At 37.1% G+C, this 139,323-nt stretch overlaps 16 protein-coding genes and 3 long non-coding RNA genes across 24 annotated transcripts; 12 read left to right on the forward strand and 7 right to left on the reverse strand.

Moving 5' to 3' along the window:
* The first annotated feature begins 2,509 nt into the window (after window positions 1–2,509).
* LOC112194758 lies at window positions 2,510–9,917 on the forward strand. Its single transcript, XR_002934139.2, has 3 exons — window positions 2,510–3,281; window positions 3,757–3,832; window positions 9,220–9,917. It is a non-coding gene; the product is annotated as an uncharacterized LOC112194758 (long non-coding RNA).
* LOC112194757 lies at window positions 6,625–8,157 on the reverse strand. Its single transcript, XR_002934138.2, has 5 exons — window positions 7,740–8,157; window positions 7,492–7,566; window positions 7,070–7,129; window positions 6,874–6,994; window positions 6,625–6,785 (listed from the first exon to the last, which is right to left on the reverse strand). It is a non-coding gene; the product is annotated as an uncharacterized LOC112194757 (long non-coding RNA).
* A 3,276-nt stretch (window positions 9,918–13,193) lies between the features above and the next one.
* On the forward strand, window positions 13,194–20,286 carry LOC112192742 (AMP deaminase). Its single transcript, XM_024332605.2, has 20 exons — window positions 13,194–13,718; window positions 14,396–14,535; window positions 14,748–14,934; window positions 15,339–15,517; window positions 15,612–15,663; window positions 15,769–15,896; window positions 16,003–16,182; window positions 16,357–16,424; window positions 16,560–16,702; window positions 16,829–16,890; window positions 17,282–17,395; window positions 17,530–17,670; window positions 18,105–18,257; window positions 18,594–18,647; window positions 18,723–18,833; window positions 18,923–19,096; window positions 19,182–19,262; window positions 19,516–19,614; window positions 19,730–19,849; window positions 19,932–20,286. The coding sequence occupies exons 1-19, from the start codon at window positions 13,367–13,369 to the stop codon at window positions 19,796–19,798; spliced, it is 2,487 nt and encodes an 828-aa protein (XP_024188373.1). The 5' UTR covers window positions 13,194–13,366; the 3' UTR covers window positions 19,799–19,849; window positions 19,932–20,286.
* Window positions 20,287–21,171: 885 nt separating this feature from the next.
* LOC112192953 lies at window positions 21,172–23,340 on the reverse strand. Of its 2 annotated transcripts, none has more exons than XM_024332901.2 (5): window positions 23,205–23,340; window positions 22,907–23,005; window positions 21,680–21,741; window positions 21,550–21,599; window positions 21,172–21,462 (listed from the first exon to the last, which is right to left on the reverse strand). In XM_024332901.2, the coding sequence occupies exons 2-5, from the start codon at window positions 22,984–22,986 to the stop codon at window positions 21,445–21,447; spliced, it is 210 nt and encodes a 69-aa protein (XP_024188669.1). In that variant the 5' UTR covers window positions 22,987–23,005; window positions 23,205–23,340; the 3' UTR covers window positions 21,172–21,444. The 2 variants fall into 2 exon arrangements, with proteins under 2 accessions (XP_024188669.1, XP_040371755.1); XM_040515821.1 differs by lacking the exon at window positions 23,205–23,340 and adding an exon at window positions 23,105–23,159.
* A 2,978-nt stretch (window positions 23,341–26,318) lies between these two features.
* Window positions 26,319–29,923, forward strand: LOC112193620 (UPF0481 protein At3g47200). Its single transcript, XM_024333827.2, has 3 exons — window positions 26,319–26,397; window positions 26,700–26,799; window positions 28,471–29,923. Exons 2-3 carry the CDS (start codon window positions 26,713–26,715, stop codon window positions 29,866–29,868), a joined length of 1,485 nt encoding a protein of 494 aa, XP_024189595.1. The 5' UTR covers window positions 26,319–26,397; window positions 26,700–26,712; the 3' UTR covers window positions 29,869–29,923.
* Window positions 29,924–31,731: 1,808 nt separating this feature from the next.
* LOC112194783 (UPF0481 protein At3g47200) lies at window positions 31,732–34,388 on the forward strand. The gene is made up of 3 exons (XM_040516944.1): window positions 31,732–31,936; window positions 32,803–33,399; window positions 33,495–34,388. Exons 1-3 carry the CDS (start codon window positions 31,895–31,897, stop codon window positions 34,188–34,190), a joined length of 1,335 nt encoding a protein of 444 aa, XP_040372878.1. The 5' UTR covers window positions 31,732–31,894; the 3' UTR covers window positions 34,191–34,388.
* A 235-nt stretch (window positions 34,389–34,623) lies between these two features.
* On the reverse strand, window positions 34,624–36,894 carry LOC112193479 (protein trichome birefringence-like 3). Its single transcript, XM_024333646.2, has 6 exons — window positions 36,636–36,894; window positions 36,280–36,526; window positions 35,791–35,962; window positions 35,496–35,695; window positions 35,222–35,380; window positions 34,624–35,084 (listed from the first exon to the last, which is right to left on the reverse strand). Exons 1-6 carry the CDS (start codon window positions 36,829–36,831, stop codon window positions 34,751–34,753), a joined length of 1,308 nt encoding a protein of 435 aa, XP_024189414.1. The 5' UTR covers window positions 36,832–36,894; the 3' UTR covers window positions 34,624–34,750.
* Window positions 36,895–39,373: 2,479 nt separating this feature from the next.
* Window positions 39,374–41,547, forward strand: LOC112193869 (bifunctional monothiol glutaredoxin-S16, chloroplastic). Its single transcript, XM_024334119.2, has 2 exons — window positions 39,374–39,806; window positions 40,736–41,547. The coding sequence occupies exons 1-2, from the start codon at window positions 39,423–39,425 to the stop codon at window positions 41,240–41,242; spliced, it is 891 nt and encodes a 296-aa protein (XP_024189887.1). The 5' UTR covers window positions 39,374–39,422; the 3' UTR covers window positions 41,243–41,547.
* Window positions 41,548–41,880: 333 nt separating this feature from the next.
* Window positions 41,881–47,259, forward strand: LOC112193868 (phosphoinositide phosphatase SAC8). Of its 2 annotated transcripts, XM_024334118.2 has the most exons (20): window positions 41,887–42,331; window positions 42,451–42,525; window positions 42,820–42,947; window positions 43,033–43,124; window positions 43,298–43,355; window positions 43,503–43,559; window positions 43,736–43,769; window positions 43,917–43,997; window positions 44,096–44,202; window positions 44,432–44,518; window positions 44,606–44,683; window positions 44,854–44,918; window positions 45,174–45,272; window positions 45,391–45,490; window positions 45,598–45,706; window positions 45,782–45,854; window positions 45,939–46,032; window positions 46,148–46,222; window positions 46,700–46,766; window positions 46,881–47,259. In XM_024334118.2, exons 1-20 carry the CDS (start codon window positions 42,160–42,162, stop codon window positions 47,006–47,008), a joined length of 1,779 nt encoding a protein of 592 aa, XP_024189886.1. In that variant the 5' UTR covers window positions 41,887–42,159; the 3' UTR covers window positions 47,009–47,259. The 2 variants fall into 2 exon arrangements, with proteins under 2 accessions (XP_040372338.1, XP_024189886.1); XM_040516404.1 differs by lacking the exon at window positions 44,432–44,518 and having other exon boundaries at window positions 41,881–42,331.
* A 785-nt stretch (window positions 47,260–48,044) lies between these two features.
* Window positions 48,045–50,658, forward strand: LOC112193872 (PHD finger-like domain-containing protein 5A). The gene is made up of 2 exons (XM_024334124.2): window positions 48,045–48,180; window positions 50,013–50,658. Exon 2 carries the CDS (start codon window positions 50,039–50,041, stop codon window positions 50,369–50,371), a length of 333 nt encoding a protein of 110 aa, XP_024189892.1. The 5' UTR covers window positions 48,045–48,180; window positions 50,013–50,038; the 3' UTR covers window positions 50,372–50,658.
* On the forward strand, window positions 48,057–49,638 carry LOC112193871. Of its 2 annotated transcripts, none has more exons than XM_024334121.2 (2): window positions 48,057–48,180; window positions 48,734–49,638. In XM_024334121.2, the coding sequence occupies exon 2, from the start codon at window positions 48,829–48,831 to the stop codon at window positions 49,459–49,461; it is 633 nt and encodes a 210-aa protein (XP_024189889.1). In that variant the 5' UTR covers window positions 48,057–48,180; window positions 48,734–48,828; the 3' UTR covers window positions 49,462–49,638. The 2 variants fall into 2 exon arrangements, with proteins under 2 accessions (XP_024189889.1, XP_024189891.1); XM_024334123.2 differs by having other exon boundaries at window positions 48,074–48,180; window positions 48,789–49,638.
* Window positions 50,659–51,796: 1,138 nt separating the features above from the next.
* On the reverse strand, window positions 51,797–54,252 carry LOC112193873. Its single transcript, XR_002934059.2, has 7 exons — window positions 53,996–54,252; window positions 53,768–53,908; window positions 53,396–53,655; window positions 53,043–53,117; window positions 52,749–52,814; window positions 52,586–52,651; window positions 51,797–52,131 (listed from the first exon to the last, which is right to left on the reverse strand). It is a non-coding gene; the product is annotated as an uncharacterized LOC112193873 (long non-coding RNA).
* A 500-nt stretch (window positions 54,253–54,752) lies between these two features.
* Window positions 54,753–55,753, forward strand: LOC112193870 (protein ZW2). The gene has a single exon (XM_024334120.2). It carries the CDS (start codon window positions 54,897–54,899, stop codon window positions 55,593–55,595), a length of 699 nt encoding a protein of 232 aa, XP_024189888.1. The 5' UTR covers window positions 54,753–54,896; the 3' UTR covers window positions 55,596–55,753.
* Window positions 55,754–56,388: 635 nt separating this feature from the next.
* LOC112195067 (acyl-coenzyme A oxidase 4, peroxisomal) lies at window positions 56,389–60,360 on the reverse strand. Its single transcript, XM_024335413.1, has 13 exons — window positions 60,201–60,360; window positions 59,873–59,974; window positions 59,429–59,535; window positions 59,202–59,279; window positions 58,979–59,102; window positions 58,698–58,771; window positions 58,541–58,600; window positions 58,268–58,377; window positions 57,897–58,056; window positions 57,322–57,398; window positions 57,050–57,221; window positions 56,877–56,969; window positions 56,389–56,686 (listed from the first exon to the last, which is right to left on the reverse strand). Exons 1-13 carry the CDS (start codon window positions 60,220–60,222, stop codon window positions 56,555–56,557), a joined length of 1,311 nt encoding a protein of 436 aa, XP_024191181.1. The 5' UTR covers window positions 60,223–60,360; the 3' UTR covers window positions 56,389–56,554.
* Window positions 60,361–67,972: 7,612 nt separating this feature from the next.
* LOC112192184 lies at window positions 67,973–77,001 on the forward strand. Of its 2 annotated transcripts, none has more exons than XM_024331775.2 (24): window positions 67,973–68,197; window positions 68,434–68,564; window positions 68,912–68,996; window positions 69,453–69,506; window positions 69,873–69,964; window positions 70,070–70,173; window positions 70,922–70,997; window positions 71,565–72,024; window positions 72,538–72,876; window positions 73,000–73,206; window positions 73,332–73,430; window positions 73,512–73,584; window positions 73,699–73,826; window positions 73,935–74,229; window positions 74,323–74,561; window positions 74,658–74,782; window positions 75,016–75,130; window positions 75,232–75,287; window positions 75,425–75,518; window positions 75,607–75,793; window positions 75,908–75,982; window positions 76,061–76,164; window positions 76,247–76,309; window positions 76,543–77,001. In XM_024331775.2, exons 1-24 carry the CDS (start codon window positions 68,144–68,146, stop codon window positions 76,648–76,650), a joined length of 3,363 nt encoding a protein of 1,120 aa, XP_024187543.1. In that variant the 5' UTR covers window positions 67,973–68,143; the 3' UTR covers window positions 76,651–77,001. The 2 variants fall into 2 exon arrangements, with proteins under 2 accessions (XP_024187543.1, XP_024187545.1); XM_024331777.2 differs by having other exon boundaries at window positions 67,974–68,197; window positions 68,439–68,564.
* On the reverse strand, window positions 76,957–78,546 carry LOC112192186 (selT-like protein). Of its 2 annotated transcripts, none has more exons than XM_024331778.2 (4): window positions 78,151–78,546; window positions 77,958–78,034; window positions 77,409–77,727; window positions 76,957–77,277 (listed from the first exon to the last, which is right to left on the reverse strand). In XM_024331778.2, exons 1-4 carry the CDS (start codon window positions 78,346–78,348, stop codon window positions 77,167–77,169), a joined length of 705 nt encoding a protein of 234 aa, XP_024187546.1. In that variant the 5' UTR covers window positions 78,349–78,546; the 3' UTR covers window positions 76,957–77,166. The 2 variants fall into 2 exon arrangements, with proteins under 2 accessions (XP_024187546.1, XP_024187547.1); XM_024331779.2 differs by having other exon boundaries at window positions 77,958–78,031; window positions 78,151–78,545.
* A 1,101-nt stretch (window positions 78,547–79,647) lies between these two features.
* LOC112193656 (omega-3 fatty acid desaturase, chloroplastic) lies at window positions 79,648–82,344 on the forward strand. Its single transcript, XM_024333882.2, has 8 exons — window positions 79,648–80,433; window positions 80,545–80,634; window positions 80,749–80,815; window positions 80,938–81,030; window positions 81,110–81,295; window positions 81,467–81,547; window positions 81,699–81,836; window positions 81,915–82,344. Exons 1-8 carry the CDS (start codon window positions 79,925–79,927, stop codon window positions 82,086–82,088), a joined length of 1,338 nt encoding a protein of 445 aa, XP_024189650.1. The 5' UTR covers window positions 79,648–79,924; the 3' UTR covers window positions 82,089–82,344.
* Window positions 82,345–93,503: 11,159 nt separating this feature from the next.
* Window positions 93,504–95,250, forward strand: LOC112193902. The gene is made up of 2 exons (XM_024334163.2): window positions 93,504–94,557; window positions 94,654–95,250. Exons 1-2 carry the CDS (start codon window positions 93,633–93,635, stop codon window positions 94,965–94,967), a joined length of 1,239 nt encoding a protein of 412 aa, XP_024189931.1. The 5' UTR covers window positions 93,504–93,632; the 3' UTR covers window positions 94,968–95,250.
* Window positions 95,251–131,497: 36,247 nt separating this feature from the next.
* Window positions 131,498–133,110, reverse strand: LOC112194935 (trihelix transcription factor GT-3b). Its single transcript, XM_024335200.2, has 2 exons — window positions 132,536–133,110; window positions 131,498–132,235 (listed from the first exon to the last, which is right to left on the reverse strand). The coding sequence occupies exons 1-2, from the start codon at window positions 132,899–132,901 to the stop codon at window positions 131,663–131,665; spliced, it is 939 nt and encodes a 312-aa protein (XP_024190968.1). The 5' UTR covers window positions 132,902–133,110; the 3' UTR covers window positions 131,498–131,662.
* Between the last annotated feature and the right edge of the window lie 6,213 nt (window positions 133,111–139,323).

Consider the following 139,323-nt stretch of genomic DNA (forward strand, 5'->3'; position numbering starts at 1 on the left):
GAATCTAAAGTAAAGTTTGTGAATATGATGATGAGCAGTTAGGAGTTCGTTATCCACCACTAAACACAATCCAAGCTCCAATTTTTCTTCCTATGTTTATTATTAAGTCATGAGAGAAAGATTGACCAAGTTACAAAGCTAGAAGCAAGCTAAGTACCTTATATTACTTCCCTATAATGTTCTAACAAGAACAAGCGACATAGAGATCACAAGCGGCTCCTACATTTAGCAAGTTCTAAAGCATTAAGCACATATGGAAGGATGTCAATCTAAGTGTACAAACTAGTACAACAAGCGTGTCTAGTTGCATTCCTCATCTTTGGTACACACCTAGGTGAGAGGTTTTACTACTTCGGTTAAAATCACAAAACTATTAGGTGAATTTCTATTTAACCTAGCACCAATTACATGCATATCCTATATGTTTGCAACCACATAAAACATACATATAAAAGATTCATCTAATCCAGAACCAAAGAACAATCTCATCGACAAAGTAACTAAAACATAGAAATTTATTATGAAACTTGAACCATAGTTTAGGGCTTCAAACTAGCCCCTAACACAAAAGTATTTAGCTACTCATTTTTCTAAAGTAAACACACAGTAACATATTGAAAATAAGAAAACAAAGTAGCAGAAAAGGAGTGAAGAGACACGGTGGATGTTGCCTGAAGATGGATGGTCACGGTGGCGGTAGATGGCAACTTCGGTGGCTTCTTTTCCTTATGCTTGTATGGAGCTTCGAAAACTAGAGAGCTAGGGTTATTTTGAGGCGTGAAATTTGTATGATATGGTCTGCCAATGACTCCAAGAAACCTCCTATTTTATTGTTTACAAACCCCTTACTTTTCTCTTCAAAACCGGGTTGAGTTCTCCTTATTCTTCTCCAATTCCACTTGTTTGGCTGCCCCACAATCTTCTGAACCTTCCTTAAGTCTTTCTAATAGTCTCTTGATAAGTATAATGCAGCAAAAATCCAATAAAATTTGTCCCAAAATCTGCCAAGAATATCTTCAGAAAATATAGCCTTTAATTCACTTTCCTTTCTCAACTAGGACTGATTTCCCTCTCCATGTTTGACAAGGGTTCCCAGCAGATTCGAAGGTGATATTCTGCCACATAATACTTCTGATGTCACCCTTCAAAATCGTGTAAAAACCTTCTAGAAAGCTTCTTGAAACGTGGCCCAACAACGGTCTTGAAAATGCTTTGCATAAAGACTTGTCAGAAATTCCAGATTTTCCTTATCCTTTGCTCATCTATTCAGCATCGTAACTTCTGCATTACACCACCTTTCTGGATGATTCTTGATTCTATACTGTTCTACAACATATATTCTTCAATTATGGGTGGAGAAATTCATGATTTTCATCCCTTAAGTTCAGTATAAAAGTCCTTGAAAAAGCTTCCTGAAAAGCTGATGGAAACAGTCTTCTCGGGGAACCAACTTTGAGCATAGCCTCTGGCTTCCTTTTTATCATTATGGACCAACTCTTTGCCTTCAATTATAGTAGAACATGTGATCTTCAAATGTTGCCAGGCCTTTCTTCATAATTTCACTCGAAGGTTCTTCAAAACAGCTTCCCAAAATAGAAGAAAATAAGGCAGACTCTTGTACTCTGTTTTCTGCTTCTCTGCAACTGTATTTCACGGCAATTCTTCTCTTGAGTTTTATGACCAAACGAATGATCAGAATCCATCCTTTGCATCACTACTTCATGTGAAGTGCCTTGATTTCCCCATTGTAGCTCTCTTTTCTCCTTAACTGCTTCTCAAAGTACCTAAGAAAATAACAAAGTTAAATTGATCTTTTTAAGGAATAAACTAAGCAAAAGTATAAAGGTTTGAACTATAAATTCGATGCATTTTATGCTCCTATCAAGCCTGAATGATGGCGTCAGAGCCCCGACCCGGAGCAAAGCCCGGACCTGAACTCCAACTTCCGCGTGGAGCTTCAGAGGTCTGACGACGACCCTGGCGTGGCGACGGAGCATCAGAGGTTTCTTCTCGTGGCAGCGGTGCTCGCAATCGAAGATGTAATACCCCGAAAATCCAATTTAATTTCTGAGGACATTTTAGAATGATTTCGTGGTCATGGAAGGAAGTATGAAGCTTTGAGGGTTGTGAATTTAGCTCGAACAATTTTATTTCCGAAATCGTACGTATTTAGGGGCGTCTCAAAAATTGACTTTTTATACGTTTGGAATTTGGGAAAACTTCCTTCATGAAAGTTGTAGAGCTCGTCAATACGATCTCGTATATGTATGGAATGCAATTTTCTGAGCTCGTATGATTAAGTTTTGATTATTCGAAAATTGAGATTCTTTCTAATTAAGAATCTTTTCCTTTCTTTCTTTTTTCTTCTCTTTTGATTGTTATGGTTGGTGAGGCCGGTCAAAAAGCAAAGGCCATTAGGCCAACAAGGTTGTCTTTTCTTAAAGAAAGTAGGAATCTTGGTTTCCTTTTTATTCTTTTCTTTCCCTCTTGTCGGCACAAAGTTTCCCACTCTTCCACTTTCTGTTTCCTCCATAATTCACCCCCTCTGCACTCAACAAGAAACGGAGACTCAAAACCTTTCTTCTCCCCATAGTCCCGAACTGTACAGACTATCTCAACAGCAGAGCAACCAGAAACCTCAAAATGCAGTCTATGCAGCTGCCGAATCAGTGGCTGTGGGACATGGTCGATGAGTTTGTGTACCAGTTCATAGCTTTTGCCAGTATCGGGCTAAGATGAAGAACAAGACTGAGCAGGAGATTGCTCTTCTCAGGCAGCTCGTCTAGTAATGATGCCAGCCATGTTAGTGCGAGCATGGATGATATTCAGAAGGAATTATCTCCTTGGTTAAACAATTGGCGCCGGGGACAGATGACAATGGAGCTCAAATTCCATTCATGATGGCAAGTGATGGGATCAAACAGCGACGGCAGCCTGACCCAGCTGGAGCTGGGCTCACTGTTACGTTCGCTTGGGCTGAAGCCGGGACCGGAGCAGCTGGATTTCTTGATCCAGAAGGCAGATACAGACGGTGATGGGAGGATCTGAGGACGGAGAAGGCTGCCGGCAATCGAAAATCTGGGTTGGGTCAGTCTGAGTTGAGTCAAAGAGCGCCGGAGAATTGAGTCAGCTCTGTTCTGGCAGGATTGAGACCAGTTCCGAGCTCGGCCACCAAGCAACCCAAGACTCAGCTTGCTCAAGCTCATGGATAAATCGATTTGATCTGTCTCTGCTGAAGATCATCATAACCGGCCACCGATTTTCTTCAGACCACTTGTTGGGTAATTTTCGTACCCTCCTTGGTTTGAAACTTGGACTGTTGTGAATTGGGAAAACCTATTCTTGTATTATTAGTTAGGTGAATTGAAGTGTGTAGAATTATAAAATTGTGAAGTTTTGGAGAAGTTGGAGATTGTTGAGTTGGTTTTGATTGAAGTTGATTTTGGGTTAAATTGATGGTGAATGGCAGTTTTGCAATTATACTGTTGGATTTTCGTATAATTGCAAAACAGTGTTTAGGAATGTAATTAGTGAGAATCCGACCGTCGGATTTTCATGAAATTATATGGAGATGTTATATGGACGATTTGGGGAAGATCCGACCGTTGGATCATTGTATAAATTCGATCTGACCGTTGGATCGCTGTATAAATTCGATCTGACCGTTGGATCGCTGTATAAATTATATTAGACCGTCAGATCGTCAGTTATTTTATTTTATGAGTTGTTGGCTAAATTCAAGTCACTTATGATTAGGTGGTTGACGGTTTTTACTTACGCGAGCGAGTTTGGTGTGATTGTGTTTTATTGAAGACGCAACGGGAGTATCGAGGTGAGTAAACCTCACATGGTTCATATTACGAACCAAATGTCTTTAATTACCTTGTTTATATTGTGAGTAAAGTGAAAATGCGTATGGAAATACAATATATCATGTTATTGTTGATTTTATTGTGAGAAAGCATAAGTGAGTCGAGGTGTAACATTTGAGTCATATAGGATGACCTTTAAAATGTTTTGATCTACGGTTTGGTCACCAGTGGTGACAGAGGCAAGGTCTTCGTAAGCGTGAACCTTGGCCCAGGTGACACATTACGAATGATTCAGTTAGAGCTCTAGTCTGTCTGCCATAGTATGACATGAAAGCAGCGAGTAGTAGAATTACTCGTGATCATGAATACAGTATGACATGAAAGCAGCGAGTAGTAGAATTACTCGTGATCATGAATACACTTTTGAAATTTGACGTATGACATGAAAGCAGCGAGTAGTAGAATTACTCGTGATCATGAATACAGTATGACATGAAAGCAGCGAGTAGTAGAATTACTCGTGATCATGAATACACTTTTGAAATTTGACGTATGACATGAAAGCAGCGAGTTGAATTACTCGTGATCATGAATACAGTATGACATGAAAGAGCGAGTTGGGATTACTCGTGATCATGAATACACTTTTGAAATTTGACGTATGACATGAAAGCAGTGAGTTGAATTACTCGTGATCATGAATACAGTATGACATGAAAGAGCGAGTTGGGATTACTCGTGATCATGAATACACTTTTGAAATTTGACGTATGACATGGAAGCAGCGAGTTGAATTACTCGTGATCATGAATACATAATTATTAATTAAAGTGTGTCGAGTGGTGAGTGTTGAGATTGTTGGTTGTTACTTGAGTTAAAGGAGTTGAAATTTAATAAATGAACAGTTCATTCTTGTTTACTCATACGAGCTGTAAAGCTTACCGGGTTTGGTGTTGTTGCAATCCCGGTACCTATTCAAATTGTGTAGCGGGTAATCCTACAGGTCAGAAGAATCGAGAAGGTGATCAGGCTGCTTAGAGTAGTGGTATTTGAGCTACAGCATTATTGTGAGGTTGTTATGCTCATTTGAGCTTACATTTAAATTTGGAGAGAGTGTGCTGTAATAATAACCTCTTGAGGATTTGGTTTATGTATTATTGAGTGATGTGAGGTGTGTTTATTTCTGAGAAAAAAATTCAGAACGTTTATTTGTAATTGTTATTATTCATGTTTCGGACTTTGAATTGGTTATTCAAAATTCGGGGTATGACAGAAGATGCAGTCGAGGTCAAGCATCTCACCGCGGAGCTTGTTGGGTATGGCATCGACGAGGACAAGCTTCGGAGGTCCTGGGTTAGAATGGGCTGGGCGATGGCCAGGCCGACTTTGCTGCGCTGATGAAAAAGATCTTGGTCTGGCAGTTGGAGGAGGAGGGAAGGCAGCACCATGGATGTGCTTGAAGAAGGCCTGGGTTAGGTCGATGATGAAGGCGATCTGTCAAAACCGGCTGGGCTATGCAGTCGGTCGGAGGTGGAGAGAGAGAGAGAGAGAGAGAGAGACTGGCGGTGGAGATCGAGGGGAGAGAGACAGAGAGTCTGAGAGGAGAGGGATGAGTTTCAATTTAATTAATAGGGGTTAAAATGTCAATAGATATTAGATTAGGTAAATGGGATTAAATAACTCTTAGTGGAGTAAGTGGGCAATTTTTAAGCTGAAATTGGGTAAGTGGTCACAACCCCTAAAATCAAAAAGGTTTTTTGTTGTATTCAACTTGATTGGAAAAAAAAATTCATATTTTCTCTATGAAAATATAAGTAAAAAACTTCGTTGTTGGTGGCATACAAATTTCATAGAAATTTCGGACAAAATTTATGTGTGAATTTTTAAATATATTTTATGTGTGTAGATATTTCAAAAATTAAAAATTTCGTGGAAATGTACGGAAAATTTTAAAAAATTTCCAGAAACTCCTGACGGAAATGATATAGCATATGAATTTCGTTTCCGTATTTCTGAATTACGGAAATTTCAATGAAAATTTCGGTAGTTTCGAAAAAATTTGAAACCTTGCTATTAACATAAAATCAAGAAAAGGAAAGACAGGTCCTAATGGTAGTAGTGAGGCTACACCGGCGGTAGAGAGCCCTGTGGTGGGGGTGGAGTCCAGTGGTGGTGATGGCAGTACTGAATTGTCTTTGGAGATGTGTTGCTCGATCAAAGTATAACACGGTTGGTATGAGGAGGAAACATGTTGAGGATGGGAGTTTCCCCCAAGAAGCCTCTACTCAGTCTTGCAGTTGGGACAACCAACCTTGAAAATGTCTCTATTGGGTTGGTTAATTGTGATGAATGTTGCTCAAGAAGGCACTAAAAAATGAGGCCGTCCTTGTGGTGCCAAGAATAAGACCAAGGCAGATTGCAAAGTGGTCAAGACTTCACCCATGAAGCGTAGCAAAGGTAGTAAGAAAGGACTTGTTAGGGGTGGGTTCGGTTTCATTCGGTTCGGTTTTGACCCTAAACCGAAAACCGAACCGAATTTTATTTCGGTTCGGTTCGGTTTTTTTTTTTTGAGAGTCCGGCGCCGAAAACCGAACCGACCTGTTCGGTTCGGTTCAGTTCGGTTGAAGCTCGGTTTATTTTATTTTTTCGGTCATTTATATATGTTTAAACATATTTAGTCTATTTGATCCGCAAATATAACCATTTATATATATTTTAATATGTTTAGTCTACTTGAGTCCTGAATCATGTCCATCTTCGTTTAACAAATTACTTTGAAAACTGGGAATCAAGGCCGTTGGAGCCTAATCAATAAAAAAAATTAAAAGAGCTAATCATTAACATTAAAAAACAAGGCCGTTGGAGCCTTATCAAGGCCATTGGACATTTTCTCCCATTTGGGAAGTTCCCATTTCAGAATATCTCCCTATGGATCAGCTTGCTTCATATCCACAAACCTATAGTTTTCAACACCTGCAAATGAAATACGAATTGCAAACAAAACAGAAGCAAAATATGAGTTGCGAATAGGGATTAAATAAATTAACTTTGAAGCACTTACCATAACTAGTTCGAACTTCTTGTTGTCATTTGCTCTCTAATGGAAGGGTGGTCTAGCAGTTGAGAAGCAGTAGCATGCTCAGATGGGTTCCATTGCAAGCACAGCCTCACAAAATTCATGACTGGTGATAGAAAACACATTTTGTAAAGAAATAGGTTCTGAACATTAGGGAAAAACAAATTTGTGGAAGAGGTACCTCGGGGGCCATCCAATAAGGACTTCCTTTGAATGACAACATTGAAGCAACATTTGTAATCTAATTCAGAACAGAAAATCATCAGGTTTCTCAAACTTTGAGGTAAGAGCACTAAGAAGGAAAAGTAACAATCACACACTAATCTTATATTTATGAAACTCAATATACATATAACATCACATTTGCCTACCGAAATACCAGCTTCCAGAATCAAATAACTGCAATACATGCCCCAAATGAAAACAATACCAAAATGCAAAACTGATTCAGATCTGCGATCTAATCCATTATACTAAGATGAATATGCATGATGTATAAGGAAAATGGTATTTGCAAATTCTATTACACAAGTAAGATCAGAACCAAAATTAGTGTGCAACTACTCAACCTAATAGAAATGTATAATCCATACAAGTCCTTACCTGATTACATTTTAGCACTCGCCTTCTTGTTAGTTGTTACCCTGCCCCTCATCTTCCTTCTTGTTGTTTCCACCGCTGCCAGAACCCAGAAACAAGCTCTTTGATTAAAGATCAACCACCAGCTCATACCCAAACAAAATTTATAGTAAATCACAGATGCAATCACAACAGATCTAACTTTTTCTTTCCTAGATACCCAAAAGATCTAATCATAATTGGATTTGAAATTCAGAGAGAACATATATTACCATCGAGAACATGCTTTGTAAGTATAATCAAAGTCATCAACATCATGATAACCCATGCCCTTCAGATCAAGTACGATTCTTCATGCACCATCATACCCAATATCTCAGAAAAATAGATTGATCTGGTCCTTGCGGTGGTGGCGGAGGTCGTGCTCAGACTTCAACCACCATGGCACCATACTCAGATTTCAAACGAAACCCGATGACCCAGAGAAGAGAATTGATGAAAACAACCGATCTGAACTTGGCCATCGATCTGGTCCTTCTTGATGAAGAGAAATTGACAGAGAAGATAAGAGAAGAAATAGAGGCGGCACAGAAGAGAAGATTGATGAAGAGGCGAGAGGCGAGAGGCAAGAGGGAAACTGAAATGAAGGAGAGAGAAGAAAGAGAGGCGAGATAGAAAAGTCGTGGAACAGGCTGGAACCCTCTTAGGGTTTCGGACTCGGGACTTTATTCTCAAAACGAAGTAAAACGACGTCGTTTTTGGCAGTTCGGTTTTTTTCGGTTCGGTTCGGTTTTTAACTTTCGGTTCGGTTCGGTTTTTTCACTTCGGTGCGGTTTTATTTCGGCTCGGTGCTTTTCGGCTTCGGTTCGGCTTTCGGCTCGGTTTTTTTCGGTTTTCGGTTTCGCGAACCCACCCCTAGAAAGGAGAACAGTTGGTTAATGGCCTTCCCGAGTTCTCTATGGTAAGAAAAGTTAGTACACTCCTAAACCTACTAAGGGGAAGGAGGTAGTTTCTGCCTAGTTGGCTTTTTTAGATTATGGTCTACGTTGTTAGAAGCATCTCTAGAAGCCTTCGTAGAAGTATCTAGCTCTCTCGTACCACAATGGCGTGCTTGGCATAGTAGGATTAGATAGAATAGACTACCTACAAGGCGTGATATTTTTGATTAGCATAGACTCTTCCGTGCTCTAATTGTTTCTATGTGGAGTAGTCATTGTACTATTCTATGACCATGAATTTGGGTCATATTAATTTATGAACTCTTTATCTCAAAAAAAAAGGAAAGACTTACATTATAAAAACTAACCTTACTTTACGACAAAAATCAGAATTCACAGGTGTAATATCTGATTTATTAATTTAAGTGGGTGCATGTCGCTATTCCTATCCTTTAAAGGTAGATAATTTTTTTTTTCTCTGTGGGTTGGGGATTTAAAACCTACCTCTAGTTTATGCATGGATGATTGCAGGTGGAGGATCTGCAGATTTTCGAAGGTTAAGTGATTTTCTCTTATTCTAGAAATTTTGTTAGTTTGTTGGCAAACAGAATTAGCCCCATTTGAAAATGTTGAGATGAACTTTTTTAAAAAACATTTACCTTCAACCATATTGACGTAATTTAATAGCTCACTATTTAATCACGTAATATATAATTGATAAATCTAACAAGTCATGTGTCGCAATAGTCCCATATATTCACTTCACTTATGATTCTCATTCGATTATGTTACACTTGTTTTAAAATATTTGCAGTTTTACACCAAACTTGAGCTTACTGCTAGGAGGAACTTCTGCCCAAAAGATCCATTAGAGCAAGTGCAGCGGTTGCTCTTGCCCGGTCAAAGAGCTCAGATTTGCTGAGGTGTTGCCTAGTTAAATAAAATTTCACCTTCCACAGGCCTTTATTTCACCGGTCAAGATTTGGCTTTGCATGACCAAGGGCAAAAAAAAGGGCATGGCCATGACATTTTTCTTGCCCAGAGTCAAGGAGCTGCCAGCACTGCAAAAGGGAGAACGTGGGTGACATCAGGAAGAAAAGCAAAGAGACAGACGCGGCAACAGTAAATATGATGAACAGTAAAATGGGAACAGTAAAATTAATCATTGAAATCACACTGGTGAACAGTGAATTTACGTGAACAGTGATTGTGGACAGTAAAAAGTGAGCAGTGTTGACTAGGCAAGAAAAACAACGGATGTAAACCTATGTCCAGTAGCAGTGAATAGTATCTTGACTGGTCGAATTCTTGACTTCTCGACTTTGCATTTTCTTGACTACGGGTGAACTTACTCTTAATAAAAGCTCTCATGTCTAGTTAAAGCTCAACTGCTAGGAGGAACTTCGGCCCAAAATATCCATTAATAAAAGTTCTCTCATATTCGATGAAGGAAACAGTACTTGTGGCATCATTAGGGTATCAAACGTTGTCCTCCTCAGAGCATATCACTCAAACCCCTAAGAGAGAATTCTTCGTTCCTTATGCTAGAAGAGATCACTCTTTCCTCACTCTAAATCTCTGTTCTTTGGGTCACCAAATTCCAAATCATAAGACTAGAATAAATCAGTCCAAAAAGCTATCTCCCTTAAAGGAATCTTCTGCCAGCATAAGAAAAAGATGCTCCCCAATTCCCACAGTGCGTCTGCAAAAATTCGCTCCTCTATAATATTCTTCCTTATTCTCTTCCCAGTTCCCAATACTCGTTGCTACACTGAATTAAGAGGAATGCGATTCCCAGCTCCACCCAGAACAGAACCTAAATAAGTAACCCAAAGGTGAACATCATGGGGATTTAATTTCCCAACTAAAAGGAATGAGCACTCTGCGCAGATTCTGAGGCTATTTGCCAGCAAAACCTGAAATATTCGGTTATACGCTTGAAAGATAACCCAAAAACCTGAAATATTCGGTTATACGCTTGAAAGATAACCCAAAAAATCAAAGGAATGCTTGGATAATTGGTTTATATGGATTCTTCCTGGTTGAGACCACCTTGTTTTGGTCTGAAAAACTATCCTTTTCTGGTCGGAATCGTTTGCATGGAATCAAACCAGCATAAGATTTGCAATAAAGCCAAAATAATGAAGCAAAAACAGAGTAGCCAATTTGCTTTGTAATTAGCATCACTGACTCACTGTTAATTAGTCTGTACCCACTAGGGAAAACTAGGGTAGAGGGAAAATAAAATTAAAGATACGTGTTATTCAACATTTGTACTTGAGAAATTATAATAGACTGATTCCAAAACAACTTTAAAAGTTTTTTTGTTTTTAAAGTATATATTCTCGATCCTATTTACACTCACTAGGAAGTAGGGTTACATTTGTAGCCATTAGAGACCTTACTTATTGTATATGTAATATGTGCTTGTCATTTTCTAATGGTACTTTTATAGTTAAACAACTTCAAAAGATTTAGGAAACTCGTAACCTATTTGCGAAGTGGAAGACACATATCAGTCCTTGTTGTGTAAAGTGATGAGCAAGAGAATGCAACTTTTCCCATGATCTCTCTATGTGCTAAGAGTGGTTATTAATAATTAATTAGTCAATTATACCAGCGTCGACGGTACGACGATAACAAAGTTCACAAGAATTTCAAGAACAATGTTTTATCGTATGTATTATAGTCAGACAATTACATGTTATGCTTTCTTTTCCGTGATATTTACAAGACATACCATATGTTGTTAAATTCTTGATCATTTATATGCATGCAACAATTAGTTAATTAGTCTCAATCACAATGCGTGTCCTAATAGGTAATTTCCCTTGATGAGGAGTCTCTCCTTGGTTAATTAATTAGTTTCGTTCTTGTGCAAGCACTACATTCGTTAACTAACAATCATCGCTTGAATCTCAATCTTTCATTGGTATTGCAAATTGTAATTGGGTTGGATACTTGGATGTTCTAATTCAAATTAAGCAAATATACATCGTAGGATGACTCGAGTTTGCGTTATAAGTGTACGTGTAATATATGTGAACTCCTTCATCTATCATTTTTATCTTTTCCATCTGATAACAAGTGTAATACACGTCCAGTCACTTGGCTTTTCAATCTATCATTCGTGGAGATATCGTGCTTCCTCCAAGTGATCGTCTTTGTAAAAAGAAAAGGTGCACGATAATTTGTCATTCTTAGTGCCAAATATTACTCCCGTGGTCCATGCACTGTATGAATTATAGGATAGGGTATTGGCAATAAGCCATGTACGTATATAGCGACAAGCCTTGATGGCATGCACTTGATCATCTTGGCCAAAAGGCGCACAATCATATCATATTTTCTTGGTCATTGATGACAATGCAAGCCAATCTATATAGCTGGCATGGCTTACCTGCTTTCATCTACTTCTGCTTTAGAAGGAAGAATCAAAACTGTCAAACACCTTATTCCGTAAACCAGATCGGTATACTTTCTTGATAAAACTTGTGATCAAAAATATTATCGGTAGTCTTACCAACTAGTGGTTAGCTCTAAAATGTGCTAGATCATATCACATCATAGTATTTCAAAGTATTGAAAATTCATAAAATTTAGCATATTTTCTCTTAAACGTATGTATGGTACAACTTCAAACATTGACTATTAACCTAACAACTCAGGGAGTTTCAATATTGTATAGCGATATATTACTTATTTCATTATATAACTGAAAGCTATGAGATTATAAGTACAAGAAAAAGATAATAAACTCTGAAATAAACTTTAGCTCCATACTAAAACGAACTCTTAATTAAAAGTATTTATCATTCAAAATATTATTTAAACATATTGAAATCTATGATGATTTAATGAACAGCTGGATTTGATTGCTACAGACAACTTTGTAGTTACATATAGAGTTGCCAAATACAATCGCCCACGTGTATGTAGGGTTGTGACAATCAATCAAGTGTGGATTTGACAACTGGCGATATATTTTTCGTCCTCATACATTTATATTCGTTTTACTCGCCATTCAAGAATCACGTTAAATTTATGACAATTTGACATTATTAATTAGATATGACACAAACGACATATACCGTGTCAATAATGAGATTATATATAAAGTATTTTAGAAAACATTCAGAAATAGACAATATTTGGACAGAAATACTTGAATTCGAGATTAACATATTGTCCGTGTGTGTGTATACTCAATTTTAATGGAAAACAGATGATAGAGAATCAATATTTAAAGATACGTAGATTCTAGATTCGATTATTTACGCCCCTATACCTCACTGAAATTTTGCAAATTTCAACGAACCCCATACGATCATTACCTATGTTCCTTCATGACTTTGATCACATTAGTATTACCAAATTTGGCTGGGCAAGACTGTAATTCCATGCTTAAAAATGGACACAGATCTGGGATTTCATATCAGTCCTCCTTTAACATGTGCCTCCAAACCCTAAAATTAAGCCATATCTTGGCATCATATGCATGGATAACGAAAGTGACTCAACAATCCACGCGGCCATTCACACCCCCTCTTCCAATCCAAACCCACCTTCGTTGGACTCCCTGGCCCACCCCAAGAAAACTAATTAGTGCCCCCAAAAAATTAATAAAAATTAAGCGGCGATAAAAAGCAGCAAAGCACTCAGCGTGTTAATATTTATTTTCATTTTTGATTTTTCTACCCCAAAAATAAATTTAAAAAAAAAAAAAAAAAAGCAGAGTGGAATCTGGTCTCGCTCTCTCTCTCTCACCCTATAAATAGTGAGCTACTCTGGCTTGTCACGAAAAAAAAAAAACAGAGCGCTCGTCTGTTCTCTCCTCTGCTGAGCTGAAATCAGTAGGGTTTGTGTGTATTTTCTCTCTCTAACCGGAAACCGATCAGCCTTCATTTGCCGGTGACCTTTGGCCGGAGACCTTGGCCGGAGATAGAAGCGGCGGGGAGGAGATGGAGTCGTACGCGGTACATTTGGCCATGGCGGCTCTCGTCGGGGCGTCGCTAGTGGCCGTCTCAGCTTACTACATGCACCGGAAGACCCTAACTCAGCTGCTGGAGTTTGCGAAGACGGTGGAGAGGGAGAGGGAGCGGGAGGAGAACTCCGATGGAGGCGGCGGCGGCGGGGACTCGCCGCAGCACATGAAGAAGCGTAAGGGACACGGGCGGCGCAAAGGCGGCGGGTATTACCGGCGTGGCTCGGCCTCTTTGCCGGACGTTACGGCGATTTCCGGCGGGGTTGACGGGAATGGAATGGTGGACGGTATTCCGGCTGGGTTGCCGAGGCTGCACACGCTTCCGGAAGGTACATCTCGCCCGGATTGATCAATCTCGGTCTTGATTTCATGCTGTTTTGATTTGCATACTAGTGTGACACGCAGTCGTTTTGGAGTTGGCTTCTCTCTCTTGGAGTTTTCTTTAGGATTATCAATGCCTCAATAGAAAAGCGACTTTTTAGTTGGAGTTGGCTTCTCTCTCTTGGAGTTTTCTTTAGGATTATCAATGCCTCAATAGAAAAGCTACTTTTTAAAACTACAGTATGTGAATATTGTAAGATATAGCTCTGTATGCTACAAAATGCTAATAAAGTATTGAATATAACAAATTGTAGACTCTGTTTTGCACTCTCTGATGAGCTTAAATTGTTCATATCGTCTCCATATCCTACTGGAAATTGACAATTGGATTTTCCATTTCCTCTTAAAAACTTAAGAGGGCATCTGAGGCCGTAGTCTGGTGGTAAAAGACATCATTGAACTTAATGAGGAAATAATTTGTTTGACAATGTAATCTTGGCTTATAAAGTATGAAGCAAGCTCTTAAAAGTACTTTTGGCCCATAGGAAACTTTTCATACTAAGCAACAATTCAAGACTAAGCTTGATTGTAATCATTGTATGTTGGTTTGGAATATAAATTTTTATTCCCTTCATGAGAAATGTCAGTTTCTTCTGGTGGTTAAGTACAAGTTTTCATGTTTCAGGAAAATCGGCTCAGCCGGTGGGTTCAGCTAAGAGAACTAGTATCAGACCTATTTCTCCCAAGTCTCCAGTTGCAAGCGCTAGCGCCTTTGAGAGCGTTGAAGGTTCGGATGATGAAGATAATTTGACTGACAATGCTAAGGTAGGAACTATATATCATGCTAATGAAATTGCGTGAGTTTATTTGGCTCATATGCGGGGTGTGTGTGTGTGTGTCAGCAGGGGAGTTGGAAACTGCCATAACCTCTCCCTTTTCTTTTTTTTTGTTCTTTCACAGAAAGTTTTTCTATTAATTTCTCTTATCCCCGAAAATTTCTTATTGTTCTCTGCAATTGCATTTGGTCACTTATGCAGGGGCCAGATTTACCAAACCATGTTACTGCCAATGGAGAGCAAATTGCTATAGCTGCTTCAAGTATGATTAGGTCCCATTCTGTATCTGGTGATCTGCATGGTGTCCAGCCTGATCCAATTGCAGCTGACATTCTAAGGAAAGAGCCTGAGCAAGAAACTTTTGCACGACTAAAAATTACTCCTACTGGTATGAATTTATCTTCTTTCCCTTTGATGCCCTCCCTTTTGGTTGTTTTATTTTTTTTCTTTAAATATACATGTACTGAGTTGTGTATGAACCGCGCTGTGTATTATTGAACACTGTGTTGCTGCTAATTAAATGGACTTAACAGAAGAGTGCCAGATAATGAATTCTACTGAACTTGAAAATCAACGAAGACTCCCAAATTCTTGTAGAACATTTATATAAAACTGGATCACTGGATATCGGCTGTCTTTTTGGTGGTTGCACTGATGTGGTATTTAACGAGTTACTAATTCAAAATTTGGGTGTTAAACTAGTATTAAGAATTTGATGTTCTATGTAATCTCAAAACTTGAGTTTCAGGATGAAATTTTCATGGTTCTTTCTTTCTATCTATAAAATTACAGAAGTACCATCACCTGATGAAATAGAGGTTTATGTGGTTCTTCAAGAATGCCTTGAAATGCGAAAGAGATATGTATTCAGTGAGGCAGTTGCTCCATGGGAGAGGGAAGTTATATCTGATCCCAGTACCCCAAAGCCTAACCCAGAACCATTTTTCTACGCTTCTGAGGGAAAGTCTGATGTAAGTCTGAACTTTTGAATCTCATATCTAATCTATAAATCAAGGAGGTTGTGCTTTTGGTTTTTCCAGTTAACATGCTCCTCTTATTCTGCAGCATCATTTTGAGATGCAAGATGGAGTAATTCACGTGTATCCACATAAAGATTGTAAGAGGCTAAGGATTCTTATTCCTTTCCAGATTTCTTATTTGTCATGGATTGGATTCCTGATTCTCTCTCAGTGACTGTTTACCTTTTCCCCTTCTTTTGCAGCAAAAGAAGAGCTTTATCCTGTTGCTGATGCAACTACCTTTTTCACTGACCTTCACCACATACTTAGAGTTATAGCAGCAGGGAATATCAGAACTTTATGCCATCATCGCTTGAATCTTTTGGAACAAGTAAGTAGACTTGTATTGATCAAATAGTCATTCAAATGCATACAAATGCTCTTATGAATGGAGGACAAGTAATAGTTTTTTAACAATATGCTTGTCTACCATGTAGAAATTCAATCTTCACTTGATGCTTAATGCGGATAAGGAATTTCTGGCCCAGAAAAGTGCTCCACATCGTGACTTTTATAATGTTAGGAAAGTTGATACCCATGTTCATCACTCGGCATGCATGAACCAGAAGCATCTTTTGAGGTTTATAAAGTCAAAGTTGAGGAAGGAGCCTGATGAGGTAATTTGACATTTCAATGCCAATACGTTGTCAAGTGATTCTGTCTTTCTTTCCTTCATTTCAATATTATAGTTGCTGAATGATCAGCTGTAGTGAGTTTATATTATTCGTTATGAGTTGCGACTCATGTATGATAATCATTGGGTGCTCAAGTTCGTATACTTTTCTATTCAGGTTGTAATATTTCGAGATGGCACCTATTTGACCTTGAGAGAAGTTTTTGAGAGTCTGGATTTGACTGGGTATCTCCTCTGTTCCACTTTCAATTTTCAACAGATTTGACTTCTGTTCTTTGAGGTCCTTATTTGTGTATTTATAATATATTTGTGAAGATGCGCCATGGATGACATAAACACTTGTCACATTTGTTTCAACAGGTACGACCTGAATGTGGACCTTTTGGATGTTCATGCAGACAAAAGCACATTTCATCGTTTTGATAAGTTCAATCTCAAGTACAACCCCTGTGGTCAAAGTAGGCTCAGGGAGATTTTCCTTAAGCAGGATAATCTTATCCAAGGTATAATTGTTTATTGCCTTACTTGCTCTTTTCAAAGTGAAGTATTGGATTCTCAAGCCATGGCTTTTGAGATGTTGTTTCTGTCAAGTCTTAAAGGCATTTTCATGATTATCTTTTGTTGAATAGGCCGTTTCCTTGCTGAGCTGACAAAGCAAGTGTTCTCTGATCTTTCTGCCAGTAAATATCAGGTACTTTCTTGCTCTGCTACTTTTGTATAGGTTTTAATGGTTTTATTTCTTTTTCTTTTTTTAATCATCAATTATGAAGAATGCTAGACTGCTAGTTAGTAGGGGATTCACGCTCCAAATATTAATTAATTCATACATACTTTAATTTCCCAATCTGTTGGATGTAAATGCTGGTGTTTATAATAATTTAGATATCTGGATTAAGTTTATAATAATTTAGATATCTGGATGAAGTTTAGGTTTCTGAATCATCCTTCCTTGCCTCTCTGAATGTTCATTGATATGGAACAAATGACCACTCCCTCTCCATTCCTTCTTGTTTGTTTGTCTTTCTTATTACTCTGCATGTCCAGATTGGCTCCTTACCGGATGCTCTGTTTTTGTACTGCAGATGGCTGAGTACAGAGTATCAATATATGGCAGGAAGCAAAGTGAGTGGGACCAAATGGCTAGTTGGATAGTGAACAATGAATTGTACAGTGAGAATGTTGTATGGTTGATACAGGTAAATGCAAGAATGTATTCCCTTTCAGAAATAGGTCATATGAATTTGGGAGTTCTTGAAACAATGTTAGATTTAGGGTTTAGGATTCTGTAAAAATCTTGAAGTCTTATTATGCAATTTTTGTCTTCTTTCAGCTGCCACGGCTGTACAATATATACAAGGAAATGGGGATAGTGACATCATTTCAAAACATTCTTGACAATATCTTTATACCGCTGTTTGAGGTTACCATAAATCCAGATTCCCATCCACAGTTGCATGTTTTTCTGAAACAGGTTAGCCATCTCTTCGTTAAAAGTTCTTTTTTTTCTTTTTTTTTTTTTAATTGAACTTGTATCTTAGTTAGGCTAATATGCATGCTCAGTATTGAATGGAAGTCTTTAAATTACCTTTCTTTTGAGATGCTTTAGAATAATACTTTATCCAGTTACTATAACTGGATTTTACATCAAGTATTCTCCTTGATGATAAAGATGATGATGGGGAGCGAAGCTAGTAAGCTACTGGTTTGTGTATATGAGCAAACTACAATTTATTTCAATCCCTTGGTTCCTCATCATTTTCTGCAGAAAGCATAAATATCAAATTTTTGACCTGACCATTTTTCTATAAAATTCATGGTATCTGGTTCATATTTGTTCTGCTTTTAGGTAATCTGTACAGATGTATAACTGCTTGTAGTTTGACTTAAACATGTTTGGATTTTCAGGTTGTTGGGTTAGATTTGGTCGATGATGAAAGCAAACCTGAAAGACGGCCCACAAAACACATGCCAACTCCAGCACAATGGACAAATGTTTTCAATCCTGCATTTTCGTACTATGTGTACTATTGTTATGCTAATCTCTACACATTAAACAAGGTATAGACACAATTTTTCACTTACTGTGTGCATCACGTATATAATCTGGACTCTAATCCCCATGTCTATTCAAATAACCAATTCCCTGTTCAGAATAATGAGATTCAAACAAATTTGTGTATTAGTTTTTTTTTTTTTTGGTGGGTGATAGTTTCACTTGGATTGCGTCTGAGATTTCATGAACTTAGAATGTTATTGCTTCTGTATATGTCTTGCGGGCGTATTTGCCAGCATATTTGATGCTTCTCTGCAGTTCTATTCAGCTATGGTCTTGTTTGGGAGATGTTTGCAATATTTATTGTCCAAATGCTGACCTGATGAAATTTTGTTTTTCAGCTTCGTGAATCGAAGGGCATGACAACCATCAAATTCCGTCCACATTCTGGGGAGGTATTCATTATAGATATATTTTATACTTGAACACATGTATTACATAACGTCAGGCACTTACTCAAGAATTTTCAGGCTGGGGACATTGACCACCTTGCTGCAACGTTTCTTACTGCGACTAACATCGCACACGGAATCAATTTGAGGAAGTCTCCTGTGCTTCAATATCTGTATTATTTAGCTCAGGTCAGAAGAGGAAGACATACTTATTCATATAGCTGAATTCAGCCTTCTGCAATTTCTAATTGGCTATTGTCTCTTGTTTGTCTCATCAGATTGGTCTGGCTATGTCACCCCTGAGCAACAATTCATTGTTCTTGGACTACCATCGCAACCCTTTTCCCATATTTTTCTTACGGGGTCTTAATGTCTCTCTCTCTACTGATGATCCTCTTCAAATCCACTTAACGAAAGAACCCTTGGTAGAAGAATATAGTATAGCTGCTTCGGTAAGCTCTCTCTCTCCCTCTCCCTCTTCCTCTCTTTGCAGAGCTGAAGGAATGTACGTGACAGCCCAAATTTCTTCCTTTACAGGTATGGAAATTGAGTTCATGTGATCTATGTGAAATTGCCCGTAATTCAGTTTACCAGTCAGGTTTCTCACATGCTCTGAAGGTATGTTAGTATGCTACATAATTTGGTTACTGGTCTAATAGCAACATACTAAAATTATCCCATATGAAATGGTTCATGCATTTAAATTTTTTCAGTAACATAAGCAGTTAAGCTTGTTTAGCTTTATTTATTTATTTATTTTTATTCTTGTGTATACATCACATCCGCATTTGGGATCGAGCATATTAATTGTTACATCTTGCTTGATTACTCTAGCTGTTGTTGAACCTGAGTCATCGTTATTTTTCTTCAGTCACACTGGATTGGGAGAGAGTATTACAAGAGAGGACCAGATGGAAATGATATCCACAAAACAAACGTTCCTCATATCCGGGTGGAATTCCGGGAAACGGTGTGATATTTTCTTCATTATCTATTATTTGAAGATGCATATATAGTCTAATGGCACATGAACAGTTCACAACACTTGAAAAAAAATAACTTAAAATTTACCGATGACATTGCAGATCTGGAGGGAGGAGATGAAACAGGTTTATATTGGCAAGGCTATTATCCCCAGAGAAGTTGACAGATAAGGTCCCAAGGGATGTGCAACTTGATACCATACCGGAAAAGTAACTGCAGAGGTAAAATTCTTATCATTTGGATATTGTATATTCTACTTGCAAGTTGTGCAGACTTGAAATGAATTGTATTCTTCACTTATAGGTCAGGAATTTTCTGCTCATGCCTATGTTATTGAGCCCATGCAAGCTGAGAATTGGCTTGGCAAAAGGCAATGTCTAGGAATGAGATGGGGATGTGTGTGCTGCTGCATGTCAAGACTGTCTCGGACAAAGCATCAAGACACAAATAGGGTCAAGATGCTTCATAAGTAGTGATTCTGGCATGAAGTTAGTGTTAATTCAAATTTTAGACTGCTGTGTCCCGAGTATTATACTTATGTAGGAAGCTTATCTATGATAAGAAAGGAAAATGGGATATGTGGGTGGACCAAAGTTTCTCTCTTAGCTTGTGTTCTCCACTTTTTAAAATAGTATTGAGTTGGATTTTAAGATTTAAAGCAGTGCAAGCACAATGGGATATGTGGGTGGACCAAGTTAGATCTCCACAATCCCCCGATGATAACTCGTAGAGAGATTTTAGAGCAATTCTCAGACGTTTCATGTGTATCCGTGCATAGTTTGCATGAAAGTATATTGGCATCTGTTCCTATTTGGTCAAGGAAGTTGGATGACTTGAACAGAGAGACTAAAAGAGAACCATTCAGTCTTCATAATCCAATTGTGATATTAACGCAGAGTATTGATCGCAATCAATGACCAAGTTTTCAATCAAAAAAAAGAAAATGTCGATTACCAAGTTTCTTTCCCAGTTTCACCCGTCTACAATTTAGTTCAGTGACCAAGTTTCTGTCCTCTTAAGGTTCCGTTTGGGATTGTTTCGCTTTTAAAAAAAAATCAGTTTTTGTATAAAATTTTAGATTTTAGTGTTTGGTAAATAGATAAAAAAACAGCTTTAATTGAAAATTATAGATTACTGGCAGTAGAATTTAAAAGCAACCTGCTTTTAGAAACTGCTGTGGATTTAAACACGCTCTGAAGTTATTTTATGTATTTTTATGTATTCACAGCACTTTTAAAAGTATTATATACCAAGACTAAACACAAAACTGTTTTAATTCACATTATTCACACAACACAGCAACATCAATTTTTTTTAAAATCACAGCAATCCCAAACTAATCATTCCTCAAGTCAGTCAGTATCTATGATCCAATTTTCAACCTACAAATCCTGATTCCTATAACATTAATCTGCACCGATGGATGATTCTGTTACGTTACAGATTTTCATTAACGTTAACTTGCATGGTAACAAAAATAAAAATCAATTTACATTATTACGGATGTCCGTCGGGTTTCAAAACTGGGGCAAGTCAAAAGTTCTCCAACAACAAATAATCGAGATCACCAACTATAAATTTATTTCAGTCAAGGGATACAAGTAGCTTGAACTAGAGAGGGAGGTCATAAACTACTCTTTGATATACAAGGAGGTTTAGTAACAAACTAAAGTGCAATCAGAAGCACATCTTACAAGCAACCAAAAAAAAAAAAAGAACTCATAAACACTATTTTGCTCCCATAGAGCTCTCAAAGACAGCATCAAGAAGGATGTATACAGATGGCGCAATGACAGCTGCGATCACCACTTATGTCTTACCGATCTTTGAGAGACTGCACACGGGGAAAAAAAATACACAGCATTAGATGTTCATTCTTAGATATAGAAAACTTATACTGAAAAAGGGAAACAATGCTCACATTGGAGATATCCTTCATCTGCTCGGCAAGTTGTTCCTTCTTCTTGGCAGCTGCAAAAGCAAACCTTTTCAATATCCGCACAATAAATGCTCAAATGTGCAGCACAAGGACCAGCTAATATTGCACTTACCCAAATTTGAAAGCTCATCCATCTGCTTTGATGTCCTCACAGCAAACCTCTGGAATGATTTGCTGAAAACCAGAAGAAATTCAATATAAGAGAACTTTGTGTTGGAATGAAAACCCACATACGACATCTTTCCTGAGCACTTGCAGGTCATCTAGCACATATTTGTCCTTTACACAACTAGAAGAAAAATTAGTATGCAAAGTAATGAATATCTAATGACCACATAGATTGACAATTAATTACTCTAGCATCAAACAGGACTTGTCTACATGAAGTCATGAACAAAACAAGAAGCTGCTATGTAAGGACCGGGCATCTACCAGAGAGGACATCAGCATAGAACCTCCACTGCACTCATTGCGGGAATGCAGTATAGGGCTCTTGCATTTACAAGACTACGTAGAGATATCAGTATGTATGGCAGAACTGCAGAAGTAGTCGGCATTGAGGCAACATTTCCTAACCTAGCCATATAGCAGTCTACTGTATATGCTACAGAATAAGCTTCAGCTACACACCACTGCAGTAACAGCGGAAGATTGCAAAATATCTCACTTCAAATTCAGAATAGTCACCCAATTGATATCAGTATGTATCACAAGTTCACCGAAAACAATTGTCCCAAGCTTGAAAACTTTTTATAGGACAATAATAATCGGTATGATAAATGGTCGCCCAAAAACAGCTTAAAATATTAATGTGTGTTCATGGATGTGACAGACAGAATACAAAGGAGAGCAAAAAATTTCACCCAGCCATATGGCAAAAATATTCTCACAACTCCATATCTGCAGCGTACAAAAAGTTACATTGCAGAAGAGAACAAACTGGAGGTTTTGAAATTGTTTCGCTTCGGAGAGCCTACCAATCAGAACAAATACAATGGTCCCGCTGGCCTTTTGAGAAGCTTTATCAACCCAGCTCAATTTAACTATTAGCAGAGCAAGAACAGAACAAAACTAAACATAACATATTCCCATCACAAATCGCCCCACAACATCGAAACATGAACTAGAACAACCAAAACCAAAAATTTCCTCAAGCATCCAAAGCCGCAACGCATCAAATGTAGCGCCACAGCTTGAATAAACAAAAAATTATAACCTTGAGAGCTAATTTTCGCTTCTATGGAACGAGCCAATCGGGAATAGAATGATCCTTGTGGCCAGAGATGAAGCTTTGACCAATTTACACTACCAGATTTGACTTGGGAGAAAGAGAGGTAACCTGTTGGCGAGGCTATCGACCAGAAGCTCATTGACGAGGTATGACATGACTCTGTGAACGAAATTTCCACCACCGGCCATGCTTGTTTATTCTAATTACCTGAAAAGATGAACAAGAAAAATGATCAAGTACAAACCCCATTAGGGGAAAGAGGTTGAAGATTTGGTTAAACCCTAAAGCATAAACCCCAGCTCTGACCTTTAATTTGAGAAATTAGAACAGAATGAAAGTGAAATTTGGAGCAAGACAAAATTGGGGATTTATAGAAACCCTAATTGGTTGGGAGATTTAGATTTACCTGAACCACGTTGGCGTCCAAACGGTTTGGAAGACCTTCCCGATTTCTCGAATCTCCTAAAAGATAGTAAGGATGCGGCTTCCAGCTTTTTTTATAGATCGATTGCAGGCCAAACTTGAGCTTGGACTGGGCTCTCTACTTCACCGGCCCAAGGCCCACGGTCTAGCTGAGTTTTTAGGTAAATATTTTTAAATAATATAATGCAAATAATTTTGAAGTTTGGAAAATATGAAAATTTTGTAAATAAATCATGCAGGTCTACAGAAAACGTGTTCAGTGGTTTTGGCAAATGTGAAGATGTTATCAAAATCGTTTGAAGTCTACCACATCTGAAAATTGTTTTGTTTATAATTTGGTAAATAAGTGATGTGTGTAGGTGACATGACATGACACTTAATATTGAGACCACAAATCTTAGGTCTCATTGAGGCCCCATATAATTGACGTTTTGGTTATTTGTGTGACAAAGTAAATGCTACGCGAGTAAGTTCTGGTTTCATAGAAAGATACACTCTCTTTATTGAACTTATTTCTCAACAGCATGGAGTCTGATATCATTTATTGCTGCCATCTTTTCATTCTCACGGTCATTCGAAAATATTTTGCCATCAACCCTCACTAATTCTTGCTTCATATATGTATCCTCTTTTCGTAAATGCGGTTGGGGCATGAGTATTGGATATCAATTTCAGTTTTCATAGTTATGTGTAATTGTATGGAATCAGAAATGGTTCTTCTGTGTAAGAAAATTGATCGTCTTTAATTCATGACCGCTTTCAAAAATTTAATTTGTTCTAACGATATTTCTTCCAATTAATCTGCTAATGGCTTTAGTTTCTCTTTCTTGGTTAAGTAATATATATATAGATAATATACTACGTACTTTTCTTCTGCGTGAGTTATGTCCTAATGATTAGGAGAACCACATGCATATATTATTGTCAAGGGGTATAATCCCTCAAGGCTAATTACTATGATCTAGCTAGTTACTAGTTTCTTAGATGATATGTAATTCTTTCCATGTGAGATATGCTACCAAAACAGAGCAAAAACTCTAAGGCCATACAAAAGAACGAAGTTCATTCAGCATCTTTGCTGTGCTCTGCTTGGGCTTAGACATGAAGTAAGGTATGCTTTGAGAATGAGTGAGAACAAGAATCTTGGTTTATATAAGAGTTGATGATTCTTAAACCTTACTATAAACATTTCCTTGTGAATCATGCATGGACACAACTCCTCTGCAAAGCATACCTTGCTTCATGTCTAAGTAATCATAATCAAATTTTTCTTACCTACAAGTTATCCGGATTGTATCGATCATGGTGTGTGATCTTTCATTATTTTCCTAATATAATCTTTTATAGTGATTAATGAAGTTCCATATTGTATCATTGTATGATAGTCCAATTAGATTTACACCAATAACTTTTGATGATTGTTTATGCCTCTAACTAACCTCATAGTAAGAACAAGGTAGCCAGAACAACTAGTCATCAAAAGATATTGGTGTGAACCACTGTTATACAATATGGAACTTCTTTAATTACAATAAAAGATTATATTAGAAACAGGAATTAAAAATTACACAAAATGATGCAATCCGGATAACTTGAGGTTACAGTCAAACCTCGATAAATAAATGAAATAAATTAATAACCTTGATTAAATAATAAATTTCTCCAGTCCTAACTTGGACCCGTGTATATTACTAACCTGGCTAAATGAATAATATAATTATTTTCTAGACATTCTTAAGGACTCCGTGATTATATAAAGTAATTAATAATTGATGCAATAAATAAAATAGATATCGCAAAAAATATTAATAATTGATGAAATAAAGAAAAACAATATATAATAATTGGACTAAATACTGTTTAACCCTTGAGCTTTTGACCATAAAACACTTCAGTCTCTGACCTTCTAATTTCACATGTTTAGTCCCTGTACTTTAAAATTTCAGACAAATAGGTCCTTGCCGTCTAAAAGTCGCTGTGAAATGTCTATTATGCCCTCAGTTCTTTTTTTTAAATAAATTTATTCCTTTATCTTTTTATTTATTTATTCTTTTTCTTTATTTTATTTATTCTTTTCTTTCAAACAGGAAAAAAGAAAGGGAAAAAACAGAAAGAAAGAAAGGGAAAAAAATTCCTTTTCCAAAAAAAATAAAATAATTAATTAAATATAAAAAAAAGAACTGAGGACATAATAGACATTTCACCGCGACTTTTAGATGGCAAGGACCTATTGGTCTGAAATTTTGAAGTACAGGGACTAAACGTGTGAAATTAGAAGGTCAGGGACTAAAGTGTTTTATGGTCAAAAGCTCAAAGACTAAACAATATTTAGTCCATAATAATTCAAAATGTAAGTTTAACAATTTTTATTTTGGCTCAGTACCATTTGGTCTAGTGGCATAGTCTCCCCTTCGTAGGTAGGAGGTTATGAATTCAACTCACGAAAGACTAGTTGTAGCATTTGAGTTGTTTATTTGATAAAAAAAAAAATTTATTTTGCTTAATTTAACTATCTCCCAAAATATCCTTTTATAGTTTTTTGCTTTTTCCTTATGTCTTAACAGAATTGAAGTTCATCCTTAATCTATTGCAATATATGCATGCACCAGATTTGGTATTTTATTTTTCATTTTGTATCAAGTAGTTATTCAAAGTTATCACTGCTTCAAATGTCTCTTTTGAAGAAACATGCATTTGGTATATTATAATTGTCATATGGATCTTGATTATCTTTGGTAGACAACCTAAATAAATTAGATTGCATTATATAATTCAACTAGAATTAACGTACGTACCAAGAATAACATAGAACTCTCTCTAAAGTAATAAATATTCATTTATCAATAAATGAATAAATTATTTATTTATCGATAATATATTAACTTCTCTAAAGTAATAATTTTCTGTAGTCCCAACATTATTCATTTATAGAGGTTTTACAGTAAGAAAAGTTTGATTATGATTACAAAGACATAGACTAAAATATATGCTTTGCGGAGGCATTGATTCCATGATTCATTAGGAAATCTCTATAGGAAGGTTAAAGAATCATCAACTTCTATATAAAGGTCCATGTTCTCCCAATAATCAAGCAATATTGGCTAACCCATTATAGACTGCTAAGTTATGGAAGAGAATAGAAGACTTGTCTTTGCCTAACCCATCTACATCATTAGGTTAGTGATCTCTCATCCAATTATGATTTGTGTTTCTTGAATGTATATGATGAATGTTTGTTTGCATTACTCTTACAATTGGAGCTACAGCTCATGTGTTTGGTTTTCTTTCTTCTGTTTCTTTTATACAAGGATGTTTGAAGAGTTTAAATAGTCATTGAACATCGTAACCATTAATTGTAGTCTTTCTTAATGGTCATTAATTATTATTTCAACCCGGAAGTGTAGTCTTTCATTAATTATATCTTATCTTCCAATTTTGGGCTCTAAACTAAACAACAATAATTAATGATCGATTACAGTCTGAAATAAGAGATGGACAAAGCGATGGGCACCCTACGTGACAAAGCGATGGGCATACTCGGACCAGACTTTGTCAACACCATATTACATTTAAATGATGTAAGTAACTCATCCATCTTTTGTATTCCTTCTAAATTGGAGCAGTAGTCATTGATTTTTATTATATCTTATAATAAATAGATGGGTGCGGTTATTGTCACCCCATCATTTTCTTTGTTCACCCTACTTGCTCATTACACCTTATATTTTAATTTCAATTATTAAATTTACTTATCTAACCCATTTATCTTTCCAATAATATCTTTATATGATATATCAAATTGACAAAAAATGTTTTTAACAAAACTCTCTCATTTAATTTATACCAATAAAAAAACTAAAATATATTAAAATTTCCTAATAAAATCATAATCTATTTCAAAAAATTAAATCATAATCTAATTTACCTTCATTTTTTAAATATTTTTTTTTTCAATTTCAGTGTTCTATATTTCAATCCATGTAAAAAATTAGTACGTTTCTTCAAAAAAGAAAAGAAAAAAAGATTAGTAAGTCTAGAACTATGAGCAATGAAGATGAGATTGATTTTTTTTTTTTGTGTTTTAAATTTTTACTTTCGGTGTTCACAAATGGTATTATAAAGATTTTGATAAAGTTAACACTAATAGTTTTTGTGAATTGAATAACGAATTAACGATGAGGAGACAACAAAAAGACAAAAAAAAGTAATAAATTTAAATTTGGGTGGAGAAGATAAAGATTAATGTTATTCAATGAGAAATTAAATAATCTTTGCATTTAATTAATTACTTATGTATTTATTTTTCCTCACATATTTGGATTTTAGAAAATTAGTGTACTTATTAGTCATTTTGCACTTAGGTAATATAGTCTTTCAATAATTCAAATATTTGTAGGGTGAACTAAGAAAATGATAGGATGACAATAGCCGAACCCTACATAGAGTTGATAAATTTAAAGAATAAGGATAGATTAGTAAAATTAAAGATAATTATTTTCTATGACTCATCGGTTAATAGTTATCTCTACTACTATAAATGTGGCTCTCTTTTGGTGTCAAATGGCTTCACTAAAGTTTGAAGTGCCTATAACTCCCTTTCATAACATAATTATCAAATTAAGTCAATAAAATACAAATAGATAAAGTGTAAACTGAAAAAATAGCCAAACCACCACTATTCTATGTCTAAAAAAAAAATCACTATTTTTTTTAATTGATCCATTTTCCTTTAACATAATTTCAGCCATAAAAAATGCGGGCATGTTGCTAGTTAAATATAATGAGAATATGTGTGTGTGTACACTACTATAAATAGATACTTAATAAGACTAGGGAAGATACTTAATTTAACTTTTTACAATCAAAAGAGCAAACCAGACATATAAAAAAAAATGTGAAAAATATTAATTACAGACATACACCCTATATGAAATGTTTGCATATGTGAATTTGGTGTAAAACGAAAGAAACATATGTACAGAGTTTTCCTAATTCAAGCTTAAATTTTTGAGTTTAAATCTAATTTTCTTAAAAAAAAAAGAGAGGCTAAAGTTGAATAACTAAAATGATTGATATTCTTTTTGAAAAGAAAAAGCTTTTTTTTTTTTTTTTTTTTTGGGAATGTGAATTTAATTAAACTAACTATTGAAATCGTTTAGAAGGACATCCTTATATTCAAATTCAATTAAAAAAAAACATTAGAAGATAATTAAATATCATTATAAAACTCGTTTGTATCCATTCCACAGCCGGATGCTATGCAGAAGCTGCGAATTAAATATAAAGAGCGCTTGACCGAGTTGTACGTAAGAGAGGAGCGGATAAGACCGGAGATTTGCATTTATAGAGTTCCGGAGAAACTTCGAAAACTGAAGGAGGATGCCTACAATCCCCGCGCTGTCTCAATTGGACCTTTCCATCGAGGCAAAAGTAGCCTTGCACCAATGGAACACCATAAACTATTATACACGGCATCCTTTCTCGGTTCGTTTATTGCGAGTAGCGAAGCTACTGAAAAATACATGGATAGTTACATGGAACATCCTATTGCTCCTATACATGTTGATTGGCCGGTTAATAAATGCTACAATGAAGAGATCAAATGCGAAGAAGGCAGGGATAAGCTTACTGAATTGCTACAAGATGGCTGCTTCATATTGCAACTTTTCCTCAGCTTTGCCCAATTGATCAAGGATAGTTCAGACGAATACGAATCTGATCCATTAATAAACAATGCTTGGATGATCAGAGATCTTTGGCACGATCTAGCATTGCTTGAAAACCAAATCCCCTTCTTTGTCCTCGAAATTTTATATGACATTGTCAAGCCTTGTGTAATGAAAATGAACAACGGCAAAGCACCAGAGTCGGTCAGTAGTCTTGCTTTAAATTTCTTTAAGCCTATGCTGAGCCAAAACTCAAATATAGTGGAGCATTCGTACCCGGACTGCAAACATTTGCTTGATCTCTTGCACAAATCCTCCCTGCTCGCAGTTTCAGGAGATACTGCCTTCACAGTCTATGACGTCAGAGATCGGAGATCGACAATGGCTTTAAACCATGCTGCAGCTGCTAATTTGAGTCCAGGGAATCAATATTGGGGATTAAAATATTGCGCTGAAGAACTTGTACAGTCCGGAATTGAGCTTCGTAAAGAGTCAGGGGACTCTCTGGTGAACATAACCACCACAAGCGACCGCCAGCTGATCATCAACATCCCACCGCTGTTCATTGACGAGGTAAGGGATTCACTCTTCAGGAACCTGATTGCCTACGAACAAAGCAGTATCAAAATTAGTCATCATGTCACATCTTATGTTATCCTCATGAAAAGTCTTGTCCGTTCTCCACGAGATGTCAAGCTTCTTAGGAAAAAAGGCATCATATCTCAGTATTGGATCGAAGACCAAGAATATTTAAGTTGCTTCGTAAGTTTTCTAGATGAAGTTTTTCCCAGGGACTTCTATTTCAGTTCTTTGTGTGGCCAAGTGGATGCCTACGCGAATAAGTTCTGGTTTCGTAGAAAGATGAGCGCTCTTTATCGCACTTATTTCTCAACAGCCTGGAGTATGACATCATTCATTGCTGCCATTTGCCTTTTCATTCTCACAGTCTTACAAACATACTTTACCATCAACCCTCGCTAATTCTTGCTTCATATATGTATCCTCTTTTCGTAAATGCATGCAGTTGACCGGGGCACGAGTTATGAGTACTAGATATCAAGTTTCAGTTTTCATATATAATTATGTTTAATTGGATGGAACCAGAAATGTTTCTTCTGCATGAGGAATTGATCGTCTTTAATTCATGAATGCTTTCAAGAAATGATCCGTTCTAACAGCTAGTATTTCTTCCAATTAATCTGCAAACGGCTTTAGTTTCTTTCTCTTGGTTAAGTAATATACATACTAATTTTTCTCTGCATGAGTTATGTCCTAATGATTAGGACAACCAAATGCATATATTGTCAAGGGTATAAGCCTTCAAAGCTAATTAATATGATCTGGCTAGTTACTAGTTTCTTAGATGATGTGAAATTCTTTAATTGTTGAGTTATGCTACCAAAACAGAGCTAAGACTGTAAGGCCATATATACAAAAGCAACAAACCTGCTTCAGCAGCTTTGCTGTGCACTTCTATTCAATAAAATGTGATTGAAAAAATTTGCAAAAGCAATCCACAAGGAAGAAATATGTGATACTTTGACCATATCAAGTGGCTACAAATTTGCCAAAAAAATTTGATTCCATGTATCCGGAACTCCTGGCAGACACCAATGTATACAATCTGAGTTGTGTAGCACATCGGCCTTTTGCTCATCTGTTAGTAGTTTGCCTCCAGTCTCAGTGTAAACTTTTGTGTGAGCGTCAACTCGGTAATCTGGCATCTGTGTTATGTTAAGGACTGAAACAGGAACTTTCATTTTCTTTCTTTACACACATAGCATTTCATTCAGTATTCAGTGACACTATTTGGAAAAAGAAAAAGAGACCCTCACCGAAAATATACAAGAAGAAAAGGTAAGATGGTTCCAGAAAATAATGCATATAAACATCACATCACAAGCTCAATTTACTACATGGTCATATATGACACCATTTAACAGGTATAGAGGTCTCACCAATTAGCATGACTGAATATTGTTGTTAGAAACAGGTACCATTCATGGTAACTGTGATACAAGAATAGCATTTCAATTCACAAAAATTGTGTAGTGTATAAGAAAACGAAAGAGGAAACTTCGTTACTCACAATTAAGTGAATTAACAAAGAATTAATGTGTCGTCCACTCCGTCAAAGAAATTGCAACCTGTTGCCTTCTCTACCAGATTATGAATAAGCTCATCAATTCCCTGTATCATGTTCACACCCGCACAATAAATCAGGACAGACCCCAGAACAAAATTAAACCCAATAATATTCATCAAAAAGCAAAGAAATATGAAACTGAAATAGTGTGAATACTAACCCTGAATCAAACAGCCGAGCGGTATTGGTTATCGAGAGGAGATTTGCACTGATCAAATTTGAGCAAGCAATTGGGCCAGGCCTTCAAGAAACCTGGTACATACTTGCGGCACCAATAATCTCTGCAGAAACACTCCTCAGCTTATTCACATCCCAGCGTCATAAGGCCCCCCAATTCCTCGCCACACGTTCTACCCTACCGATGAGAGTGAACTAACGGGTCGAAAAAGTTTGATTTTGGTGGATTTGGAAATGGAAGGGAACAGAATGGAAGGTAAGATGACGAATTGGATGGGAGAAAAGAGACGCGTTTCTTCTTTCCAGATTCTCTGGGCGGGATAACTGAAATTTCGGAGCCTTTTCCAGCAATGCTAGCGTGGAAAAAAAAATTCATACATGTCAACTTCCGATTGGCTGGTCGTATAAGTGACGTGGTGCGCGTGCCCTACGTAAGTATTTTTCGTTGGTAGTCTGGTAGATCTTTAGCTAAGAGACGCGTGCTGATCTCTTGTGATGAGTGGTGAGTATGACAACTTTTTCTCTTAACTATTTGGAATTGGCTTGTACCCAATTATGAATCTGTCGAATATATGAAAACCAGTTTTTCTTTCAAATTCTCTCTACTCTTTATTTGATTTCTGCATTCTTAGATTGGACTCCTAATACTGAGATTGGTGATCGACGCCGGAAGACCACAGGAAAATGTTTAAATTTTCCGGGCTCCCCTCGCTCAGGTACTTAGAGGTACGTAACTCATCCATCTCTCTCGACGGTAGAGCTCTACTCTCTGCTTATAGTTTCACTAAAAAACAGAAAAAAAAAAAAAAAAGGATCTGCTTCTAGTTTCACAACCAAATCAATCAGATGATTCAGATGCATGTCTTATTCATGTGAGAGATTTTTTAGATATTCATAGCTCGTATTTCAATTGTAAGGGTGAAAGTTTGTCATGAGTTCAACTTTATAAATCAAATGACGAAATTATTGTTAGTTCAAAACAGCAGTCGATTGTCCTACTTAAAAAATCAATAAAATTTCTACTGATTAACTGAGGAATTATTTTGTGATCTGAGAGTACCACATGACATTGTCATGTAGTGGTCTGCGCCAATCATATTACTCTAATTTTATGAGAATCATGCAAAGAGGGTGAAAAAAAATTTAACAATAAGAAATAAATATAAATCATGTGGACCAATGATATCAACTCAGACCACCAAGTGTACTGATTAATGGAGTAAGTAAGAGTGTTTCGCCTAAAAATTAGGCTATGAGTCAATCCCCATTAATTTATTCATGCTAGGATGGTCGGCCTTTGGTGGAGGATATCAAGGTTGATTTAAAGTACCCATCAGGATAGAGGTAACTGGCCGGATGGAGAGAAGCTGTGATCAGATAGAGAGGAATATTGGTCATTGAACTACAGTACTGACTAAAATCGATTAAAAGGGCATCCTTTATATTCAATATCAAAGAAGAACAGAAATTAGAAGATAAATAAGGTCATGCTTTATAATTTTTTTTTTTTTGCTTCCATTTAAAATCTCTTACATATCACACCGTACGAATTATAAAACTCGTTTCTTTCTCATTCCGTCCGAATTTCACAGATACTGACGCGGATGAAGGTGGATGTCGACAATAAACTCGACAGCATCCCCGTGTCGCGTCTCAACACAGAGAAAGAGATAAGAGTGGAGACTCGCATCTGTAGAGTTCCTGAGAAACTTCGAGAACTGAAGGAGGATGCTTACAATCCCCGAGTTGTTTCAATTGGACCTTTCCATTCCTGTAAGGATTACCTTGCACCAATGTCACGACATAAATACTATTACATGTCCCTTCTCATTCACAGCAAAGATGCTGAAAACTGCTTGGATGAATGCATCTGCGCTATTACTGATTTTGACGTTGTGATTCGTCAATGCTACGTCGAAGATATCAGTGTTTCAAATGATGAGCTTAGACTAATGATGTTAGTTGATGGCTGCTTCATATTGGAACTTCTTCTCAGGTTAGCACCTAACTTGGAGTATATAATGCCACAAGAATACGAATCTGATCCATTAATAAACAATGCTTGGATGATCAGAGCTCTTTGGCACGATCTAGCATTGCTTGAAAACCAGATTCCCTTCTTTATTCTGGAAAAGTTGTACGATATTATCAAGCCTCGTTTAATGAGCAAGTGCAGAGCACCAGATTCGGTCACTAGTCTTGTTTTAAGTTTCTTTAAGCCTATGATGAGCCAAAACTCAAATATAGAGGAGCATTCGTACCCGGACTGCAAACATTTGCTTGATCTCTTGCACAAATGCCCCCTGCTCGCAGCTTCTGGAGTAGATACTGCCTTCACAGAATCACAGCCTACAACGTCAGAGATGGGAGATCTAGAATTGCTTTAAACCATGCTGCAGCCGCTAATTTGACTCCAGGGAATCAATATTGGGGATTGAATTATTGCGCTGAAGAACTTGTACAGTCCGGAATTGAGCTTTTTAAAGAGTCAGAGGCTGACTCTTTGGTGAACATAACCGCCGCGAGACACGGCCAGCTGATCAAAATCCCACCGCTGTTCATTGATGAGGTAAGGGATTCACTCTTCAGGAACCTGATTGCCTACGAGCAAAGCAGTATTAAAATTAGTCATCATGTTACATCTTATGTTATCCTCATGAAAAGTCTTATACGTTCTCCACGAGATGTAAAGCTTCTTAAGAAAAAAGGCATCATATCTCAGTATTGGATTGACGACCAAGAATATTCAACTTACTTCAGAAGTCTTCTAGATGAAGTTTTTCCCACGGACTTCTATTTCGGTTCTCTGTGTTGCCAAGTGGATGCCTACGCGAATAAGTTCTGGTTTCGTAGAAAGATGAGCGCTCTTTATCACACTTATTTCTCAACAGCATGGAGTATGACATCATTCATTGCTGCCATTTGCCTTTTCATTCTCACAGTCTTACAAACATACTTTACCATCAACCCAGCTCGCTAATTCTTGCTTCATACATGTTAATATGTCTCCTCTTTTCGTAAATGCAGTTGGGCCATGAGTACTAGATATCAAGTTTCAGTTTTCATAATTAGGTGTAATTGTATGGAACCAGAAATGGTTCTTCTGTATGAGAATTGATTGTCAATCTTTAATTCAGGAATGCTTTCAAGAAATGATGATAGTATTTTTTCCAATTAATCTGCAAACGGTTTTAGTTTCTTTTTCTTGGTTAAGTAATATACATACTAATTTTTCTCTGCATGATTTATGTCCTAATGATCAGGAGAACTAGCTACATGCATACATTGTCAAGGGTATAAGCCTTCAAGGCCAATTAATATGATCTAGCTAGTTACTAGTTTCTTAGATGATATGTAATTCGTTAAATGTTGAGTTATGCTACCAAAACAGTGCTAAGATCAACTCAAGGCCATACAAAAGCAACAAACTTGCTTCACAAGCTTTGCTGTGCACTTCTATTCAATTAACTGTGATTGAAAAAAATTTGCAAAAGCAATCCACAAAGAAGAAATATGTGATACTTTGACCATATCAAGTGGCTACAAATTTGCCAAAAAAATTTGATTCCATGTATCCGGAACTCCTGGCAGACACCAATGTATACAATCTGAGTTGTGCAGCACATCGGCCTTTTGCTCATCTGTTAGTAGTTTGCCTCCAGTCTCAGTGTAAACTTTTGTGTGAGCGTCAACTCGATAGTCTGACATCTGTGTTATGTTAAGAACTGAAACAGGAACTTTCATTTTCTTTATTACTTCGACCACCACGCGCATGATCCTCTTATCAGCACCAGTACTCCAGAATCCCTTTTTCATGTAAGGCTTTGTTTCATTGAAGCATTTCATCCCTTCTGGATTGTTCCAGTCTGCACTCCTGAAAATAACAGATTGGAGTTGTTAATTGGCAGTAACTACATTTACAGTTATCAGCTAGTAAACTATAAAATCTTGTCACCAAACAAAAAAACAAAAAACAAAAAATTGATTTTCTTCTGTGCTTGAGACAGAGACCTCATGTGTGTAGGAGACATAGTAGTGAAGAAGACACGAGTCTTGTTGGGATTGACATTTGTGTCGACCCAGTTGGCCCATGTCTTCAATGCTATTCTGTATGCAACTACTGCTTCCAACTCTTCATATCCTTCTTCCCCATTTGGAAATTGACCCCAGCTGTTTTCAATTAGACATTGTCTTTTAGATTGATCAATCTTAAATGAAGTAGAGAATGCTAGACTCATTCGCAGATTAGCTAACATTTGTTAGCTGGTTGCAGAGAGAAACTTACTATGACTTGATCGTATAGCCGCTCATCCACCAAACAAAAGTATTGAACACAAGGATATCTACACCAGTCCAGTGTTCTGCATGCTTGGCAACTGAATCCACTTTTAGTATTCTATCCTTTGGATTGATAACAATGTGGAGGTCAGAGTTGGACTCTACCAGAAATGGATCCCAGTAAAATTCAATTGTAGCATTGTACTCCTGGAAACGGATTTAAATGAGTTATGACAGGGTTCAATATCATCATGTTCAATTTGCTTGTTTTAGTACAGAAGAAGAAACTCATTAAGACGTACCTTGGCTCTGAAGACTGAAAGAGCGCGCCCCCGGCGCATGGACTGTTTGTTTTGAGGTATTATGGATTCAACCATACAGACTAAAGATTGCCATTGACCTCTTTGCAAAGAATCTCCAACAAACATCAGCCTCTTATTACGAAGTTTCTGAAGCATGAGTTCTGGATTAAATCTACACAAGAAATATAACTGTTAGATTAACAGAAACTCATGCAGAAGCTTGTAGACTTTATCACTGTTGTAAGCTTTCACTGGCATGTGTCAGCATTTCTAGTCTGCATAAACACGTATATATCCACACATACAGTGAGAAATGTTCTCAATCTAGATTATTAACAAGATTTTCCGGTGGTATATTTTGTGTGACAATATAACGTGTCACATATCTAGCAAGAGAACATAATAATAAATAGATCTGTATTCGAGTCTCCATATATAAACTTGGTTATATGAAATTTGACCATGCATGATTTATAACCGGTACTCTACCTAGGCAATGTGCAATCTTCTGGCTGCCATTCCCAGTGCCGGTAATCAGAATCAGAATCCGGCCTTCCATTCTTGACACAAGAAACTTGCCTATCAAGATACGGGCAGCTTCTGTCCGAGTAAAAAGGCCTGATAGAACGGTTGAACACCCATTTTCCATTCTCAACATTGCACTCCTCCGGGTCGAACACAAATCTATCATCTACAATTGAATCATCTATCTTTTCCTTGGTTGCATTTCTATCATCTGCATGTCATTAGATAGTGATAGTGGAACATTAATTAGAATCAATAACTGTGCAATTTCAACAGAAAACATGAATGATTAGAATTGGTACAGCAGCTAGGACACTTACTCTTTCTTGTGACAGATGCTGCTCTTCTGGAACAGGATTTATGCTTGAAAAAAGGGTTGGAAGAAAGAATAATACTAATTCTTTCAGTAAACAAAAGACTGATCAAGGCAATAGAACAGACCATGATAATAGGAAGATGTAGCTTTCCTCTAAAACCTTTCATTGTGCCTGCAGTGGTGTACTGTCCTGAGCTCATGGGGTAAAATTATATGAATTGGTGTGCAACAGAATGATGAGGACTTGGTGATTGTTTTAATTATGAGGGATATTTTATTGTGGGTTTTTGAGTAGGAGTAAAGCTAAAGCTTTGTATTGGTTGGGCTTCTATCTTTTCTTTTAGTGTATTTAATGGAGAGGTTAGGGGTAAGTTGCAAGGCTAACATCCTCTGTGGAATTTTGCTATTTGAGGATCCAACAACTATGCTAACGATTGCTTTCATGTTCATATAAACCATTCAAATTCTTCAATAGGTAGTAGTCATGGCAAGGGCTCTCTCTTTCTTATGACTTTTTCCCAGGACATATCATTGCAAAGTATATGTATTCAAATGGTAGAACTTCCCCATCATACATGTACACACACACATATATATTAGACTAACTATAATAGCTTGAACTGTATAAAGTGCATAACTGTTTCTGATCAGCTGGCTAATCAACACTGGATGCCATCAATTCCCTTTTCTAAAAAAAGAAATTATTATTGAGGTTGTTAGGGTTTATTCATTGAAATGATGGATGCAGTTATAACTTATAATGTTCAAAGGGTACAAATTTGTAGCCGTATATCAGTAATCAGTAAGCTTGCATATCTCATCATTATTACTTGTCAAAGTTTTGGTCCCAAAGGAGAAATGTGGGCAAAGAGTCTGTAAGTTCAATTGTTACAGTGTTGGTTGCATGACTAGCATTATGAGGAGGATCAGAGACTCACTATTTTAAAAGTAGATGTTTCAAACAACTAGAGCTACAAGTCTTTAACTTTTTTTAAGAGACACACGTAATTCGTTGTATAATAAGATTAATATTAACGAAATTTCTTCAGTGCACGGCAGGTGAAAGTGCACAACAGTTTGAGCTGTACCATGGAAATGCACATCCTATCTCAGCCGTATGAAGACGTTGAAGCGGACACCATAACCCCCCCATGATGGGATTGATCCTGAATCTAATAAAAATCACCTGAAAGATTCTAAAGCTGATGGATCAACCTGAACATCTTTCACAAAAATTAAAAGAAAGCTAACTGCTGTCTGAAGCTATCGAATTGGGTGACTCTGAAAATTGAAAAAAAACAATGAATAGAAATTTTTGACCCTAAAAAAGAGTCTAAAGCAATTCAGTTGCAATATATAGATTTAGTAAAGTAGGAGAGTGGCAACCTCACTCAACTTGTGAAGGTTATGATGCTGTTTGCGTGGAAATTAATTAGAAGAAACCTACCATTAATTTGCATCATGTTCTTGTACGACAATAGTCCTAGCATCTACATCATTGCCCACCATTAAAGCATTTGCTGCAATTTTACTCCAAACCCTTGCATAGCCACTTGAAAAAAAGTCTATCATACCTCTAGTTCTCTTTATGGTACCATAGCACTTGTACGCATGTGGTAGGAGTATCATTAGGTATATATTCCAATTTGAAATCAGAACTTTTTTCGACAATAATTCATAGCAAAATAGCATGACAACCGTTCATGATTTCGAATAAATGGTTATTATCACAAGTAGTATCTGAACTAATCTTCTATTTTATCGATGGTACCTCAACTTCAATTTTGATCACAACCAGTACCCAAAGTTTTCAATTTCATTTTAAATGGTACCTAAGGCCACCTTCGGTCACTATTCCGGCCAAAAAAACCAAATAAAAAAAGAAGAAACAAGTTCAAGGCAAGTCTATTACCAAAAAAATCATCACTATATATGATTGCAACCTTTGAAATCATCAAAAATCATCACTATGATTGCCTCCCATGCCCTTTTTAGTCGGAATAGTGACTGGAGGTGGCTCTACGTACCATTTAAAATGAAATCAAAAAGTTCGGGCAGAAATTAAAGTTCAGGTACCATCGATAAGATTGAGGTATAGTTCAGGTACCATTTGTGATCATTTGACTCATATGTCAATGTTCTTACTTTTCATTTGGTATATATTTGAAAATTAACCAAATTCATGAGTTCATCTACTCAGTGCTCTTTCATAAACACTACGAAGAGCATTCGGTAGGCAATCGACTACCAAATAATATAATATGAATTTTAGAATGAAAGAATCATTTGCCCACGACCAGTCATCCATTGACATAAATTTTTCCTTCATAAGTGAGAGGTCTTGGGTTTAAAAACTAGTTTGAGATTGCTGTGACTTAAAAAAAAAAAAAAAAAAAAACTGTTGTTGCTGCTATGTTGGGAGAATAATCAGCTGTAAATTAAAATAGTTTTCTGTTTGGTAAATAATACTTTTAAAAATACTGTTGTTATATAAAATAGTTTTCAAGTGCGTTTTGATCGAAAACAGTTTTTAAAAGTAACATTGTAGAAGTGTGTTTTGATCGAAAATAGTTTCTAAAAATAACATTTGAGTTGCTTCTAAAATCTGCTGCCAGTGATCTATAATTAAAGCTGATTTTTATTTATTTATTAAAAAAAAGTACCGAGCCCAATTTCTTAGGATCATTTATATGCAATACCGAGCCCAAGAACTAGATCCGAAACCAAAACCCGTTTGCGGTCCAATAATATCTGATAGTTCTAACCAGTACCGCTCTCTAACTCCATCTCAATGGCCACAATCATCCACCTCTCTCCGATTCACACTTCGCCGCCGTCTCCTCGCTTATTTTCTCCCCAATCTTCCCAAAATACCCTTCACCTCTCATTCAATTCACACCCCAAACCCCTCTCCCTTCCCTCCATTTCTCTCAAGCCCTGCGCTCCGGCCAGGCCTCGCGCTTTGGTCGTCACTTCGGCTGTTAAGAGCCTCTCGGAGACTGAGCTAGTCTCAGTGGAGGGTGAACAAGTCACCGGAAAATTGCCGTCGGAGACCGGCGTCTACGCTGTATTTGACCAGAACGGTGAGCTTCAGTTCGTCGGCTTATCGAGAAACATAGCCGCGAGTGTTCTTGTTCACCGGAAATCGGTGCCGGAGCTGTGCCACTCCGTCAAGGTACGGACTTTTTTTCTGGTCCCTTGAAATTTTTTAGCTTATTTCAGTTTGTTACAAAAAAGTTCATATTTTGTTGCCAAAATCTGTTCTACATTATTTGTTTCTGATTATAAAAAATTGTGTTCTTAGGTTGTGAAATTAGATATCCATAGTTTGGTTGGAGGATTGAAGTGGAAGTCAACTTAATCAACCGATACCAAATGTATCAAAAACCAACATAATTTTATTTCTTGGACAATGATTTTGGTGTTTGGGCGGAATAAATGGTGCACATTTAGAGTACAATTATAATGATCAATGAGATCAACCTAGAAGCAATAGTGCTATAAGCATTAAAGTTTGGTAGAAGGAAAGAACAGAAGTCTAGTACAATACCCAAATAAGTATGTGAAGGAAGTTACTATGCTGCTATCAGTGGCTTCTTTGTGAAATAAATTGGACATCATCTAGAAGTTAAGTATAGTGAGATTAAATGTTTGCACAAGTCATAGTCTACAGTAAAACAGGTCTACCAGCTTGAGAATTAAGATTGCCTTTTAGTCTTAATGAGAATAAATGGGGCACACTTAGAGTGCAATTATAGTGATTGATGACATTAAGCTAGAATCAACGTTGCTGTAAGATATAAAGTTGTTTGGTAAAGGTGTAGTCTGGTCAAAGTAGTATGTTATGGGACAGTGGTCCAGTAAGTTACCTAAATGAGGATATGAAAAGAGGTGTTGAGCTGTTATCAGTGGCTTCTTTATGAAATTAATGCACCTTTAGAAATTAAGTATGATGAGATTAAGTGATTAACTAATAGTCCAGTACTCACATTGTTATATATCTGTTAAGGCATAGTCTGGTGAAGCAGTGTTGATTTCTGCACAGTGGTAAAATCAATTTTGTGATATTATTCTGCTATAAGTGATTGTATTATTGTAATGTAGGTTGGGATAGTAGATGAACCAGATAGGACGGTTCTAACTGAAGCTTGGAAATCATGGATGGAAGAACACATAAAAGCTACTGGGAAAGTGCCTCCAGGAAATGAATCAGGCAACGCCACCTGGGTCCGGCCGGCACCTAAGAAGAAGAAGCCTGATCTGCGGCTGACACCAGGTCGTCACGTGCAGTTGACGGTTCCATTGGAGCAACTTGTGGATCGGTTGGTGAAGGAGAACAAGGTTGTGGCCTTTATCAAGGGTTCACGAAGTGCACCATTGTGTGGTTTCTCGCAGAGGGTTGTTGGCATTCTTGAAAATCAAGGGGTGGATTACGAGAGCGTTGATGTACTTGATGAAGAGTATAACTCCGGATTGAGGGAGACTCTCAAGACCTATAGTAATTGGCCTACTTTCCCGCAGATATTTGTGAATGGAGAACTGGTTGGGGGTTGCGATATTCTAACATCCATGCACGAAAAGGGAGAGCTTGCTAGCTTGCTTAAGAAATGATCATTAGCTAAGTTTTGGTCTCTATGTAGATGGGATGTGAGCATGAAACTGTATTGGCTAGGCAATTCAAGTAACAAGTGACTAGTTTATGCAGCCTATCTAGGCCTGTACTCCATAAGCTGCATCTATTTAGAGAAAAAAAAAAAAAAAAAAAAGGTTTCAAGTGTAGTGAAAAAAATTCATATTGATTAAGCTGGATTATGAAGTTGTCTCTGCATCCCCCATTAGTTTGGTCTGCTCTCTTGGCTTTCCTACTCGATTTGTACTTCACATGTATTGAAAACTGCAATGTCTCCCTTCGGCTTCTTTTGGGTTTGCTCTTTTCTTCTTCTCAGAGTTTGCTGTTTCCTTCCAAACTGTTATAACCCTTCCGCCAACTATATGTGCCTGAAATGCAATATATCAATACATCAAGAAATAAATGAAAGTTTGGATTCATATGGTGCAGTAATATATCAATACATCACGAAATAAATGAAAGTTGCACTCTTAATAGCAAATGCGTGTAGGTAACGCCCAACTGTCTAGTCTTGCTTGCCCGCCATGCCATCACAATTCACAGACCTCTCATTTTCACCAAACCGCCCCCTTGTGCGCTCCGATAGCCGCCACGTCATTAACTCCCGTCACCACCGTTCTGTTACAAATCGCTACCAAAAATACAAACATCATTGTGCTGACGTAAGGAAGACATAACTCCATTGGATAAATCTCAATAATTATTGGTGGGCAATAACGTCATTTCCGGTATAGTCCAGCTCCAGCGCACCCCTGACTCTGAGAATTCGTTAGATTGGTTACTCTTTGAGTCTGAGAGAATAATGCAAAATTTGTAGTCCCTCCTCATTCTGTTGTTCTCCGATCAATTAACGAAGGCGAGATCAGTCAAATCTAGGGTTGCTGGAACCCCGTGGGAAATGGACGGTGGGTCTTCTTCTTCTTCTTCTTCATCTTCCGGCGGAAACTTCAAGCTCTACGAGAAGTTGGAGTTGCAGGAGTTTCCGGACAAGTTCGTCGTCAAATCAGTCGAAGCTCCCGATCAAGGCTTCGTGATCGCCCGCCGCGACGGGACTATCGAACCGCTTGACGGTAAGAAACCTTTCGTTTCGTCGTTTTTTCAACAGCTTATAAACGTTGCGTTTGGTTCTGATCGGAATCGGAATCGGAATCGGAACCGGAATCGGTTTTTCTTGTTTTTGATTGTGAAGGTGATTCTTCTTCTGCAAGTCCGTCCAAAACGTCGACGATATATGGAGTCGTCGGAACGATCAGATTGCTTGCAGGTAATAGCTTCCCTTGGCTTGCTTTGATGAGGCTTTATAAGCGTGCATAGTAACAATGAGCTTTAGAAAATGTGATCCTGTATATTGAAGTTGTTGTTAGAAACTTGCATCAAGAAATTTTTATGGGCAATGATGTTTCTTTGCTTCGAATAAAATAGAATGATGTTATTTTTCCCTAATTTTTGTGTTTGGTAGCGGTAAAAACTGTTTTTTTGCCACAATAATGTGGCTTTGCTTCCAATAAAAAAACAAATTAGCATGGCTTTTGCTGTTTTTTTTATGTGTTTGGTGCAGGAAATTACTTGCTTGTAATAACTTCTCGGATAGAAGTTGGGAACTATCTTGGCTTCCCTGTTTACCGGGTGACTTCTATGAAGTTTCTTTCCTGCAATGAGGTGTTGAAGCTCTCAACTGCTCAAGAAGTAAGGTTTTGTTTCTTTACTTCATATAAAAAGCAAATGCGAGTGTTTCTTGGAGTTTTATTAGAGGCCACATCTCGTTCTGCAGAAAAAAGATGAAGCTTACTTCATGGCTTTGTTGAAAACAGTCCAATCAACTCCAGGGCTGTACTTTTCATATGAAACAGATTTAACATTAAAGTAAGTTCTTATACCTAGCAGTCAGTCACTATTTCAAGTAGATCACCACCACTGCCATACGTATCCAGTGATTTTTCTTGACTATTTCATCCAGACGTGTATCATGTCAACTTTTGCTTGTCCTTTATCATATCAGTTTATGCTAATCATATGTGTTTGATTATTTCTACCAGCTTTCAGAGAAGACGCAAGTTGATTGAAGGTTGGATGGCCAAACCATTATGGAAGCAGGTTGGTGGAAACTCGGAATTATGAGTTTACCGTGAATTGATTGTTCCCTGAAAGACTATTGAAAGTAATCCATGTCAAGTATCATAATATGTGACTAGTACGATTGGTCAGAATTTTTTAACTTAAGTTTCCTTTATGCATTTTCAGGCTGACCCTCGATTTGTTTGGAACAAAAATCTTTTAGATGAGCTTATCGAGTTCAAGGTAAGATTTTCCTACTGCCATTAAGGTATGATTAGTTAAAAATCTTGGGAGTCTTTTCTCTTCTGCCAAAGCTAAAGCATCTTTACTTATATCTTTAAACAAAGCATTTTCCAAAAGTTGTTAGTTCCTGAAACTCACAATTCTTTTTCTAATGCACATTAACTTTCTTGTGGCAGCTGGACGGGTTTATTATTCCTCTTCTACAAGGAAATATCCTCAAGTCACTGATTTCCTTTTCTATTACTTAAATTATCTACCCTTCACACACACACACACACACACAGATTTGCCCCCCATGTGGTTAAGTAATATATTCAGTTGGGGGATGGTATACTGTGTACCTTAATCTAGGTTTAAGCTTCCAGACTACACAGTTGAAGTTAAAAGACTTGCCTGTCGCACTTACAATATTCTCAAGGAGGTGTACCCGTCGTCTAGGTATATTTTTATACGGATGATTATTCCTTTTAGTCATTGACGTGTCTATGTCATTGAGTTTTGATATCTAACCATGACATTATCATATGGCCACATAGGGACAAGAATGTGGAGAAGAGGAGCTAACCTTGAAGGAGATGTAGCTAACTTTATTGAAACCGAGCAATTGGCGGAGTTTGAAGGTTTCAAGTCCTCATTACTTCAGGTAATTCCCATATTTAGGTTCGGAAAATAATTGTTGTTCGAGGTCATTTTACTCGACAGTTCCATAACTAAGCATGGTTTGGTTAGTTACTATTCTCTTCCTTTGCCAAAATAAGGCACCAAGTATACCTTGGGATGATTATGCACAGTGAAATAGTGTTGGGTGAAGATGAAACTTTCTGGGAAAGTATAAAGAAAAACTCCATAACAGTGTTTCATATGTCTTTCAGATTCGGGGTTCAATTCCACTTCTTTGGGAGCAAATTGTTGACTTGAGCTATAAACCACAACTTAAAATTATTGATCATGAGCAGACGGTTATTTTTTGTCCAAAATAGCCTTTTCTTCTCACTTCATGGTGCTTTTTTTTTTTTTTTGATTGAGATTTTCTAACATGGCTACAGTCAAATGTAGTGGAGCGACATTTTCATGATCTTTTCCAAAGATATGGAGAGACAATAGCAGTAGACTTGACTGATAAAGTAAGGTTTATTCTCTTTTACTTTTTACTTCAAAATAATTTTTTATTTATTTTTAATATTTTTTTCCAGATGGATGTATGTCTCATACTATATTGTTTTAATTGTTATGCGATGTTTATACTGTCTCATATATTTGAAATTTTATAACTTTTCCATTTATTTATTTGTAGCATGGTGATGAAGGTGAACTAAGCAAGGCATTTGCTAATGAGACGCAAAATCTGCCAAACGTGAGGTGACCATTTTGCACTTTTATGTATGTAATTATATTGAGATCCCCAATTTCACCTAGTTTACTATGTAGTCAATTCTAGGCTTCTAGTCTTTTTTTTATTATTCTTACTAGATAAACCCTTAATTGCCTTCCTTTCTGTCATTTATAATATTATGACAACATCAACTGTGGTTTTTTGCCCTAAATTATTTATGGATTGGCTATGGAAATATATCAAGGACTGACATCCTATTTTTTCTTTAATTTTGATGGCAGATACGTTCCATTTGACTTCCATCATATATGTGGCAACTCAAATTTTGAAAACTTAAAGGTCTTATACGAGCAACTATCAGAGCTACTTGAAAACCAAGGGTAATTAAAGTAGATAAATTCTTATGCTTTATATCAGATTCATTTAAGTATGCCATAATCCAGGTATGCTGGCTATCTGTAATACTGTTTTTTAATCACTACTGTTCCAGCTGAGCAGATACTTTCTCGTTGATGCGGAAGGAAACATACTGGAGGACCAGAAAGGAATTGTCAGATCTAACTGCATCGACTGTCTCGATAGAACAAATGTTACCCAGGTTTCTAAGAGTATTATCTAGTCTAATTGCTTCATAGCATGCCATACCATGAGTAAAATGAGCTTTAATATAAATTGATTACTGCTGCCTTCAAATGTAATTTGCAGAGTTACTTGGCTCAGAAGTGTCTGGATGCCCAGTTGCAGAGGATGGGAGTGCTTGATTCAACTGAGTCCATTTCTGTGTTTGATGAAGAGTATCAAAAATTCCGAACATGTATGGATTTGTATTATGTATTTATCCTTCCATAATGAGTCACTAGTTGTCTATTATTCTAACTCTGTTGTTTAGTGTGGGCTGAGCATGGTGATGAGATAAGCCTTGAGTATGCTGGGACTTACGCCTTGAAAGGGGACCTAGTTAGGTAACCCCTATCTAAAACTATGATTTTCAAGAATCATTGTCAATATGCAAATCTTTTTGTGATATGTTCTTCACATCATCACAGGTATGGAAAACAGACATTTGGAGGAATGATTAGAGATGGGATGAGTGCTCTTTCAAGATATTATTTGAATAACTTTCAGGATGGTATTCGGCAGGTAAGCAGCTAGCTGCCTCTCTCTCTTTCTCAGTTATATAATTAGTCCGCAATAATTGCTCATTGCTAGTTTACCATACATGGCTATTGATTAGATAAGTTTCAAATGTGTTCAGGATGCTGCTGATCTTATCAGTGGCCACTATACTGTTAGGAGGGATGGTTCAGTACGCCAGATGGAATCCTTTTCTGTAAGTACTCTAATGAGGAGTTTCTAAGAAATATAAGTGCCCTAAAGTATATTATATCTGTGTCATTTTTCAGTTCCTGGCAGTTGTACAACAAAACAAATCTCTTGGGTTCATCAGATTAATGGAAGTAAAAATAATAGCTCACTGACCTCATCACTTTTGGAACACAGTTATTAAACATCTATTTTAGGTTCTGATAGTTGGGAATTAGGCCAAGGGTCCTGCTGTATCTATTGAAATCAAATTAGTTAGAAACCTGAGGTCTTAGCAACATGGGGTTTATCAGTAGGTCCTCTACAATAGTCATGTATTAACTAGGAAGGAAAAGGTAAAATTTGATTCTGGCCAAGTTTCATGCTCATTTTGTCTGGTTTCCAATTAATTGTTCTTAGATGGCACCGAATGCTAGTGACCTGTGTCGTTTTTTAGATTTGGAACCGATGGTTGAGTTTTTACTGGATAAATGGTATATTGCAGTATCTACCGGTGGCATCAGCTTTGCTAATCGGAGGTTTGACGCTGACATCTTTCACACTTCAGCAAGGTATTACCATTTCCTGTCTTGAAACTTAACTCATTGGATCTTTTTTCTTGGCATGAGTTGCACTTGATGTTCACTATCCAACTCAGAGTCCTTAAAACCCTATCTGTATTGCAGCGGGGCGAAACGCCCACCAATTTATGAGTTCTGTACTTTGGGCTGGAATGACTGCCGGATTAGCAGCAGTGGTGAAAGCTAATGGAAGACAGTTCTGTTCTAGACCTCGCTTGTGCAGACTTGTGTAACTATTTTGAGATAGAGCTACTAGTTGTTTAAATTGTAGTTCTCGAAAACTGTACATTGCCATTGTTGTTTTAGGCTTCTTACTTTGAGATAGAGCTACTAGTTGTTTGCGAGGAAGTGCCATCTGAATTTAGAGATTTCATTACGTGAACTTGGGTTGACGATTGACCCAAAAAGAAGGTGTATAATGAAAACTAGAAACTCACTTTGAAGTACCTAAGCATAACCTCATTTGAAAAGCTTCTCCAATGTTTCATATTCAACTGTTTGATCATTATTGGAGCTCTTTTTGGGGCCATATGATCTCTAAAAAGAGAGATTTTAATTTTGAATCTTCTTTGGCTTTTCTTTTTCTGAATGAGGAGATCGGAAAGAAAATAGAAACTTCATTTTTTAATTTTATTCCTCTCTGTTTGAGTTCTTTTATTTTCTACAAAATCTTAAAATGTGAGTGCGCTAGTAATGGTTCTTTTTGACAGCCCATCATGAGCAAGTCATTGTATTGTGTGCTGAATTGCCATTTTTAACTCAAAAATTGTTTGAACATAATATTAGAGAGAGAGATATCACAGAACCAAATATTTTTCCTCTTTTGATAACTATAAATCCTTCCAATGGGGGATTGGGGGAGGGGGGATATGCTAAAGCAACATTTTCAAAGTAACTCTCAATTCAGTAAGAGTCTAAAGTAAAATTAGTTTGATACTTAAATGCCTCAATCCTCAATTCCTCATACATGTTTCTATATACTCGAAATGAACAAGAACTTGTTCACTTCAGTTTTTGATTCGTAAATATAACTACCAAATGAAAAACCTATCTCAACAAGAAACCAGGCTTACTAGACACCAAACTAAATCTGAGCTATATTCGACCCTTGACAACCTATATTGTCAAGAGTCGAATATAGGTCGAGAAAAAAAAATAGTAAAACAGAAATAAAATAAAAAAATTTAAGGGCTCAAAATAAGAAAATTTCTAAGATAAAGGACCCAAGAGTAAAAAAAAAAATTAAGAAAATAAAACCCCTATAAAAGTATAAAACGACGTGGTTGCTGGGGGGTTTTGGGATTTTGACAGTCAGACTCAATCTCAGTCTCAGTCAGTCGTGCCCTAATCTCCGCCTGTCTCACAGTGAAGAAGAAGAAGAAGCAGCTCCTCTTCACCAGCCTCGGTAAGAATTACTGTTAACTACTTCTTCTTCTTCTCCTCCTCAACGAGTTTCTTGAATGTAGAAACTGCTGCTTTTCTTTGATTTTTCCAACTATGGATGCGCATTTGATTTATCATGATTCTACATCTCATTTTCTTTGAATTTATAACTCATTTTCTTTGAATTTATGTTATAATTTTTTCTCTTCTGTTCAAGTTACGAACATTTTGTTCGATTATTTGCGGCGTCTAATCTCGCTGACAAACATGTCTGAAGCTCACAATTTCGCTTTGTAGTGAAAATAAAATGAAATTGGGAAATTGATAACCATCACAAGCACCTAGATTTCGAAGAAGAAAAATTGAACCAAATAAGAAATTAAGGATTTTTGGATGATGTTAATATGGGAGAATGTTTCTTTCTTCTCGGGGATGTTGCTCTCTCTTTGTTAGTTGTGGCCCCGTGATGAATTGATCTTATAAATTATACCACTTTGGAATAATGCATATGGGGAGTAAAGGAATTGGAATTTATGTAAGTCTCGATTGTTGATTCATTGCTATGATAATTTTAGGTTTGCATGGGTTGTGAATATAACCAGTCTGGCTAAACATTGTCCGGATTTGTAGACGGTTATAGAGTGATACATACGGTCTCTCTGTCTCGATCATGACTTGTTCCGTGGCTTTCCCTATTCCTGTTTTGCGTCCCCTGGTCTGCAATAAATTTTTGTACCTGAGCAACCCCTGCATTTCCTTGCCAAAGCTTGGCTACAGTTCACTGAATCAGAATCGATTTCGACGATTGTCTTCGATTGATGGCAACAACACTGGTAGTGGTTTGTCTGATGCTGACAGCTTCTCCTCTAGGCCTGAAGATTCAAGTGGAAATAGTGATAGTGGTCAAGGAGGCGCTGCGACATCCAATGAGACTTTGAAGAAACTGAGGAGATATGGGATTGCTGGATTGTTGTCATATGGGTTATTGAATACTGCCTACTATCTTACGACATTTCTCTTTGTGTGGTTCTATGTTGCACCAACACCTGGAAGGATGGGTTACCTTGCTGCTGCTCAGCGATTTCTTAAAATAATGGCCATGGTGTGGGCTGGTAGCCAGGTTACTAAGCTTATACGAGCTGGAGGAGCCCTTGCTCTTGCTCCTTTTGTGGACAGGGGATTGTCTTGGTTCACTATCAAGTTCCATTTTGAGTCTCAGGGAAAGGCTTTTGCGGCAATTGTTGGAGTTTGCTTTGGACTGGCCTTGGTTTTGTTTTTCGCTGTAACATTGCTTTGGGCTTAAAGCCATTTCTGGCCTGTTCTCAGAGGGTTGTATGGAAGTCATTATCTTATGATATTGGCATCTTTAGAATTCTTGTCTAACTGATCCATTCTTTTGTTGTTACTTCCTTCATCAGCTTCTTGTATTTTCACTTGCTGCATGCTGCAGTACAGCTAATAATTCAACTACCATTTAACATTCCAGCTTGTTAGTTCCTTTCCCGTTGTTACACACACCTACAATGTTATTTGCTGAAAGTTAGCAGATATTCTTGTAGTTTTGGTTTGGTATCTTGAATTTAGTATTGAGATTGTTCAGCTTGCAATTATTGATGAACATATCTGATACAAAAACGTATTTATGACATTAGTGCTAAACCTGTTTAAGACTGTTGTTTGGAAACGGTGCTTTCATTTGCATTGCTCTTGGCAATTTATCTGGAATAGGGCTCTAATTTTGTAGCCCAATTATCAACAAGTTTCACTCGTCATTTTTTAGTTTCTATCTTATGGATTTATAAGCTGTGATGATGGTAAAGCATTGACATTGGTACTTATGGATTAAAATTGCAGGACTAGCATAGCGTTGTTGCGAGAACATGGCAAAGCATCATCCTGACCTGATTATGTGCCGGAAACAACCAGGAATAGCTATTGGAAGGTTGTGCGAAAAGTGTGATGGTAAGTGTGTGATCTGTGACTCCTATGTGCGTCCCTGCACGCTGGTTAGGGTCTGTGATGAGTGCAACTACGGATCCTTCCAGGGACGTTGTGTTATCTGTGGAGGTGTTGGAATTTCTGATGCTTATTACTGCAAAGAGTGTACTCAGCAGGAGAAAGATAGAGATGGGTGTCCAAAAATTGTGAATCTGGGAAGTGCCAAAACAGATTTATTCTATGAACGGAAGAAGTATGGTTTCAAGAAAAGGTGACCATTCGGAGGTGAAGTCTTGCTTAGCTTCGTGAGATCATTTTGTTGTGCTCAAACATTGTTGCTAGCTTATATTACCATCAGGTGGATTTGCTTAGGAAATCTTCTTATTGATGCTCCATTTGTCTTTACGCATATTTTACTGCTCCAGTGGTTGGCCCTTTTGGTTGCATTTTGTTTCCATGGCCAGTCTGTGACACATCTAGTTGAGGAATGTAAAATGTTGAATCAGTTCTTGATCACTGTTGTTACTCAGTGACATCTATCCATGAATTACTTAGGTTTGAAGTTTTGCAGTATTCAATTCCACACCATACGTGCGACTTTAGAGTCCATCGATAAACTTACCAATTTCTCTGTTACACAAGTTCCAAAATGTATATCTTTGTCCAGATGCACTCTAGTGATTTTGGCAAGCGACGAAAGTTCTTCCCTACAGCCGTCGGTGGTTTTATCATCTCCTACATGTTAGCAATGGCTGTAGGGAATGAAGTAAACGCTTCTTACGGATCCATCTTTATTTACAATCATTACAAACATAAAAGGCACAAGCACACAGAATTTCTTCATTTCTGGTTTCATGGCCCATATTTTAGAAATGCCTTCTTGCTTCATACCGAAATTGAGAGATGCTGCTGAATGCTGATGAGTTGATAAGCTCAACAGCTCACTGAAATCTTCTTCAACCTTTCTCTGATCTTAGCCATAGCCATTAACCCACTTGGTCGGGTCGTAGCAATTACAATTCAAGGCTCCTTCTTCTGAGGGTTAACACAACTGAACCCGATGACTTGGCTTCACGTTACCTCGACACTCTGCAGCCTTGAGACGTGTTGCCCCGTCAGCCAAAACCCACAACCCAAGCCCGAGCCATTGGCTTTGCTCTGATATCTGCAATTGTGGGTTTCCATGGATGGAGTTAAAATACCATAAACCCTTCTCTTCTCTCTCTCTCTGATATCTGATCCCTCCCCCTCTCAACTAGACGACAATAAACACCGAGCTCGAGTAAGTTCAGTGCATGAGTCGGTGACCTTTAAGAAAATTGCGTAGTTTTCGCTAGGGCTGGCCTAAGTCGGTTCTACAGTTTTAAAATCAAAACCCGGAACCGGAACCGAGAAGATATACTCGGTTCGGGTATGCTGATTTTTGTATCAAGAACCGAAATGGAACCGAACCGACCATTCTCGGGTCGGTTCCTCGGTTTTTCAGTTCTAGTCGGTTTTCCTGTTTTTCGGTTTCACACTCGGTTTTTCGGTTTTTAGCTCCAAGTTCGGTTCGGTTCCACTTTCGGTTCCTCGGTTTTTCCATACAGACAAACTGTTTTTCAGCCTTTTCTAGTCTCCAGCTTCTAGTTTTCCTGATTTCCATACATAAATTAAAATGATTCAATATTGCAAATACCATTCACTCATAAAACTCAATCTACAATCTACATATTCAACAATCAACATCAACATAACAAATTAGAAATTCAAAGTCTCCTACTGAAACAAACCTAAAATTGAAATAGTTCAACATCAACATCAACATCAACATTCAACATCAACAATCAACATCAACAATTAACAATCAACATCAAACTGAGCAATTCAAAGTCTCAAACTGAAACAAACCAACTAAAATTGAAATAGTTCATGAATGATTCAATATTTCTTCAAAGTGCATTACTGCAAACAATCAAACATTTCCAGCATGGCTTCCTCAGTTCCTCTTCATCAATGCAACAAGGCTTCCGGCCTTCCATATTCAATACCAAATCTGCATACAAAATAACAAATCTGCATTCATTAGTGTTCAATGAAAAGAGAGCTACACACATATTCTTGTAACATAACAAAGCGCATACAAACAAAACTAATGTAGCTCATAACTCAGAAGACCCTTTTAAAACTGATGTACAGCTAATATTTCCTAGCCTCAAAACAGATGCAAATATATTTTTTTCATTAACAGTTAACAAAGCACAAACAAAACTGAGCAAAACAGAGCAACCGAGCACTAGCAGTCTAGCAGTAGTAGCAGTCATATAGTAGCAGGAGGTTCTTATATAATCCAAGGAAATATGTTAGTGCGAAGCCAAAACTAAGCATCAACTGTGCAGTTAATGAAATTTATAGCAGAAATTAGAGAGATGGTAAATAAGATTACAAGCACAGAGAATAATAAGCTGCCAGTTCATCTCACAATTACAAGGATTTAAATTATGTAATACCTGAGTAGCTGAAGTAAACCTTCCTCTAAGATCAGTAGGTGTTATTTCTGCTATGTATACAGGTACCTATTATTAAACAAGATTATGATCATAACATAATTTGTTCTACACATCAATTACAAACCAAAGTTGTAAGCAGAATATATTGTGAAATTCTAATTACCACGTAGCAAATTATACCGACGCCAAATCGCACTGACAACCGTCCTAAATCCAGCCACCAAGCATTCTGCATAAAGCATTTAACTCTCTTCACTGACTGAACCCAGAAATGGGAGAAAACCAAAAGAAGCCAAAAAAAGACTGCATAAAGCATACAACTGTCACCACAATATGTATTCAGAAGTTTAAGTCCAATCAAAAGACTTATTTGTTGATTCAAATCTCGAAAAGAAGAGTACCATATCTCAAATACCTAATTATTCAACAAAAGCAGCGATTATAAATTATACGTTACCTTTGCTGTATGATCATCAGAGCAAGAAGCCAATAATGAGCCGGTCGGATTCCACTTAATAGCATTAACTTCACCCTGAAAAGATAAAACTTGAGAAAGTTAGGACAAAAATCATGCAGCATCATGGATATCCTGGTTAGATTTACCAACTCACAAGTTGCTTGTCTTTAAGCATATATAATTGGATATATATAAATATCACGAGATAAGCTAAGGATCTTTAAGCATATATAATTGGATATATATAAGTATCATGACTCATTAACAATTCGTTTTTATATACTGAACCCAGCTTTAGCAAAAAGCCATTGAACACATGATATGACCAAAGAAAAAAAACACAAAGGCCTAACCTTTAATAATTGCTTCACAGGGAAAACCCAGCTTTAGCATCGTCCAATCAAAAGCACCATAATGAAGGATATGTCCAATTCAAACAGAAACCCTTCTCAGAAATCATCAACCCAACAAAACCCAGATCTTTATATCCACAAAAGATTCAATAACAAGATTCCAGGACACCCCCAACACAAAAAGACTCCAACTTTAAAACCAGTAACTAAACAAGCTGAACAGAAAAATGGTGGAGCTGTCCCAGAAAGTCAACCTCAGCCTGCATCAAAGAGAAACAAGAACAAGTTTGAAACAAAATCGCACCAAGTAAGCAAAAACCATCAAAAATTGAAAGTTTGAAACAAACAAGAACAAAGTTTGAATTTTTATACCACAAATCTTTAGAGGCAGAGACTGCACCTGCACCTTCTTTCCGGACTCCAATAGTTGTCGGATCTCGGACTCCGATAGCTGCACCTGCGCCTGCACCTGCTTTCCGGGTCGGCCTCTGACTTCAAGAAGAGAGACTGAAACTTGAAGAGAGAAGAAGAAGAAGAAGATTAAGGAGAAGGAGAAGAGAGGGAGTGAAAGAAAAGCATGAGACTGGGCTCCAGACTTACATTGATGGTGGTCGAAGACTAGGGTCCAGATTGCATCATCAACCAAATCGCAAATCAAAGACGCAATGGTCTCGCTCGTCTGGGTGATCGTCCGATCTTTGAGTGCGATCGTCTTGCTCGTCTGGGTTTTGAATCTTTCGATCGTCTGGGTTAGAGAATGGAGTGAGGGCAGAGAGTGAGGCGGCGACTCAGTGAGCGTCTGAGGCTCTCTGGCTCAGTGGCTCTCTGCGATAGAGGATTAGAGGGTTAGAGACTTAGAGACAGATCAGATGTTAGGGTTTGATGACTTTGATCGAAGGGATAGGAATTAGACACATCAGATCTTGGCGCCGGATCAAATGAGAATGAGTCTATTTTACAGAAATAAGCTCGGTCCTAATATCCACTTATACACTGACATCTGTATTTCGGTTCCAAAGGGGTTTTACTAACAAGAACCGAAACCGAACCGATAACACTTCATTAGAAACCGAACCGAGAAAAATGCAAATACATATGCTCTAAAACCGAACCGAACCGAGTTTTTCGGTGCGGTTCGGTGCGGTTCCTTCGGTTTTACGGTTCGCCAGGCCAGCCCTAGTTTTCGCCACCGATTAATCACTTTTATCCTACTCCATCTCTCACAGAGTCCTAAAACCCCCCAATGGCGTCCATTTCCACACGTGTCTTTGAGGCGCACTCTCACTCTCTTCTTCCCACAGAAGCTCCTTGCTCTCGAAGTATCCCTTCACCATAAGAACCCAACAACCATTGCTTGCCGCCAAAGCTAAAAAAAAAAAGAATTAAAAAAAAATAGCCCAACCCCACAACCCAAGTTTTCCCCCACTATCTGAACCCCAAATTTCCCCTTTGTCTCTGTTTTGCGTTTGTGACGATTTTGTTCACTGTTTTTTTTTTTTCTATGACCTCATTCGAGGCATTCTTCGAGGGCTGGCTGGTTCGGCAAGAGCACTACTTGGACGAACTCCAATCGGCCCAGCAGCGAGCCCATGAAGCCCGCGACGTCGATCTGCGAGACCTGGTCTCTCGGGTGCTGATCCATTACCAGCAATACTATGAAGAGAAATCGAGAATTGCGCAGAGAGATGTGTTCCTGGTGTTTTCTCCGACTTGGTTCACTTCGCTGGAGCGGGCCCTGCTCTGGATCGCCGGGTTCAAGCCGGGTCTGGCATTCCGGCTGGTCTCGGACTCCGTACCCGACTTGTCCGCGGACCAGCGGGTCCGGATGACCCGGCTCATCGAGGAGACCCGGGTCGAGGAGCGCGCGCTGGATGATAAGCTGGCCAAGATTCACGAGAGCGTGGCTGCCCCACCGTTCGTCGACGTGGCGCGTCGCCACGCGCGGTGTTTGGACGGTGAGACTGCGGAGGAGGAGGAGGCGGCGACGCGGTCGCTGAAGTCGGCATTGGAGGGCGTGCTGGCGAATGCGAATTTGCTGAGGACGACTCTAGCTGCCAAGCTGGTGGAGATGCTGAGCGGCGCTCAGGCGGTTCGGTTTTTGGTCGCGGTGGCTCAGTTTCAGCTCAAGATTAGGAACTGGGGATTGCAGAGGGACGCCGCCGAGAAACAGCGGCGGTCCGGCGGAGGAGGACGGCGCTAGTTCAATTGTTTAGAAATTGAGTCACCGTTTTTTCTTTTTGTGTTTGAGGATTTTGATGAAGAGCTTATGTCATTAGCATAATTTCTCATTTGTATATAATTGTTAATTACAATACTAATATGTCTCGGCCATTTTTCTACAAATTTCAGCATTCCTAGCATGTTCGATTCACCGATCAAATTTTCCAGTTAGAAATGTAATTGGTGGTTAGAATCTCCAATCAAATTTCACAATTAGAAATGAATCGGTGGTTTGATTCACCAATCAAAGTTCACGGTTAAAATGTAATTGATGAGAGGCAGACATTAAACCAGCAATGTGTCTCCAATTTTTGAATAATGGAGATGTCCAACGGCTCCTTTTTCCCGGGAGAAGCAGACATTTAGGAATAGAAAGTTACAAAACTCGTTGCTTATGACGTTTGGCTACATTTCGAGTCGTTAAACTTGTTGCTTTATGACGTTTGGCTACATTTCGAGTCGTTAGCTTACCAAACCAAATGACTTTTGTTGCACTCAACTATAAAAAAAGGTAACGCTGTTTTTTTGTTCATTACGCCTCAACAGAGAATTTGCTTGTGTTTGAAGATAGGCATAGCTTGTGCATGACTGGAATTGGTTGGGGTCAGAGACTTTGGTCCATACAGATTACAGACAGAGCTGTGCAACCGTGACTAGATCTCATTTCCGGAAACTTAAGGCTAGAAAATGCGATCTTCAAGATTTTGTCCTTTTGGTGAAAAATGGGTTCACCAGATTGATTGGATGCACGAACCTGGTCATCAGGCATCGGATGATAGACAAATACACTTGTTATTAAAACTCTTTATTTTCTATTGTCAACTATTCAACACTAGAATGAACAATACAAGTCTGTCTTATCTTATTTAAACCGTGTTGACATGAGACAACAGTACAACACCAAGTTTTCCAGGGTTGAGATCTAGAAAAGTAATGCTGCTACAGGCGGCTTCGTTTGCTCAATGCAGCTGGTTTGAAGCTGGCAAACCCAGTGATTTCCCTACCCGTGACTAGGCTGTTGATGTCATAGGTGCCTTCGTAGGTGTAGATGGGTTCCAAATCACAGAAAGCCTGCAAGGTGAGACCAAAAATATCAAAGATGATCAGAAAGTCATAGAGAGAAATGGGTGTATCTAACAAAACCAGTGGCCAACACATAGTCCCCCCAATACCATGTTGAAGAAATGTGTCTACTTTCCTAGTAATCAAATATTTTTTCTATCCCATACATAAGTAACAAACCAAGCGATGAGAATGAAACCTTTGCAACTAGAAAATCAGATAAGATTCCATTCCCGCCAAGCAATTCCCTCCCTAGAGCAACAGTTTCCCTTGCTTTCACAGTGATCCATGACTGAAGATGTACCAAAGTTTATTAGATTGGATACAAAACATGATAACTGGAATAAATCAGAGGATGCAATTTTGTCTCACCTTCCCCATGCTAGCCTGACCCGGAGTCATTTTACCTGTCTCATACAACTTGCAGAGGCGCCAACCAATAAGTATCATAGCTTGAACATTACCTAGCATATGAACAAGTTTCTCTTGGTTGATTTGGAAAGCTGCTAGGGGTGCTCCAAATTGTTTCCTCTCCTTCAGATACCTTTCAATCCCTCAAAGATCAGACTAGGTAACATTGAAAAGCTTGAAAATACACTTAATGGCAGAAGGGGGAGACAGACAGATGAATAAAAATTTTATACCTGTGGCACATATCATAGACACCCATAGATATACCAATAGGTTGCCAGGAAACCATAACACGGGAAACAGCAAGTACCTGTTTTCCGTAATTTAAAACAGGCAACACACAAACAATAACTAATCGTTAAGACAACATTCATTTTTTATAATATGAAACAATGAGTTCATATGTACAACACAAGTGCATGCCATTTGGACAAGTGTGAGAAATGAGAGAGCATAATGAGGTAAACCTCTTGAAGATTCACTAAGAATGAATTACTGGATAGAGGAAAACGGAGTAGCAAGTTTGCCATATTTCTCTATGGAAAGAAGATTCTGAGTTAAAAGTGTCGTTTAATGTCATCTTATTATCAAGCCTTAAATCTCAAAGGGGACATAGAAGTTGCAAGAACAAAAATAAACCCCCTAATGATGTCTATGATGTTGTCTTTAAATTTTACATCAAATCAAATACCCTCTGCTTTTCTTTTATTGTCAGATAATAAGGTTGAGTATGAATTATATTCATGCTCAAGGTGCACAAAAGATAGAATTTTAAGCAAGAATTTATTTTCTTACAGTTGCATCATACCTTGTTGGTATCCTGAAAAGAAGTAACACCAGGTAACCTGTCCTCATCAGGGACAAAAACTTGCTTTAAGAGAATATCTCCATTTTGAACCATGCGCAAACCAATTTTATTTTCTATTTTTGTAGCTTTCAGTCCAGGGACATTCTTGTTTACTATATATCTGAAACAGAAGCAGAAAACTGGTGATTTTTGCATAAACTAGAGCATTTAAATACCAATGCATTACCCAAAAAAAAAAAAAACCAATGAAATATGGATGAAACAAGGAAGTAATGAGAGAGGAAATATTATACACTTCAGCATTGCTTTGCAGCGTAACAAACAATTTTCATCACATTAGAGAATTTGTTACACATTTATTTTTTACATACCCATTGATCTGATTTGTTGTTGTATTCCTAGCGAAAATAATCAACACATCAGCAAAGGTAGCGTTTCCTATCCAGCGCTTTTGGCCGTCAAGCATCCAACCTCCTTCCACCTAATAATCCCAATTACACAAGAATATGTGATATAGCATGCGATTTAAGACCCCAATCATAGTTTTAAATGGATCCAGAAGCTAATAGAAACAAAAACAAAATGACACTATATTGCCACTTAATAGAAATAAAGAAGAAGATGGGAAGGTTGAGAGTCTTGACCTTTGTCGCTGTTGTTTTCAAGGCACTTGCATCACTTCCATAGTCAGGCTCAGTCAAACCCTGTATCATGCAGAAAAGCAGATTTGAGTATCTTGGCATTAGCATAAAAGGACGTAAACATATATTCTAAATGCTATGCTTTAAAGGAGCATTTTACCCAACAGGCTACGGTTTTTAACTCAGCCAAAGACGGTAAATATTTCTGCTTTTGAGCCTCTGATCCACATAATGCTATTATTGACAGCCAGAAAAGAGTTAGACCAAGTCACGACTTATCAACAGCATTGTTTGTATTTTGGGTGCATGATAATAAATTTGTATTTCCTTTCGAAAGTAAAGAACTAAAGAAGTAGTATTAGTCAGTAAAGTGAACAATTAGTCATTTGGTTATATTTTAAGTTAAGAAACTCCAAAGTACAAGATTTTCCAAATTCTCACCAATAGTGAGCATTGCTAGTGATGAATGAACTAGGATGAAAGTAGAACAGCTAGCATCAACTCTAGCAACTTCTGCTGTAGCAATAGCACTTGCTGTAATAGAAAGACCGGGACACCCATAACCCTGGTGGCAAGAAGGTCCAAAACAAGTTTAACAACCCATCCTCCAAATCATGAACTATAAGTCATTTAACAATAACAGATAAAGGCATCCACTACCTACCTTGATTGTGCCCCCAGCAATTCGCAAGGCACCAAGCTTTGGAATAATATGAAATGGAAACGCTGCCTTCTCCCAATACTGAAAAATTAAAATTCCCAGATATATCTCAATATTTATGGATTTGAATATATCCGAATTACAGTCTACTGACTGTTTAAAATTTAACAAGTACACAAACGATCATATGGTTCTCTCTCAAAAACTTTTGAGTTTAACAAAAGGCATACCTCCGCCATGATTGGAGCTACTTCTTTCTCTACAGACTGTCTTACTCTCATCCTAAGAGCCTGCTCCTCAGGCGTCAATAGGTCATTAGATTGATAATAGTCGGAAGCTGTAAATTTTCAAGGTCACGAGATCATAACAAGGGAAGTTAATACCTGAAATCACCTAGTGGCCTATATAACTACAAATGGAACTTGCAATTAAGCAAACCTTTCACTGCACAAAATACTCAACAATAATAATATATAATAATAATAAAAGAAGGGGAAAACAAAAACAAAAAGAATAAAGATGACGAGATTCGAACATGAACCATTCTCAAAAACAACAAAGGATGTACAAATGCATTACCATGTCGGTATACCAAATTGTGAGAAAAATTTCTCAAATTCACAGGTATGTACATATGTATGTATAGACCATAGAGTGATGACTATGATTCTTACTGCAGGGAGGAAATATAGCCGCCGGAGTTGCTTGGGGGAAAGCAAGGGAGACATCCAATGCAGGTAAATTGAAATAAGTAGTCCTCGCTTTGTTAGCATCATCTGCAGTAGTGATCATCACCAAAACAACAGTTACCGTTGACCCCAACTAAATCACAACACTATAGCAGCTGATCAATATTGCAGACTTGGTTCAGCTCAAGAATCAAACAAAAAAAAAAAGAAACCAGCTTTCCCCCAGTCTCAAACTACAAGTGCCATAAATTACTGATCTTTCAGCCTCTCGCGAAATAGCTCATAGTAAAGATTGAACTGCATCGTGGGTTACCTTGATTTGGAGGTATTGTCATGGTGAACTAGACTTGGGCTTTTTCAGTGCTTCCGGTTCGTTGCGATATTGTTGAGCTCCACACGCGATATGGCGGATCAGTGACGGTGAGATGGATCGAGTTGGCACGCAACTCGAAGCTTTTATAGGTTATCTTTATAATCATCGGATATTGCCAAAAATTGTAATTATCGGGTTATTGGACAAAAAGTATACGTGGAAATTTCACATGAATGTGGATTATTAGCAGCCGGATTTGGCGGGGGAGGATTCGGAACATTGAAGTGTACTTACACTAACATAAATGAATAGTTTGATTACATTAAATACATTTTTTGTTATTATTAAAAGATTGATTATAAAAAGTGTTGGGGATTGTGACTGTTCAGAAAATCAAACCTTGGATCAAATTCTTTAAATAACCTTCATGCTCTCTCCAAACCCTAGACTCCCCGTTCTTGGGGTTCTCTAATGGCGGCCGATATCGGCCTCCTCTGTAAGGGGAGTCATTCTCTCCACGTTTCATGGCCTTTCAGCCCTCTAAAGCCATCTCTTTTTGGCAAAATCTCAATCACATTAATCTCCCCGGCAGTTTGAATCGATCGACCCTAATCTCCGATTTTCTCAAGAGGAATCTCAAAGGAAAACCGGCCTACTGTGTTGGGGCGGTATGGCCTTCCAGAGTTTGATTGCTAGAAGGGATATTTCAGGTCGGGCTCGGCCACGATGAGGGCGGCTCAAGGATGATTGGCCGAAATTGCAGTTACTAAGCAAATCTAAGGAGCTGCTAGGGGTGATGGTGCAATGGGTTTCGAGATACTATGCTCTCTGATGCGGGGTGGCTGGATCTGTGAAGAAGTCGCTAAGGAACACGACGATGGCTTTAACGGCAGCGACGGAGGAGCAAAGATATCAAAAGGCGGTGGCTTGGGCTCTGCGTCTGAGGGTTCGATATCAGGCCAGCCGGAAGCCAGTACGTGCGGTGGCTATTGTGATCAGTGCAGGAGAAGGACAACGAGATTTGGGTTGGGTGCTCAGATCACTTTCAAGGCCCAATGTGTGGCCCAAATCTATTAGGTGGCCCAACTCATGTCCTAGACCCTAATCAGCCGGAACACTTTGGGTGTCCAAAATATTTTTGGACACTTCTTGTATTTGGGCCCTTTTGTGGACCAAGCTGATGAACTCTAATTTTTTAGGGTTTCGTATTTAGGATCCCAGAAGGTTAATTCGAACTACATTTTGGTTTGTCACATGTGGTACTAGCGAATCTTCTGAAGTAGTACTGAATGAGGATTCAAGCTATTCTGTAATGGCGGAGCATGGTGTGTTCAATGAATGGACCTATTTCTATGTACCACTGTGGGTACTACCACATCTTCTTGTTCTGTCTGTATATGGCAGGGGAAGGGTACGTAATAGCCATTCTGGCTTGAGCCTAGCACAAGTTTCTCTTGTTTGGATGACGCTCCAGAGAGTGCTCTAGATGTGTTACAATATGATTGTAATCAACTCTATTGAGTTTTAATCTATAAAGTTATTTACTTGATTCAAAAAAAAAAAAAATCTTATAAGTGTTGGGTCACTTGTAGCGTCGGTGCATAAAATAATTCCTAGGATGCAGTGTCATGTTTATAATTTTGAAATGAGATTTTCTATTGAAACCTCCAAATTTACTCAGCTGACATTCTCTACTTTTTACAGATCCTATCAAATTTTTAAATACAAAAATTTCTCACTTAGCCTCACTCAAGTTCCTAAAATAACTACAATATATCATATAATTTTCAAACAACCAGAATTCTAAAGTACTAAATACACATATCTTAATGGCTCTGCTAGTGTCGTGCCCACGATGCTCTTGGCACCTTAGTACTCTCCTCCATTATAAATGGAGAGCTAATCTGATCCCAATTTCATCAAACTCATTTACTGAGGCTTCTGCCTTCTCGTCTAAGAGGTCATGGCTTGCAATTTTCTTATCAAGTTATTAATTTCTCAGTCCCTATATGTTTTTGGAGCCCCTATTTATATGAGGGATGGCCTCTCGGGTTTGAGGAGGATAGCTAATTTCTTGGTTCTTTATTGTGGTAAGGCCTGGGCATTATGCACGAGCTGCGGTGCCGCACTGGAAAAAGCTGTTCAGTTTCCTAACCAAAACAAAAAGATGATGTTTTGATACCAAACCACACCAACCCGCATTAACCCTAGACCCCCTCATACTGATGAGATCACCTAGACCTTTCGACGCCACCGTACCGACCGAGATTACATGTATCCAGATTTGAGTCATTTGACTATCCTATTTAGCTCTCCCTCCGATTCATGTCAAAGTCAACAGTAATTGATATGGAAACTTAGAACTCCCTCTTCCTATTTCACTGAGAACTCGAACGCAGTCGCTGGTGAGACTCGGACAAATCGAAAGTGTGAGTGTTCGAGGAAAACAGAGTATTGTTTGGACCTAAAATGAGCATTTTGGCTTGACAAAGCTTGTCTTGGAGAAATTAAGCCAATGTCAGTGGCTTAAGCTATATATATTGTTGACAAGTTCAAAATATATTATTTAGAGGCTAAATAAAGCCTACTTGCAAAATGATGGAAGCATGGAAATGAAAAGTCAACTTGAGCACATTTTCCTACTTCGGCTAGGAGAAACCGAGCTAAACAAGGAAGGAGGGGAGGCAGACTGACCAAACGAAATCTAAAAGAGCTAAAACTTTCCATATTCATTCTAGACATCCCAAGGATCATTTCTTATGAAGAGTGCAAGAGCTAGTTTGGAGTGTAAAACCTTCAAACAATCAGTCTAGTCTTCTGAAAGACAAAACTAGAAAACTGGACCTGCAAGGAGTCCAGCAGCTTTTTCGGCCCAACCACTTGGAAGTAACCTCTGAAATTTTTTCAGAATGATCTACACTCATGATGGATCATTTGATATGAAGAAGTCGAAGGCCCATTCTGAATTCTTGGTGGAGATATAGTTGAAGGAATAAAGGAGCCGAAAGTGACTCAAAATCACTCCAAAACTCATCATTTTTATCCCCATTTAGTGCTCCTCTATCTCCAACTAGTGCTCCACTATCATTTGTTTAAGGCCAACCACTTTGGCATGGTAACCTATAAATAGAGGTTACAATGAAACAACATGATACACAATTCATCAACAACAATCTATAAGATTATCCAATCCTCTCTAGAGCAACCCCTCTCCTTCTCTTACCGGTAGTCACACTCTAGTCCTAGTCTTCTCAGGAGCTGACTGTCAGTGCCACCAAACCCTCCGGCCAAGCTAAAATCACGCTTTAGCGAGTTCTCCTCACTTCTCAGTGGTTTTCGCTCTGCTCGATCTACGACGTCGAGTATCAATTGTGATTTTGAAGAAGCTCAGCAAAATCCTCGCCATGAGGCACAAAGAATCCCACGACAAGGTTGGTGCTCTCCTCGTCCACAATCGATTGAAAGAAGTCAGGTCAAAGGACACCCCCAACGACCGCACCCGAACGGTGCTGGCACGCCCACGCAAGAAAAGAGATTGTTGACCAACTCAAGAAAAACTTGAGCCAAACATTTTGGCATGCCCAATGGGACTTTATCTTGGTAAGGGGTTGTGAATCATAACGGAATAGGTGAAGTCTCTTTTGTTAATATTGGCCTAAACTCCTTATTGGTGCCTAGTTCAGGTCCCTTAAGGTTAAGAGCGTCTTTTATTAACACTTGTTAAACTGTCTTCACACTTATGACCTTTCTCATCTTAGTAAATATAGCCTATGTGAAATGGTGTCTAGAAATGGGACAACGTTCATGACAGGTTCTTGAATCCAGAAGTGCGTACAAATGGGCCTAAACCTCTAAGTGGGAGTAGCTCATGCCAAAATGGATTCTGCCTCTCTTGTTCGCCCTCCCCCACCTGGCCATTTCAATAAGGTTGCCCAAAGAATATAAAAGAAAATTTGTGTCTAGGCGACTATACTTGGGCCGCATTTCTAAACCTTGATTCACAACATCTTATTGAATTCAACTATTTATTCAATTCAGACATCCAGAAGCCATTGGGAAGTCAAGCGCAAACCCTTATCAAAAGGTTTACGTTAACTGCCCGAAACACAAGACCTCCAGTTACAGCCCGCACTTTCATGCCGACTGTCGTGGTCTTTCTGATGAACAGGTAATCCGAAGATTTTCTCTCCACTCACCGTCATCTGACATGTCAACCAAACAAGGAGGAAGTCAACAGCCCACCACTGAGGGCAACAATGATCGTATTATCCAGCCCGCTGGGACTGGTAATGCATTCAACACCACTCAGGTGTTGGGAGGCAAAATCTTCTTTGATGGCTTCATGCCCATTCCTATCCCACCGAATGCAAGCATAGAGGAGAAGCTTGCCATCTTCCAGCAAAACAATGCATCGTACTATGAAAAGACAAGCAAAGGGCTCGCGGAAGAGCGATGAAAGATTGACGACCTTGTTAATCAGGTCCAAACCCTAGGGCAAGGATTGCAGTAGACGCAGGGGCATTTGGATAGCATGTCTCAGCGAAGCCAAGCGAACCACGATCAGCTTGTGACCTTGATTAATGACCAGGTCGCCCAGAACAAACACATCGCAACAGATGTCGCAGCTATGCGCAAAGATGGGTCCAAATAAAATATAACTTATAAGTGGGTGGATCTTAACATGGAGCTCTACCACCTTCTGCTTGACTATGACTAGCTCTTAATATCAAATTGTTAGGATATCAAACCCTAACAAAGAAAATGAAAGAAACTAGAGAAAGAGAGCTAAGAAACAAAAATGCAAATTTTTCATTGATAATTTTTTCTCCAAGAATACAAGCTTTATAGTAGGTGAAGTAGCCACGTGTTGGAAAACTACAGAAGAATTCCAAAGTACAATATTACTTCTACAATGTCAAAACAGTGCACAACAAGTATAAGAAAAACATTTTGTTTCAAACAAAGCAAAAACTCCTAACTCGACCAGGAAAGTAAATCAACTATCATAACAAAATATAAGCAAATGAATGAAGTTACCCATGCCATTCTTCAAGTCCTTGAAATTAATATTCAATCCGAATTAATATTCTTAATTCATGGATCTCAAATGTAGTCTCTGGTGATTAGTATGTTTGCTAGTTCGACCGATCCATAGAATTTTATTATCAGAATCTGCCTCTCAATCACAAGGTCCTGCAAGGAGTAAATTGTTGAAATTAGAATGTGAGAGACTGAACTGTTTTTTCAGAAAAAGTACATGAAGTAAACAATATTTAATCTTAAAATTTTCCCAGTTTAACAAACACTAGTAAGACAGCCTGCACTTTACTGTGACTATGAGGTTTTTTTTATCTTGTTTTTAGACGTTGGATATGTGCTTCTAATGTTAGCGAGTAAGAGTTACAAAGTAAAAGTTGTAGAGCTTACATTTTAGACAACAACTTGATATTTAAAATGTAATTCATATGTTGTATATTTGCTTCTAATATTTTCTTTGGAACAAATATTTGCTTCTAATATTGACAATCTTTATTGAGTATTTTTTTTTTAAGAAGAAAAGACTATAGATTAGAAAGTCTCTTGGGCAACTAGTGTTTGCAATATCAAATGGTAAAGCTTTTGACACATTACTAGGGATAGAATTGGTCTATATATGACCACATAAAGATCTATGCCCTATATTTGGACTAGCATATGCTACAAAGTTTGTCTTCCTAAAAATATTTTTAAAGGAGATTGAGTCAAACGAAGCAGCAACTTGTCATATGTCTTGAATTATCTCAACAATCTCCAAGGTGGTGAGGTAAATTCATTTCGGTTAATGACAAGTTTGGAGTCACCCTCCACTTGTAGTCTTTGAAAATCACTTTGGTGAGCACTGAGTAAGCTGTCACAGAGATCCAAGGATTCAGCCACATGAACGATCGACGTTCCTATTCTTTTAGTAGTTGTAATTAGAGGAATCCCATCAGAATTTCTGATTAAAACATATCTAGCAGCCAAATTCCTAATCATTGAGTCTTCAAAGTTTATTTTACAAGAGTCACTAGGAGAGGGTGAGTGTTAATAGTGGCCGAGTGTTTGAGGTAGCTTCTAGTCACTTCCAAAGCATGTCTATTAACACTATTAAGGGTTGTAGGAGCTGTTGCTACTATCGAAGCTGGGTTAGCTGAACTTTGCCTGAACATAACATCATTTCTTGTCTTCCAAATCTGCCAATAAAGAGTTAGATATCTAGAAAACAAAGTACTATCATAGTGTTTGTCACCAAGATGAACCAAAAGTATCCCTCCGATTGTCACCGAACAGTTGGAGATAAGCAACCACCGAGAAAGAACTAAGGAACCAAGAAACAAAGAACCATGGAATGATGGAATCCGCAGATACGAAACAATGATAGAGGGGAGCTCCGAAGAGCTGGGTAAATGCCCCGAAGGGCAACGGTGATCGAGGCTATAGATGATAAAGGTAAAGCGAGGGATTCAATAGACCAAAATGATAATTTTGGATGATGTTCAAGGATCAACAACAGAGAAAGGGTTGAGAGATGGAAGAAGAATCGGAAGAGAATAAGGAGGGAGAGGAGGGAGCATGGTGGGAGTGGAGATGGGAGGCTGGATGGAGCAGACTGAAAAGGGAAAGCCGAGATAAGAGGCATAAAGCCTTCGAAGAGGGAAGATCCCTGGGAAAACTGTAGATCGGTGCCTCCCCTCAACTCTCAAGCCGAAGATCCAGATCAATATAGATCTAGATATGGCAAGAGAGAAGGGGGAGGAAAACTAAGGAAGCGGGTTTGGATTTTTTTAGAGAGAAGGTGTACTTTCTCTCACTAGAATTGGGAATAGAGATGTTTGTTCTCCCCAAAAAAAAAAAGAAGAGGGAGTTCATACATAGAGAAATGAAAAACTCAATTTCATACATAGGGAAATGAAAAACTCAATTTCAAAGTCCAAAAATTTATGGTCTTACTATTTCCCACAATCTATCTCATACCTTATAAATTGATCTCTCTTAAGGTCTAATTTGGTTCGCGGAATGGAAAGGTTAGGAAAGAAAAGTTGATCATTTCATGTGTTTGGCACACTCAATGAAAGGAACAACTTTCCTGCATGAAGAGAAAACAGGGGGAAAATGAATCCTCCCATGAGATTCATTTTCAGTCATACTTTCCCTGCATTAATTGCACATTAATTACCTACTCTAAAAATTATTTGAATGATTGTTATTACTTCCAATAAACTTTTGAGTCTTGAATTGTTTATTTTGTTTACAATAAGGATATTATTGGAAAATTGATGTTACCTACTTTCCTATTCATGTACAAACCAAACATCGGAAAGGAAAGTAAAATACATTTTGCGATTACTTTCCCAGTGTTTCCAAACATTAGCAGGAAAACTAGTGAGAAATTTACTTTCCCATGCTCATGAGAAATACCAAGAAACTAATTTTCTTTCCGGCAACCAAACGAGGCTTAAGTTCACACCCTTTCAATAGAAACAAAACTGTTTCTTGTTAGCTACTCGTTTTGCATATTTTGAGCTCACCAGTTAGTTATCTTGATCATGTTTATTCTGGTAATCAAAATTTCTACAAAATTTTCGGTATCTGTTTATTCTGGTAATCAAAATTTCCACAAAATTTTCCCGAGTTTGGGATTGCGTGCACATAACGTACGGAACAACTCCCACGTTTTTTTAAATCCAAGTGACAAAAGCAGTCCGGTGCAGAAAAGTCTAACTACACCCAATCACAGACGATCCGCACCCATAAACAACCCCCCTAAGCGGGCTTTTCACCCGAAACGATTACAGCTCTCTCTCTCTCTCTCTCTCTCTCAAAGACTAAAAGAAATGTCATCGGTTTGATCACTGAAGCAAACATAGAAAGTCTCCTCTCTCCTCTCCTTCTCCTTCTCCGATTCACCTTCAAATCCTTTCGCTATGTTCGCCAAGCGACTCTTACAGAAGGCCGTCAACCACCACCACCATTCTCAGGTAACCAATCGTTTTCCGGCCAACCGATCGCCGCCACCTGTCCCTCAGCTCCGTCATAACTAGTGTACTAAAACCGAGATTGATTTGCCTAGGGTTTTCATTTCTTACTGCAATTTTGCTAAAGCTTTCGTCTTACAGTTCTGCCGCTGTGAAATTGAATTGAATTTCTGAGCTCCAGCTCTTGAAACTGAATTTGAATTCAATTTTACCATCATGCTTCTGAATTTGATTTTCAGCACAGTTTGCAACAAGAAAGTATGACGTCAGCAGACTTGGACCTGCGAGTTGCAGCTCACTATGGTATTCCATCTACGGCGTCCATTCTTGCTTTCGACCCCATTCAGCGGCTTCTGGCCATCGGGACATTGTGAGTTTCAAATGCATCCTTTTTCTCTTTCCCTATCTTCGGCATTTGGTTGAATTTGCAGTGAGAAATCGGATAAAGCATTGTTGCTACTAAGCATTGTTCACTTGTTGTTCTGCATTTGGCTTTTAACTTCTGTTGCGTACTTCGCAAAGTACTGTTAGTAAAATTCAATTGATTGCGGTATTAGTACTATTAAATGATGCCGTAACCTATTGTGTCCATATGGCAAAGAAGGCTACTGCGACTGCCTTGCATTTAACTTTAAATGCACAGCATATCTTCCTACTTGACATAAATCATACGCTACATTGTGACATTATTGCTTTGGATACTATTTTTGCTGATAGGGATGGGAGGATTAAAGTAATTGGTGGTGACGGTATTGAAGGACTTCTTATATCCCAAAAACAATTGCCTTACAAATACATCGAGGTATCTGTCTACAACATCAACTATAATTTTCCAGTAATTTTTTTTTTTTTTTTTTTACCTTTCCCCTAGTAGTTTAGTCTTAGTAATACAAGATCATATAGCAGGGTGGCATTCTCCAGGAATATTTCTCAAAGTTTTTGAAACAAGACTGATACTTTCTCATTCATGCAAAACAAATTATTAGAAATAGTTTCCCACTTATCGAGGAAACCATTCTATTTTTTTTTTTCCTTTATACTTGGAGAAAGGACTCATGACCATACATATGGTCTGTGAACTCCGGATGAACTTTTCCAAGTGGTGGGAGTTACTTAACAAAGTCTATGCCTTAACGTTACGTTTATATAAGTATCTGATACACCTTTTCCTTTCAGTCTGCTAAACCTCCTTGAATACTCTTCTTCTCTATTACTTATTGATTAAGCAGCAAACTAATATTTACTGTACTTTTGGCAGTTTCTACATAACCAGGGTTACTTGGTCAGCATCTTAAATGATAATAACATTGAGGTATTGATTCTTTGTCAACTGTGCAGTTTCTGTTTCCCATGCCAAACTTAACATTCATGTCAAACTTGAGAACTCTATTAAAGTAGTTCTATGTCATGTGTCCTCTTTAAGTTCCTTTTGGCAATTATCAAGACCAGTGTCTTTTAACTAACTATTTGGCATAGGTGTTAGTGTTCGTGGTTGAATTCATTATGTTACCAGTTTAACTAAATCCAGTGCAGAAGCAGATGATAGTTGATGGTCGCAAACGGCTGTTTACTTGGCACTTGTAATTGATCATGAAGTGCTAACAATTTAATAGGAAGTTCTTACTCATGTAACTAATTTTTGTTTAGAAGTGATCAATAACTTCTCAATTTTTGGCAGGTTTGGAATCTTGAGGGCAGATGCCTAGTTTGTTCTCTTGAGTGGGAATCAAATATAACTGCTTTTTCTGTAATCCATGGCTCGAACTTAATGTATTCTACTGACCAGAACTTTTTTTTTCCCATTCATTTTCAGTCATCTATTTATTGGCTGGAGAAGTGCACTTGATAACCTGTTTAGTACATTACAATTGGCAGGTATGTAGGCGATGAGTATGCTCTGTTGGCTGTGGTGAAGTATGATGCTGACGAGGGAAAACTTTTGCAGTTGCCATATCATATATCTGCAGATTCATTAAGCGGTAATATCTTATTTTCTTATCTTTGCTGGTTGATAACTGAAGTGCATAATTTGACCTTCAGTTAGCATTTCTTTTAGCTCATATTAGCTTCCTCCACTACGTATTTTATCTCATCCCCGAAGAAGCAAACTGAAAGATGCAAGGGTTTAATTTATAAAGGAGGTGTGCTCCCCCCTAAAAAAATGAACAAAAAAAAAGAAGAAGAAGAAGAGAATGTATGTATAAACAAATATAAAATGTCACTGTAATGCTTGAGATCAATTTATCAGAAATCTCTTAACTGTGAGCATCTGTTCACTGGAGAATGTTGTAATAATGTTCTGGTGATATAGTTGTTACATGCAAACTTTGTGCCAGTAAATTCTTAGTCTTTCTTTTCTTTTTAATCAGATCAATCAGGGATCCCATAGTCAGTTAAATCTCAAGCTATGATATTTTTTTTTTCATACCTCGATTTTGTCCTTTTTGTTTATTGTTCCTGTTCTGTTGGACAACACATTCTCAAGAGTTTGCGTGACCTTTGAGTGCATGTTTGAATAAAATCTGTTACTGAGAAAGTGTTGGATTTGGATTTCGAAGTTGTAAGGATGTGAAAGATAGTTGTAATACCTATATCTTAATAGTTTACCATGAGATGTCTTCTTTTTTTGGTGACGTCAATCAATATCTGTAAAATATTATTATCGAATGTTTGACTTTTATTTGCTTCGATTATTACCTCATGCAAATATTTTTTGCTACTACACAGAAGCTGCCGAGTTTCCATTTCCTACCGACCAACCGATAGTTGGACTTCTTCCCCAACCTGGTTCATCTGGAAATAGGCAAGATATAATATATTTGAAGTCTCTCACATTACAATATTTCATATCTCCTTAGAGTGGGAAACAATATGGACCTAGGTTTTCTCTTTCTGATGTTGCCACAATCATTATCAGTGCAGGACTTGTTGGTAAATTAAGCTAGTATATGAGTTTCTTTTATCAGTTAAGTATTAACTGGTATCTGTGTCTAATTTTCATAGTAACTAATATTGGTTATCAAATTATCATCTAATAAAGCAATTTGTTTTCATAAGATGAAGATATTTTGAAACCCATAACTACTCTCACCAATAAAGGCTAGTATGCAATATTTTGCATCTCAAAATGGACAAAACTTTAGATTTTTCTATGGTCAATGAGGAATTTAAATATTTGAGAGGGAGGAAAAGTTACAGTTTGGACTTGATGCCAGTAACATATGAAGAGTATTTAACTCGGGCTTCCTGCTTATTTGTCGAGGCTTACATCATATTACTGGAGAAAAAAAAAACAAATAGTGATGATAAATATTACCTATACAGTTTATCTATGCAGTTTATTGAATGATGAGGGTTTTTGTATTGGCAGAGTACTGATTGCGTATCAAAATGGGTTGCTTATTCTTTGGGATGTGTCCGAGGCTCAAATTGTTTTTATTGGAGGTGGTAAGGATCTCCAACTAAAGGATGGAGTTGTTAAGCCTACTGATGAAGTCAATATAGATTCTCCAGAAAATACAATAGAACATCAACTGGGAGAGAAAGAGATAAGTGCTCTTTGTTGGGCATCATCCAATGGGTCCATTCTGGCTGTGGGATATGTAGATGGAGATATTCTGTTCTGGAACACGTCATCTGCTGCTTCCATTAAGGGTCAGCAAGCATTGTCATCATCTAATAATGTTGTTAAGTTACGATTATCATCATCAGAAAGAAGACTTCCTGTCATTGTCTTACAGTGGTCCACATTAAATAAATCCCATAATGATTCTGATGGACAACTATTTATCTATGGTGGCGATGAAATAGGATCAGACGAAGTTCTGACGGTGCGTCATTTGTTTATAATTGTTTGACTTCACTTTTTTGGTGTTTAGTTGCAATTGAATGCAGTCACTGATTATTTTATGGTTTTCTCCTGATATAAAGTATATATCCAAGCTTACACTGCTCAACAACATTGCAACATACCTAGAAATAGTAAAGACTTAAGTTTTAAAGTGAAATTATATCTTGAAACAATAGTATTGGGTTATATGCCAGATGATTTTCAAATTACAACATTTTTACATTTTGTCACATCATTTTTATTTCTCTTCTACTCTGTGCAGACATGCAGTTTTTATTTTTTATTTTTAGTTTCATTGCCTATATTTCCAGTTCTGATTCTGAATTGATTAATTGATTTTCAGTTTTATGATTGTATACTGGATGCCTTTGGCATCTAAAACTGCCTGTATTGTCACTTCAACTCTTTAATGAAGTGGCACTTCACTGCTTTGTCTTATCTTTGAAATATACTGGCATTCAAGATAGGAGCTGATGAGATTCCTTCTGTCCAGGTTTTGACTCTTGATTGGTCTTCTGGGATGGGGAATTTAAGATGTGTTGGCCGTACAGACCTTACCCTTACTGGTTCGTTTGCAGACATGATTTTATTACCAAATTTTGCAACAATTGCGGGTAATCACAGAGCTGATGCATTTGTGTTAACAAACCCTGGGCAATTGCACTTTTATGATGAAACCAGTCTCTCGGCCCTAATATCCCAGCAAGAAAAGAAACCATCTGTCTCTGCTTTGGAGTTTCCAGTGGTGATACCTACCACTAATCCGACCATGACTGCTGCCAGACTTATTAGGACAGCTACTGGGGAGAACTCGTTAAAGTCTCTATCAGAGGTGTGACATTATTTTCAAGTATGAGTGGTTTATATTCATATATCTAGCAGAGGCCACTTTTCTCATTCATGAAAGGCTCATATTTTTCTCTTTCTACCTCACATGCTTTTATTTATTTCTCAGTTATGCTCAGTTGTGAACCTTGGCTCACTACCAACTTCATTAGATGGAACAAAATGGCCCTTGACTGGGGGTGTGCCCAGTCAATTGTCTCTTTCGAAGAGTAGTGGTATTGAGAGAGTATATCTAGCAGGATATTCAGATGGATCTGTTCGGATCTGGAATGCCACCTATCCGCTCTTATCTTTTATCTCTGTTTTAGAAGGCGAGGTATCACCACTCTTAGATTATTTAATGTACTATTCTTATATAAGAAGGAAAGGAAAGAACATAAAACATCTCTTTACTATAAAGGAGACATATTTGATACCAAATTATCTCCATCTAACTGGCAGGTGCAAGATATAAAAGTGGCTGGTTTAAGTTCTCCGGTATCGAGAATGGATTTCTGCAGCTTCACTTTAAACTTGGCTGTTGGCAGTGAATCTGGTTTGGTCAGATATCTTTCACTATTGACTATTAAATTTCACTTCTAAGTTTTAGTATACTGATCGTCTTTCTACCAACATGTATAGGTTCGAATTTATAACCTCAAAGGGCATTCAGATGGGGTAAAATTCCTCTTTGTGACCGAAACCAAATGTGAAGGTATTTGTCAATGTCCTTGACTTTCTATGACCAGATCATACTATGCTGATCTTGAAGTAGTTTTTCTAGAGCCTTTATTTTATTAAGTTAACAATGGTATAACTTGATTATTAGTCCACAGTTTGTCTCAAGGAAAAGGACCTCAATGCAGAGCTGTTTTCAGTCTTACTAATTCCCGAGTTCAAGCACTTCAGTTTGTGAAGCATGGAGGTAAACTTGCAGTGGGATTTGATTGCGGTTATGTAAGTATCATTTGTTCATTGTTGTTAATAGTTTGTACATTGGCCATAATTTATGCTTTTACCAATCAGAAGGATTCTAAATTAGTAAATTTGATGTTTCTGTCTCAGGTTGCAATGCTGGACACAAATTCCTTATCTATATTGTTCTTCATAAAAGATGCATATTTCTCTAGCTCCTCAGTCATTTCAATGACTTGGAAAGAAATTACAAATCCTCAAGGCCTCTTGAAGAGTTCAAAGCTCTCGGAAACTAAATCACCAGTTCACCCTGCAGAGGAAGTAATGTTCATTCTAACCAAAGATGCAAATATACATTTAATTTGTGGAAACACGGGTAATATGGTCATCCCTCGGCCATGGCACTTGAAAAAGGAGTCGATTGCAATTTCAATGTATGTTATAGGCAAGTACAAATTTCCAATAGGAAAACACAAAACGCTTCATCTTTTTGTTTCACTTGATAACTATAATTCTGAGTTTCTATTATTATCACCAGATGGCAGAATTTCAGCCTCTAAAGTATCTGATGCAAATCCGCCGGAAGAGGCCTCAAAGGATACTTCAACCAAGAATGAGTCTATGGCCGGCAGTTCTCCAATTCCTATAGATTCACTTGAGGTGGACCAGGACCATAATACAGAAAATGCATACTCTGAAGAAAGATTGTTGAATTCACTGATTTTGCTTTGTTGTGTGGATTCAGTGCAATTGTACTCCACAAAATCTGTAATTCAGGTGCTTGTTATGTTACCTCTATTCATATTACTTTATTCTTGTTTACTACTTTTATCATATGTTTATAAGCATGCTAAGGCTATATGGTTTTGTTAGGGAAACAATGAACCCATTCGAAAGGTGAAACATGCAAGACCTTGCATTTGGACGGCAACTTTGAAAAAAGTTGAAAAAGTTTGGGGATTGACTTTGCTGTTTCAGACTGGAGAGATTGAAATTAGGTAAAGTTTCTCTTATATTCTTTGCATCAATAATCAAGAATATACAGAATATGCAGCTTTAATTGAATACCTTATCAGTGCATCAAAAAGTTCCTATGTTTATACAGGAGGAATAGTTCTCTCCCCTCCTGTTAGGATAGCATATCCACCTAGCAAACTGATTGAGTATTGATTTATATTGTTGATGTCCATTCCAACCGTTTAATGAGATGTTCATACCTGTCCATGGGCAGATCTATTCCTGATTTAGAATTGGTGAAAGAAAGCTCCTTAATGTCAATTCTAAGGTGGAATTGTAAGGCAAATATGGATAAGACAATGAGTTCCGATGATGCACATATCACACTGGTAATATTGTTGTCTTGAAAGTTTAAGAAATTTTGGAGCACTTAATTTCTTGATTTCTAGCTGTTAAATTGATGCATGATTGATGCTTGTGACTTTTATAGGCAAATGGGTATGAAACAGTATTCATCTCTCTGTTAGCTGCGGAAAATGATTTCAGGTACGTTCTTTTTTCTTTTCTTTTCATAAATATCAGTTTAACTACTGGTGCAGTGATTGAGATATGAAGTCGAGCTTTGAAGTTTGGGTTATGAATTGGGAGTGAGAAAGATGATTCCTGAAATTTTGTTTCTATAGGATTCCAGAGTCTTTGCCTTGTCTCCATGATGCAGTTCTTGCAGCTGCTGCAGATGCTGCATTAAGTGCCTCTTTAAATCAGAAGAAGAAACAGGTTTAAAGAAAACAAAATTTAGTTTTATTAGGTTTTTATTTTGAAGAATTCATTATGTTGCATTCCTAACATATCGTTTTCACTACAGAGTACTGCCCCTGCGATATTAGGTGGTATTGTCAAAGGCTTGAAAGGAGGAAAAATGGTTCAGAGTGGAGATTCTACTGCAACTCCTAAATCCAGGTTCGATCATTTAGAAGGCATGTTTTGCAAGTCCCAGCAGTGGGACTCGGTCCCAGCTTTGGATCATCAAGAAAATCTGGAGCTTAATATAGGTCTGGTCCTACTCTACCTCAACCTTTCCCCTTTTTTTTTCCATCTCTTGGTTGAGTCTTCACTTTTTTGGGTCAACCTTTCACTTCTAAACTGAATGCATGCTTTTGGTATAGATGACATTGAAATTGATGAACCTCTACGCGTGACATCTACTTCAACATCCCATGATGATGATAATAAAAGGAGAGGTAATTTCTTTTGTTATATTTGACTGATGTTTTTGTACTGTTAAAAAGTACAACAATAACAACACTTTTGTATGGCAGAAGGGGACTCAGAAAGGGATAGATTATTTCAAGGTGGGACTAGTGATACAAAGCCCAGAGTTAGGACTGCTGAAGAAGTTAAAGCTAAATATAGAAAAGCTGAGGTAATTTCAGATGATGATAATAGGTTTATATGATAGATAAAGAAGTGCTCTAGAATTAATTTTCTCTCCGATATGGGTTCAGGATGCTTCTTCGGTGGCTTCCCAAGCAAGAAATAAGCTCATGGAGAGGGGGCAAAAACTTGAGGTAGGTGGACAGATCTGAGAAACTGATGGCTTCTTATTTCATCTTTCAAAAAATGGAGAATGCTGTGATACTGTCACTTGGGGGGGGGGGGGGGGGGGGGCGTGTACCAGTCTTGATCTCAGTCTTTCCTAGACCAGTGACAGTGTACCTTCAACGAGCAAATGTTTAAATGACTCTTGAACAAACTGGCTTCCCTTTTTCTTTCTTTTAATTCAAAATTTCACTTCTATCAGAAACTCAGCAAGCGCACGGAGGATCTGCAGAATGGAGCTGAAGATTTTGCATCAATGGCGAATGAGCTAGTCAAGACATTAGAAGCGCGAAAATGGTGGCATATTTAAAAAGTTTCACTTTATGTGCTGGGTTCGAGTTTTCATATGGGGAGTTGCTGGTCCTTTCTGAGAGAGGGAGACGAGACCAAAAGTTCATGCAAGGACATCACCTGCAGCTTGTGAACCAGCAGACATTTGAAAGGTTCTTGTGTGCTTACAGTGTATAGCAGTGTATTTGTCATCTCATTGTATGTTGCCTCTGATGCAAAGTAATTTATGTGGCATAGTTTAGGTGGTTGCTCGGCTTCAGAACATTGGAAGCCACCATTTTCCTAATATGTTAATGATTGTAAAAAAAAAAAAAAGAATTCCATATGTGCAAAAATTATAATCTGAAAACTGCGAAGTTAACGCTCATCAGTTTCGTTGGTAATTTTTACAATTCCACTTTGTGCAACGTGTAGAGCATACGAAAGTTATGGCAGCTCTTGCTCTTGTTGCAAAGAAAAATAAAAGACGAGGCATTGTTGATCCTATGCTCGAAAATTAGTCATAAACAGTTGTCTATGACATATCATAGCCGTATTATTTGATATCAGCTTTTGGAGTTTTTCTCAAATTGGCAAGCTTCTTCCCGACCAGATCCCTCAACTCAATTTCACTGGGGAATCTCTCCTCCTTCAGCTTTGAAAAGACCTACAATGTCAAAGGAGGCACACAAGGATGAGAATTGAGAGAAATGGAAACTAAAGAGAGACTTGGTACTCCTAACATAATCAAGTCATCATCATCTATGGCCTGCGAGAAATTATAGATGTGAATCATACCAATTCACCATTACAAAAGACTTCAAAAGCTCCTGTACTGTGAAGGTAGGATTGGAGGAAGTTCCCCAAAAGCCAACTGCTTGCAATACTCCCAAATCTATTAGCTTTCAAGGACTCGTACCAAGAAGGTGGTGGCACCATCCCCATCCTTTGAAAAATTTGCTCACCACCCAATATCGTCCCGATGATTCCTACTTGAACAACTGGTACCAATTTGCTCAGCAGACGTTTTGAAAATGAAGCAGGATGGTTTGCTAGGATTACAGTGATCCCAGGATATGATGTTGCCAGCATGTTTTTCATTGTTATTGCATTTCCTCTGCCACACAATATACATAGCAGAGAAAAGGGTTGCGATGAGAATATGAGACAACTTATACAACCTTCTATACTTATGTTAAGACCAAGAGCCTATTTACATAGAGTAATTCCAAAACTGGAATTTGGTTATCTTACTATGTTAAATCCCTTGATTACTGTTACAATTCATCAAGATTTGAATAATCAAAAAGAAAAACAAATAAAGGAAGGTATAAGTGGTATGGAGACCTGTAAGAACAAGATGTGCAAAAATCAATGTTGATGGTGCTTCCTATGCCAGTTTCTCCAATGCCATCGGATTTCTGCTGTTGAAAAGACAAATCACGATCATAATTTTCAGCATATATGAGATTATGTGCATATAGACGCAATTATGCATGTGAGTAAACAGGAAATGAAATATGGGGTTTGGGAGAGAGACCTGAACTGGGAATTTAAGCGGCTCTTGGAGAATCTGTTGCTGTTCGGGTTGGGGATCAGGGTCTGGTTCGTCAGGATCAACAATCTGGTGATAATGATACTGGGTAGGTTTTGGAGGTCTAGGTGTGAAAAGGTTGAAAATGTCTCTGCAGAACAGAAGGATTGGTAACGCAACCAGAACTAACTGAGCTCGATCCATTGGAGAGACAGAGTGATATAGAGACCAGAAAACGAAAGAGAGTGATTGTCTTTGAGTTTCAGGCTATTGCCAAGGTCTAGGATTCACTTGCTCATAGAAGCTTTGCTGATTAGTAGGATCTTCGTTTTCCTTGGGAGTGATTGTGCCAAATGCCAATCACCCAAACGCTCTGTTAATCTGCTTGGATTATATTTGGTACGGTTTGTTTGAATCAATTATAGTCTTGCATCATAAATTTAAATATTATTAATCCTTAGTTGTGACACAGCGTACCACACAAATTAAAAGTGTTACCAAAAATAATTCAGACACCTTTAAATTTTATAATATACGATTAAAATTAAAAGTCAATTAAATCATAATATATAACTTTCAAAATAGAATGTTCTAGACCCTAAAATTACCGTTGCATATGTTTTTTATTTTCCTCACACCACGCTAAACATGTCATTAATCTTTTATGAGTGATTGATGTGATTCCTTATGGAAGACATGAGGCACAGACTTGGCCTAACTTCCATAATTAGGAAGTTAGGATTTGCGTGTTAGCTTTGTGTTCCTATTTTAGGCCCTAAATTATTGTCTTATATGCTTTTTATTTTCCTCACATCACGCTAAACATGTTATTCATCTTTTTTGAGTGATTTGATGTGATTAGGTTTCCCTGTAGAAAACATGAGGCATAAACTTGGCCTAACTTCCATACTTAGGAAGTCAGGAACTTAGGAATTTGCATATTAATTTTGTGTTCCTATTTTAGGCCCTAAAATTAATATTCTAGACCCTAAAATTACCGGTTTACATGGTTTTTATTCTTCTCACACCTCACTAAACATGCCATTCATCGTTTCTGAGTAATTTGATGTGATTAAGGTTTCCCTATAGAAGACATGAGGCATAGACTTGGCCTAACTTCCATACTTAGGAAGTTAGGATTTGCATGCTAGCTTTGTGTTCCTATTTCAGCCAATAGTTTCGAGTCTTTCTTATTGTCCTCACACCAAAATATGATGCAATCATGCAAACTACCAGTTCTAATTTAGAGCACCTTCACATTCTCTTTTCTAGTGGTTGTTTAATCCTTGTGAAGCCCAAAGGTAGAATGGTAAATCTGTGAAAGTAAAACAAAAAAATCCAAAATAATTGGATGGCATGGTAAAAGTAAAAGGTCAAGCATGAAATTCTGATATGGTAGCTACTTAAACAAGGAAAAATGGAAAATGACTTGGTTGACCTTGGAACAAGTCCTATGGTCCAATTTGAGCACACAAGTCCAGACCTAGCTGACATTGGCATCGCTATTTAACCGTTTTCTGCGTCCTTAAACCCATCTTCGTCATCATCACAAAAAATCACAGTTCACATTCAGAGCATTAAAATAATAGATCTCTGTGTTTATGAAAGGAAATATATTCCAATTTTAAAACCCAGATATTTTTGTCTTTTCAAAGTTTTCAACTTTCTTTCTCTCTGCCTCAGCTTCAGGCATTCTCTTCTCTCTTAAAAAGCGTGAGGGAGGAGACCCAAGAACCTAAAACCCTGGTGTTTCTGTTTCTGCTCCATCTGGGTCTCTCCAATGGCGAGTTGGGTCCTCTCAGAATGTGGCCTAAGGCCTCTCCCCCAGGTTTCACCGAGACCCAGAACCAGAATCGCCGCAAACCCAATAAAGCTTCCGACTTTGCAGAAGAACAACTTCGCAGATCTTGGATTCGGGTCGACCGGAATTTCAAGTGGGCGCTTTAGAAGGTGGGGAGTGAAGGTGAGTGCCCCATTGAAAGTTGCTTCTACAGAAGAAGATGAGGCAGAGAGAATGAGAGTCAATGGCGTTAATGGAGATGAAGAAGAGATTGAATTCGATCCGGGCTCACCTCCACCGTTCAAATTGGGTGATGTTAGAGCGGCAATCCCAAAGCACTGTTGGGTTAAGGACCCATGGAGGTCCATGAGCTATGTGGTTAGGGACGTGGTGGTGGTTTTTGGGTTGGCTGCGGCTGCGGTTTATATGAACAAGTGGTATGTTTGGCCTCTGTATTGGGTTGCTCAGGGGACCATGTTTTGGGCTCTCTTTGTTCTTGGTCATGATTGGTAAGCTCTAATCACTCCCCTAATTTGCATTTGTTGTTTGAAAGTTTTTTTTTTTGGTAAATTTTTGTGTGGTGGTGGTGTTAATTGTCTGTGTGGTTTTGGATTGTGTAGTGGACATGGAAGCTTTTCGAATAATCCAAAGCTAAATAGTGTGGTTGGACATCTATTGCATTCTTCCATACTTGTACCCTATCATGGATGGTATGTTAGTGATGATTGATAAACTGTTTTGTCATTATGAGTTTTGTTTTCATGTGTTTGATCAGCATTAGCATAAGATGCATTAAAGTGTGAAATGATGATTAAATTGTGTAGGAGAATTAGCCACAGGACTCACCATCAAAACCATGGACATGTTGAGAATGATGAATCATGGCATCCGGTTCGTCTTTTTTTATTTATATTTTTATTTTTTTATGAATTCAATGTTCTTGTTCTGCTTTTCTTGAGGCCCATCCTGGGTTTCTTTATTTGTTTGAAGATGATAAAGTTGCATTCTTGCAGTTGTCCGAGAGAATTTACAGAACTTTGGATAAAACAACAAAAATGTTGCGGTTCACTTTGCCTTTTCCCTTGCTTGCATACCCTTTCTACCTTGTGAGTTTTAAGTGCTTGAATGTTAATCCGGCCCAGAAAATTCTGAAATTAGTAGCTGATTATTATTGGTTTTCTGCAGTGGAATAGAAGTCCAGGAAAGACTGGTTCTCATTTTGAGCCAAGCAGCGACCTCTTTGTCCCCAATGAGAAGAAAGATGTGATCACTTCCACTGTATGTTGGATAGCCATGGCTGCTTTGCTTGTGGGATTATCATTTGTGATTGGTCCTATTCAAATGCTTAAGCTCTATGGAATTCCCTACTGGGTAAATTCTACATCTTTAATTTCATATTGGTTTACACTCTACTCTACAAGTAGGATTGCTTTTACCAATCCAATCAAAGTAGGACTCTGTTTCAATGTTAGGTGTTTGTCATGTACTAAACTACTAATCCAATAAAAGAAAATTTATATTTGATTTCTGCTTTAATGTTAGGTATTTGTCATGTGGTTGGATTTAGTGACTTACTTGCACCATCATGGTCCCGAAGACAAGTTACCGTGGTATCGTGGAAAGGTACAAAACTGTTGTATTCATGATAGGGATTGTCTTCCCTATCATACCACAACAAGGAGCAAATTTCTCTGCATACTTTTCATCTAGTCTTGTTTAAGCTAGTCATATAGCTCTTTCAAAGTTTTGAAATTTCTTCCAAATGTTTTGGTAGGAATGGAGTTATCTGAGGGGAGGGCTCACAACACTTGATCGTGATTACGGAGTGATCAATAACATCCATCACGATATTGGAACGCATGTGGTCCATCATCTTTTCCCACAAATCCCTCACTACCATTTAGTTGAAGCAGTAAGTACCAACGTGAATTTAATTCGAATTAATACACATACCTGCAGGTTTTTGATGCTTTGCTTCTTGAACTTGTAGACAGAGGCGGCCAAGCCGGTGTTTGCGAAATATTACAGAGAGCCGAAGAAATCAGGACCTCTACCGTTCCACCTACTTGGAAGTTTTATAACAAGCTTGAAAAAAGACCATTACGTCAGTGACTCGGGGGATGTTGTGTACTACCAAACCGACCCCGAGCTTAGTTCAAAGTAAAGCTTCAATCTTTAGTTAAGTAGACCAAAAAAAAAAAAAGTTTCAAGTAGCACGATTTGCTTGCCTTTTTTTGTTGCAGTGGAGAACCCACGGCTGAGAAGAGCAGTTGCAGATAGCAGCCTGTTATTGTATGTCGAAATAGGAGTGTAGTATTTTATTCTTTGTGGAGAGGAATTAATCTCTCTTCAGCAAATCTATAATGCATTGTAAAACAAACATTCAAGAAGATCAAATGGAAAATAATTGAAGAAACCAACCATCTTTTTCTGTTTTTTTTTGGGAATTGGTGAATGTACCAAGGATTCTATTATGAAAATGAGCCTCGTGTTTCTTAAGATTTCTGCTAATCTTGTGTGTGTGTGTGGGGGGGGGGGGGGGGGGAAGCATGAAAAACATTAATCATGTTATACCTTTAGTTTGATTTGATCAAAATATCAAAGGGAAACAAAAAAAAAAAAAAACCACCCATCATTTTCTATCTATTCTGTTGAACGTCATATATGATTATATGTATGACTAATCGGTAAATTGCCGACAGTGGCCGAGCCATTTTCTCCGGAAAATTTGTTCAGTATGTCTTGTGTTATAAAAAACTGTTCTTTCACAGGTCTGGAGTTGTCACGTCACAGTCGTATAAGAATTTTGTCACATGAAGTTATAATACCAAACTTTTTAGCAGTTTTTCAGGCTTTGTTTGGCAGTGTTTTCAACAAACTAGTCAGTACTTTTTTACAAGTGTAATTCTCAGAAGCACCTCAAGGATATGTAGCTTGTTCGACAACCACTGTTGAGTTCTTCTATCTGGATGTTTATAAGGAGGGAGAGATACCGAAGTATCTTTTAGAAGACCAAGCAAGAGATATTTGGGTATGCAATTTTGTTTGTTTTGTTTACATGTTGATTTCTAATTGGACGGCAGACCAATCCAAGACTATCTCCACCTCAAAGGATGTTTCCTCTCCATCTCCATGAAACACATTTTATGCGTTTTGACAATGCGAAAAGTATTTCGATTTCTTTTCTACGAGGGTATTTAACTTTTACATAATACATTAACGTAGTAACCAAATTTCAAAATACATTAAGGACCCAACATTTTGACATTTCTTGAAAAGATGGCAATTGAAAGCTGGATACTCATTCAAACTAACAATAAAACAAAATTAATGTTCACGTCTTCCATTAACACTGTCAAACATGACCTTGATTTTTAACTAATAATATCAACCTCATACATAACACATTCAAATTAAGACCTTGATAGGAGCATTTTAATGTGGTATTTTAATAGTTAATTCCTCACATTTTGCTTAGTTAATTCCTTAACGAATCGATTTTTAATTCAATTTCTATTTTTAGGTACATTGGAGTAGATGAAGGTGAAATGAGTGTTACGTCCATAATTACCTAGAAATGATGGAGAAGAATGAAAATGCACTAAAAAGTCAACCTTGAATATTTTCTTACTCCGGCTAGGAGAATCAGAGCCAAGCAAGGAAGAAGGAGCGGCCACCTGACCAAATGAACTCGAAATGAGCTGAAACTCTCCAGATCCATTCTAGACACCCAAATGATCATTTCTTATGAAGAGTGTCAGAGAAAAATATGAGTGGAAGGTCTTCAAACAATCAGCCCAATTTTCTACAGAAGCAAAACCGGAAAACTGGACCTGTAAGAGGTCCAGCAGCATTTCCGGCCCAACCACATGGAATAAAGCTCTGAAAATTTGTGAGGATGATATACACTCATAGTGGAACATTTTTTATGAAGAAGTCGAAGGCTCATTCTGAAGTTTTGATGGAGAAATAATTGAAGGAATAAAGGGGAAGAAACTGACCTAAAAACAACTCAACACCACATATTCATGTTTCCCACCCATATGAAGAAAGCATTTCTTTTTCCTTGGATACAATTTTTCTACCCTAAAAGATCATCATCACTTCCACATTTCTTCACCTTCATGCTTTGCTTTCATCATTATCTCATCTTTTACATATTTTACAAACCACTCTCATACTCCACTTTCATTATTTTTCTTCATCTCATCATTTCACTCTTCTTTTCTTCCCTATTTAAACACCTTCTCCTCTCACTCTCAATCACCAATTCCTTCATCCATTCCATCTTCTTTGTCTCTCCATTTCCTTTCCATTTTCTCTCCATCCTCTAGTGCATTCAACGTTTCAAGCAAGGGAGAAGAAGAAGAAGAAGGAGCCGTGAGCATCATCATCCATCCTCCACCTTGAAGCTTGCTTTCGAGATTCAAGAATCCATAACGTTTCATCCTTCATCCCCATCTCCATCTCATGGTGTAATTCAACCTCTTTCTTTGTAATCTTGCTTAGTTTCGTGAGAATTGTTTTTAGTTAACATTTATGTTTGAACAAGGTTTATATTCTGAAATTTTATGATTGAATAAAGAATTTCGATTCTTATGTTGTGATTCCAAAGTTGCTTATGTGTGATTGTTCGATTGAATTTGCTTGATAGAAAACTTTTATATGTTTATCTTATTTGGGTCGACACTTATAGGATTTGCATGTAATTGGTGCTAGGTTTAAGAACATGAAATCGACTTTTCGTTTTGTGTAAACTTGAATCAAAGTAGTAAAGGTTTTGGACAAAAATCGAATTCAATTGAAGAGGATTGCAATTAGGTGAACTTATTCATACTAAGTTGTACACTTGAGTTGATAGCCTTTCTCTATGTGTAATGCATTAAACATGACATGATTGACTAGCTTTCTAGGGTTTGATTGCATGTTTAATAGGATTAATCTAGGTGCTTTCGCTTAGATTAATTAGCATTGAAAAGTAAAATATGGGAAATCGTTTGCTTTCGAATGTTTCACATGATCAACTCCTTTCACATGACTTGGAAGAACAATGTAGGGTTAATTCGAATTCAATGATAAACTTGGGTTTAATCTTTGTTTCTTATGTTTCATTCTTGTACATGTGTTTTTATATTTTCTTTATCTTAATTTTCAATTCTATAATTCTTAAACCCCCTTCCTTTTTATTTTGTTACTTGTATATATTTCTATTCTTTACTTTATTTTTGTAAATAATACTTTATTATTTTAATTCTTTATTTGTTTATTCAATTGTATATATTTATTCTTTATTTTATTTTTGTAAATAATACTTTTCTTTATTTGTTACACAATTACAGGTGTACCCTCAATCCCCGGAATAGAACGATCCCTATTTGCTTATACTACTAACGATATTTCAGGGTTAAATTGCGCGCTTGCCTTTAGCGACATCAATTTTTGGCGCCGTTGCCGGGGATTGAAAAATCACTTGCTAAATTGTGTCATTTATTGTATATATTTGTTGTATATAAATTGTTTAAAACTTAATTTAAATATTATTTATATTATTGAACACGAATTTTAATTGTAGGTTGTAAATTGAGAGGAATAGGTGAAGTCTCTTTTGTTAATATTGGCCTAAACCCCTTATTGGTACCTAGCTCAGGTCCCTTAAGGTTGAGGGCGGCCTTTATTAACACTTGTTGAACTGTCTTCACACTTATGAACTTTTTCATCTTAGTAAGTATAGCCTATGTGGAATGGTGTCTAGGAAGGGGACAACGTTCATGACGGGTTTTTGAATCCAGAAGTGCTTGCAAATGGGCCTAAACCACTATGTGGGAGTAGCTCATGCCAAAATGGATTTTTCCTCTCGTGTTCGTCCTCCCCCACCTGGCCATTTCAGTAAGGTTGCCCAAACGATTTGAAAGGGAGTTTGTGTCTAGGCGACTATACTTGGGCCGCACGTCCACTTGATTTACCGCTTGGAATTTGATTCGATATCAATAATGTTTATAACAAAAGAAATACTTGTGAATACTCTATACGTGTAAATTATTTTGTTGTTTCACACTTTAAACTTGTAAAAATACTTTTCACGTTTTAGACTCACTTGAGTACTTAACTTGTGTCTTATGTACAAAATACTTGTTAATTTTACTTGTAGTTTGTAATTAATAGTTATACTTGTTTTTATTTTGTATTTCTTTGTTAATTATAGTTACTAACTTTATTTAATGTAGGTACCGTCTGGCTGCAAGACGTAAAATACAAGCGCTACTTGGGAGGCAACCCAATTCAGAATATAATCAGATTTGCTTTCTCTTTCCCTATTTCTTTTTATTTTTCATTTTTTTTCTCTATTGTTTTTATTTTAGGATTTGTTTTCGTAAATGTCTTCTATCTATGCTTACTTATTTCATTGCATGCTTTTAATTGATTACATTGAGGATAATGCAATATTTAAGTGTGGGGGAAGGGATTTATATTTTTGTCTTTCATTTTGAGTCCTATATATATTTTTGTCTTTTATTTTTGAGTCCTTTATAAAAAAAAAATAAAAAAAATAAAAAAAACTTCATTTATTCAGTCTTATTAAATTCAGCTATTTACAAAAAAAAAATATATATATATATATATATAATAATAATAAAAATACTCTATACTAAGCTATGTCTGCATTTCCGTAGGAGTTGAGGCTGAGCTCAAGGGAAATGCGAGAGTCACCGCCATAGCCGCTACCTCCCTCGGAAGTAGTCTGCATGTTGCCAAAGATGTCCTCACCATGCATGGGGAATAGTGGAAGGGTTTCAATCTCCTGGTGATATTCTCCTCGTTGTTCCATGATCGTTCCATCAACACCATAGCCGACACGTGAGCCAAAGTTTAGATCAATAGATCTACCATCATCAGTAGAACTAGTGGATCCAAAATTGAGATCGAGAGATCCACCAACCGGAACGTTCCGAAATTCCTTCAACTTCTGCCTCTCACGAGCCTTGAGGTTCTGGAACCAAAAGAAGACGTTCTTGTCCTCGATCTGCCCATACTGTTTCAGATGAAGGCAGATCTCTTGAATCTGCTCTGGAGTTGGGTACTTAAAACCCTTATCATAGTAAAGGCCCTTGAGGATTCTTAGTTGAGGCGGTGTGGGAGCCCACCGGTTACTACTCCCGGCTGCTTGGATGCTTCCTCCCTCCTCGGTTGGTTGCTGGGCTTGTAATTCCATTTGTTGCTGGGTTTGTAACTCCATTAGTTGCAGAGTTCGTGGTTCCATGATGATGAAGAGAGGATTTGAGTTTCGAAAGAAAGGCTGAAGGGTTGAGAGAGAAAGGCTGGAACTCGGAAGAATTTTCTTTTGAAGTGAACAGTCGCTCAGAATGCACCTATTTATAGAACGAGTGAGCAGATCTCCACCGTTGGATCGACGATCTCTGAGATTAAATCTACGCGTTGGATTAAAGTCACCCGAAAACACGGAAAAGCTGTTGGCTCGTGAAGGACACGTGGGGGAACCAAACTGATCTCGAGGAGCTGTGACAGATAAGCTACAGCCGAAAGCAGGTTTAATTGCCGTGAATCAAGGAAAAGAAAGGACGCGTGGGGGAATCAAACGAATCTCGAGGATCCGTGACAGACAAGCTATAGCCGAAAGCATGCCATAAATCCAGGAAAAGAAAGGAATATTTACACGTGGGGGAGTTTCTTGGGCCGTGAACTATCATAACTCTTCTCCTTCCCGGAGAAGCTTTGTTAAAACCGTATGCTTGTTGAGATTTCTAAACCTATTTTGTGCTTCATATATACATCTTTTTTTGTCTCCTCCAGATTTTACTAAGGTTTGTCTAAGCGTGCAGTTTCAAATTCCTTCTACTTCCTCATGGCTCGAACCAAGGTTACCCCTCGCAGGGGCGTCAATCAACGCCGTGTTCTCTCTTTGGAAGAAGAAGGTCGTCAAGCGGCCACTAGAGCTGGGCTTACTCGTCCATGGGACCATCGTCCTATCCGTGAGCGTACCCGCAGTCCCCCTCCTCTGCCTCGTCGCTCTCCCAGACTGCATCCCGGAGAGTCTTCTTCCTCACCAGCTGCTCGTGCTCCTCGGCCTATGGCCACCCTGGAAAGCTTGTCGGATTTGATTGATGATTTGCGTTCCTCTCTCCGCGATGGTATTATGGTGACAGATTGGAGAGTCAATTGCATGATCGATTACATCTCTGAGATGAACTGCTCTTTGATCCGCTGTCACACTGCAATAAACAAGCTTGCTCAGGAAGTCAATAACTTGCAGAGTTATCCTCCTGGGTTTCCTCGCAAGGACGCTACTGCATCACAACATGAGGACCCACCTCCGAAGGCTGAAACCAGCAAGAGGGCTGCCACTCGCCCGCACACCGCTACTCCAAAGGAGTAAATGGAGGTACAAGTCTAGGCTGAAAGACTTTAAACATTAAGCGCTGCATGGGAGGCAACCCATTTCAACTGTAGCTGTGGAGGAGCCATCAAACGCAGATTTGCTTTCTTGAACTCTTCCTTCTATTTTATTTTCATGAATTTTAAGTTGTTTTAGATTTCGTTGTGTTAACTTTCTCTTCTATGCTTGATTTATGCTTTGCATGATTTATATTTGTTTATACATTGAGGACAATGCATGAATTAAGTATGGGGGAAGGGTTATTGCTTTATTGTGTTTTTAGTAGTTAGTATATAAAAAAAAAAAAAAAAAATGAAAAATAATTGATGTTGGATTGTGTTTTTTGTTTTTAATTGATGTTGTGATACACTAAGGTATATTGGATTAAACATAGTCTTGAAAAAGGGTAGCTGTTTCAGTCCCATTGCACATCGAGACTCCCTGTTCCCGTACCTAAGTGTTGAAATTAAATTAATTTGTAAAAAAAAAAAAAAAAAATGTTGGTTTTAGAGTGTTTTTGTTTGTTTGAGTCTTAGGATGCTTCTAAACGTCTAGGATGAACATGTCTCTGAATTCATGGCTGAAGGTTTTCACAATCAAAATAAGACTTAATTGATTTCTGTGGTTAATCGACATTGTGATGCTTGTATGAAGATTTGAGATAGGATTGTAACTTGGTTCATTAAGCATGCTAGGATTAAGTCTAATTCATTTGACCCAAAGTGAGTTTTTGTGCTAAAATACTTTCTTTTCGAGTGCTTATTGATAATTCTAGAATTTCGTGGCTGTATTTGCAAAACCTCATCATTCTTTGGAAATCCAATGATCATGTGTCATAGATTTTAATGGACTAGAGAGTACTAGAACTCGGCTGTTGTGACTGTCAAAACTTGTATGCCATAATATGCACTGATCCTGGATAGGATAGAAGGCATTAGGGTAACCACCAAAGCCAAACAAGCATGTGTCCCCAATTGTGCCCGTCGTGGGACTCCTTAGAATGAACCCCTTTGAGCCTACGTTGAAAACCTTTGTTTCATCACCCTCACTACCCTACCATGAGCTTAGTACAGGATATCTCTACCCTTGCCTTAAGGACTTAGTAGAGCATGACATAGTATGTAGGGGTGACGATGAAAGACAAGTATGGGGTGGGAAAAATCCAAGAAAAAAAAATTTGCCTTGAAAAAAAAAAAGAAAGAAAGAAAGAAAGAAAAGCGGCAAAAGAGAAGAAAAATTGAAAAGAAAACTCTTGGGAAAATGTTGAAGTGTGGTTTTGGACTTGCAAATTTGTAGAAGGCTCAAAGTTGAAAATTATGCCTTTGTCCATTCCCATGTTGGTTAGAGTGAAGGTTTGGCCCAAAACAATGATATTTGGTCTACAAAAATGATGACATAAGGTGGTCCTTATATGCTCTGCTAGGTCCTTAGGATTTTTTTGTATCCTTAATCTTCATTTCGAAAACCCTAGCTTAGCCCCATTACAACCTGTTTTAAGTGCTAACTTGATCCTTGAGATGGGCAATCTTTGGTTAGTGGAGTCAGTTACGCAGTCGAGCTTATGGTTTAGGTCCATTTGTGCACTTAGTCATTTCATGAGGTCTTTAAAAATTCTTCACAAAATGTGTTTATTGATGAAATATGCAAGCTGTTTGTTGCCTTACAATTTGTTCTCTTGCATATACTTGAGTGTGAAGCTTTTAAGCATAGCCATTTCTGAGAGAAAAATCGAGAGTATGCCCTGTGAGTTTGGATTGGACTTGTTCGAAACATGCTATCATTCACTGTATAACTTAAGTTCTCCATATCTTGCTTAGTCATATGAATGTCACAGGTTTATTAACCATGGAATTATCTTTGTGATTTTGATTAAGTGTTTAACGTGAAAGCCATGAGTTTGGAGTGTCTGAGACAACAGTTAGGAGCAATAGAGTCATTTACTTGCTTTTTGTCAAGTCTTTGTTCTGTTTTGGATTTGTTTTTTTTTTTTTTTTTTTTTTTTTTGTTTTGCTAAGGGACTAGCAAAAGCCAAGTGTGGGGGAATTTGATAGGAGCATTTTAATGTGGTATTTTAATAGTTAATTCCTCACATTTTGCTTAGTTAATTCCTTAACGAATCGATTTTTAATTCAATTTCTATTTTTAGGTACATTGGAGTAGATGAAGGTGAAATGAGTGTTACGTCCATAATTACCTAGAAATGATGGAGAAGAATGAAAATGCACTAAAAAGTCAACCTTGAATATTTTCTTACTCCGGCTAGGAGAATCAGAGCCAAGCAAGGAAGAAGGAGCGGCCACCTGACCAAATGAACTCGAAATGAGCTGAAACTCTCCAGATCCATTCTAGACACCCAAATGATCATTTCTTATGAAGAGTGTCAGAGAAAAATATGAGTGGAAGGTCTTCAAACAATCAGCCCAATTTTCTACAGAAGCAAAACCGGAAAACTGGACCTGTAAGAGGTCCAGCAGCATTTCCGGCCCAACCACATGGAATAAAGCTCTGAAAATTTGTGAGGATGATATACACTCATAGTGGAACATTTTTTATGAAGAAGTCGAAGGCTCATTCTGAAGTTTTGATGGAGAAATAATTGAAGGAATAAAGGGGAAGAAACTGACCTAAAAACAACTCAACACCACATATTCATGTTTCCCACCCATATGAAGAAAGCATTTCTTTTTCCTTGGATACAATTTTTCTACCCTAAAAGATCATCATCACTTCCACATTTCTTCACCTTCATGCTTTGCTTTCATCATTATCTCATCTTTTACATATTTTACAAACCACTCTCATACTCCACTTTCATTATTTTTCTTCATCTCATCATTTCACTCTTCTTTTTCTTCCCTATTTAAACACCTTCTCCTCTCACTCTCAATCACCAATTCCTTCATCCATTCCATCTTCTTTGTCTCTCCATTTCCTTTCCATTTTCTCTCCATCCTCTAGTGCATTCAACGTTTCAAGCAAGGGAGAAGAAGAAGAAGAAGGAGCCGTGAGCATCATCATCCATCCTCCACCTTGAAGCTTGCTTTCGAGATTCAAGAATCCATAACGTTTCATCCTTCATCCCCATCTCCATCTCATGGTGTAATTCAACCTCTTTCTTTGTAATCTTGCTTAGTTTCGTGAGAATTGTTTTTAGTTAACATTTATGTTTGAACAAGGTTTATATTCTGAAATTTTATGATTGAATAAAGAATTTCGATTCTTATGTTGTGATTCCAAAGTTGCTTATGTGTGATTGTTCGATTGAATTTGCTTGATAGAAAACTTTTATATGTTTATCTTATTTGGGTCGACACTTATAGGATTTGCATGTAATTGGTGCTAGGTTTAAGAACATGAAATCGACTTTTCGTTTTGTGTAAACTTGAATCAAAGTAGTAAAGGTTTTGGACAAAAATCGAATTCAATTGAAGAGGATTGCAATTAGGTGAACTTATTCATACTAAGTTGTACACTTGAGTTGATAGCCTTTCTCTATGTGTAATGCATTAAACATGACATGATTGACTAGCTTTCTAGGGTTTGATTGCATGTTTAATAGGATTAATCTAGGTGCTTTCGCTTAGATTAATTAGCATTGAAAAGTAAAATATGGGAAATCGTTTGCTTTCGAATGTTTCACATGATCAACTCCTTTCACATGACTTGGAAGAACAATGTAGGGTTAATTCGAATTCAATGATAAACTTGGGTTTAATCTTTGTTTCTTATGTTTCATTCTTGTACATGTGTTTTTATATTTTCTTTATCTTAATTTTCAATTCTATAATTCTTAAACCCCCCTTCCTTTTTATTTTGTTACTTGTATATATTTCTATTCTTTACTTTATTTTTGTAAATAATACTTTATTATTTTAATTCTTTATTTGTTTATTCAATTGTATATATTTATTCTTTATTTTATTTTTGTAAATAATACTTTTCTTTATTTGTTACACAATTACAGGTGTACCCTCAATCCCCGGAATAGAACGATCCCTATTTGCTTATACTACTAACGATATTTCAGGGTTAAATTGCGCGCTTGCCTTTAGCGACATCAGACCTCTCAACATATCGGATTTTGGGCCTAGGAAGCCTTTGGGTTTCCCTTGACAAAGTCAAAAAAAAAAAAAAAAACATATCGGATTTTGATCCAATTCCAATCTATATTTATAATCATTAAAAGAATTTAGACTTAGTTTTTCGATCTGCTAATCTATTAACGATTCGGATCCATTAACTAAAAGAGTTAGATCACCCTTAGATCAATAATCAATTAATCCGTTAATAACTCATAAAAAATAATTGATATAAAATTCATAAAAAATAATATTTATATACATTCCAAGGACTATTATTTTTAAAGTATTGAAACTTTATAACTATCATACAAGAAATCTTCTTTGATTGAGATTTAAATCAATTAAATTCGATATATACTAATTAATGGATAATATAAGAGAAAAGAGACACGAGACGGATCTTCAATCTAGTATCAAATCAAAGAAAGGAAAAAAGAAATGCAAGAGAAGTAGTCATCTTCTAAGCAGTACTTATTAATTATTCTGTTTAAATATTTTATTATAAACAGACTGAACTAATAGATTGGATATCCATATACATATCTGAATATAACTATCAATCATTTCACAGATTAATTGTTAGACTCAAATTAAAATTATTTTGTCGCTAAATAAATCCAACTTAAGATCGATCCCACTCCAAATTTCATCTTTTAACAAGTCTGGTCAACATCAATTCTAGAACTTAAAACAATTAAAGAATGACTTTGGGTCTTGCATCCCTTCAACCCAACTTCCAACCCATGTGGTTAGGACTCTAAGCCCATGACGGGTTAGTCGGTCGGAATCCGAATTCGTACTAGACCGACCGGCCCTGCATTATAGACTGATCAAAATAGTCAACAACATCGGCATCCCCTGTAGGACCCTCTTTAAACCACAATTACTGCTATGCCCAGCACCAAATAAGACCCACGCGTTTTTTCAAATTCCTTATTTTGTCACTTCAATGCTCAGAGGCCTCAAATAGCTATCAAGGCCAAAAATGGCAAACTCAATCAATTTCCTTAGCAAACCTACACGCTCCAAACGCGACCCAAGAGCGCGTACCTCCACACACGCACCCACACATTTTCCTTCTAGTTTCCAATGTGAACCCAACGACCAAAGCATTCAACTTTTCCTCACGAAGTCGCAGAAAGCCATTGAAAACCTTCCCACTCACTCTTTTCTATTGCTCTCACTTTTCCCATATCTCTCTGCTACGTCTCTCTGTTTCACCATCACAACAACAATGACCGAGAACTCTAGCTGTTTCAACGGCATCGTACGCCGGCTTTTATGCACCGGCAACGTTCCGACTCACCCGTCATCAGATTACATTCTAGACTCTAACCCAACCCAACTCGTTAAACCACCCAAAACTCCAAACCATGAACCCAAGTTCCAAACTTTTCCTTCGCCTTCGGCTACAGCCACGCCTGGAATAGTAGCCAGGTTAATGGGGCTGGAGTCTCTTCCCGAGACGAACTGGGTGAGAGCCCCGGATTTGGTTACCAGAAGTAAGTCGGTGAGCTTTGCAGATTACTTGATGGATTTTGATTTGACTCCGACTAATCAGCACCGCCGTGTCCGGACCTCCGTCTCTTTCCGGGAGGTTCCGGGGGTTATGAGTCAGCAGGAGAGTCAGGATTTTCTGGTGGTGTATTTGGATAGTGTGGATAAGGGGAAGGAGTTCGGGTCGAAAGTGAAGAAAACAGAGGAAGTGAAACAGGGGAAGGAACAGAGGAGTAAGAACAGGGAGAGTAGTGAGGTGATTAAGAAGAAGAATGAAGAGAAGGTAGTGAAGAAAAATAGCAAGAAGGTTTCGAAGTTGAAAGATGAGCCTAGAAGAGAATGTAGTGCCCAATCTTCGAAGGTTAGTCGTAATTGCAAAGGAGACGAGGGTTTGGGGTACTCTGTTCCTTATAAGAAGGTTGTGAGCAAAAATGGTGGAGCAAATTTAAGTGAAGGTAGTGGGGAACATACTCCACCGAAGAAAACAACGACTCAGAAGAAGAAGAAAGTGGTGCAAGAGCCAAAATGCAAGAAGGGAAAACATCAGAATGAAGCTAAGAAAAGAGTGGCTGTTGACAATAGTTCGTGCTCGGAGAATTCAAGTCCTGTTTCGGTTTTTGATATTGATGACATTTTGATCCAACATGAAACTTGGGTATCAGGTTAGTTACTTACCAGAGCTAAATGGGTTTATTTAAATTTCTACGAAATTTCTATGACCAATCCTAAATTTGCTTTTGGGTTATTGTTTCTTGCAGAATATTCAAGTCCCAAGGATTTGAAATCCCAGATGAAATCTCCACCAAGAGTTTCTTACAATGAAGACCCTGAATTGAGAGCAGTCAAAATCAAAGATATGGAGCCAATTAAGAACGAGGACAGCGGAGATTCCACGGAGCTTTTGGCGACAAAAGTCTTCAGTTTGACAGAAGAAGAATTGAAAGAGTCAAATTGGGTATCAAAGAATGTGGTCGAGTATGAAAGATTCGAAGAAATCTGTGTGGAAGTTGAGGGGCTGATCCTTGACGTGCTATTGAACCAGGCCATTGATGACATTGTGCAACTTTCTTAAGCTTGAAGAAGAAGATGGAGCTGCCTCAAACCTGTAAATAGTTAATAGTCCTTGATAATAGTATAATAGTACTTCTTCAAGGTTTCGATCTCTGTCACTTTGAAATTTTAGCAATTTTGGTGTGAAAGGAGTTTGGTTTCGCTGTGGCTGCAGCAAGCGGCAACTGGAAAATTTAATTGCTTGTCCCCTGCACCTAGAGAAATAGACATTTTGGGGGGCAGATTTTTCTGTGAAATCTAATCTGATTTGATGGTATCATAATTGAAATTTTGAATTCTCATAACTAGTTCTATAGCATTTCGTTTTTTTTTTTTGGGTGCCAAGAGAGATAATCCATGTATTTGTTGCATTAATTTGGTTTGCAATCTAGAAATTCTACAATTCTACAAACCAATCAAACATCAGATCAAAATTTCTTAGGGTTGGCTTGGAATGTGAGCATAATTTTGCTTCTTTCTGAAGGTGTAAAATGTAAGTAGAAATAGGTGCGTAAGCTAATCTGTCATAACAAATTCAGTTCGGGTAATGATAGTGTTTCACTCATGATTAAATCTCACTCTAGGATTTAATTATTTACAAGAAGAAGTCATTAACATACTAACCACCCACATTACTTAGAAAACAAATTTAGTTTACAAAATTTGAAATCCTGTGGCATTATTGTCAACACCGTCCCCCTAGAAAAGGTCGGTAGGTGGAGACTATATTTCTAAAAATATCGAGTCATCATAGCTGAATTACAACCCCCCAATGTGCACTATTATTTTGCCCGGTGGTGTTATATGAGCTGAGAAAGCACAAAAGCCTTCTGGTATATGTGCCTCTGTGAAATGGAATGGACTAATCGGAAATTGAAGCCAGCTGGGAGTCACCAAATTACCAAAAGCACTTAGGCATCTACACATGCAAAAGTTCCGTAACGACACGAAGAGTTCCCCAGCTCGTGTTTGACGAAATGACGCCATACATAACCAGGTAAGAATAAGACCCTATTTATGTCACAATGGTACGCAGTTCATGTTATATCTATTTCACTCCTATCGTGTAGAACAGAGTGTAGGTTTCCAAGAAGAAGATAATAGATCCACAAAGAGTGTGAGTAAATGAACGGAGAGAGACAAAGGAGGACAAGCAGGAAAAAGAGGAATGGAAACCTAGAATCATGGCTATTGATCAACCACCTTCTTAAAGGCAAAAGGCATTGGTACTTGAAAACTACAGGAAATTTAGTGCGGTCAGTAAATCTACATGGGAAAAATTTATGAAAGAAATAAAGCAGATCGCTAGAGATCAGATCTCTTTATGATTTTTACTGAAAAATTCGGGATGTTGTTCTATAGTAATATAGAGCAATGATTCCTATCTCAGTTGACATCCAACCGTCTAGCAGTTCATGTTCGTGAAGAATCGATGTCCTCGATTGGAAAGTAGAAAGTAGAAACAGAAACGTAAGCTTTACGATTGGCATAATTGCTTACTAGTATATATATAAGTACTTGTGGCATACTTACTTATTATATTTGTACTTTTGTAGTATATATAAGTACTTGTACATGTATATTTTACAAGGCCAATAATTAATTCTCTTCCTACAAATTGGGCTGTTCCACTACATACCCAAAGGGCTGATCATCTTCTACCAGATCATAAACCCATGAAAATTCTGCCTAGTTATTATTGAAAGCCCATTCTAAGCTCTGACGTAACGAGGTTGGTGAACGATAAGGGTGTAGTGGCAGTAATAGTAGTAGCAGTACAAGTACTAGGGTTTTACTCCATTATATATGTCTATCAAAGTTCCCATATTGGTTTTGATCACTAATATTCGTGCCACTACTATGGATAAGAACTAGGCATGTACCCAATTAGAGGTTTCTGCAGCTGCTGTTTTTGCCACAAAGTTTGCATCATGGAGTGAGTTGGGTAAATGGTAATATTTGCACTGTTGATGGTGAGTGCACAAGAGGTGTTTGGTTTAAGTGGTCTGAGAGAAGACACAAATGGAGCAACAGTTGATGCCCTTTTATCTTCTTCCTTGTGAGCATAGGAACAATCCTGTCTCTTACACGTAGTCATTGACCAGCAATAACGGGTTCGAAACAGCATAGGATGAAACCTTTCTTCTAAAATTCCATGTGCTTGGCCACAGTCATCACCTTGTGCACAGAACCCATTCTTGAACTCCAAGCAAGGGACAGAGCTGTACTGTTGGCTGAGCAAGTCTCGATCTTCGTCCCAATTCACCGTCGTGGACAAAAGGGCATGGCTTTTTTGGGTAGTAACAGATACTTCTTTGGCAAGCTTTGACTTTGTCTATGTGCATTAGGAACTGGGGTGTTATGTTCAGCCAACCATGGAGTTGAGCAAAAGATAGGTCTGCATACTCGTCTACATTGATACTTCTTCGACTTCTTTTTGGGTTTTGCATTTGCTCATGTGTTACTCAAGTTGTTGTACTTTTGCTTTTGTTTCGACTTCAATAAAGCAAAGCCAACAGATACAGCCTAAAAGCATTATAAACTTAGCCGACCAATTAATCTTTGCTTGAGCTACAGCTGCATAACTCTAGCATTTCCCTTATTCCACATCCACTTAATCTTTCTAAACTGAAGAATACGATACCATAAACCGAAGAGCATCTAATCTATTTAAAGCTAAGTTTTTTAGTGTCTCCTCAAAATGCTGTAAATTCTGTAGTTTATTGTACATGAATATGCATGTATATGTGGTAAAAATCCTTTTAATCTCTTTACCAAAATGCAATAAACCTTCATTTGAATTTCAATAGTTACATCCAACTTTTGATTTTTCAATATTTTCTCACCTTTCTCACCCTTAAACCTAGCACATGAGATAACATACATTCCTTTTGCTTCTCTTCCTGAGCTCAAATGCACAAATCAAGAGCTAACTCAATGCATTCTGCAATTGATAAAGAAAGGCTATAGTCCAAGAAGCCTTAGCTGACATTTTTGGTCTCTTATTTTTGTTTAATAGTCATATCTTTTTCTTTTTACTCTTTGTTCAAACAAATTTAAAAAAATTACTCTTCAAAATTATATTCTTGTTAATATATTTCAAGTGTATCATTTCACAAATGTCTCAGATTTGAGTCTCTTTCAACTTGGTATGCTCAATTGCTCATCCATCTTCCGACATTGGCATCATCTTGCTCCGACCACGCTTGTTGAGTTTAAATTCTCGTACGACCGCATGCGAAACAGTTGTGTCAAACTGTTTCTCCAAAAAAAAAAACAAAAATTGTGGACACAACTCCATTTCACTAGTGCATTCATTAGACTCCACGAGTCGGATTCCTTAGACGTGGAGCGGCTTAGTTTCGGTTGCATTTACGCCATTCACTTCTTCTTATAATGTCTCTAGGCTAGCCGGCGGGGCTTCACCTTTATTGTGTCTATGTTGGGTCTTTCGATCAATGGCTTCAAGATTTGCTTGCCACCCAAGAATCCGATTTGTTCTTCTTCAAGACGCAATCTCCATTTTTGGGCGCTAAAGGTGAAGGCATCCAAACCAAAAATCCTCACAAAAGGCTTGCATCGTGAGTTCTTTTGTGATGTTTTCATATCATAAATACAATGGACGGTTTTTTATTTAACAAAAACAACTTGGAAAAGTTCCTTTCTATCCATTTTCGTTCCCACTTATACTCAATCCAATAAACTAATCAAAATAGATTTCTTATGCAAAGATGCTCCACATTAAACTTCTCCCTCGATCAAAACTTCTGTATATATCTTCCCAAAATCCTAACAGAAATCAGATCTTTAATGGGGACTTTTCTGTCTTTTCGAATGAATTTCATTACTTATAAACAAGCTTACAAAGTAGCATGCGTGGGACAAGAAGGTGAGAGCTTCACATGTTCAATTATATATTGATCAAGTTCCTAAAGAACAAAACTTTGACGAATATTACTGCCATATATAGTTGACGAACAAATCCCCCAAAACCCCAAAAAACTAGTGTCACGTTGTACCAATATATATTATGGTGAGCCCATCAAGCCAGTTACGTTCCCATTCCCCTTGACCAAATGTGGCAATGTATAACATTAATCTCCTTCTAGATTTGTTATTTGAAAGTCCACTAATAGTTGATAGTAACTATGAGTAACAGTTTTTTTTTTTTTTTTTGCTATTCCGAAAATTAACAATGACAACAACAATTAATTAGTAGTATTAATAAGCCTAGGGTCTGAAAGTCAAAGAAAGAGTTTATTATATAGAGACTAATCAGGGTCGCAGATAGAGGTTGTTCACTTGAATTTCCTATTAGTTGGACAGAGAGCAGTTGGTCAAAGCTTGAAATTTGCAGGCAAAATGCCGGACATTGCTTTTAAAATATAATTGAAAGGGGCAAGTCGTAAGAGAAAAGACTTTGCAGAGACCACTTGGCTTGGAAACACATGCAATGACTAATCTACGAGCAACTTTTCTCTTCTCATGTAATAAGAGAAAGAGAAATTGTATACAAATAATGATCTGAAAAAATAATCAATCTAATTATGATAATGGAATATAAGATGAGGAAAGAAGGGTATTTCTAAATATACCCAGCAAACTTCTTAATATATCCAGTAAATTTATTTGTTTTTAAAAATATCTAATTAAATCACCTAATTTTCCAAGTTGTCCTTATCTTGTACCCAGCAAACTTCTATATTGCTAAAATTACCTTTTGTTTCACTCATTTGAAATCCCAAAAATCAGTATCCTCATCTGCCACACAATCCAATCATCTCCTTGTCTTACGCGCCTTGTTGCAATTTCATTGTAACTGTTGAATCTTAAAGAAACTATACATGTCCAGTTCTGGCTAAAATTGTTTTTGAATTAGCATTGAATCCGAATCTATTGAACCGTATTTTAGTTATCCGTGGTTTACGAAAACGAGTCACTGGCTGAAGATAAAATTGGTTTCGACATCCATTTGAGGGAATTCGAAGTTAGCAACTCTTGCCCCCATTTGTTTTTGAAATTGCCCTATTTTGGAGGAACAATTTGACCGACCTTCCATTTGATATGGTTTTTGCTTGGTCTTGTTTCTCTCGGCTTACTGAATGACTGTAGGAAATGTTGATTTCCCAACAAATATTAGAGGGTGTTGACACCCAAATTTCCACAAGTTCAAATGTAACGAGTGGTAGGCAAATGGGACGAGTCATCTACCTTGCAACCTAATTGGGCCTTAAAGCAAGCCCACTTCACGTCAAAAGGAAGCTCTCTACGAGAAGCCCAAATGCTCAAACAATTGACATGCATTTTTAAAGGAGCCAACACGCTTATTTACCAAGCAATACGCGTAGACCCAAGCTACGTTTGGGGCTTATACAGCGGGATGTGGTGTGGAAGGTAACGGATCATGTGAGGCCCATCGATAATTTTGGACTTGGGAACCAAATTCATGCTTGAAGGACCAATATCTTAACATGGGCTAGTGGAGAGATGAAAGCAGGCCCAACAACACTTAGAGCCCACTAGAGTCACTTCCCTACCCAAAGTCCATTACACCAGTCTCTAGCCCAAAACTCTTTGGAATCGTCTTCTTCCCAAACCAAAAACGTTGTTCTATCAAGCTGCTGCTGGGATTATTGCTTCACCCTTTCCGGTAAGAGCCCCGAATTTATGGAAAAGCTTTCAAATTCGTATCCTCTGAAATCCTGCTTCAACTTCCAATAACCCTTAGATTTTTGTGATCACAATTTACAATAGCAGAAATTAGGGGATTAGGAACCCTCAAAGATCACAGCTGCACAAAATCTGGGATCCCCATCACCGTCCTATACCTGTACCACCAATCTTCACCCTCATAGCCAGAGCAAGCTTTCACTCTTTTGGTTTCATGTGGAAAACAAAAACTGAAAGCTTTAGAATGATCCCACCAAAACTGAGAATACCCTTTCAAAGCCTTTGGTTCTTGGCACAAATCTTCTTCGTCTATCTCCGCTATAAAAGGCAAGTTCATTGCCTTTGGAAAGCAAGCCACAACAACCCAGAAACATCAAGCAAGAGATCAAGCTCTATCTCTGAACCCCTAGCCATCAATTCATCCCAATCAACCTTAACCCAAAACCCAGAAATCATGCCACTGTTGGAACTCTCTCTCTCTACTAAACTCCCAGGCATCTAGCTCCCACACCATATCTACCTATAAGTTCTGTTCTTATGAAATTAACTCTAAATCGCTGCTGTTATTATCTACCTTGCAATCACTGCCGTTATCATCTAGCTGGTCACAACGAGGTTGTTCTCAGGTCCAACTTTTGATCAACTTTGGGCCTAGTCTCGCTTAATCAAGAGGGCCCTGCTGCAAAAGATCCAAAACACAAAATTGCCCTCACAGAGGGATCACTGAATCAGTTAGTGTTGATCAAAATATAAGATTCAAATGTTAGTAGATATATGAAGATGCTCATATTGTAAGACAACCCCTAAGAAATTTGTTAACAGAAAAATGAAGCTGCAGAATCGGGAAACTTCAGAGTTTTCTTTGAGAATCCAATGTTTAGTGAAAGTAGCTATCTAGCTAATCAAGGGAAACAAAAGAACATAAAAACATATACAGGAAGCTTGCTTGCTTGACCGCATGAAAAAGGTCCCCATCTGGTATTTGGAATGACTCAAAAATAGATACACTGAGTAGCTAAATTAAAAAAAGCTAGATACATTGTTCATAATCTAAGATTACAACACCACCAGATAATATCAAAGTAGGGAGGAGGGAAACGAAGAAATATTGGGTATTAATTAGCCTCTGGTTTCATAACAATCTACATGCGGGTGTTGGCAAAGTTCATCGATTGCGGTTCGTTGGAGACAAATCTGTCCAATTCTTATATAATCAAACTCCACTATTTCAAATTTCCTATTACAGGAATCCCTCCCTTCTCTATATATTAGGATATATCCCACAAATTCGATTGAGTTTAATATAAAAGGCCTTTTCTTCCCACAAAATCAATCGAGTTAAACTAACATACCCAAGAGTCGTGATCAATGGACAAGACGTGAATTAGTAAATCTATGGTTTTCAAAAAACAGAAAATAAGGATTGGTTAATTGAAATCACCAAAGAGGATTGGTATAAGGAATGATGAACACTGGGAAGTTTCTATCGCCATGTTTCTTCTGTTGGGTACATGATAAGGTTAGTTTGGGAAATGATATGATTTAATTAGATATATTTTTAAATAAATAAATTTGCTCGGTACATTTAGAAACACCCGGAAAGAAATTACGAAAAGTTGATGGAAAATGTTTGAAAGGAGACAGTTTGTAACATTATTCACCTAGTACTAATCCAAGTAGCCTTTAAATATTTTGTCTCAATTAATTAGTTGTCTGTGTAGTGATACGTATGTTTATAAGAAAATATGAAGTTACAACCTTAATTGTTATATTGTAATTGAGACGTATCACTACATTAATAACTAGTTGGTCGGCTGAGACAATGTATTTATGTAAAGACTCAATGCAACCCAACAATTGTGTCAAATTCAAGGCCGGTTTTGGACCGGGGTAAGCCAATCTGATGAGTAATCAGGGCCGGTCCTGACATTATAGAGGTATGAGGTGAATGATTAAAATGTGGCCTCATGAATGGTGTTCGACTGTTCAATCAATAACCAAATTTATTTTATTTAATAATAAAATTTAATTTTCATATAGTATTTCTATATTGTTTTCTTAAATTATAAGGGAAAAAATAAGTTAAACTCATATACATTAGTAAGAGAAATTTTAAATACACACCCCTAATCACTTAATACACATTCCTATTATTTTATATTTCAAATTAGATTTTGTAGGTAGGTTAAATGACAAAAACAGACATCTATGCATTAGAAAAAGACAAAAATAGTCATATTTTCCTTATATTATTCTATTTATGTATAAATAGTTAGATAAACACAACAAATTTCTATACATGGCCTCCCAATTTTGATACAAGAATAAAGTTAGAAACTATCTAATTTAATTTTTCCTTAAATAAATTGTAATTAGATGAGGTTAGAGACCATAATATTTAGAATTTCAAAATCAATGGCCTAAAATATTTTTAAAACATATCGCTTTACTCCCATTTTTTAGTTAATTTCCTTTTTTTTCTAAGATTCATGATTAATCAATTTATTTTCTAATATAAAACATCACAGGTGAAAAAACTTTGTAATTACTAATTTGTTTGGCCCCTCTAATGACAACTATTTAGTTCCGCAACTATGGAGAAACTACTGGTATAGTTTTGGTTGAATGTTCAACTCATAATTTTATATTTGATTAATATGGTATTTGGTGGATGAGAGCTCAAATAACATAAATAGGCTTTGTATGCATCTATTTAAAGGGAACAATAATAAATCTTTATGGATTTCTCAATAACTAACGCAAGCAATCAATATGGCCATTTACAAAATGTCAATATACTAGAATATACTAATCATATTAAATAGTAACCTTAATATAGTCAAAAAGTATGATATTTCATGATTTTTGAGATTAGGGGGTATTTTAGGTACTTTGGGTTGTGTATTTAGTAAATTATTAGAATGAGAAATTAAATGGGTGGTGTATTAGGTAATTAGGGGTGTGTATTTAAAACTTCTCCATTAGTAAAAATAAAAAATAAAAGGAACTAAAGGTGATTACACCAAAAGAAACCAGAAAAATAAAACAAGGGCAAAGTAAACCAGAAAAAAAAAATGCAAAGTGAATTGAACGAGCTGAGAATCGAACCTGCGTAGGGTGCCTCATAAAACAAGCCACTTGGTTCCCTACCGACGGAACTACAACAGCCAATTCAATAGCATGGCCGAAGAAAAGATATAATAAATTATTGAAGTCTGTATTTATATTTATAAAAAATAAAATAAAAACTGACGGAGGCCCGCTAGAGGCCGACTGCCTCAGGCGGCAGCCCTCAGGGCCGGTCTTGGATGACTTTCCAAAAAGTTATATATGAAAAGAAAAACACTATTGCCGACCAAAGATTTTTTGGTCAAAACCTCCCAAAAACTAAACTAAAACTAAACACATTATTGTCGATGAATTAGTTGTCGAGAAAAACCAATAATAAAAGTGTAAAAACGAAACACAGATTTACAGATGAACAACTTATTACAAAAATCCTCCTATAAAAAGAATAAAATAAATTAAAAAAAGTACAATGGCAGAGTTTTTTTTTTAATCAAACCCAAATCGGGCGGAAATATATTCATCACAGGCCAAAATGACCATTACATACCATTTCGCTGTCATCTATAAATATACAAGAAGATAGTGGTAGTACCAACAGTGGTACATAGACAAAAGTCCATTCATTTGCCCTCAAATATGTAGAAAATAATGTGAATTCTCCTTTGGTACTCCAAAGGCGCTCGAGACACCTAAATTGCACAAATACATGCTTAGCTCCCTAAAACTATGTAGAACTTAATTAAAAACTTATTAAAAATAGAATTAATTAAAACCTTAATTAAATAGCAGCCTAAGGCTAAAAAAAATAATTGGAACCCTAGGCCCAAAACGACCCAACGCAGTTTCTCCTTCACCGTCGTAGGCAGGACTACTGAACCTTGAGTGACTCAAAATCCTCCGCCATGACTCGCCGCTTCAAACGCACCCCCACCGCCACGACTGCACTGTCACGCCATTCCGATGACCCGACTTCAAGATGAATTCGGAGTTCCAACGAATGTATCACTGTCACCGCTGCCTGAAAATGCCCTTGATCCAGTCCCACCCTGTGCCACCAAACTCGTCCCCTGGAACTGGTGTCCATGGATGCTCCGCCTCCAAGGCACGATTTGGAAAAACCACGCTGGTCAAAACCTGTCAAACACCTCAGGCCAAACCAGCTCACACGTCAATGGGTATTAGACCAACCATCGCCCATCCGACAATAGCCTATCATCGACATGGAGAAAACCAACACCAACTCCAAGTGCCGCCGAGCGAAAGGAATTTTGCAAACCCTAAACCAGAAGCAATCCAAGTTTTTTTTTTTTTTTTTATAATTATTTTCTCTCTAGCTTATTTCTTCATTTCTCTCATAACTAGGCACATTTGCTAATGAGTTATTCACCAAAAAATATTTCCACAAGAAAAATAAAATAAAAGGAAATTGGTTTCATCTTAAGGCTGTAATATTTTAACACATTACTTAGGCTCTAATTAGTAATTTATAGTTTTTTCTTTTGAACATAGCATCAATTTTCATTAACCAAAGCCGAAACCCAAAATAGTACATATGTCAAATTTGAATTTGTAATCTAATGTCTCGGGCAGACTCTAAATTTGACAAATATGTACTACACAGAGTTCCCGTTCTCCTGGTCAGTAGCTGACCAGAGATTATTTGCTCAACTACCGTTCGATTGAAATCGGACGGTTGACAGATCTCATCTCTTAAAAATCTAGGTATCTATCAACCATCGGATTGAAATCAGACAGTAGTTGAGCAAATAATCCCTGGTCAGCTACTGACCAGTGGAACATCAGCGGTACTACTTATTCGAAATATACTGAAGCTTGATTTGAAGCAAGCCTATAAACCACTAGGAACACCTTGCTCTCCCAAGCCAAAATCATCTTCTATCTACTAATTACCCGCTTCAACACTCAGTTGTGATATGATGAAAGTAGAAACATCTTGACAAAGCTTATATATAGAAGTGAACCCAACAAACCATAGACCCTCAAAGAAACCTATAGAGTATTAAATTTAAGCAATAACTAACTCCTTCCCCATAGGATCGGAATTAGCATGCTACTCAGGGAAAATAAATTCTGGCATCCCAGCTTTGATCTCCAATTCTTGCTCACCTCATCACTTGTGTCACTCTCTTAAACAGATTGCTTACCGTTCCTCGAAGTGGATTTGTGCTCAACTGTGACAGCAAGCTTTTGGCCATGGCAGGAGTCTTACTTTTAGCTCCATGAGAGAGATCAACCAACTTTACGCTTTAGAACTACAACCCCTTCTGCACTCTCCTCCATCGATGCATGCGAAACCAAGGCTACCAGCATCCATTTATTCTCAAGGTAAAAGAGAAAAATAAAAAGTGAAAATGTATAAAATAGTTCATACCTCAACGTCGTGGAAACTAGACATGATAACTTTCTTCCAAAAAAAAAAAAAAAAGCTTCAAGATTATGATATATACTCAAAATTGTGGACTATAAGTCTATAGCACACTCTTCTAAAAAAAAAAAAAAGTCTATAGCACACAAATTTTTATTTTTTCAAAATCGCATGTTTTTACTTTCTCGCCAAAAATTTTGCTTCTTTAAACAATGATTTATAACTTCTCAAAAAAAAAATCAAAAATCAGGACACAAGTTTTTTTTTTTTTTTTTTACTGTTTTACAAAGTCAAGTTACACTAAAATATAGTATAAAAATTTAGTTTGAGATTGCAGTGTTCGCCAACTTAAGCGCGTTCTAAAAATCATGTTCTATTAACCTCGAGCTTATGATATAGAGGAAGCGCGTTTTAGTTGAGACTCTTGTTATTATCTCAGAAAGTTCTCTTGAAACTTTGCATGATTTAACACTTTTAGCGTGACAAATCATGTAAAGTTTCATTTCTATTCAAATTGTAATATTTTTTTATCTTACCATTTATAAAGGACAAAATACTATTTACTCCCTATACTTATAGGGTCTCGACGTTTCAGTCCCTGAACTTTCCAATTTCACCAAAAAAGTCCCTGCCGTCAATTTTCCGTTAAAAAGTCTGATATCTTGCTGACGTTGCACTATTTCAACAGTAAAATGACTATTTTACCCTTACTATAAAAAAAACTTTTTTTTCTCTTTTTTTCTTTTTTAACTTTTTTTCTCTATTTTTTTAATTTATTCTTTTTTATTCCTACTTTTTTTTTATTAAACTCTTTTTTCAATTTGTTCTCTGTTTTTTTTCCTACTCTTTTTTTTTTAATTTGTTCTCTTTTTTTTTAACTCTTTTTCTCTCTTTTTTTTAACTCTCTTTTCTCTTTTTTTTAACCCTCTTTTCTCTTTTTTTTTTTTTTTTAATTTGTTCTTTTATATATATATATATATATATATATATATATATATATTTCTTTCTCTTTTCTATTTACCTATTCTTCCTCTTCCTCCTCTCTGCTCTTTGGCCTTCTTTTCCTCCTCCCTGATCGCAACTCCAGTTTTCAGCCACGCCTGGAAACCGGAATGGTCGAGTTCTCTTCCCTTCAGATTCTGGCCCCTTCGTGGTGTCGGAGCTATATCAGAAGCTTTCTCTCGACGTCAATAACGTTTCTTTGGTGTTGGTTTGCTGAGATGATAAGCCAATAGAGATTCTAAGAGGATAAGATATTTGAGTTTTCCTTTAGAGAGATATTTGAACAGTTTTGGCACCAAAGAAAGGGAGGTGGAAGGTGAATTGATTTGATTTGAGTGTGCTCCGATTTGGTTTGGAACCGCTGTATGGAGAGGGGTGATTAGGAGAGGTGGTGATGCTTGCTGGCATGACGGGGATGATGGATGGATGGTGGAATGACCAACACTTGCTTTGAGCGGCGGGCACGCCAACGGTGATTAGGAGAGGTGGTGATGCTCGCCGAAAACTAGAGCTGCGATCAGGGAGGAGGAAAAGAAGGCCGACGAGCAGAGAGGAGGAAGAGGAAGAAGAGGTAAACAGAAAAGAGAAAGAAATAATAAATTAAAAAAAAAACGAAAGAGAGAGAAAAAAGAGAGGAAAAAAGTTATAAAAAAAAAAAGAGAAAAAAGAGTAGGAAAAAAAGAACAAATTAAAAAAAAACAGAAAAGAGGGTTAAAAAAAAAAGAGAACAAATAAAATAAAAAAAGAGAAAAGAGAAATTTTTTATAAGGATCTAATAAATAAAAATATACATATCTAATGAAAGACTGGTTGTTGTATATGAGGATCTAATAAATAAAAATATACATATCTAGAATATGAGAGGTAATCATTGATTGTCCAACCAAAAATAAAAATTGTAACTAACAAGTATGGTTTTTACATTTTTGCCTATATGTCGAACTTTTACTTGGTAGAGGAAATATCAACATATCTAAGAAGAGAGACTAATGTCACTTAACCAAATGGTACAGGGATTTGTTCAATCATTGACATGTATAGTCACTATTATTTTATTTGCATTTAAATTAAAGATATAATGCGGAAAAACCAACCTTCAATCACATAGAAAACTTTAGGGGAAATGATCATTTACCCAATTTTAGCTTAAAAATTGCCCACTTGCTCCACTAACAGTTTTTTAACCTCATTTTCTCAAAACACTCTAAGAGACTATTTCCCTAATACCCAATTAATTCTTTTTTTATTCTTTTTATTTATTTTTGGGACTTTTTTGCCCTCTCCTTTCTCACTTAGAGAGAGAAGTCATCCTCCACCTTGCTAAGCTTCGGTGACCAGTGGCAGCCGCGGACTCCGGTGACCGGACTCCGGCAACCGATCACCGGAATCCGGCTACCGAACTGGTGACCGGATTCCGGTGTCTGAAATTATTGCCCCATAATAATGCCCAGTAACTATATTATTGCCCCCCCCCAGTAACTATATTATTGTTCCCCAGTAATCATATTATTGCCCCCCAATACTCATATTATTGCCTCCCAATAATCATATTATTGTCGTCTAGTGAATTGTATAAACTCCCAAAACCAAAATGAATACCCTACAAGCACAATTGATCAATTTATATGCATATTATTGCCCCCCAGTAATCATATTATTGCCTCCCAATAAACATATTATTGCCCCCAATACTCATATTATTACCCTCTAATAATCATATTATTGCCCTCAAGTGAATTTCGTAAACTCTCAAAACCAAAATGAATACACTATAGACACAATTGATCAATGAAATTTATATGTTCAGTTGTACACGTTCACTTTTTTTTTTTTCTTTTTTTTTCCTTCCCCATTCTCAGAGCTCTTCCCATCGAATCAGAAACAAAAAACCATCGAAATCAGGAAAAAAAAAACCATCGAAATCAGGAAGAAAAAAAAATTTCCCCGGCCACCCACGCTCCTCTAGCCCGATTCCTGCCGGACCGCCTTCGTCTTCTCCACGTCATGCACCCCATGCCTTCTTCTTCCTCCTCCTCTTGCTCCTCTTCTCTCTTCACTATCCAATCCGTCACAAAATTAAAAGGAAATGGCTGGGCTCGAAATGACGCTCCTCGTCAGACATGGCTGGGCTCTGATCTCTGAGAGAAAGAAAGAGAAATGGAATTTATCAAAGGATGAGAGACGAGCAGCGTCAGAGAAAGGGATTGCAGCGGCCTGATTCGCTAATGACCTGAATTGTAGATCTGAGTCAATGAGTGGGCAAATCGGTTGTGGGCTTCTTCAAGGCAGTTGCAGTCTGATAGGCGCATTTTAATGTGATATTTTAAATGTTAATTCCTCACATTTTGCTTAGTTATTCCTTAACGAATCGATTTTTAACTTAATTTCTATTTTTAGGTACATTGGAGTAGATGAAGAAGAAATGAGTGTTACGTCCATAATTACCTAGAAATGATGGAGAAGAATGAAAATGCACTAAAAAGTCAACCTTGAATATTTTCTTACTCCGGCTAGGAGAATCAGAGCCAAGCAAGGAAGAAGGAGCGGCCACCTGACCAAATGAACTCGAAATGAGCTGAAACTCTCCAGATCCATTCCAGACACCCAAATGATCATTTCTTATGAAGAGTTCCAGAGAAAAATATGAGTGGAAGGCCTTCAAACAATCAGCCCAATTTTCTACAGAAGTAAAACCGGAAAACTGGACCTGTAAGAGGTCCAGCAGCATTTCCGGCCCAACCACATGGAATAAAGCTCTGAAAATTTGTCAGGATGATCTACACTCATAGTGGAACATTTTTTATGAAGAAGTCGAAGAATCATTCTGAAGTTTTGATGGAGAAATAATTGAAGGAATAAAGGGGAAGAAACTGACCTGAAAACAGCTCAACACCACATATTCATGTTTCCCACCCATATGAAGAAAGCATTTCTTTTTCCTTGGATACATTTTTTCTACTCTAAAACATCATCATCACTTCCACATTTCTTCACCTTCATGCTTTGCTTTCATCATTACCTCATCTTTTACATATTTTACAAACCACTCTCATACTCCACTTTCATTATTTTTCTTCATCTCATCATTTCACTCTTCTTTTTCTTCCCTATTTAAACACCTTCTCCTCTCACTCTCAATCACCAATTCCTTCATCCATCTCATCTTCTTTGTCTCTCCATTTCCTTTCCATTTTTCCACATAATTCCTTCATCCATTCCATCTTCTTTGTCTCTCCATTTCCTTTCCATTTTCCCACACATATTCCTTCATCCATCTCATCTTCTTTGTCTCTCCATTTCCTTTCCATTTTCCTTTTCCATTCTCTAGTTCTTAGTTTTGCATTTTCAAGTAAAGAGAAGAAGAAGAAGCCGTGAGGACATAGCCTCCATCGTCCACCTTGAAGACTTGCTTCCAAGATTCAAGATTCCAACGTTCAAGCTCTCCATCTCCATCTCCCCTCACGGTGTAATTCATTCTTTTTCCTTGTAATGATATTTTGTTTTCCTTGTTTGAATTCATATGAACTTGTTTCTAATTAACAAATAATGTTAAGGGCAAAGTTTAAGCCCAATTTCTATGTTTAAATAAAGTTTTCGAATTCTATAATTGTGATTCTAAGTTGCTTATGTGAGTTTGTTCGATTAAATTTGCTTTACAGAAAACTTTTATATGTTTATCTTATTTGGGTCGACACTTATAGGATTTGCATGTAATTGGTGCTAGGTTTAAGAACATGAAATCGACTTTTCGTCTTGTGTAACTTGAATCAAAAGTAGTAAAGGTTCTGGACAAGAATCGAATTTAATTGAAGAGGATTGCAATTAGGTGGACTTTTCCATAACTAAGTTGTACACTTGAGTTGATAGCCTTTCTCTATGTCTAATGCGTTGAACATGTCATGATTGACTAGCTTTCTAGGGCTTGATTGCATGTTTGATAGGATTAATCTAGGTGCTTTCGCTTAGGTTAATTAGCATTGAAAAGTAAAATATGGGAAATCATTTGCTTTCGAATGTTTCACATGATCAACTCCTCTCTCATGACTTGGAAGAACAATTATAGGGTTTGAATCGAATTTGATTACATGGAATTGGTTTTGATCTTTGTTCCTTGCGTTCCACCCTTGTATATATGTTTTTACGTTTTCTTTATTTTATTTATTTTAATTTTAATTTTAAGAATCCTAATCCCCCCTTATTTGTGTTTACTTGTATATATTTATTCTTTATTTTATTTTTGTAAATAATACTTTATTATTTTAATTCTTTATTTGTTTATACAATTGTATATATTTATATTCTTTATTTTATTTTTGTAAATAATACTTTTCTTTATTTGTTATACAATTACAGGTGTACCCTCAATCCCCGGATAGAACGATCCCTATTTGCTTATACTACTAACGATATTTCAGGGTTAAATTGCGCGCTTCCCAAAAGCGCGTCAATTTTTGGCGCCGTTGCCGGGGATTGAAAAATCACTTGCTAAATTGTATCATTTATTGTATATATTTGTTGTATATAAATTGTTTAAAACTTAGTTTAAATATTATTTATATTATTGAACACGAATTTTAATTGTAGGTTGTAAATTGAGAGGAATAGGTGAAGTCTCTTTTGTTAATATTGGCCTAAACCCCTTATTGGTACCTAGCTCAGGTCCCTTAAGGTTGAGGGCGGCCTTTATTAACACTTGTTGAACTGTCTTCACACTTATGAACTTTCTCATCTTAGTAAGTATAGTGATGCGCTTAAAGCAAGCGCGCAATTTAACCCTGAAATATCGTTAGTAGTATAAGCAAATAGGGATCGTTCTATTCCGGGGATTGAGGGTACACTTGTAATTGTGAAACAAATAAAGAAAAGTATTATTTACAAAAATAAAATAAAGAATATAAATATATACAATTGTATAAACAAATAAAGAATTAAAATAATAAAGTATTATTTACAAAAATAAAATAAAGAATAAATATATACAAGTAAACACAAATAAGGGAGGGGGGTTTAAGAATTATAGAATTGAAAATTAAGATAAATAAAATAAAGAAAATGTAAAAACATATATACAAGGGTGGATCGCAAGGAACAAAGATCAAAACCACATCCATATGCAAGAAATCCAATTACAATTCCTATAGTTGATTTTAAATGTCATGAGAGAGGAGTTGATCATGTGAATCATTCGAAAGCAAATGAATTCCCATTTTTTTACTTTTCAATGCTAATTAACCTAAGCGAAAGCACCTAGATTAATCCTATTAAACATGCAATCAAACCCTAGAAAGCTAGTCAATCATGTCATGTTTAACGCATTACATATAGAGAAAGGCTATCAACTCAAGTGTACAACTTAGTATGGAAAAGTCCACCTAATTGCAATTCTCTTTAATTAAATTCGGTCTTTGCACAAAACCTTTACTACTTTGATTCAAGTTTACACAAAACGAAAAGTCGATTTCATGTTCTTAAACCTAGCACCATTCATATCAAACCCTACGTGTTTGCAACCACATAAGATTAAAATACAAAAGTTTTCTATCATGCAAATTTAATTAAACAAACCCACATAAGCAACATAAAAATCAACATATAGAAATCACAACTTTATCTCAAAACATATAAACGGGCTTTAAACTTTGCCCTTAACATTATTTGTTAACTAGAATTCATAGTTCTACAAATCTAAACAAAGAAAACCAAAAGAAATTACAAGGAAAAAGATAGAATTACACCATGAAGGGAGTGGATGATGAAGAGCTTGAGACGTTGATCTTGAATCTTTAAAGCAAGACTTCACTATCACGGCACAAGGTGGATGATGACGGCTAGGAGGCTTCATGGCTTCTTCTTCTCTTCTTCTCTTTGCTTAAAAATGCAGAAACTTAAAACTAGAGTATGAAGAGAAAAATGGAAAGGAAATGGAGAGACAAAGAAGATGGAATGGATGAAGGAATGTGGAAAAATGGAAAGGAAATGGTGAGACAAAGAAGATGAGATGGATGAAGGAATGTGGAAAAATGGAAAGGAAATGGTGAGACAAAGAAGATGAGATGGATGAAGGAATGTGTGTAGAAAAATGGAAAGGAAATGGAGAGACAAAGAAGATGAGATGGATGAAGGAATGTGTGTAGAAAAATGGAAAGGAAATGGAGAGACAAAGAAGATGAGATGGATGAAGGAATGTGTGTTAGAATGAGAGGAGAAGGTGTTTATATAGGGAAGAAAAAGAAGAGTGAAATGATGAGTGGAAGAAAAATAATGAAAGTGGAGTATGAAAGTGATTTGTAGAATATGGAAAAGAAAGAGAAATGATGATTACACCCTAAAACATGGAATGTTTTTGGGTGATGATGATGGTGGATTAGTGTGAGAAATGATGGAGAAAACATGATGATTACACCCTAAAACATGGAATGTTTTTGGGTGATGATGATGGTGGATTAGTGTGAGAAATGATGGAGAAAACATGATGATTACACCCTAAAACATGGAATATTTTTGGGTGATGATGATGATGGATTTCCTACTCATTTACTTCAATTTTATCTCCACCATTTGTAGGTAAGTGTGGACATAATGCTCATTTCACCATCATTTACTCCAATGTACCTAAGAAAATAGAAATTGAGTTAAAAATCGATTCGTTAAGGAATTAACTAAGCAAAATGTGAGGAATTAACTATTAAAATATCACATTAAAATGCTCCTATCAAATTCCCCCACACTTAGCTTTTGCTAGTCCCATAGCAAAACAAAACAAAAAAAATCCAAAACAGAACAAAGACTTGACAAAAAGCAAGTAAATGACTCTATTGCTCCTAACTGTTGTCTCAGAGACTCCAAACTCATGGCTTTCACGTTAAACACTTAATCAAAATCACAAAGATAATTCCATGGTTAATAAACATGTGACATTCATATGACTAAGCAAGATATGGAGAACTTAAGTTATACAGTGAATGATAGCATGTTTCGAACAAGTCCAATCCAAACTCACAGGGCATACTCTCGATTTTTCTCTCAGAAATGGCTATGCTTAAAAGCTTCACACTCAAGTATATGCAAGAGAACAAATTGTAAGGCAACAAACAGCTTGCATATTTCATCAATAAACACATTTTGTGAAGAATTTTTAAAGACCTCATGAAATGACTGAGTGCACAAATGGACCTAAACCATAAGCTCGACTGCGTAACTGACTCCACTAACCAAAGACTGCCCATCTCAAGGATCAAGTCAGCACTTAAAACAGGTTGTAATGGGGCTAAGCTAGGGTTTTCGAAATGAAGATTAAGGATACAAAAATCCTAAGGACCTAGCAGAGCATATATGGACCACCTTATGTCACCATTTTTATGGGCCAATTATCATTGTTTTGGGCCCAGTTTCACTCTAACAAACATGGGAATGGACATAGGCTTAATTTTTCAACTTTGAGCCTTCTACAAATTTGAAAGTCCAAAACCACACTTCAACAATTTCCCAAGAGTTTTCATTTCAATTTTTCTTCTCTTTTGCCTCTTTTCTTTCTTTCTTTCTTTTTTTTTTTTTTTTTTTTTTTCAAGGCAAAATTTTTTCTTCTTTTCTTCTTTTTTTTTTCTTGGATTTTCCCCACCCCACACTTGTCTTTCACCGTCACCCCTACATACTATGTCATGCTCTACTAAGTCCCTAAGACAAGGGTAGAGATATCCTGTACTAAGCTCATGGTAGGGTAGTGAGGGTGATGAAACAAAGGTTTTCAACGTAGGCTCAAAGGGGTTCATTCTAAGGAGTCCCACGACGGGCACAATTGGGGACACATGCTTGTTTGGCTATGGTGGTTACCCTAATGCCTTCTATCCTATCCAGGATCAGTGCATATTATGGCATACAAGTTTTGACAGTCACAACAGCCGAGTTCTAGTACTCTCTAGTCCATTAAAATCTATGGCACATGATCATTGGATTTTCAAAGAAAGATGAGGTTTTGCAAATACAGCCATGAAATTCTGAAATTATCAGTAAGCACTCAAAAAGAAAGTATTTTAGCTCAACAGCTCACTTGGGTCAAATGAATCAGACTTAATCCTAGCATGCTTAATGAACCAAGTTACAATCCTATCTCAAATCTTCATACAAGCATCACAATGTCGATTAACCACATAATTCAATTAAGTCCTATTTTGATTGTGAAAACCTTCAGCCATGAATTCAAAGACATGTTCATCCTAGACGTTAAGAGCATTCTAAGACTCAAAAACACAAAAACACTCTAAAACCAACATTTTTTTTTTTTTACAATTTAATTTAATTTCAACACTTAGGTACGGGAACAGGGAGTCTCGATGTGCAATGGGACTGAAACAGCTACCCTTTTTCAAGACTATGTTTAATCCAATATACCTTAGTGTATCACAACATCAACTAAAAACACAATAAAAACACAATCCAACATCAACTATTTTTTTTTTTTTTTTTATATACTAACTACTAAAAACACAATAAAGCAATAACCCTTCCCCCATACTTAATTCATGCATTGTCCTCAATGTACAAACAAATATAAATCATGCAAAGCATAAATCAAGCATAGAAGAGAAAGTTAACACAACGAAACCTAAAACAACTTAAAATTCATGAAAATAAAATAGAAGGAAGAGTTCAAGAAAGCAAATCTGCGTTTGATGGCTCCTCCACAGATACGGTTGAAATGGGTTGCCTCCCATGCAGCGCTTAATGTTTAAAGTCTTTCAGCCTAGACTTGTACCTCCATTTACTCCTTTGGAGGAGCGGTGTGCGGGCGAGTGGCAGCCCTCTTGCTGGTTTCAGCCTTCGGAGGTGGGTCCTCATGTTGTGATGCAGTAGCGTCCTTGCGAGGAAACCCAGGAGGATAACTCTGCAAGTTATTGACTTCCTGAGCAAGCTTGTTTATTGCAGTGTGACAGCGGATCAAAGAGCAGTTCATCTCAGAGATGTAATCGATCATGCAATTGACTCTCCAATCTGTCACCATAATACAATCGCGGAGAGAGGAACACAAATCATCAATCGAATCTGACAAGCTTTCCAGGGTGGCCATAGGCCGAGGAGCACGAGCAGCTGGTGAGGAAGAAGACTCTCCGGGATGCAGTCTGGGAGAGCGACGAGGCAGAGGAGGGGGACTGCGGGTACGCTCACGGATAGGACGATGGTCCCATGGACGAGTAAGTCCAGCTCTAGTGGCCGCTTGACGACCTTCTTCTTCCAAAGAGAGAACACGGCGTTGATTGACGCCCCTGCGAGGGGTAACCTTGGTTCGAGCCATGAGGAAGTAGAAGGAATTTGAAACTGCACGTTTAGACAAACCTTAGTAAAATCTGGAGGAGACAAAAAAGGATGTATATATGAAGCACAAAATAGGGTAGAAATCTCAACAAGCACAGGGTTTTAACAAAGCTTCTCCGGGAAGGAGAAGAGTTATGACAGTTCACGGCCCAAGAAACACGTATGCACATGAAAAACTCCCCCACGCGTAAATATTCCTTTCTTTTCCGTGATTTACGGCAATTAGGTCTGCTTTCGGGTGTAGCTTGTCTATCACAACTCCTCGAGAACCGTTTGGTTCCCCCACGCGTCCTTTCTTTTCCTTAATTTACGGCAATCATACCTGCTTTCGGCTGTAGCTTATCTGTCACAGCTCCTCGAGATCAGTTTGGTTCCCCCACGTGTCCTTCACGAGCCAACAGCTTTTCCGTGTTTCCGGGTGACTTTAATCCAACGCGTAGATTTAATCTCAGAGATCGTCGATCCAACGGTGGAGATCTGCTCACTCGTTCTATAAATAGGTGCATTCTGAGCGACTGTTCACTCCAAAAGAAAATTCTTCCGAGTTCCAGCCTTTCTCTCTCAACCCTTCAGCCTTTCTTTCGAAACTCAAATCTTTTCTTCATCAACATGGAACCACGAACTCTGCAACTAATGGAGTTACAAACCCAGCAACAAATGGAATTACAAGCCCAGCAACCAACCGAGGAGGGAGGAAGCATCCAAGCAGCCGGGAGTAGTAACCGGTGGGCTCCCACACCGCCTCAACTAAGAATCCTCAAGGGCCTTTACTATGATAAGGGTTTTAAGTACCCAACTCCAGAGCAGATTCAAGAGATCTGCCTTCATCTGAAACAGTATGGGCAGATCGAGGACAAGAACGTCTTCTTTTGGTTCCAGAACCTCAAGGCTCGTGAGAGGCAGAAGTTGAAGGAATTTCGGAACGTTCCGGTTGGTGGATCTCTCGATCTCAATTTTGGATCCACTAGTTCTACTGATGATGGTAGATCCATTGATCTAAACTTTGGGTCACGTGTCGGCTATGATGTTGATGGATCGATCATGGAACAACGAGGAGAATATCACCAGGAGATTGAAACCCTTCCACTGTTCCCCATGCATGGTGAGGACATCTTTGGCAACATGAAGACTACTTCCGAGGGAGGTAGCGGCTATGGCGGTGACTCTCGCATTTCTCTTGAGCTCAGCCTCAACTCCTACGGAGATGCAGACATGGCTTAGTATAGTGTATAAATTTTTTTTTTTTTTTTTTTAATTTTAATTTTAATTTTTTTTTTTTGGTAAATAGCTGAATTTAATAAGACTGAATGAATGCAGTTTTTTTATTTTATTTTTTATATTTTTTTTTATATATATAGGACTCAAAAATAAAAGACAAATATATTTATAGGACTCAAAAATAAAAGACAAATATATTTATAGGACTCAAAATGAAAGACAAATATATAAATCTCTTCCCCCACACTTAAATATTGCATTATCTTCAATGTAATCAATTAAAAGCATGCAATGAAATAAGTAAGCATAGATAGAAAACATTTACGAAAACAAATCCTAAAATAAAAACAATAGAGAAAAATTGAAAAATAAAAAGAAATAGGGAAAGAGAAAGCAAATCTGATTATATTCTGAATTGGGTTGCCTCCCAAGTAGCGCTTGTATTTTACGTCTTGCAGCCAGACGGTACCTACATTAAATAAAGTTAGTAACTATAATTAACAAAGAAATACAAAATAAAAACAAGTATAACTATTAATTACAAACTACAAGTATAATTAACAAGTATATTGTACATAAGACACAAGTTAAGTACTCAAGTGAGTAAAAAAAAAAAAAAAAAAAAAAAAAAAAAAAAAAAAAAAAAAACGTGAAAAGTATTTTTACAAGTTTAAAGTGTGAAACAACAAAATAATTTACACGTATAGAGTATTCACAAGTATTTCTTTTATTATAAACATTATTGATATCGAATCAAATTCCAAGCGGTAAATCAAGTGGACGTGCGGCCCAAGTATAGTCGCCTAGACACAAACTCCCTTTCAAATCGTTTGGGCAACCTTACTGAAATGGCCAGGTGGGGGAGGACGAACACGAGAGGAAAAATCCATTTTGGCATGAGCTACTCCCACATTGTGGTTTATGCCCATTTGCAAGCACTTCTGGATTCAAAAACCCGTCATGAACGTTGTCCCCTTCCTAGACACCATTTCACATAGGCTTTCTTACTAAGATGAGAAAGTTCATAAGTGTGAAGACAGTTCAACAAGTGTTAATAAAGGCCGCCCTCAACCTTAAGGGACCTGAGCTAGGTACCAATAAGGGGTTTAGGCCAATATTAACAAAAGAGACTTCACCTATTCCTCTCAATTTACAACCTACAATTAAAATTCATGTTCAATAATATAAATAATATTCTAGTTAATTTAAACTAAGTTTCAAACAATTTATATACAACAAATATATATACAATAAATGATACAATTTAGCAAGTGATTTTTCAATCCCCGGCAACGGCGCCAAAAATTGACGCGCTTAAAGCAAGCGCGCAATTTAACCCTGAAATATCGTTAGTAGTATAAGCAAATAGGGATCGTTCTATTCCGGGGATTGAGGGTACACTTGTAATTGTGAAACAAATAAAGAAAAGTATTATTTACAAAAATAAAATAAAGAATATAAATATATACAATTGTATAAACAAATAAAGAATTAAAATAATAAAGTATTATTTACAAAAATAAAATAAAGAATAAATATATACAAGTAAACACAAATAAGGGAGGGGGGTTTAAGAATTATAGAATTGAAAATTAAGATAAATAAAATAAAGAAAATGTAAAAACATATATACAAGGGTGGATCGCAAGGAACAAAGATCAAAACCACATCCATATGCAAGAAATCCAATTACAATTCCTATAGTTGATTTTAAATGTCATGAGAGAGGAGTTGATCATGTGAATCATTCGAAAGCAAATGAATTCCCATTTTTTTACTTTTCAATGCTAATTAACCTAAGCGAAAGCACCTAGATTAATCCTATTAAACATGCAATCAAACCCTAGAAAGCTAGTCAATCATGTCATGTTTAACGCATTACATATAGAGAAAGGCTATCAACTCAAGTGTACAACTTAGTATGGAAAAGTCCACCTAATTGCAATTCTCTTTAATTAAATTCGGTCTTTGCACAAAACCTTTACTACTTTGATTCAAGTTTACACAAAACGAAAAGTCGATTTCATGTTCTTAAACCTAGCACCATTCATATCAAACCCTACGTGTTTGCAACCACATAAGATTAAAATACAAAAGTTTTCTATCATGCAAATTTAATTAAACAAACCCACATAAGCAACATAAAAATCAACATATAGAAATCACAACTTTATCTCAAAACATATAAACGGGCTTTAAACTTTGCCCTTAACATTATTTGTTAACTAGAATTCATAGTTCTACAAATCTAAACAAAGAAAACCAAAAGAAATTACAAGGAAAAAGATAGAATTACACCATGAAGGGAGTGGATGATGAAGAGCTTGAGACGTTGATCTTGAATCTTTAAAGCAAGACTTCACTATCACGGCACAAGGTGGATGATGACGGCTAGGAGGCTTCATGGCTTCTTCTTCTCTTCTTCTCTTTGCTTAAAAATGCAGAAACTTAAAACTAGAGTATGAAGAGAAAAATGGAAAGGAAATGGAGAGACAAAGAAGATGGAATGGATGAAGGAATGTGGAAAAATGGAAAGGAAATGGTGAGACAAAGAAGATGAGATGGATGAAGGAATGTGGAAAAATGGAAAGGAAATGGTGAGACAAAGAAGATGAGATGGATGAAGGAATGTGTGTAGAAAAATGGAAAGGAAATGGAGAGACAAAGAAGATGAGATGGATGAAGGAATGTGTGTAGAAAAATGGAAAGGAAATGGAGAGACAAAGAAGATGAGATGGATGAAGGAATGTGTGTTAGAATGAGAGGAGAAGGTGTTTATATAGGGAAGAAAAAGAAGAGTGAAATGATGAGTGGAAGAAAAATAATGAAAGTGGAGTATGAAAGTGATTTGTAGAATATGGAAAAGAAAGAGAAATGATGATTACACCCTAAAACATGGAATGTTTTTGGGTGATGATGATGGTGGATTAGTGTGAGAAATGATGGAGAAAACATGATGATTACACCCTAAAACATGGAATGTTTTTGGGTGATGATGATGGTGGATTAGTGTGAGAAATGATGGAGAAAACATGATGATTACACCCTAAAACATGGAATATTTTTGGGTGATGATGATGATGGATTTCCTACTCATTTACTTCAATTTTATCTCCACCATTTGTAGGTAAGTGTGGACATAATGCTCATTTCACCATCATTTACTCCAATGTACCTAAGAAAATAGAAATTGAGTTAAAAATCGATTCGTTAAGGAATTAACTAAGCAAAATGTGAGGAATTAACTATTAAAATATCACATTAAAATGCTCCTATCATATAGCCTATGTGGAATGGTGTCTAGGAAGGGGACAACGTTCATGACGGGTTTTTGAATCCAGAAGTGCTTGCAAATGGGCATAAACCACAATGTGGGAGTAGCTCATGCCAAAATGGATTTTTCCTCTCGTGTTCGCCCTCCCCCACCTGGCCATTTCAGTAAGGTTGCCCAAACGATTTGAAAGGGAGTTTGTGTCTAGGCGACTATACTTGGGCCGCACGTCCACTTGATTTACCGCTTGGAATTTGATTCGATATCAATAATGTTTATAATAAAAGAAATACTTGTGAATACTCTATACGTGTAAATTATTTTGTTGTTTCACACTTTAAACTTGTAAAAATACTTTTCACGTTTTATACTCACTTGAGTACTTAACTTGTGTCTTATGTACAATATACTTGTTAATTATACTTGTAGTTTGTAATTAATAGTTATACTTGTTTTTATTTTGTATTTCTTTGTTAATTATGGTTACTAACTTTATTTAACGTAGGTACCGTCTGGCTGCAAGACGTAAAATACAAGCGCTACTTGGGAGGCAACCCAATTCAGAATATAATCAGATTTGCTTTCTCTTTCCCTATTTCTTTTTATTTTTCATTTTTTTCTCTATTGTTTTTATTTTAGGATTTGTTTTCGTAAATGTCTTCTATCTATGCTTACTTATTTCATTGCATGCTTTTAATTGATTACATTGAAGATAATGCAATATTTAAGTGTGGGGGAAGAGATTTATATAATTGTCTTTCATTTTGAGTCCTATATATATATTTGTCTTTTATTTTTGAGTCCTTTATATAAAAAATATATATATATAAAAAAAATTTGCATTCATTCAGTCTTATTAAATTCAGCTATTTACAAAAAACAAAAAAAACAAAAAAAAAATAAATAAAAAAAATATATATAATAATAATAATAATAATAATAATAATACTAAGCCATGTCTGCATCTCTGTAGGAGTTAAGACTGAGCTCAAGGGAAATGTGAGAGCCACCGCCATAACCGCCACCTCCCTCGGAAGTAGTCTTCATGTTGCCCAAGATGTCCTCACCATGCATGGGGAATAGTGGAAGGGTTTCAATCTCCTGGTGATATTCTCCTCGTTGTTCCATGATCGATCCATCAGCACCATAGCCGACACGTGACCCAAAGTTTAGGTCAATGGATCTACCATCATCAGTAGAACTAGTGGATCCAAAATTGAGATTGAGAGATCCACCAACCGGAACGTTCCGAAATTCCTTCAACTTCTGCCTCTCACGAGCCTTGAGGTTCTGGAACCAAAAGAAGACGTTCTTGTCCTCGATCTGCCCATACTGTTTCAGATGAAGGCAGATCTCTTGAATCTGCTCTGGAGTTGGGTACTTAAAACCCTTATCATAGTAAAGGCCCTTGAGGATTCTTAGTTGAGGCGGTGTGGGAGCCCATCGGTTACTACTCCCGGCTGCTTGGATGCTTCCTCCCTCCTCGGTTGGTTGCTGGGCTTGTAATTCCATTTGTTGCTGGGTTTGTAACTCTATTAGTTGCAGAGTTCGTGGTTCCATGTTGATGAAGAAAGGATTTGAGTTTCGAAAGAAAGGCTGAAGGGTTGAGAGAGAAAGGCTGGAACTCGGAAGAATTTTCTTTTGGAGTGAACAGTCGCTCAGAATGCACCTATTTATAGAACAAGTGAGCAGATATCCACCGTTGGATCGACGATCTCTGAGATTAAATCTACGCGTTGGATTAAAGTCACCCGAAAACACGGAAAAGCTGTTGGCTCGTGAAGGACACGTGGGGGAACCAAACTGATCTCGAGGAGCTGTGACAGATAAGCTACAGCCGAAAGCAGGTATGATTGCCGTAAATTAAGGAAAAGAAAGGACGCGTGGGGGAACCAAACGGTTCTCGAGGAGTTGTGACAGACAAGCTACAGCCGAAAGCATGCCATAAATCCAGGAAAAGAAAGGAATATTTACACGTGGGGGAGTTTCTTGGGCCGTGAACTATCATAACTCTTCTCCTTCCCGGAGAAGCTTTGTTAAAACCGTGTGCCTGTTGAGATTTCTACCCTATTTTGTGCTTTACATATATATACTTTTTTTTCTCCTCCAGATTTTACTAAGGTTTGTCTAAGCGTGCAGTTTCAAATTCCTTCTACTTCCTCATGGCTCGAACCAAGGTTACCCCTCGCAGGGGCGTCAATCAACGCCGTGTTCTCTCTTTGGAAGAAGAAGGTCGTCAAGCGGCCACTAGAGCTGGGCTTACTCGTCCATGGGACCATCGTCCTATCCGTGAGCGTACCCACAGTCCCCCTCCTCTGCCTCGTCGCTCTCCCAGACTGCATCCCGGAGAGTCTTCTTCCTCACCAGCTGCTCGTGCTCCTCGCCCTATGGCCACCCTGGAAAGCTTGACGGATTCGATTGATGATTTGCGTTCCTCTCTCCGCGATGGTATTATGGTGACAGATTGGAGAGTCAATTGCATGATCGATTACATCTCTGAGATGAACTGCTCTTTGATCCGCTGTCACACTGCAATAAACAAGCTTGCTCAGGAAGTCGATAACTTGCAAAGTTATCCTCCTGGGTTTCCTCGCAAGGACATTACTGCATCACAACATGAGGACCCACCTCCGAAGGCTGAAACCAGCAAGAGGGCTGCCACTCGCCCGCATACCGCTCCTCCAAAGGAGTAAATGGAGGTACAAGTCTAGGCTGAAAGACTTTAAACATTAAGCGCTGCATGGGAGGCAACCCATTTCAACCGTATCTGTGGAGGAGCCATCAAACGCAGATTTGCTTTCTTGAACTCTTCCTTCTATTTTATTTTCATGAATTTTAAGTTGTTTTAGGTTTCGTTGTGTTAACTTTCTCTTCTATGCTTGATTTATGCTTTGCATGCTTTATATTTGTTATACATTGAGGACAATGCATGAATTAAGTATGGGGGAAGGGTTATTGCTTTATTGTGTTTTTAGTAGTTAGTATATAAAAAAAAAAATGAAAAATAGTTGATGTTGGATTGTGTTTTTTGTGTTTTTAATTGATGTTGTGATACACTAAGGTATATTGGATTAAACATAGTCTTGAAAAAGGGTAGCTGTTTCAGTCCCATTGCACATCGAGACTCCCTGTTCCCGTACCTAAGTGTTGAAATTAAATTAAATTGTAAAAAAAAAAAAAAAAAAATGTTGGTTTTAGAGTGTTTTTGTGTGTTTGAGTCTTAGGATGCTCCTAACGTCTAGGATGAACATGTCTCCGAGTTCATGGCTGAAGGTTTTCACAATCAAAATAGGACTTAATTGAATTCTGTGGTTAATCGACATTGTGATGCTTGTATGAAGATTTGAGATAGGATTGTAACTTGGTTCATTAAGCATGCTAGGATTAAGTCTGATTCATTTGACCCAAGTGAGCTGTTGAGCTAAAATACTTTCTTTTTTGAGTGCTTACTGATAATTTCAAAATTTCATGGCTGTATTTGCAAAACCTCATCTTTCTTTGAAAATCCAATGATCATGTGCCATAGATTTTAATGGACTAGAGAGTACTAGAACTCGACTGTTGTGACTGTCAAAACTTGTATGCCATAATATGCACTGATCCTGGATAGGATAGAAGGCATTAGGGTAACCACCAAAGCCAAACAAGCATGTGTCCCCAATTGTGCCCGTCGTGGGACTCCTTAGAATGAACCCCTTTGAGCCTACGTTGAAAACCTTTGTTTCATCACCCTCACTACCCTACCATGAGCTTAGTACAGGATATCTCTACCCTTGTCTTAAGGACTTAGTAGAGCATGACATAGTATGTAGGGGTGACGATGAAAGACAAGTATGGGGTGGGAAAAATCCAAGAAAAAAAAAAAAAAAATTTTGCCTTGAAAAAAAAAAGAAAAAGAAAGAAAGAAAAGCGGCAAAAGAGAAGAAAAATTGAAAAGAAAACTCTTGGGAAAATGTTGAAGTGTGGTTTTGGACTTGCAAATTTGTAGAAGGCTCAAAATTGAAAATTATGCCTTTGTCCATTCCCATGTTGGTTAGAGTGAAGGTTTGGCCCAAAACAATGATATTTGGTCTACAAAAATAATGACATAAGGTGGTCCTTATATGCTCTGCTAGGTCCTTAGGATTTTTTGTATCCTTAATCTTCATTTCGAAAACCCTAGCTTAGCCCCATTACAACCTGTTTTAAGTGCTAACTTGATCCTTGAGATGGGCAATCTTTGGTTAGTGGAGTCAGTTACGCAGTCGAGCTTATGGTTTAGGTCCATTTGTGCACTTAGTCATTTCATGAGGTCTTTAAAAATTCTTCACAAAATGTGTTTATTGATGAAATATGCAAGTTGTTTGTTGCCTTACAATTTGTTCTCTTGCATATACTTGAGTGTGAAGCTTTTAAGCATAGCCATTTCTGAGAGAAAAATCGAGAGTATGCCCTGTGAGTTTGGATTGGACTTGTTCGAAACATGCTATCATTCACTGTATAACTTAAGTTCTCCATATCTTGCTTAGTCATATGAATGTCACAGGTTTATTAACCATGGAATTATCTTTGTGATTTTGATTAAGTGTTTAACGTGAAAGCCATGAGTTTGGAGTCTCTGAGACAACAGTTAGGAGCAATAGAGTCATTTACTTGCTTTTTGTCAAGTCTTTGTTCTGTTTTGGATTTTTTTTGTTTTGTTTTGCTAAGGGACTAGCAAAAGCTAAGTGTGGGGGAATTTGATAGGCGCATTTTAATGTGATATTTTAAATGTTAATTCCTCACATTTTGCTTAGTTATTCCTTAACGAATCGATTTTTAACTTAATTTCTATTTTTAGGTACATTGGAGTAGATGAAGAAGAAATGAGTGTTACGTCCATAATTACCTAGAAATGATGGAGAAGAATGAAAATGCACTAAAAAGTCAACCTTGAATATTTTCTTACTCCGGCTAGGAGAATCAGAGCCAAGCAAGGAAGAAGGAGCGGCCACCTGACCAAATGAACTCGAAATGAGCTGAAACTCTCCAGATCCATTCCAGACACCCAAATGATCATTTCTTATGAAGAGTTCCAGAGAAAAATATGAGTGGAAGGCCTTCAAACAATCAGCCCAATTTTCTACAGAAGTAAAACCGGAAAACTGGACCTGTAAGAGGTCCAGCAGCATTTCCGGCCCAACCACATGGAATAAAGCTCTGAAAATTTGTCAGGATGATCTACACTCATAGTGGAACATTTTTTATGAAGAAGTCGAAGAATCATTCTGAAGTTTTGATGGAGAAATAATTGAAGGAATAAAGGGGAAGAAACTGACCTGAAAACAGCTCAACACCACATATTCATGTTTCCCACCCATATGAAGAAAGCATTTCTTTTTCCTTGGATACATTTTTCTACTCTAAAACATCATCATCACTTCCACATTTCTTCACCTTCATGCTTTGCTTTCATCATTACCTCATCTTTTACATATTTTACAAACCACTCTCATACTCCACTTTCATTATTTTTCTTCATCTCATCATTTCACTCTTCTTTTTCTTCCCTATTTAAACACCTTCTCCTCTCACTCTCAATCACCAATTCCTTCATCCATCTCATCTTCTTTGTCTCTCCATTTCCTTTCCATTTTTCCACATAATTCCTTCATCCATTCCATCTTCTTTGTCTCTCCATTTCCTTTCCATTTTCCCACACATATTCCTTCATCCATCTCATCTTCTTTGTCTCTCCATTTCCTTTCCATTTTCCTTTTCCATTCTCTAGTTCTTAGTTTTGCATTTTCAAGTAAAGAGAAGAAGAAGAAGCCGTGAGGACATAGCCTCCATCGTCCACCTTGAAGACTTGCTTCCAAGATTCAAGATTCCAACGTTCAAGCTCTCCATCTCCATCTCCCCTCACGGTGTAATTCATTCTTTTTCCTTGTAATGATATTTTGTTTTCCTTGTTTGAATTCATATGAACTTGTTTCTAATTAACAAATAATGTTAAGGGCAAAGTTTAAGCCCAATTTCTATGTTTAAATAAAGTTTTCGAATTCTATAATTGTGATTCTAAGTTGCTTATGTGAGTTTGTTCGATTAAATTTGCTTTACAGAAAACTTTTATATGTTTATCTTATTTGGGTCGACACTTATAGGATTTGCATGTAATTGGTGCTAGGTTTAAGAACATGAAATCGACTTTTCGTCTTGTGTAACTTGAATCAAAAGTAGTAAAGGTTCTGGACAAGAATCGAATTTAATTGAAGAGGATTGCAATTAGGTGGACTTTTCCATAACTAAGTTGTACACTTGAGTTGATAGCCTTTCTCTATGTCTAATGCGTTGAACATGTCATGATTGACTAGCTTTCTAGGGCTTGATTGCATGTTTGATAGGATTAATCTAGGTGCTTTCGCTTAGGTTAATTAGCATTGAAAAGTAAAATATGGGAAATCATTTGCTTTCGAATGTTTCACATGATCAACTCCTCTCTCATGACTTGGAAGAACAATTATAGGGTTTGAATCGAATTTGATTACATGGAATTGGTTTTGATCTTTGTTCCTTGCGTTCCACCCTTGTATATATGTTTTTACGTTTTCTTTATTTTATTTATTTTAATTTTAATTTTAAGAATCCTAATCCCCCCCTTATTTGTGTTTACTTGTATATATTTATTCTTTATTTTATTTTTGTAAATAATACTTTATTATTTTAATTCTTTATTTGTTTATACAATTGTATATATTTATATTCTTTATTTTATTTTTGTAAATAATACTTTTCTTTATTTGTTATACAATTACAGGTGTACCCTCAATCCCCGGATAGAACGATCCCTATTTGCTTATACTACTAACGATATTTCAGGGTTAAATTGCGCGCTTCCCAAAAGCGCGTCACAGTCGCAGAGAGCGTGGATGACGCTGTTGAGGTTGAGCGGGTCGGGGCGGTAGCCACAGAGGCGGAGGTGGTCAAGGAGGTTGAGGGCTTGGTCGACATTGCGGTGGCAGGTGCAGAAGAAGAAGAAGATTGAGAGGACCTGATCGGCGGTGGGAGAAGAAAATGAAGGAGGGAGGGCCGGCGAGATCCAGTTGAGAAAGTGAGTCTGAGAGAGAGAGAGAGAGAGAGAGAGAGAGAGAGAGAGAGAGAGAGAGAGAGAGAGAGAGATGAATGGAATTTATTAAGTAAAACGAGGGTAATACTGTCAATGGATGTTAAATTGGGTAAATGAGAGTAAAACACTATTAGTGGAGCAAGTTAACATTTTTTAGTCTAAAATTATGTAAGTGGTCACGGCCCCCACTAATACGCTTGAAACACCAAAACCGTTCACCTCTTCAATCGAGTACATACGACCATATCTATGAACAAACATGTATCAAAGTAAATTAACCGTACGCGCATGAAAGCCTGTATTTAGTACTAGAGTATATTACTTTGATGATGAAATGCCTCGTAAATTAAGAAACACGTACGTGTTGTTATCAGATGATCACTTTCCAATGGAGCAAAAAAGACAATGCATGATGGTAACTCAAAATATGTAGGAGAATTTTTTGGTGAAGATTAGATCCGTGGTCCAGTATCCAACAGAGAATGCATATGGAATTGACTAGTGATCGATATGAACTGAACTGAAGCTTCTTCTCTATGTTTCTCTGTGGCGGCAAACTGTTACATCAAAAACTAATCCTGGTCCACCAACCCAGATGGATGCGTCGGTGAAACACGCACCGGTATTAGTTCTACTAGGCTACTTTATTCTAGAAATTATTCTATATACCGACGGTGCAACTGACTACTGACCCAACACTTATAACATGATCTCAACCCTTGATATTTATAATTAATATTTTTGTTAATAACCTAATAGTGTATTTAATATAATCTAACAATCCATTTATGTCGGTACAAGTGCATGTAGGTGCAATGAATCATCCCCACTTCATTCAGTTTAATTTTGTATATATTCCATTCATGCCAGGGAGGCAGGAACAACACGGTAACTTGAGCTGGTACTGCAACACGGTAGCTGGATTCCTCATATCAGTATCAATATGGATGTGAAACTTGTACACCAAGAAGATCGATTATTGGCCTATGTCTTGATTGTCTTCTGACTAACGCCATAGCTGCTAGCAGATGGAAAAGACATGGCAATATGGCATATATTAGCTGTAAAAAATCTATTGCAATGGGAAATGGGTCGACCCCTTACTTAGCTCCTGAGTCCATTCAATAATTCTCATTTGTACACATTGTTAAAAACAAAAACAAAAAGAAATAAAAATCTTAACATACACACACTGTTATACAATCACTGATCCGAAAAATTATTAATCCCAAAAGTCTAGATTTTTTAAGAAAACAATCATCAATTTTAGAATGAAGGTGCATAAAAACAACGAAAATAATAAGTTGCAGTAACTTGAGCTCATAAAAGAAGTCTTTTTAATTAAAATGGTTGAATTTCTTTTCAATAAGTTGCTTACAAAAAATTTTACAAACCTCTCCTAACTTCTTAACTTTTTTGTTAAGTAGACTTTTGAAAGAGTACTACTTAAGATGTGCTAGTAAGCAGAGAAATAGGTATGGCCTGATTCTGCATTAATGATCAATCAACAAAGAATTAGGAATGAATAATTGAAAGAAAAAAAATGCAAATTTCTCCGATATTATGTCAGACAATTCGTCTCGCACCTGAAAATGTTAGATCATAAATACATTATGTACTGATGTAAATCAAACTAGCACAATGAGTATAATCCATCAATGGCAAGCAACACAAGCAACGTTATGCAATAAACTCCTTGACCAGAGATTTTGTGATAAAAATTATTAGTCGAGTCGTTGAACTGGCAATTGACCAAATCACAAGAAAAAGGTAGAGACATTTTCATTTTTCAAATATAGTAGTACATGCCATGTACGGTGTCAAACAATGCTCTATTCAAAAGCATTTTTTAATTCGATTGGGAAATATCCTCCTCATTGTGCAAAACACACCTTATATATAAATCTATTATTTCTTCTTCTCGAGTCATAATGTGTGTGTGTGTTGATATAAAAAAAAAATTATATATATATATATATATTATATATATTACATATATAGCTCGAAATTGGTGTAAATGCTAGAATGTCAAAGAAGAACACATGCACATAGTCTGCAACATGCTCGTAGACCCGTCGTGCTTGAAAAACCGCTCGCAGCTGTCAAGTACAAAACATAGATGTAATGTCAAATTTTGTTACCTCAAGAAAAATTTCAGACTCATGGTAAAAGAAGTTTCATTAGTTCAAGCAAATATTAAAAGTACAGAATTGATAAAGAAAATTGAGATTACCACAAGTGAGACTTTGAACATAATGGAAGTCGAAATTCAACAAGTTACACACAACAAAGGGTTGAGCTCAACAATTGCTAACTTTCAAATGGAAAAATACTTGCATACCACAAATTTGTGTATATATACAACGCCTCTCTCATAATGTTATTATAATGCGTACACAACTCGCATGTAAGGATGCAGAAATGAATATCATAACTATTAAATACCGACCGTTATATATACTACTCGACAAATTTGGTAATGAATACCAATTGGAGTAAGCTGTACTAGCTAGTGAAAAAACGTTCATATCAGACAGTATGACAATGTTGTTGAGAATATACACATTCCACATGGGAAAAATGAGACCTTACCTATGGGTTTATAAGGGTTTGAGTCACTCTATCCATTGTCAATTGGTTTTGGATGTGAACGCCAGACTACTTTATCATGGTATCAGAGCGGGTTATCCACGTGTGCATGCCCCATAGCCACACGGGCTCCACGTCACCCAAAGTTGTCCACATGTATGGCTTGAAAATTCGCCACACGTGCGGGGGCGTGTTGAGAATATACACATCCTACATGGGAAAAATTGGACCTTGCCTATGGGTTTATAAGAGTTTGGGCCACTTCATCCATTGCCAATTGGTTTTAGATATGAACCCCAGACTACTTTATCACATGTTATGCTATCCAGATGTCAATCTAAACTTACACACTTAGATACGTTATATATTTAATAACATTCAAAGGTTCATACTAATCGACATGTAACATGATATACATGTCGGACTACCTAAAAGCATTTATACGGACGTAAACTTATACTATTTCAGCTCGATATATAAGCTAGGGATTCGAATCCTTGATCCGAGGCCATAACATCGAGTTATAACTATTTAACTATATTTCTATGTAAATACCAAACCATGAGCCCTAAACTTAGAAAACTTAATATCTAAACCCCAGAAGACCTCATTTCGGACATAAAAACAAGATTACCAGCAAATGATCCTATTTCATGTGGTAGAAAACTACACAGAAGTCACTACTAAATCTTCTGTCCATGCACAAGTTCTCATCCTAGCAGCATGATCGATTTACCCGGCCACCTGCACACATATATATTGACCATTAATATAAAAAAGTAATAATAATTGGGTCGAAGAATACAAGTCTATCCCTCAAACCAGTTTGAACTCCGAAATGCAGTAAAAAAAAAAAAAGTCATGCACTTGAATGTCACCACCTTAAGAAGACCATACACATAATGTGATGCATCTACATCAATCATGGAAATGAGACAGAATGGAAGAAAACCATTTTCAGGAACTAATAAAGAGATTCATTGAATTTAAAGATGTGTATGAAATCCATTTGAAACCAACACATTAATCCCAAATGAGAGTTGTTTCTAACTTCTAAAGCTAGCTAATTGATGAGAACAACTACGAAGCCTCTCTCTTGCTCAAAGCTAAATTAGCTGTTTACATATCCTCCCTATTAAGCCTGTCTAGCAAAGCAGTGAGGATAGCATCCCTCTTCTCAGCCCTAGCTTCCTCTCTCATCCTCCTTTGCTCTTCTCTCTCCCTCCATTCCCTCTCCAACATCAGCCTCTCATTCTCAAGAGCCTCCATTGTCTGCCTCCACTCGTACTCCCTCATCCGCCTCTCGTTCTCCCTGGCCTGAAACTCCTCTCGCCATTGCATGTCCAGCTGAAGCTGTTGCCTCATGAAATCTTCCAATATCTCCTTCACATTGTTGCCACCCAGACCCATCCCAGTGCTGCTTCCAATGTTTCCGGTCTTCATTACCTTCTTCTTCTTCCTTGCCGCGGTGATTCCCTTCTCCCCAGCCTCCTCGCTGTCCTCGTTATCCTCATCCTCCTCGTCAGACGAAAGCGTAACAGCCGCTGCTTTCTTCTTCGACGCGCTTGCACCTCCAATGCTGTCGGCTTCTGTCCACACCATTCTCTGCTCCCTGGCAGCCATGATGGTTGCCAGGTCATTGAAGAAGGGGAATTGTTGCCTCATGGTCTCCGCCTCCGCAGTCTCACAACCCTAAACATCACCAGTTCACCACAGAATAAGAAATATACACCGTCTACTACCAGACAAGAAATATTATTCACAGTCCCATAAAGCTTACTGCACTCGAGTAGAGGTGCAGATAACACGGCTGTGTGTTTGTTATCTGCACTCATGATAAAAACTTGATAGCTACAATCTTGAAGAATTGGGAAGAAATAAGAATAACTCAAACCAAAACATGACAGAAGTATTTATCTCGAAAGGCTATGCACTAATTTTGATTAAAAAAGATTGAATTAGGTTTTGCAGATTCAGTTTGGCGATTTATACCTTGTAGCGGGTGACGAGGTTCTTCCATTTACATTTGCACTGCTCGGCGCTGCGGTTGTGGCCCTTGTCCTTCATCTGGGTCGCAATCACTTCCCAAAGCTGCTTGTTTCGTTTGGTCTCCATGAACGTCTGATCCAGCCCCGCCCTGATCGTTATCAGCTCCTTCGTCTCTTGGACACTCCATTGGGGGAACCTGTCGCTGGCGTCCACGTGGACGGTGATGGGAGGAGGACTGAGATGCTGCTGCGGCGGAGGAGGAAGGAGTTGTTGGGGTTGCTGAACCACCTGAAACTGATGTTGGAGCTGAAACTGATGAAGCTCTTGTTGTTGCTGCTGATGAAGATGGTGAGGATAATGACCCTCCATGACTTATAAAATCTTGAAAAGAAAGGAGAAGAATTGGATAAAGGGGCGGGTAAAGCTGGTTATATGATCATGGCGGTGTGAATAGCAGGTGTGAATCTGGAAAAACGAAAACCAAAAATCAATTTGATTTAATAAACTATCCCCTCAGATTTGATTTTGGAAGAGAAGAAAAGCCAAGCAACTAAGAAAAGGTTTCTCTGGCCATCTGTTCTTTCATTTCTTTCTTCTTCTCTCTGTTTGTGTATCTATCTCAGTCTCATCTGTCTACGCGGAAACGCTCCTTTTTTTTTTTTTTTTGTGCACATCCCCATTTGTTCCCATTGCGTTTACGTGGCGTCACGCTGACGAGAAAAGTCTGAGAGGTGCTGTGCTGGACTTGCTGGGCCTCTGTCTTTATTCTCTGCATTTTTTTTTAAATCTTCTTCTGCAAGCGTAGCTAAGCTTCTTTAAATGTTAATTAATTAGTTGAAAAAATATTTTCGGGGTTATAAATAATTCAAAATTTTATGCTAGTTAATTCTGTTTTTATTTTTGAGCTTTCTGGTCCTTGCTTTTTGAAGCGTGTGAGGGTGACAAGAAACTAAAGGCTCCTAGACTCGGAAATGAGGGCTTTGAATCTTTGATTTTCATCCTTCTTTTTGCGAGAGATTATTTAGAGCACCGCCGTGCACTTACACCAACATAAATGAATGATTAGATTGCATTAAATACATTTTTTGTTTATTAAAAATAAAGTTGATAATAAATATCAAGGATTGAGATTATTTTATAAGGGTTAGGTCACTTACACCGTCGGTGCATAGAATAATTTTCATCTTTTTGCATGGAAAGTGCAAAAGCTTGTGCAATTTGTTCTTATTTTTTGGGCCAAAGCTAGTATCTGTTGACAAAAAAACAATAAAATTGTTTATGTTTAGTAATTAAAATTTTAGTTTTCGAGTTTGATTTTTCTATCGTTTGTAAAAATAATGCGAACTAATTTGAAACGTAATTATTTACGTTTATAATTTATAATTGATTGATTAATTTAAATATTTTAATCACATTGAGCTTAGAACTAATTCAAAATGAAATTGTTTACTTGAATGACTAATTTAAATATTTTAATCACAATTGTATAAGCTCAATTATTGTGAGTAGTAGGGACTATTTCATAGAAAATTTGTTTGAAAAAGTTTTTTTTTGGATCAATTGGTTTGAAAAGTTAAAGTATTAAAATGAACAATAATTAAATAATATAATAAAATTTCAATGGAAAAATACATAAAGGTAATTGGAATTTAAAATTTTTTTACTATTTTTTGTAGTCTGGTTTTATGTCCTTAATTCTGTTTAGAGACTCTCTATGGGCCGTTATTGTCTAATCACCTACGCGTTATTGGGCCATGTCACACGTGTGGACGCCTACTATCTCTTTCCAGGTGGCGTGCATGCAGATACGAGAATTGAGAAAGCCCTGGGCCCCCCAGTTTCATGGTTCACATTAATTTGTGGGTTGGTGCGACCCATTCAAGTCCTTTACACGAATTATTTGACCCGACAAGGTAGTATTCAACCAATACAAGAGAGCCACGTCATAAACAATGCAGACAAGATTACCAAATTGGACCTGCTGAGGGGGAAGGACACAAAGGAGGAGAGGGCACACAGCCTTTAATTAAATTGGTAAAAATTAAGAAAGAAGTGGTAAAACACTAAAACGTGGATTGTTCATTGACCATATATATATTTTTTTGGTTACATGACTGACCGTCTTCTTTGATGAGACAATGGCAAAGGCCAATTGTTTTGAAAAGGATGAGAAAGGGACTACCTTAGAATAATCTTACTATCAGATCAAAAAAAATTAGAATAACCTTCTTCTTTTTTCAGAAAGAAAATAGAAAGATCTAAAAGAATCTTACCTCATTTATATCGCTCAGATATATTATATTTAATGATTACATATTTTACATAAATAAATATTGGTGTTACTCCACATATAAACCATTACTAGAAATCCGCTCTCACATGAAGAATCACTGTGTCCACATGTCAGTCATTACTAAATGAAATTAAAAGTAACCTCTCTTTTATAGATATCCAAGCACAACAACATGTGATAGCAGTTTTAGTGAATCTCTTTTTTCTTTTTTTTTTCTCGGAAGATGATTCAGTGCAACGACGTGCACTTGTATTGACATAAATGGATGGTTACATTATATTAAATACACTTTTAAGTTATTAATAAAAATATTAATTATAAATATTAAGTATTGAGATCATCTTATAAGTGTTGGGTCATTTACACCGTCGGTGCATAGAATAATTTCCATTTTTTCTCTCTATTTTTTTTTTTTTTTGAGTGACTAACTCAACCTTCAAAATCTCCTCCCAAGAGTGTAAGATTTTGTTTTAATAAGAGGCAATTTTTGGATAATATCCTTTGACATTAATTATTTTTTCATATATAAGTGGTATGCTCTCGAATCAACTACTTTACAAATTAGTGCCATAAAAAGAATTTATTGCCCTGAATGGAGACATACTTCACCTACTACATGAGGGGAAAATGAAATTAAAGGAAATTAAGGGAAATGATAGTATTAAGTTGTTGATTTTTGGCAAAGCGTCAATATTTTGTAGTTGAAAATGGAAGTGACTTTGACTAATGAAAATGGGAGTTAGGATTATTGTATGATATTGATCTTCAAATTCAAAGGGTATTATAAAAATTCCAAGACTTGGGTTGAAAGTAATTTGAAATGTGTGATGAACAAGTCAGTGCTATGCTAAAAAAATCCCTTCATCATGAAATTGGGACCTTTTTCACAGTTGCCGCAACGAAACGACATTTTAAGTGTGTATATGAAATATAAGCCACCAAGGAGTTGGTCACGCATACCACGCAGTAAACCTAGCTCAGATATTCCCATATATTTTCTTAGAAAAAAGTGAATCAATCAAAGTCAAATCCAAATTTAGAGACCCAAAACCCTAAATCATGTAATCACATAGGGCTTATTAAGCGAGCTAGTATTGTATTATTGTATAGGTAATTCTTTTTACATATGTTTTATCGATGGTAAATTCTAAAATTTGTTCTTTTAGAGATTGTATGAAGCGGAGTTTTAGACACTAAGGGCCCGTTCGGTATCATTTTACGATACTGTTTTTTGTTTTACAAATTCAAAAATTTATGTAATTTGCGTTCGGTGCATTAAATTTGAAAAACAAGGAAAACAAATTTTAGGAAACAATTCGAGAACTATGAATAAATATGGGAAATGACTTTTTGACGTTTTCATTGTTTCCTGAGAACAACATGTCCTGCAATTAGAGATATATTTTTTTTTTTACTTTTAAGCACATAGATCCACAAACTCTTCTCCTCTCTTTTGATTTTTCTCTATTTCTTTCCCACAATTTCCATTGAGACTTATCCTCTCTTCTCATGATCTCATCTACTTTATCTGCTGTTTGAACTTTCTTCTTCCCTGTATTTTTCAATCAATTGAAACTTGCAGAATCATACAGTAGAGAAGAATGAAGGATTTAGAAAATCCCTCTTTCACATGTCAGATCTAATTTATACGGATGATTTAGGGTGAAAGCTTTGGTATTCTATGCTTCAATATAATTGGATTATCGCATGGGCAAGAGGAATTAACAACTAATTGGTTAAGACATTTGATTGAATTATCTTTTTGAACTAAAGATTCAAGAGCTTGCAACTTCATATGATATATTTTATAAACAAAATTGAGGGATTTGATTCTTCTTGTTCAATCTCCTTCACAATTCTCTGTTTCTTTTCTCATAACAACCAATAAAAGATTCATAATCAATACAAACAAAATAGTCAATCTTTCATTATTACTGAGGAAAAACTAAACCAAGTGTTGTAGATTTTTTTTTTTAAATGATAGATAAGTTTTTAATATTTCAAGTTTTGAAATACTTGTACCGAACATGTATTTATATCTTAAAAACTTATAGTTTAATTCTCCGTTTTCATTCTACAATCCAATATTACTAAGTTATAGGACACACCCTAACTTGCTTTATTTACTCTTCAATTTCTCTAATTGGACCCTCAAGTGTTTTGTGGCAATTACTACGTTCAACATCCCAGCCCAATCATCAAAAATAGAATCCCTTTTTATTTCACAAGTAAAAAAACCTGGCAACTGAATGGGATCGATCATGTTCATTCAGCCCCCAAGTGTCAATCCACCAATGCATCAGACGCAATATCTCTGGCTAACTCGAATACTACATTGCATCAGACGCAAATGAAAAACATCAACAAACGTGAACACTTGATATAGCAAGAACCTCACTGATAATTAGTCCTAAGCCAATGGTTATTGGTTGGTTTTCCTTCTCTAAAAAAAAAAACGAAGGAAAAGAAAAGAAAAAGAAGGAGAAGTAAAAAAGCCCTTTTAAGTGTCCAATACAGAGATCTTTATCATCCTCATCAAACCCTAGCTGTGTTGTGATAATAATTATTGTCCTCGCACTAGCAGTCTAGCAGCAAAGTAAATCTCTCTTGTACTTGGCAAGGTTGAAACAAAGAGTGAAAGATACAAAAGATGACGAACCATCCGACGCATGATTGATGTTTTACATGAAAGAAAGTAGTTCTCTGTTTTTCGATTGCGATGCTTTGATCTTAATCGATTATACACTTTGACTTTTGTTTCCTCATTGGGTGGTAGTCGATCTCATCATTTTCTGGAATTACGTGAGTCACCTTCATAATCCGAAAGTCCAATTAACCAGGCTTTCTAGTCAAGCCAGATTTAGTAAGTTAGCTGGAAAGATCAACAAGAACAACAACAACAGAGCTTATTATTGCTTACACAATGGCAGATTGGCAACAGCCGCTTGTATTTGCAGCTCCCAAAAATGGAAGCCAGACTTCATTTTGTGCACGTTACATTGTGATTTCACATGTAGGATGTGAAAATGCATAGTACGGACGTAAAGATTAGATCTAGCACCAAGTCGATCTTGTAGTATTCAAAGCTTGAACTTCAACCTCATATTGAGTCATCATCGACGGTGGAGTTAGAAATTTAGTTTGAAATAAATGATTTTGAATAGAGAACTGATATACGAATTATACTATAATTTAAGATTGAAATGAGACCTTACCATAATTAAGTTTAGAGATAGAACTAATCCTACAATTTTTTTTCTTCTTTTTTCGACAATGTGACAACCGAGTGTGCCGAGGCCCGAGGGGCACAATCGTTTTTCTTCGACCACGGGTGGTTACTGAATAATGTGGAGCCTTAGAAACTAACGTGTGTACGCTTCTCTATTCTTTCTCTTGTTCATAATGAAAGTACCAGCTATACATGACAACCTAGTACTCGGAGGTGGCAGTCTTGGCCTTCTCCGTCGACTTCGATTTCCCTTTGATATTGGAGGAGAGCGGTGGCCCCAATGTTGGTGAAGAGAGCCGACGGCTACTCAGAGGATCGACACGCCTACTCAGATAGTGGGTACTGGTGGTTTTGTTAAATTATATATTCACATATATTAAAGGAGAGAGAATAATATCTTGCAGTACTCCCCAATTACCCATCATCTCAATTCTCAAACACCATTTCCTTCTTTCTTTAAAAAAAAAAAAAAAAAAAAAACTCAAAACTCAATAAAATCAAAGTTGCATTATATATATGAAATGACCCGACATTCCTCCGTAACTCGATCGTAACGATTAATGCATGTAGATATAGTTTTTTTCACAGTGCAAGTCATTAATAGCCTCCTAGTAGCTATACTTTCCTTTTTGTTTTTTTTCTTTGTTCGTGTTTGTTTTATTTGCGGAATGAGAGTGGGAGGGAATGACCTTTCACTAAATAAGGTGGGCTAGCTATGAATCGAGAGGAGTAGGGACTGTATCGGTGTCGATCTCATTGTCAGGACCTTCGATCTTCTCTTTTTATACAATAATTTAGGTTCATGCCGTATTCACTTTTCGACTGAATTTTATGTTGGTCTTCATTGAGCTATATATTTCTAATCGTTGATGTTTGACTCTGTTACGTAAATAGTGTTGCATGTGTTTCACCTTCATTACATTTTTTTTAGAAGAAAAAAGAAATCTCTATTACAATCAGAACTAAATTGGTCAAAGTTAAAAACCGGAAGAATCGGAAGAAGCATTTTCTTAGTCCAAGTGGTTGGATTGGTCACATTATGTCCCAAGTTTGCATGTGTTTCACTTCGTAACATTGATCGGAGGATTTTAAGGGGTTTGATTCCCTTCAATTTAGAGTCAAAGTTCACAATCATGATTAGCATCTTTATAATACTATGACTTAAAGGGCTTAAGAGAGTTGAACATAGAAAAAAAATATAAACTATCAATAAACTACATGTTTGTTGATTGACAAATGTCCTCCATGTCTGTTATTGATTATAAGAGT

The sequence above is a fragment of the Rosa chinensis genome, chromosome 3, assembly GCF_002994745.2.
Source record: "Rosa chinensis cultivar Old Blush chromosome 3, RchiOBHm-V2, whole genome shotgun sequence".
Classification (NCBI taxonomy): domain Eukaryota; kingdom Viridiplantae; phylum Streptophyta; class Magnoliopsida; order Rosales; family Rosaceae; genus Rosa; species Rosa chinensis.

Coding starts and splice junctions, on each gene's coding strand:
- LOC112192742 (XM_024332605.2), top strand. CDS start 13,367: ATGGAGTCGTACGCGGTACATTTGGCCATGGCGGCTCTCGTCGGGGCG. Junction 15,518..15,611: donor CTTCTGAGGGAAAGTCTGAT/GTAAGTCTGAAC, acceptor CTTATTCTGCAG/CATCATTTTGAGATGCAAGA. Junction 18,834..18,922: donor ATCTGTATTATTTAGCTCAG/GTCAGAAGAGGA, acceptor TTGTCTCATCAG/ATTGGTCTGGCTATGTCACC.
- LOC112192953 (XM_024332901.2), bottom strand. CDS start 22,986: ATGGCCGGTGGTGGAAATTTCGTTCACAGAGTCATGTCATACCTCGTC. Junction 21,742..22,906: donor GTCGATAGCCTCGCCAACAG/GTTACCTCTCTT, acceptor TCTGGTTTTCAG/CAAATCATTCCAGAGGTTTG. Junction 21,600..21,679: donor GGATGAGCTTTCAAATTTGG/GTAAGTGCAATA, acceptor TTGCTTTTGCAG/CTGCCAAGAAGAAGGAACAA.
- LOC112193620 (XM_024333827.2), top strand. CDS start 26,713: ATGGACAAAGCGATGGGCACCCTACGTGACAAAGCGATGGGCATACTC. Junction 26,800..28,470: donor CCATATTACATTTAAATGAT/GTAAGTAACTCA, acceptor TCCATTCCACAG/CCGGATGCTATGCAGAAGCT.
- LOC112194783 (XM_040516944.1), top strand. CDS start 31,895: ATGTTTAAATTTTCCGGGCTCCCCTCGCTCAGGTACTTAGAG. Junction 31,937..32,802: donor CCTCGCTCAGGTACTTAGAG/GTACGTAACTCA, acceptor CGAATTTCACAG/ATACTGACGCGGATGAAGGT. Junction 33,400..33,494: donor AGTGCAGAGCACCAGATTCG/GTCACTAGTCTT, acceptor ACATTTGCTTGA/TCTCTTGCACAAATGCCCCC.
- LOC112193479 (XM_024333646.2), bottom strand. CDS start 36,831: ATGAGCTCAGGACAGTACACCACTGCAGGCACAATGAAAGGTTTTAGA. Junction 36,527..36,635: donor AGCATCTGTCACAAGAAAGA/GTAAGTGTCCTA, acceptor AATGACATGCAG/ATGATAGAAATGCAACCAAG. Junction 35,085..35,221: donor ATGTCTCCTACACACATGAG/GTCTCTGTCTCA, acceptor TGTTATTTTCAG/GAGTGCAGACTGGAACAATC.
- LOC112193869 (XM_024334119.2), top strand. CDS start 39,423: ATGGCCACAATCATCCACCTCTCTCCGATTCACACTTCGCCGCCGTCT. Junction 39,807..40,735: donor AGCTGTGCCACTCCGTCAAG/GTACGGACTTTT, acceptor ATTGTAATGTAG/GTTGGGATAGTAGATGAACC.
- LOC112193868 (XM_024334118.2), top strand. CDS start 42,160: ATGGACGGTGGGTCTTCTTCTTCTTCTTCTTCATCTTCCGGCGGAAAC. Junction 43,125..43,297: donor GAAACAGATTTAACATTAAA/GTAAGTTCTTAT, acceptor TATTTCTACCAG/CTTTCAGAGAAGACGCAAGT. Junction 44,519..44,605: donor TTATTGATCATGAGCAGACG/GTTATTTTTTGT, acceptor ACATGGCTACAG/TCAAATGTAGTGGAGCGACA.
- LOC112193871 (XM_024334121.2), top strand. CDS start 48,829: ATGACTTGTTCCGTGGCTTTCCCTATTCCTGTTTTGCGTCCCCTGGTC.
- LOC112193872 (XM_024334124.2), top strand. CDS start 50,039: ATGGCAAAGCATCATCCTGACCTGATTATGTGCCGGAAACAACCAGGA.
- LOC112193870 (XM_024334120.2), top strand. CDS start 54,897: ATGACCTCATTCGAGGCATTCTTCGAGGGCTGGCTGGTTCGGCAAGAG.
- LOC112195067 (XM_024335413.1), bottom strand. CDS start 60,222: ATGACAATACCTCCAAATCAAG. Junction 58,378..58,540: donor TGAAAACAACAGCGACAAAG/GTCAAGACTCTC, acceptor TGGGATTATTAG/GTGGAAGGAGGTTGGATGCT. Junction 57,222..57,321: donor GTCTATGATATGTGCCACAG/GTATAAAATTTT, acceptor AGGGATTGAAAG/GTATCTGAAGGAGAGGAAAC.
- LOC112192184 (XM_024331775.2), top strand. CDS start 68,144: ATGTTCGCCAAGCGACTCTTACAGAAGGCCGTCAACCACCACCACCAT. Junction 70,174..70,921: donor ATCTGCAGATTCATTAAGCG/GTAATATCTTAT, acceptor GCTACTACACAG/AAGCTGCCGAGTTTCCATTT. Junction 74,783..75,015: donor ACTGGAGAGATTGAAATTAG/GTAAAGTTTCTC, acceptor GTCCATGGGCAG/ATCTATTCCTGATTTAGAAT.
- LOC112192186 (XM_024331778.2), bottom strand. CDS start 78,348: ATGGATCGAGCTCAGTTAGTTCTGGTTGCGTTACCAATCCTTCTGTTC. Junction 78,035..78,150: donor CGCTTAAATTCCCAGTTCAG/GTCTCTCTCCCA, acceptor TCTTTTCAACAG/CAGAAATCCGATGGCATTGG. Junction 77,728..77,957: donor TGCACATCTTGTTCTTACAG/GTCTCCATACCA, acceptor ATTGTGTGGCAG/AGGAAATGCAATAACAATGA.
- LOC112193656 (XM_024333882.2), top strand. CDS start 79,925: ATGGCGAGTTGGGTCCTCTCAGAATGTGGCCTAAGGCCTCTCCCCCAG. Junction 81,031..81,109: donor TTGCATACCCTTTCTACCTT/GTGAGTTTTAAG, acceptor GGTTTTCTGCAG/TGGAATAGAAGTCCAGGAAA. Junction 81,296..81,466: donor TCTATGGAATTCCCTACTGG/GTAAATTCTACA, acceptor CTTTAATGTTAG/GTATTTGTCATGTGGTTGGA.
- LOC112193902 (XM_024334163.2), top strand. CDS start 93,633: ATGACCGAGAACTCTAGCTGTTTCAACGGCATCGTACGCCGGCTTTTA. Junction 94,558..94,653: donor ACATGAAACTTGGGTATCAG/GTTAGTTACTTA, acceptor TGTTTCTTGCAG/AATATTCAAGTCCCAAGGAT.
- LOC112194935 (XM_024335200.2), bottom strand. CDS start 132,901: ATGGAGGGTCATTATCCTCACCATCTTCATCAGCAGCAACAACAAGAG. Junction 132,236..132,535: donor ACCTCGTCACCCGCTACAAG/GTATAAATCGCC, acceptor GGTGATGTTTAG/GGTTGTGAGACTGCGGAGGC.